The 142523-nt window shown below is 44.5% G+C and overlaps 5 protein-coding genes across 7 annotated transcripts in view; 3 read left to right on the top strand and 2 right to left on the bottom strand.

The window, feature by feature from the left end:
- LOC112314476 (cytochrome P450 4A6) overlaps positions 1 to 20823 on the top strand; it is a 22254-nt gene extending 1431 nt beyond the window's left edge. The window contains exons 2-12 of one of the 2 annotated variants that reach the window (XM_024571052.4): positions 2857 to 2998; positions 3758 to 3802; positions 4271 to 4398; positions 5356 to 5480; positions 13987 to 14141; positions 14586 to 14692; positions 14779 to 14969; positions 15072 to 15205; positions 16459 to 16523; positions 16667 to 16743; positions 19349 to 20823. In XM_024571052.4, the coding sequence (XP_024426820.2) occupies positions 2857 to 2998; positions 3758 to 3802; positions 4271 to 4398; positions 5356 to 5480; positions 13987 to 14141; positions 14586 to 14692; positions 14779 to 14969; positions 15072 to 15205; positions 16459 to 16523; positions 16667 to 16743; positions 19349 to 19517 (1338 nt within the window). In that variant the 3' untranslated portion in view covers positions 19518 to 20823. Of the gene's footprint in view, positions 1 to 2856; positions 2999 to 3757; positions 3803 to 4270; positions 4399 to 5355; positions 5481 to 13986; positions 14142 to 14585; positions 14693 to 14778; positions 14970 to 15071; positions 15206 to 15895; positions 16220 to 16458; positions 16524 to 16666; positions 16744 to 19348 lie in introns of those variants that run through there. The other variant, XR_006656942.3, reaches the window with a different exon arrangement.
- Positions 20824 to 21787: 964 nt separating this feature from the next.
- LOC112314513 (cytochrome P450 4B1) lies at positions 21788 to 33114 on the bottom strand. Its single transcript, XM_053919688.1, has 8 exons — positions 32935 to 33114; positions 25108 to 25247; positions 24881 to 24927; positions 24287 to 24433; positions 23412 to 23570; positions 22588 to 22652; positions 22404 to 22486; positions 21788 to 21971 (listed from the first exon to the last, which is right to left on the bottom strand). Exons 1-8 carry the CDS (start codon positions 33112 to 33114, stop codon positions 21788 to 21790), a joined length of 1005 nt encoding a protein of 334 aa, XP_053775663.1.
- Positions 33115 to 61505: 28391 nt separating this feature from the next.
- EFCAB14 (EF-hand calcium binding domain 14) lies at positions 61506 to 96945 on the top strand. The gene is made up of 10 exons (XM_024571055.4): positions 61506 to 62651; positions 64160 to 64308; positions 69974 to 70119; positions 77878 to 77976; positions 81482 to 81592; positions 82836 to 82937; positions 86056 to 86142; positions 88286 to 88397; positions 91183 to 91308; positions 93244 to 96945. Exons 1-10 carry the CDS (start codon positions 62470 to 62472, stop codon positions 93417 to 93419), a joined length of 1290 nt encoding a protein of 429 aa, XP_024426823.2. The 5' UTR covers positions 61506 to 62469; the 3' UTR covers positions 93420 to 96945.
- Positions 96946 to 103416: 6471 nt separating this feature from the next.
- On the bottom strand, positions 103417 to 104656 carry TEX38 (testis expressed 38). Its single transcript, XM_024571045.2, has 2 exons — positions 104620 to 104656; positions 103417 to 104018 (listed from the first exon to the last, which is right to left on the bottom strand). The coding sequence occupies exons 1-2, from the start codon at positions 104654 to 104656 to the stop codon at positions 103417 to 103419; spliced, it is 639 nt and encodes a 212-aa protein (XP_024426813.1).
- Positions 104657 to 108023: 3367 nt separating this feature from the next.
- Positions 108024 to 133744, top strand: ATPAF1 (ATP synthase mitochondrial F1 complex assembly factor 1). Of its 2 annotated transcripts, none has more exons than XM_053920697.2 (9): positions 108024 to 108584; positions 110435 to 110543; positions 113893 to 113943; positions 114528 to 114590; positions 117970 to 118020; positions 119295 to 119342; positions 123295 to 123390; positions 125406 to 125513; positions 130912 to 133744. In XM_053920697.2, the coding sequence occupies exons 1-9, from the start codon at positions 108187 to 108189 to the stop codon at positions 131104 to 131106; spliced, it is 1119 nt and encodes a 372-aa protein (XP_053776672.1). In that variant the 5' UTR covers positions 108024 to 108186; the 3' UTR covers positions 131107 to 133744. The 2 variants fall into 2 exon arrangements, with proteins under 2 accessions (XP_053776672.1, XP_024426846.3); XM_024571078.4 differs by having other exon boundaries at positions 108047 to 108521.
- The last annotated feature ends 8779 nt before the right edge of the window (positions 133745 to 142523 follow it).

Here is a 142523-nt window from a genome sequence, read left to right as displayed (position 1 = left end):
TGAGGACCTTAGATGACATATAGACTCAGAAAGAGAATATTTATATATTTATATAACAAATACATTTCATGCAGCCAAATTTTCCTTGCTTTTATAATACTGCCTGAGATTTTCATGTATTCAATACCTCTCTTATTAGCTAAGTCATGAATTGAATGCCAGATGTTCCATCCACACTGAAGCTAATCTTTCAGACTAGATGACAACTCACAAGGTGGGCAGTTAACATATGGGCGCTTTTGCCGAGATACCTAGATTCATATCCCAGCTCTACCACATACTTCAAATGCCTTTTCTATCACTCCTCATCTGTAAGTTGCAGATGATAATGATACTTATAGCACACAAGTGAGTTATTAAAATGGTAGGATTGTGTGTGGCACAGACCAAGGGCCACCATTACTCTCACTCTAATTGTATGAAGTTAAAATAATTTTAATGCCTAAGGAGGACAATCATGTTGAAGATATAAACTCTCTGCATTAAGTAGAATCCAATAGGGACTATAGAAAGGGGAACTAATGTCTTTGGGACTCAAACAACCCAAACTACCCCATTTCCTTTCATGTCTTCCCACCAACACAGGCATACCTTCCATGTCAGCAGAGCCCACATCCGACCATTGCTTGTGTGGCCAAACCATTACCTGTCCATCTACCCTCTTTGTATCTCTCTTTGGGGAAATTGCTTTGTGGCTGCAGTTCCCAGGATCAGCCAGGGGAGGACAACTCCAGAGTAGCACAACCTGTATAGAGTGGCTGAAGCATGGGGACCTGATGGACACTGGGTATTTGCCTACAAGGTCGTGACCCCTGCCACCATGGGCACCATCCCCTCTACAAGAGTCTCTAGTGGCTCTGGCCACAGATGCTCAGGGACACATGGGAGTCCCATCTGCTTCACTGGAGGGCAGACAGACTAGTGGATGCCCAAATGGGCTAGAGAAAAGAATGGAAAGGCAGAACACAGTGTAGCTCCTCTCAGTCCCTGAAGGGATATAAGGAGAGTGCCCAGGAGCAGAATTTTTGGGAAGCTTGGGCACCAAGCAATCAGAAAGACATGCTACTGTGCTGAAGGATTTTCTCCCCACCTGCACTGCCACTCAAACATAAGCTCCATGAAAGCAGGGACCTCCAGCAACTAGGATGATGATTGACACAAAGTTCTCAATACATAGTTATGAAATAAGTGAATGAGTGAATCCATCTACTCATCTACTCACTTGCGTATCTGCTCATCACTATAGAGAAAACCTTTTCAGATGTCTTCCCATCCCACCTGCTCTGAGATTTCTTTCCCCACAAAGGGTGGGCCCCTGAATGCCCTATACAATCCCAGCCACAGTTGCTTGTAGCAGGTGAACACCTTGGCCATATTACAATCAGATCTCCAATAGGATTCCCAGTGCCCCTCAGACATGATGTGGTAGAATGGTGCCAATCGGGAAGGGTAGAAGTGCTCTTTCCTCCAAGTGGCCTCAGCTCCATGAAGACAGGGACTGTTGTCTGTTTATCTGTGACCATATTTCCAGCTTCTAGAAAATTGTCACGTAGACCCCAGTAAACACTTGGTAAGAGAATGAAAGCATGTTTATGCAGAGAAGAAGAATGAGAGACTCAGTCCTGGATGCTCTCCAGTCAACAGTTCTGCCCCTTCCACACCCTGGCTGCCTCCTGCCCTAAGTCCTGTGAAACACCCTGGAACCCTCAGCCTTCTCTTTGTTCCTTTTCTCTCTCTTACATTGTTCAAGATTAATCTGTCACTCACAACAAGAATTTTAAACAAGACTCACTCATTCACTCACATACACATGCTCATTCATTCCTTCTTACACTTCTTTATTCTTATAAAAATAAAGCATAATTCCTAAAAACCATGCTCTAAGAATAGAGAAATACAGATATTAAAGGTAAGTTTGCCAACACTGGGCCCAGCAATTAGAACACTGAGTTGAGATATAATAATAGAGACACACAGGTTGCTGTGGGAACACTGGGGTCAGCAGGCTTGGGTGTAAGGTGGCTCACCTGGGCATAGCCTTTCAAGGTTTCCTCATTCTTCAGAGAAACAGGAGAATGTAATAATCTGTCCCCACTCACAGGCGTGCCTTGATCATTACACAATTGTACTGCTTAGTTAGGGTGCTTAACAAACAGGGTGGCTAAAACAGCAAAGTTTAGTGTCTCACAGTTCTGTAGACTAGAAGTTCAAAATCAAGATGTTCATAGGGCTGGCACCTTCTGAAGACTGTGAAGGAACCATGAGCTCAAGGCCTCTCTCCTTGGTTGGTAAACCACAATCTTCTCCACATGTCTCTTTAAATCATCTTCCCTCTGTGAGTGGTGATTTCTCTGTCCACACTTCATACCTGTCTTTTCATAAAGACAGTTATAGTACATCAGCACTCACTCTAATGACCTCATTTTAACTTAATTACTACTATAAAGACCTTATCTTGAAATAAAATCAAATTCTGAGGTACTAGGGATTAAACCTTTCAAGACATGAATTTGAAAGAGACAAAATTCAACAAATAACTCAAACATAAGTCTGTGAAAGAGGTGTGTGCACCATTCATTCCATAACTGAACATTCATCAAACACGTACTATGTGAAAGCCTCTAAGGGCAGTTCTGAGTGAGGGCTCAACCAGAAGCTGGAATATGACCTTAGATTGAGTTTCGATGAAGAGCAAGAATCTGGATCACAACCTGGTTCATCAGAACCAGTTCCAAACTCCTAATCACAGATGATAGATCCAGAATTATATCCCTCTAGCTGTTTTACCCTTCACCACCACTCCAAGCACTAGACCTAAAGAGAGGTTTTGTTGATTTCTCTCTCCCTTGCTCACAGTTCCAAAGTGACCATGAGCTACAAGAGCTTCGAAAAAGGGTAAAGAAATTCCCATGTGCCTGTCCTCGCTGGATGTGGGGGACCAACGCCACGTTACTGGTTTATGACCCTGACTACATGAAGATGATCCTGGGAAGATCAGGTGAGAATGAAACCTGAATTGTGTCTGGAGCAGGTCTTCCCTCTGTGTTGTGGAATTCCAGCAGAGACTTTAGCTCGCCAGCATTCCCTGAACCCTCTACCAACCATTCTCCCAGACCACAAGCCAGCATAAGACCAACAAGATCTGCCTTAACTGAATGCTTAAAGAGCCTGCTGGGCCAATTTCTTTTCTATCTTCTGTATTTATTTTTTGTTGTTTCCTTCTTTCCTTTCTTTCTTTCTTCCATCCATCCTTCTTTTCTTCCTTCTTTCCTTCCTTCCTTTGTTCTTCCTCTCCCCCCCTCCTTTCTATCTTTCTCTTTTAATCAGATGATCTGTTACGTAAATTCCCCAGATCTGAAAGACAATTTCTATCAAATCTGACTTTGGTTTCACATTTCTAATTGTTACCTGTCCTGGAGACGTGAAGCCCCCACAAGCTGCAGGAAGACCATAGACTTCTGTGTTTTCTGTGGCACTGAGGATAGTGCCTATATTTCTGGCTGATTGACCATCATCCTAATCCTGTGGGCATTCTGCTGCTGGGACACTGAGTCTGCCTTCCCAAGCTCAGAGCAACTATTAGGACACAGAGACTTGGAGATGGGAGGCAGGTGGGAGACAAACCTGAGACAAACTGTCAGCTGACAATCTCAGGACGGGATCGCAGGCCATGGTCTGGACCACAGCTTCCTCCTGGGTGTTCCCTGCCTTGTTTGAATCCCTCCAGTTTCCTGTAATACCTTTTTTTCCCTTTCAGACCCGAAGGCTCATGATGTATACAGACTTCTGGCTCCGTGGATTGGTAAGTATGTCCAACCAGTACTGTGGGATCCACCTGCCTTACCAAGAGCTATCTCTTTGGCTCACAGAGAACAGCAGGTAACCAGCACCATATCACTGCCCTCATCTCTGAATCAAACCTCATTTCTCTTCTAACAAAACCCTCACTGCTTCCAGGTCATGGTGAGAGCCCCTCTGAAACTCAGCTTCTTCCCATCACCTGTCAGTGCTCCCCAATGTTTTCAGAGTGGCATTTACTTACAATCTTCTATTACCAGCCCCCCTAACCTATTTCACCCTTTAACTCACAGCTGTCATAATAATATCCCATGTACCTTCGCTTCAGGAAATTCACATTCCTGAAATACATTGGTCTTTCCTATCTTTGCCCATGATGAACCTTCTTCTGACATCCATGGTTCCTTCCAAATTGTCCCCAGTCATCCTTCTGATTCCATCTCCCCACCCCCACACACCTATCTGTGGCCAGGGTATGGTTTGCTCCTGTTGGATGGACAAACGTGGTTCAAGCACCGGCGGATGCTAACCCCAGCCTTCCACCATGACATCCTGAAGCCCTACGTGGGGATCATGGCTGACTCTGTTCTAGTGATGCTGGTAAGTCCATCCCTCTCTCATCTGCACACACCCACTCTCAGCACAATTCACCAGATAGAGCCAGAATAACTCAGAATAACCAGAATAACTCAGCCAATCAGAACTTACCATGTGACAGAGCTTCCCAGAGTGGATGGGACAGGAGGTACCTAGGCACCAGCCTGGATCCACATGACTTTGGTCATTGCCAAGGGAAAGGAGGGCCATGGAAGGAACAGAGTCCACTCACCTCTCACCTCCATGTCTTCAGCACAGTGGACTAGAGGAACAGTCCTTCCTCTTCACAATAAGACAAACTACCACTAGCACACCTGAGTAGTGACTGGGTGGACATCATAGGATGACATTCAGGTGGACTCTGGCTTGGAGCACAGGCTTCAACATGAAATTGAGTCACTGCGTGGAACGGAATGGAGATTACATCCTTACTCACAGAGCTAGGTCCTGCCAACGCATCACCTGTTACCTGGTCTCTGATTTCAACAGCTATGCTCATCTGATGAGTGAAAAGAATTAAAGTCCCTAGTGTCCTTTCCTTAGGAGCCCTAGTACTGGTCACTTAGGTTTCCTCTTGCCTTGACATATTTGCTACCTAGAGTTAAAGGGCACCAGGTGTCCCTCAGGTCTAGCTTAACCCCACACAAAATTCCCTCTTTGTCATCTGAGAAACAATGTTTTCTGATCTGCTTAAAGGTGATTACCATAACTTATTTCTAAATTTCAAAAATATTTCACACCATTATGAGAAAATGTCTTTAATTTTATAATCAAAGGTTCTGAGGATATAGCTCTTACTTTATCATCATTTGCATTACAGTCTAAATGTGCTATAATGCCTCTGTTCTGGAAAGTGAAGGATTCCAAACAGGTGTCTGGAGACACGAGAGACAAACTAGCTTTGTCAGCAGAGGCCCTCTGGGGCAGTAGAGTTGGGTCAATGTCCCCCTCCCACTACAGGACAAATGGGAGGAGCTCATCAGCCAGGACTCCCATCTGGAGATCTTTGAACATGTCTCCTTGATGACCCTGGACACCATCATGAAGTGCGCCTTCAGCCAGCAAGGCAGCGTCCAGACAGACAGGTCTGTGATGATCCTTCAGCTGCAGGGTTTTTGTTTCTATCAACTGATACAGAGTCAGTGGAGAGGCAGTTCAGGCAGATGTGATGCTCACCAGCTCAGAAAGCAAGAGTATCAAGAGCTGCTGACCATGGACAAATTCCAGTCCGGACTAAAGCTTGACTGAGCCACAGATCCCTGATCCCTGGCACAGGCTCATTCCTGATTGTTCATATCACATGTTTGGTTTTTTTTTTATTATTATATTATTGTTCAATTACAGTTGTCTGCATTCCCCCCACCACCACACCCCACCACCCCAGCCAAACCCACCTCCCTCCCTTGCTTCCACCCTCCTCTTTGGTTTTGTCCATGTGTCCTTTATAGTAGTTCCTGAAACCCCTTTCCTCCAAAATCCCCTCACTCCTCCCCTCTGGTTACGGTCAGATTGTTCTTAATTTCAATGTCCCTGGTTATATTTTACTTGCTTTTTTCTTTTGTTGATTATGTTCAGTTAAAGGTGAGATCATATGGTATTTGCCCCTCACCACCTGGCTTATTTCACTTAGCATAATGCTCTCCAGTTCCATCCATGCTGTCACAAAGGGTAGGAGCTCCTTCTTTCTCTATGCTGCGTAGAATTCCATTGTGTAAATGTACCATAGTTTTTAATCCACTCATTTACTGATGGGCACTTTGGTTGCTTCCAGCACTTGGCTATTGTAAATTGTGCTGCTATGAACATTGGGGTGCATAGGTTCTTTTGGATTGGTGTTTCAGGGTTCTTAGACTATAATCCCAGCAGTGGAATTGCTGGGTCAAAAGACAGTTCCATTTTTAGTTTTCTGAGGAAATTCCATACTGTTTTCCACAGTGGTTGCACCAATCTGCATTCCCACCAAAAGTATACTAGGGTTCCCTTTTCTCCACATACTCTCCAACACTTGTTTGTTGATTTGTTTATGATGGCCATTCTGACCTGTGTGAAGTGGTATCTCATTGTGGTTTTAATTTGCATCTCTCTGATGACTAGTGATGCTGAGCACCTTTTCATATGTTTCTGGGCCCTCTGTATGTCCTTCTTGAAGAAGTATGTCCTTCACATCTTTTGCCCATTTTTTAATTGGGTTTTTTGTCTTCCTGGAGTGGAGTCGTGTGAGTTCTTTATATATTTGGGAGAACAGACCCTTGTCTGAGGTATTATTGGCAGATATGTTTTCCCATACTGTTGGTTCTCTTTTCATTTTAATGCTGTTTTCATTAGCCATGCAGAAGCTTTTTAATTTGATGAGGTCCCATTTGTTTATTCTTTCCTTTTTGTCCCTTGCTTAGGGGACGTATCAGTGAAAATGTTGCCACGTGGTATGCCTGAGGTTTTCTTGCTGATGTTTTTGTCTAGGACTTTCATGGTGTCACAACTTATATTTAAATCTTGTATCCACCTTGAATTTAGTTTTGTGTATAGTCTAAATTGGTGATCAAGTTTCATTTTTTTGCGTGAATCTGTCCAGATCTCCCAACACCATTTGTTGAAGAGGATATTTTTACTCCATTTTATGCTTCTTCCCCGTTCATCAAATATTAATTGACCATAGAGACATAGGTTTATTTCTGGGCTCTCCATTCTGTTCCATTGGTCTATGTGTCTGTTCTTATGCCAGTACCAAGCTGTTTTGATTACAGTGGACTTGTAATACAGTTTGATATCTGGTATTGTGATCCCTCCTGCTTTGTTCTCCTTTCTCAGAATTGTTGCAGCTATTCAGGATCACTTATGGTTCCATATAAATTTCTGAACTGTTTGTTCCTTATCTGTGAAATATGTCATGGTTACTTTAATAGGGATTTCATTGAATCTATAAATTGCTTTGGGTAGTATGGCCATTTTGATGATGTTAATTCTTCCAATCTATGAATATGGTACATGCCTCCATTTGTTTGTGTCTTCCTTGATTTCTTTCTTCAGTGTTGTGTAGTTTTCTGAGTACAGGTCTTTTACCTCCTTGGTTAGGTTTATTCCTAGGTACTTTATTTTTCTTGTTGCTATATCAAATGGGTTTTTTTTTTCTTGATTGCTGTTTCTGATATTCATTGTTGGTGTACAAGAATGCCTTTGATTCTGAGTATTGACTTTGTATCCAGCTGCTTTGCCAAATTCATTTATTAGGTTGAGTAGTTTTTTGGTGGACTCCATAGGATTTTCCATGTATACTATCATGTCATGTGCAAACAATGACTGTTTTGCTTCCTTCTTTCCAATTTGGGTGCCTTTTATTTCTTTTTCTTGTCTGATTGCTGTGGCTAGGACTTCCAATACTATGTTGAATAGGAGTGGTGAGAGAGGGCATCCTTGTCTTGTTCCTGATCTTAGTGGGAAAAATCTAAGTCTTTGCCCATTGAGTTGGATGTTGGCTGTAGGTCTCTCATATAAGACCATTATTATGTTAAGGTATTCTCCCTGTGTTCCCACTTTGCTAAGTGTTTTTAACATAAATGGGTGCTGTACCTTATTAAAGGCTTTTTCCACATCTCTTGATATGATCATGTGATTTTTGTCCTTTGTTTTGTTTATGTGATGTATTACATTTATTGATTTGTGAATATTGTACCATCCTTTCATTCCTGGGATGAATCCCACTTGATCATGGTGTATAATCTTTTTAACGTATTGCTGAGTGTGGTTTGTCAATATTTTGTTGAGGATTTTAGCGTCTATGTTCATCAGCGATATTGGCCTGAAGTTTTCTTTCTTTGTTATGTCTTGATCTGGTTTTGGGATTAGGATGATGCTAGCTTCATAAAACGAGTTTGGGAGTTTTCCATCCTCTTGAATTTTTTGGAATAATCTGTGAAGGATAGGGGTTAGCTCTTCCTTAAATGCTTTGTAAAATTATCCCGTGAAACCATCTGGTCCAGGGCTTTTGTGTATTGGAAGCTTTTTGATTACTGCTTCAATTTCATCAGGAGTTATTGGTCTGTTCAGGCTTTCTGCTGCTTCTTCATTCAGTTCTGGAAGATTATATTTTTCTAGAAATTTGTCCATTTCACCTAGGTTTTCAAATTCTTGGCATATAGTTCTTCATAGTAATTTCTTACAATCCTTTGTATTCCTGTGGTATCAGTTGTAGTCTCTCCTCTTTCATTTCTGATAGTGTTTATTTGGGTCCTCTCTCTTTTTTTCTTGATGAGCCTGCTTAAGGGCTTGTTGATTTTGTTTATCTTTTCAAAGAACCAGCTCCTGGATTTATTTATTCTTAGAATTGTGCTTTTAGTCTCTATATCATTTAATTCTGCTCTGATCTTAGTTATTTCCTTCCTTCTGCTTGCTCTGAGCTGTCTTTGTTATTGTTCCTTGAGTTCTTGCAGGCATAGGGTTAGGTTGTTTATTTGAAATGTTTCCATCTCCTTTAGGTAGGCCTGTATCGCTATGAACTTCCTTCCTAGGACTGCCTTTGCTGTGTTGCGAGTTCACTTTCATTTGTTTCCAGAAACTTTTGATTTCTTCCTTATTCTCATTCTTGACCCAATCGTCATTTAATAGCATGCTATTCAATCTCCATGGGTTTGAGTGTTTGGGGTTTTTTCCCTTGAGGTTGGTTTTTAGTTTCAGTCCCTTGTGGTTGGAGAAAATCCTTGATATGATTCCAATTTCCTTGAATTTGTTGAGGCTTGTTTTGTGTCCTATCATGTGGTCTATCTTTGAAAATGTTCCATGTGCATTCAAAAAGAATGTGTATTTTGCTTCTTTGGGATGAAAGCCTCTATATATATCAGTTAAGACCATTTGATCTAGGGCATTGTTCAATGCCACGGTATCTTTGTTGATGTTTTGTTTGCAAGATCTGTCCATTTTTGACAGTGGGGTGTTAAAATCCCCTGCTATAATTGTGTTGCTGTCAATATCTTTCTTGAAGTCCTTCGAGGTTTTCTTTATGTATTTGGGTGCTCCTATGTTGGGTGCATATATATTTTCAATGTTTATGTCTTCTTGATGTATTCTTCCCTTGAGTATTATGAAGTAACCTCTGGGTCTTGTTTTATGGCTTTTTTTTTGAAGTTTATTTTGTCTGATATGAGTGTTGGTACCCCAACTTTTTTTCCCCTGTCAATTTGCCTGGAATATTTGTTTCCAGACCTTCACTTTCAGTCTGTATAGGTCTTTTGTTCTGAGGTGGGTCTCTTGTAGGCAGCATATGTGTGGGTCATGATTTATCCATTGAGCCATTCTATATGTTTTGATTGGGGCATTTAACCCATTTACTTTTAATGTCATTATTGATAGGTACCTATTCCTTGCCATTTTTTTGTACCCATGTTCCTCTTTCTGTCACTGTTTTTCTTCCTGTTCTTCAAGCAGACCGTGTACATCTCTTGCAGAGCTGGTTTGGTGGAGGTATATTCTTCAAGGCTTTTTTTGTCTGGGAAGCTCCTTATTTGTCCTTCCATTTTAATTGAGAGCCTTACTGGAAAGAGTAGTCTCAGTTACAGGCCCTTGTTTTTCATTACTTGGAATATTTCTTGCCATTCCCTTCTGGCTTGGAGCGTTTCCATTGAGAAGTCAGCTGCTAGTCCTATCGAGGCACCCTTGTATGTTACTTCTTGTTTCTCCCTTGCTGCCTTTAAGATTCTCTCTTTGTCTTGGAATTTTGCCATTTTAATTATGATGTGTCTTGAATTGGGCCTCTTTGGGTTCCTCTTGATTGGGACTCTCTGTGTTTCCTGGATTTGTGTGACTTTTTCTCTCATCAAATTAGGGAAGTTTTCCATCATTACTTTTTCAAACAGGTTTTCTACCCCTTGCTCTTCTTCTTCTCCTTCTGGTATCCCTATTATATGAATATTATTAGATTTCATGTTGTCCTGCATTTCCCTTAACCCCTCTTCATTCTTTCTGAGCCTCTTTTCCATTTCTTGCTCTTTCTGGGTGTCTTTTTCTACCTTGTCCTCCAGTTCACTGATCCAATCCTCTGCTTCATTGAGCCTGCTTTTGATTCCTTCTACTGTGGTCTTCAGTTCAGAAATTGTATTCTTCATTTCCTCTTGACCCTTGTTGATAGTTTCCACTTCCTTTTTCATGGTGATGTAGTTTGCAGTGAGTTCATTGTAGTTTTTGCTAATTCTGTGTGAGCTCATTGAGCTTCCTGATAACCATTGCTTTGAACTTAGTATCTGATAGTTGACTTGCCTCTATTTCATTTAGCATTCTTTCTGAGGCTTCCTCCTTTCTTTTCATTTGGGGATTGTTTTTTGTCTTCCCATTGTTTGTGAGACTCTTCTTGTTGGCCTCTGCTTCTTAAATTGATCTGTTCTGACTCCCTGGGTTTATGGTGTGAATGTCTGTGGTAGAAGACCTGTGAGATTCGGCGGTGCAGTTCCTTGATCTCCTGAGCTCACTGGTCTTAGGCTGTCATTTATGTTGGCCCTCCGTATATCTTTGTGTTTTGATTGTTGTTGGGTCTTTCTTTGGTGGGTCCTTCCCTCCAGCTGGTTAACTGAGGGTCACTCCATCCACCATGTCTTGTACTCTGTTGTGCAGGTGTGGACAGGTTGTATTGAAGCTGGTTCTTCTGTGTGTATGAGGTTTGGGGGCTTCTCTCTTGCTCTTGTTTAGTCGTTTGGTCTGAGTAATTTCTCCACCATTTAGTTGTATTTCCAGATCGGTCTTGGGTGGAGGTTAGTGTGGCTTCCACTCCCTCCTTCACTTTCTTCCATTGTTATCTGTTGGTGGTTCCCTTGTTGGTGGGTTTCCTCTTCCAGCAGGTATACTGGTGTTCACCACTCCCACCTACTCTTTTTTGTTATCAGCTGGAGGGAGAAGGCAAAATGGTTTAAGACAGCGGGAGTGTATTCTATGGTATTTAAAATACCAACCCATAGAGAAGAGATAGGAGATCCTTTGGATATGTATAGTGTCAACCATGATAATTCACCCACCTAGCCACTTTTTAGAAAGGGTAGAGAAAAGATAAGACTTGTTAGGGGGTGGGGGCAGGATTGTGAGTTGGATCTAGAATGCAGTGAGCTTGTGAGAGGTCAGATTATGAGTTAAAGTGAGAATAAAGGATAGAAAATAGGTGTGTTGTGTGAGATAATAGTGTTAACCACAACAGTAACAAAGTTCCGGAAACAGTGAAGTGAGCTAAGATCCGGTAGGTGTGCTGTGTAGTATTTACAATTGTATGGAACAGCAATTATTTCCAATAGTAATGGAGCAACAATCATATGACAGAATCTATGTGATCTGAATAACATGAATAGGAAGTGCAGGACCTAGAGTAGTGTGCTATTTGAACACAAATGAAGTGAAAGACGGAAAATTAAAAATACACTATGAAAGAGAGAACAAGGGAAAGCAGTCAGATGATGCAATTTAACAAACCAAGTGAAGAAAACTAAACAGAAAGAAGAGAAATTAAAAAATACTAATAAAATAAAAGATGTACAAATAAGGAAAAATAATAATACAAATATACAATAACTTGCAAGTTCTCTGGAGTAGCAAAGTGAAATCTGTCTCACTGTCTCAGTTGTTATGATGTTCCCTCTTTGGGTGTAACTCTGGTTCTTTCACAGCTCCAGGTTTTATTGTCTCACTTGTGAGAATAAAAAAAAAAAAAAGAAGAAGAAGAAAGGAAGGACGGAAGGAAGGAAGGGGGGGAAAGAGAGAGAGAGAGAAAGGAAGGAAGGAAGGAAGGAAGGAAGGAAGGAAGGAAGGAAGGAAGGAAGGAAGGAAGGAAGGAAGGATGGATTTTTAAAAAAGAAAGAAGGAAAGAAAAGAAGAAGAGATTTTAAAAAGAAGAAGAAGAAGAAGAAGCCTCCCGCTGGCTTTAAACAAGCCAAGCCAGTTCTGCTGGTCTTTCTGGCTGCAGCAGGCTGAGGGGTATTGGTTTCCCTTATCTGCCTTCCTGTGGTTTTGCTAGAATGGGGGCCAGGCCTGAGCCACACTCTTCACAGTTGCCCAGCCTCCAGCCCAGCTCCTCAGTTCACTGCCAGGCGCCCAGTGCCCTTCTGCACCCGGCCTTCACCTTCATTCTACCAGTTGTGCTGTCCTTGAGGTGCACCAATTAGGGGCAACTCACACACCACCTTCTCACTCTTTGCTGTCTAGATGCTAGGGGCTCTCAGAGTCTCTTCAGGGTAGTTCAGCCCCTCCCCCTGCCCCCGCCTCCCAGGGTTAAGTCTTTCTGGGGATAGCTGATGCGGTGAGCCCTCCTGCTCTCCTCTGCGGGGGACATCTCCACCTTCCTCTTAGAGAGCCAGTTGGCCCTGCAGGGCAGGGGCTCCAGCCATGGCTGCTGCTGAGGATGCTGGCGCACCCCACCTCTGCTGCTGCACACAGGGCCATGGGGTTAGGCACAAGGTACCTCTGGTTGGCAGGGTCAGGCATGCTCCCTCCCTGGGCTGTGGGGGTGAGCACTCGGCCTCTGCTGCTGGGGTGGGATTGGCAGCCACTGGGCCACTGGCTCCCTTGAGCGCAGTCCCTGGGGCTTTGGATGAGAGCACTCCGCCTCTGCTGCTGCAGCAGGAGCACATTCTCCAGGTGGCAGTGTCTGGCACACACTGGCCTCCAATGCTTTGGTGGCAGACCCGGCAGTGTAGGGGGCGGCTGGGTTGGTAGTGCACCACTGGGGTCACAGGCATGGTTAGGCACCCTCCACCGCTGCGGCTGGGGTTAGGGGTGTAGTCCGCATCCTGGCAGCAGAGGTGGGCCCACAGCTGAAGCTGTGGAGGCCCCACGGGCACAGCCAGGGGAGGCAGGGGCGGCTGCTGCAGAATAATTCTCCAAGCAGCCACTGTGTGCCTCTTTTTTTCTTTTTCTTTTTGAAAAATTCCTCCTATTCAAGCCTGCCACTCCAAACAAGCGCCTGACCTCTCACACAGCCCAACTCTCCAACCAGAGTGGGGACTATCCAGGTCAGGGTCCATCACGGACCAACTCTTCCCTGCTGGCGTCCACAGTCTCAGCAGGTGCACAATGCCCCTGTGTGTTTGCCACTTTGTCCTTATTCACCCTAGCAACTTCAAGCATTCAGGTCCATCCTGGTGCTGCTCAAACCTTGTTTGGCAGGGGAGGGAGCCATTGACCTGGCTCTCTCCCAAGAATCCTGCGGCAGACCCAGCAGGCACTGGGCCTAGGGCTGCAATGGCCCTGGTCCCCACACTGGTCCCAGGGACCTTATTACCCAAAGCACTCTCCTTACTGTCTGGTTTTTCAACGTCTTCTACAGTTTTGGCCTCCAATCTTCGTATATGCTGGGATTCCATTGGCTGTTCAGTCTGTTCCTCAGAAGATCATCTAGGCATTCCCCCAGTGCACAAGGGGAAGTGAACTCCACTTCCACCTATCTCGCCACCATCTTCCCTCCTTGTTCATATCACTTGTAAAGGACTGAGGGCCTCAAGGGCCAGAAGACAGAAGCAATGAATGCCTCAGTGCCACCTGTCCCCATTGTTTGTGGAAACTCCCACCTAGAACCCCAAGAACAGAGGCCTCCCAATACCTTAGTCTTTTCTGTATCTTCTCCCTCAGAAACTCCCAGTCCTACCTCCAGACCATTGGGGATGTGAAAAACCTCTTTTATTCTCGAGCAAGGAATTTATTCTACCAGAACGACATCATCTATGGGCTGACTCCTGAGGGCCGCTGGAACCACCGGGCCTGCCAGCTCGCCCATCAGCACACAGGTTGGATCCACCTCCTGGGATGCTCCTGTCCCTCATCAGGCATATCTCAAAGGGACTGGCCCTGACCTCAGGAAGAGCCCCCTGGTTCTCTTCGGGAGCTGCAACATACCCACACTGGGTACGCTCCTGGTACAGAGCTTGGGAACTGGGGTGTTAGGGTGCCAGGGCTTGTACAGGGATTGACATGTGTCACCATACTGGTGATGTCACCCCCTGCAAGTGGCATTCAGGCAGACCCTACTCTATGGGTGTGCTGTTGAGCGGAGGCCTGACTCCCAATCAGATGGTAATGGAGCTCTCCTTTCTGATGTGCACTCCCACATTCATTCTGATTCATGGCACCCAGACTGGAGCAGGGTTGGGGGCAGGTGGGTCCTCTGTGAGTTGCTGTCTCTGGACACCCAAAGCCCTCAGCTCTGCCTGGGGTCCACTGTTCTGGGACAGACCGAGTGATCAAGCTGAGGGAGGCATGTCTGCAAGAGGAGGGAGAGATGGAGGAAGCTAGGAGAAAGAGACACTTGGACTTCCTGGACATCCTCCTCTTTGCCAGAGTGAGTGTGTGTGGGAGGGGTCTGAGGCTTCACCCAGAAAGGCATAAGAAGGAACAAACCCTGCACTCTTGCTGTGACTTCCCCAGAGGGAGAATGCAAGCAGCATGCCTGACAAGGACATCCGTGCTGAGGTGGACACATTCATGTTCGAGGGCCATGACACCACAGCCAGTGGCATCTCTTGGATCCTCTATGCTCTGGCTGCGCACCCCGAGCATCAGCACAGGTGCCACAAGGAGATCCAGAGCCTCCTGGGGGACAGCAACTCCATCACCTGGTGAGCACTCAAGAGATGGGAAAGCCCTGCCCACTCAGCTAGACAAGAAGCCTGGGTCTGCCAGGCTCTGCCTGCCCTCAGGTTGGGCTGCCTTCATTTCAGGGATCAGCTGGATCAGATGCCCTACACCACCATGTGCATCAAGGAGGCACTGCGAATCTATCCTCCTATACCATTTATCGGCAGAGTGCTCAGCAAGCCAATCACCTTCCCTGATGGCCGCTCCTTACCCAGAGGTCTGAACTTCACCACACTCACTAACCTGGGCACTCTGCAAGAACACGTGGGAGATCAAATCCATATGTCCTAGGGTACTCCTGACCTCTCTGGTCTTGTTTCTTCATCATTAAGTATAAACTTACTTTGTAGTTTATATTAGGAATACAAAATGCCTGTCACAGAGTTTGACCACAACACTAGTTCCCCTTTCTAATCAGAGAATGAATCATATCGATATATTTACCTCAGTAAATCTCAATTCTGACATCTCACACGAATGGAGTCCCAAGCTGCTATCTTCTCCAGTCTAGCATCCCATCACATTTAGAATCCATGGTTTGATGACACCACAGTAATTCCATTCAATGGCACTGATGTTCTATGATTCTAACATTCTATTCTCCAGTCCCAACTCCAAGTTATAAGACTCTAGGGTCAATTCTGTCTGCATTGTCACATCTATTTGAATATCCTCTATATTTGATGTAATGTGTGCACAATTCCTTTGTGACAAATGCAAATCACTCTAGACATAGCAGATAACGTAATAATGACTCAGTCCATGGCATGTTCTTCACAAGGAGATGTTGGACTCTGGATGCAGCTTCCGGAATTTCACCCTAAAACTACTTCTCTGTGATGTGAGATTTGCCCTGACAATCAAACAGGGGAAGGGGTACATGTGGTTTCTTTCCTCTGGGATCTAGGCAGAGGGGGAAGATCAGCAAATCCACTGCCATGAGTCAGATGGTCCAGTCTCTGAGGAGCCCTCAGGTTGATGGCAGAGAGCAGCTGATGACCAGATCTGAGATCCTGCCATGATGGAGGCCACCTCATGGTTCACCTTTGGTCTGAATCCCAACCCTACCACATCCTAGCTGTGTGATTATAGGCAATGTGCTCAGCCTCTCTGAAGCTCAGGTGCCTTATCTGAATAATGGGAACATGAATGCCCTCCTTGGAGGATTGTTGGGAGGATTGAATGAGTTAATGGATAATCCCCAAAGGCCCATGGATGGCACCTGATAAATGTGAGTTTTATCTTGAGTTGCTCCAGAAAGTAAGCCTTCAATTCTGTCTTGCTTCTCAGTCCTGGGACATGGTTATCTACTCCTAATGTGTGCGTGTATGCTTTGCCATGTCTGCCCTCTGGTATTGCAATAGGATCATTCCACTCTGGCACTCACTACAACTCCCAAGTTTTTGTGCACTCACCTTCCCCCTGCTGGCATGTGTATGATCAGTCTTCTCTCTTCTCCCTGCCCTACAGGAATCAAAATCTCACTTTCTTTTTATGGTCTTCACCACAATCCGAAGGTGTGGCCCAACCCAGAGGTAGGATGGCTGTGGGAGGGAGGATGGGCTGATTTATCTAGGCCAACACCTCCTCCTGTTTCCAGCCCCGGGAGACCTGTGCCCTCTTGCATTGGAAGCAGGGCTTGACCCTACCTGTCCTGACCCTGGTGCTTTCTCTGCAGGTGTTTGACCCTTCCCGTTTTGCACCAGGTTCTGATCTACACAGCCATGCTTTCCTGCCCTTCTCAGGAGGACCGAGGTGAGGCATCCTGTACTTGGGGAGGGCCCACCCCCACATGTAAACCCTGATGTTTGTGACCCCCTACTTTCATATGTGGTACCCGTACATATGCCCTTGTATGCTGGTGTGTGGTGAAGGAGGCACTTGTCTACCTGTACAAAAAAAAGGTGACATTACAGGCCACCATACAGACACTTTTCCCACTGATTCTCTCCCAAGCAGTTGGTTGTCTTTAATTTTATCATTTTTGCCAATGTTGGACTATGTAGACAGTGGTACTATGGTATATAAATCCCAGTTCATACAAAGAATATTGCCAACTGGGAAAGTTGTCATGGTTATGTGAATATTAATATGCAGTCAGACTTTTGCTGGGATAGACTGCAAAAACAGAGAGGCTTATATTGGTCTGAAACTCTTCAAACAGTTCCTTTCCCTATTTGCCACCCACAATTCATTGTCAGCTGTTCTTCTAAACTTCAGTTATTCTGGTGTTTTCCTCACTTCCAGAATACAACTTCTCAAAGGTAAAGTTTTTCATAAAAATTAAACTTCTGCTTGCTTTTCTCAATTACCAGTAGTATTAAAAACAGAATTTTTCCTCTCTTCTCACAGGGCAGTGCAGCCGCTGCCTTGCCTACCTCACTGATCTGCCACTCACTGTGTCTGTGATATTTCCTTGTGTTCAGATTTCCAGCTGCCTCCCTGTCCTGATGGTTCAAGCCCTATTCGTGAATGGTGCACAAGCAAGGTGTTTTACACCAACGCATGCCTCCTTGCTTTTGCAATCTACCCCAACAAAAGATTGACCGCATATTAATATTCACATAAGCACAACTGCTTTCCCAGTTGACAAAATTGTTTATGCAAAGTGGGATTATTTACGGAAGTCCAATATCTACACTGTCTAACGTTTTTGCTATCTAATGTTAGCAAAAAGCGTAAAACTAAGGACAATCACTCCTTTTGAGAGAAAACCCACGACTTTGTATAGGACACACAGCATTTGAAAGGTTCCTGGTGTGTAAATATAAAGCATCCTTGAAATAGCTGCTGAGTTGGACAATTACACCCCAGAACAGCTGCTGTTGGAAAATCTGCAAAGACTAAAGAAATCTTCCTGTAAAATAGTAACGTCCTTAACCTTTGTACTTGGGTCAGAAGCAAGCTTTTTTGTGAATTCTTCGAATGCTGAGTCAACTTTCACAGAATAGACTTTAAACAATTCATTCTTCCAGGGGTTGACTGGCTCTAGCCTTTGGTTTCTCCCAGGATTGAGTCTTTTCCTCCTAGACCAAGTCACATGCCTGCCACTAGAGGGCAGGAGAGCACAAGGCTGCTCAATTCCTAGCTCAGAACTCGTATTTTTATTTTTTTTCAATTTTAATTTACTTTTATAATTCAATTAACTTCATTCAAGTATAAATGTATTTCTTAAGTCTGTCTCTGTTTGAAAAGTCCTGGGCCAGGAGATGGGAAAGACACTGTCCCTGCCTCCAGGTGTTCCCAGTCAAGAAATAAACCATCTACTGAAGACACTTCATTCATTCATTTTTTCCTTCACCCACTCATTCACTCACTGAACAGATTGTTGAATGTTCTGTTTCCTGCACTGTCCTGGGCATTGGGCACTGTGATGTATCCTTGAATAAAACACTAATGGTGCCTTGGGGGTCTAGGGAAGAAGAGGTACAGTCAGTGAGGGAGAAAGGACAGGATGTCCTTGGACTTAACCTTGAGCATGTAGCAGGCAGGGGTGGAGGGAGGGCCTTCTCTGTGATTCAACAACATGAGCTCACTTAGGAAGTGGAGCTGGACAGGTGAGAGGTGAGTGAAGCAAACCCATGGGGGTTAGATGCCAGCTGAAGCATTTGGACAAGTTCTACCTATGATGGGGGCATAGAAGGGGCTTCAGTGAAGAGGGGAGGGGAGTCGGGAGACAGAGAAGTCCAGGTGCTGAGACTGATGAATGTCAAGGAGGGACATTTCTCCAGTAGGATAGAATGGCTACAGAAGCTGGTGGACTGAGGAGATGAGGGAGAGTCAAGAGTCTGGACCATTCATTGGGAGGCAGGTGCTGCAACTGGTTGAATGTCGCTAATCCCTCGTTGCCCCTGCAGCTTCCCTGTTGCCATTCGGATTTCCTTACACAAACCCGTCTCTCCTCTGTGCGGATGAAGGTCACTGTCGTCCCCCTATATAGTGAGGACCTGAGAGTGTGACCCACCCTCCGTATCACACTCTGACCTGGCCTCCACATTGTGAAATCAGAAACTGGTTGTGGTAGGAGAAAACAAATTAATAATTAACTTTTCAATCATTCACTTGACTTCACTTGGTGGGTTAGGGCAATGACCTTCCCCTACTAGGATTTCATGCCTGCTGAGTACAGAAGTAGGAGTTAGAAACTACTCCTAATAGAAAGATAGGCTTTGTCAAAGTTCAAGTACAGAATGTGAAACAAGACTAGAGGGATGGAAGTGTACGTGTCCTAAAAACAAAAGGGATTGGATTGAGTCACATTGAATGCCCTGTTCCTAGCAAGGGCTGAGTGGCCAATAGCTGCCCAGCTCAAAACAAGGTTTAAGGCCACTTCTCATGTCATTTCTCCTCCCTGGCCCAGGAACTGCATTGGGAAGAATTTTGCCATGAAGGAGCTGAAGGTGGCCGTGGCATTGACCCTGCTTCGCTTTGAGCTGGCGGTTGATCCATTTAAAGTCCCCATCCCAGTACCAAAAATTGTTTTGAGTCCCAAGAATGGAATCCACTTGCAGCTGAGGAAGCGGCTCTAATCCATTTGGAGACAACAGCGAGCTCTGAGGATCTCCTTCCTACCATCCTGTCTCCCTGTTATGTGATGCCATCCTCTGTCTATCTAACCATGACCTGCTTCCCACATGATCTTCTACCTGACCTCCTCCCTCTGGTCCTCTGACTGTCTGCCCCTCTAACCTATCATTTTCACTTTCTGCCTGCTTGTCTTCCCTGTATAGTTTCCTTTAGATGCTATAATAATTTACTATAGCCTCAGTGACATAACACACCACAATTTTTCTCTTAGCATCTAGATTCATGAGTCTGAAATGGGTTTCATGGCATCACCACTGAGGTGTTGGGAGGGCCACATCACCTCCAGGGCTCTAGGAGAAAATCCCTGTCTTGGTCTTTCCAGCATCTAGAGCTGCCTTATTACATCCCTTGTCTCCTGCAGCCTCCTCTGTACACACATCCAGCAGCACCTTCAAATGTCCCTCTGCTTCTGTCTTCACATTGCCTTCTCTCTTATGAGGACACTTGTGATTACATGAATTTACTCAGATAAAAGAGGACATAGTCACATCTTGTAAGAATTAGACCATGGACATCTTGTGAGCTGTCATTCAGCCAAATGGGTCCCTATGTTGTTGGGAACCACCCTGCCTGGTTTCAGAAGCTGTAACCCCCCATGGCTAAGGCTGAGTGAGAGACCTTGGGACCCTAAGCCACTAAGGAGACAACGTTTGTCTCCCTGGCAGGGACACCACCTCTGTCCCCTTTACTTTACCCTGCTTGGCCCTGAGCCTGACCAGTTAGCCAAAGATGGGTAAGATTCCTCAAGGGAGGGACAACATAAGATCATGATCATGAAGAAGAGGCCCTCAGGGAAGGACTTGGGGGGCTATAGAAAAAGGGGGTGATGGGCCCTTGCCCCTCAGCTTTGACATAGCCTGAGTCCTCACTCTGTCTACAAAATGACTCCTAATCTCTTGGCTGCCTTACTTCCCCTGCCTGACTTAAGCCTGAAACAATGACAGAGGGCAGTGCAGACCTGGCTGGAAAAGGGCAGGTTCCCTGGGGTGATTAGGCCTAAGAAAGAGTACATACAATCCTGTGAAACCTGCTTTGCTAAGAATGCCCTCAATTTTCTGATAACTGACCCTGACTCAGAATAAGCCCTCATAGTTCTTTGAATGTTATCTATTGTTTGATCCTCACTGCCTCACAATGATTGATGAGTTTTACCTGTATTCCTGTGCAAATTGAACCTAATAAAAACCCATTGAGGAAAAGGCTCTTGGCCCTTCTCCTTTGAGAGATCAGCCACCTTTCCTCCCCAAGCAGATCATGTCTTGGTAGACTTATTCTCATCCGTGGCGGACAGGAGGCTCTGCGGGCAAAGCTCCCCCACACTATGTGACTGCCATTGGTCCATGTTCCCAGTTCCCTTCTGTGTGTTTCCTGTACACCCATTTGTCAAACTCACACTCTCTCCTTCTTTCTTCCTTCCCGGGATACAGTGCACAATGTCATATGTACTTCCTGTTATGCCTTGGGAGGAACTGGATGGAGGGAAGCGAGCGAGATGGGGTGAGGAAGAGAGACCAGACAAAGCAGGGAGATAATATCTGCTCTGCAGTGCAGATATTATCACCTCAGAGGCCATGAAGGGGATAGCTGTCCAGGAAGGATTGGAGGAGCCCAGGTGGGCAGACATGTGTGGCCCGTGAGAGAGGATGCCAGAGAACAACTGGCAATGCCTTCCCCACAGGACAGGCCCTGGTAGTCCCCTGAATCTCTAAAACTTTTGTTTTAGGCAAATATTCCTTATCCTATTTTCCAAAACATATACAAAGTTAAAGAAAGACACCCATCCCAGTGAAGGGCCAAGCCCCAAAGCCACCCCTCTGTCATGTGGACTGGGCGAGTGCCTGGTCATAACCAGGAATCACAAGGCACAGCTTCCATTGCCTTCACTGTATCACCCAGACTGGACTGTAAGTTTCTGCTACATTTTAGAAAGATTGCCTATTACAAAAGGAAAAGGGGGAGTCTAGAAGCAAGTGGGTTCTCACCACATTTGCTGAGTGAATGAGTCAGGATACATGCACAGTAAGCATTCATAGACATACCTGTTTTCTGGCACCATCCTCAAGGTGACTGTCTAGGGGGTACCAACTCCCCTTCTATAACACAAGCCTCCCAAGGACAGGGAGCCACAGCTGCTCCACAACCAAGCTTGGAGGGGGCAGTGCCCAGGGAAAGGCCACAGCCTGGGCTGTCTGGGGCCCTACTCTTGGCAGAGCTACTTCCTAGAGCCTGGGCCCAGTGGCCTCAGGTGAAGGTAGATGCCATTCTGGGAGCACAGGATCAGCTGGGGCAGTTTGATGGGTGGCCACAACGGGTCCAAGGTGAACTCAAAGTGGAGCAAGCAAAGGACCGTGACCACCTTCATCTCACTCATGGCAAACTGCTGCCCAACGCAGTTCCTGCAATGAGCAACACAAAGAGGCATCAGACAATGGGGTGTCCAAAGTGGTGAGATCCAGTGCTCTCAGTAGCCAAACAAAAATCAATAACTATTTTTGAATGACTAATTGGCTGATCGATTGATCGACCTGGGCTTAAGAAACAGGTCATGAGTACATGGTAGGGTCCCAGACAACTGTTGAGTAGATTCCCATTGAGGATTCTGGTTTAGGGGGACTCTTGCAATGACTCACCAACCCCACCCCTTGCTAGTGACATGAATATGCTAATGGAATGAAGAAGGTCCTTGGAACTTAACCTGTTCTAGAATCACCACAACCCAGCATGGCCCCCCACATCACAGAGCTCCCCAAAGTGATGCCTGCCCCATGACATCCTCCATGCTCACCTCCCCAGTTCTGAGGGACTGGAAATGTGAGGCTTCTCCTTACCTGGGCCCAGTGGAAAAGGGTATGAAGGCAAAGGGGTGGCATCCAGCCACATTCTCAGGGGAAAAGTACAGGGGGTCAAAGACCTGAAGGGACAGGCCAGGCTTAAATACACACCAGGTCCAGAGGGAGATGACTCTCCACAGCTTCCCTCCCCATCTGACCCCCAGACCCAGGAATGGGGAACCTCAGGGTCAGTCCACACAGCACTGTTCCTATGGAGGGCATAGATGTGCAGAGAGATCAGGCTGCCTATGGGCAGAGCAGAGAGAAGGTGACCAGGTGGCCCTGGGCAGCCAGGCCCACCTCCTCACAGGGCCAGGATCCCTTCTTGTCTGCCCAGCTAGACACCAGCCTCTGCCTCAGCAGAAGGTTCGTGACAACCCTCAACACATCAGGTGTTTTTGATCATCATCATGCCTACGTCCTATAGGCCAGCACTGGGCACAGCACCCGACACAGACATTTGTGGAATGAACAAAAGGGACTGAACCCACCCCCACCATAAGGCAGGACACACAAGGACCATTACACACTTTCGGTTCTTAGTGAACTGACTCTCAAGGCAAGTTATTCATAGCATTATGCTGTCAATAGTGACAGCTACCAGTCACTGTGTGCAGACCATGTGCCAGATACAGAGTTGAACTTTCTTTATAAAGCCCCCACGTAGAGTTGTACAGGTTGGCACTGCACACATCAGAGTCTATGTGAATGATGCCCCCTGAAGTTGTTCAAGGCACAACTTGCATGGTGATACAACAGCCCTGATGATTTATTCATGGCAGCAACCTTGTAAGGCAGGTCTCTCCTCAGCCCCATTTTACAGAAGAGGAAAAAGAATTTAGGGGTAGAGGAGTTTACCCATGTTATAGAGCCAGGATTGGACCCAGGCCAACACAAAGCATGAGTTCTTTGCCATGGGTGCAAAGATTCAGCCAAAGGCACAGAGAGTGCCAGAGAAGCATCTTCAAAGACTCCGGTTCCAGCCCCAAATGCACCCTCTCCCACCTGCAGGTAGAGAGCAGCCATCCACAAAGGTAACAGGCTTGCTGAGCTGGTGGTACACCTGAGGCACAGGCAGGTAGAGGTGGAGGCTCTCCTTGATGGACATGGTCAAGTAGGTCATCTTGGCCAGATCATCCCTGCCAGTAACACAACGAGCCTTTTCTGGAGATGGGCAGCAGCGGGGTCCTGCAGGAAGACAGGCTCCAGCCCCCACTTCCCCTACACTACCATCACACACCCAAGGCTCAGAGGAACAAGTGTTCCAAGTGCACCAAGTGCACCAAGTGTTCAGGACAGACTTGACATAGGGTGGCCACTCAGACCATGGGCTCTGACTCCACTTTTCTCCATCCTTCCCTCACCCTCACTGCTAGGAAGGGAAAGCACAGGACCCTAGGGGTGTGAGTGCACCCAGCCATCAGACACAAGGTCACTCCTGTGTCTGAGAGCCCCACAGAAGTCCCACAAGAGACAGTCCCTTAGGTTCTGGCCATCCCTTTTAAGGAAAAGTTGCAAATGGCGTTGTTTTAGGCAGTTGTTGATAGTGAGGACACACTTTTCGGACATGAATAGCCTTCCTCATAAATAGGCATCCCTCAAATCTGCTCCTGTAGATTTGGAGCCTTATTGGGTCCCACAGAGGCCCGTCAGTCTGTGGGAAATGCCTGGGTATCCTGGGGCAGACAAGGGCCAGGGATGCCTGGCCACTTGGAGCTCCACAGCTAGTCAGCCCCCAGCAGGCAGCAGGTGTCAGGCATAGCAAGGCTTGGCACTGCTATGGGCAGGAAGGACCTCAGGGCCTCAGCATTCCCCTCACTGCCCTCCCCCAGGGAAAACTGGGCTCAGAGGGGCTGGCCAGCAGCCAACACCTCCAAGACCTTGGCACTGGGAACTCACAAGCATGGTGTTTCTGGATTTGGCAAACACTGTCACGTAGGGCTTCAGCACATCATAATGGAAGCCAGGTGTGAGCAGCTTGCAGTGCTGGAACCACTTGGGTTGCTGGAGGACCAGCAGGCCTTTCTCTGGGGAAGAGATGGGAGAGGGAGGGCTAGTCAGTGCACACAGTTCTGCCCCATCTCTGGCAGTCCAGGGCTAAGCAGGCCCGTCTCACCCAGCCCTATCCTAGTTCTCCACCCAACCTCACATCCCAACCCAGCTCTACCTTCCAGCCACGTAGCCTCTTGTGACACCAGCCTTGGGCCCATGACCATACCTTTCCTCAAGCCCTTGCCCTGGGCAGCACCACCTGTAATATCTCCTAGGATCAATTCTAGAGCCAGCTCCTCCAAGAAGCCCTTCCTTACACTCACACATTTCCCAGACCCCTTGCCCTACCTGTCCTGGGCAGAAGACACACCCAGCAGGAGAAGGTACCTGGGCCCCACTTCCCTGGGTAAGTGACTGAGTGAGGACAGGATAGGGAAGGATCCTGTCACCCAGCACCAGGATCACGGAGCATGACCACTCACCAATCCATGGGAGGAAAAAGTCATACAAATCTGAGGCCTCAGGGTCTGTAGGAGACAGAGAAGATCAGATTCAGCCAGGATTGGGGGGTTTCCAAAGGAGGCTCATTGATAAATAGGATGTGAATCTTTGCTGCCCTACTTAGGGTACAGGCCCAAGACTCCTCCCCACATGGTAGCACAATCCCTTTGCTCTCAATAAGTCCTGCCCTCTCCCGAGGATGCTCACCCCTCGGCTGTACACGGTTTTGGCATATTCAGGTTCACAGATGCTCAGGAAGCCAAGGAACTGTCCAAACCACAGTGGGTGGGCGTAGGGGAACTTTTGGGCCCAGGACACTATCTTGTCCAGGCTCCCTGTCTGCTGGATCTGTAATGGTGACAGACAGCCAGGCCGCTCAGGAACCCAGCATTACCAACCACAATGAGTCCTCCAGCCTGCCCAGAAGGCCCAAGAAGTATCCACCCCTCCTCCTACACCCCATTCCCAGCTTGTCACCCAGTTCATCTCTGGTTCAGTCCCCTCTCCAGCCAGAGAGCCACTGCTTTCCATCCAAACCACTCTCTTATTGCACCTGGGTTGGCTCAACAACCCCAAAATGACCAGCCTGCTGCCTTCTGGTTCCTGCCACTAACGCTCTATCTACACTGTAGCCAAAAAGAGATTTACTTTCAGCATTAAACTCTTCATTAGAAAGATAGTCCCAGTTTGTTGTTCAAAAGGGAAACCACCATGATTCCATCTTGTTAAGTCATTTGACACATTTTTATTGAGGACCTACTGTGTGCAGGGCATTGTTTGACATATCAAGAAAATGAGACAGACATGGTCCTGCCCTTTCATTCTATGGGGAAGACTGATAAGACACATAAACGGTTAAGTAAAATCGTTGAGACCATAGTAAGTTCTAAGAAGGAAATAAGCACTGTGCTACAAGAGAGACTAACAGGGGCACCTGCTTGGATAACAGCGATCCAGATGGCTTCTTGCTGGAGATGACATTTAAGGTGAAACCCAAAGGACGATAAGACTCTGGTTGTGTGGAGTAAGGGAAGGGCATTCCGGGTGGAGGCAACAGCAGGTACAGAGGTTCTGGGGTAGGAAAAAGTACTGGGTCTTCCAGGAATGGCCTCATGGTGGGACAATGGCCTGAGTTGAGGTTGGAGATATCATTCTGAGTGTGGTGTGTGCCCTCTGGGAATTTTACTAACCACATCTATGCACCCAGAGGTGTTCATGTAAAATTAGAGTATACACTAAATACCTTTCCAAACCTGCCTTTTAAAAAAATTTAACATATCTTGTCCTACTTTTCAAACTAGTGCATTTAACTGTCCATCAATATTTTTTCAACAATTACATACTATTCCACTATATGGATGTACCATTATGTATTTATCCATCTTTCTCTATTTCGACAGGGTCTTTCAGACCCTTCAATGCCCTGCCCATGGTCTCAGAATGAAGTCTGAGCTTCATCATTTGGGAGGAAGCACACCTAACATTTATTAAGTGCTTGCTGTGTGCCAGGCCTTCTTCTCGGCACCTTACATCTTGACTTCATCCAATGGTTACAATAACTCTTTGAAGCTCCTTTTTAGAAAGAGGAGCCTAAAGTACAGAGATCTGAGGTACCTTGCCAAGGTGGGAACCAGGAAAGTTGACTCCATGGCCAGCAACATTCAGAGCTTGACGACCTGGTTTGAATACAAATTTTCCCTGTTGTTTAGATGCATGAACTAGGGCAAGTTCGTTAGACTCTCTGAATCTTACTCTCCTCATCTGTAAAATGGGGGTAATAATACTTAGCTGACAGGATTGCTTCAGCATTACAGAAATCACGCAGGGCGTGTGTCTTATTAGGTTTGTCAGGTGGCATTCAAGCCCCTTAAAGGATAAAATATGCGTGAAAGGACCTAGAGCAGGATTCTCCACAAGCTGAGCCCTCGACAAGTAGTTCCCTCCCCTTTAAGCCCACCTCTCCCCAAATTCTTCCTCCAAGCTTCCTCCCTGCTTCTCCCGACTCATCCTACTCCCAAATGCACCCAGCTACACTGAATAATGTGCTCTGAACATGCCCTAAGATATTTCCACCTATGGGTAAAGGACTAACCAAAACTTGTCCCCTGTCACATGGAAGCTGACCTTGGCTTCCACTCTTTAACTTTGTTTTATTGTACACTTGATACCTGTAGGATGTCAACTGTGTTGCTAGGCAACATGGCTATAACAAAAATGAACTTTGGTTGGTAAATACATCTGGACTGGGAAGAACCATGAGTGAACGATAAACACCTGATGGAAACACAGGCTTTGGGTTTTCCTGAGGGTGAGTGCAAGGCTCTTGCAGGAACCCTGGGACAGTCAGTGAGAGTCCGTGGGGCTTGAGGATTCAAAGACGAGGTGGAAGCACAACCCCAATGTGGATCTCATGTCCTTGCCCCTGGCCAGCCCCTTAGGAGCAGGTGGATGGTTGATAGCTGATGTGGATGTTGTGAGGAATGCCTGAAGCGCCCTTGCTGGCAGGCTGCCCCTATCCTCAGAGATGTCTGATGCTAACTGTGCCTATGGCAGCCTTGTGTGTCTGAATGTCTAAAATTAAGAAGACCTCCTGGGGTGTGGCATCATGTCTGTGTCTTTGCTGATACCATTCATTGCTCCATGTACACCCTCTAGCTGAGTACTGCCTATTCCTCAACATCCAGCATGAATTCCCTGAACCTCTCTATCCTCCACTGAGTGAAATCTGCCTGCTCCAGGCCTCTCCAGCACTGTTTGTACCTTACCCACGCTCTGCTTGGTGTTATAATTCCTTGTTTCCATGACCAAAAATATTAATAATGTTAATGTTGGCAGTCATTGAGTATTTAATGTGGTCAGACACTGCACTAATCCTGAATTCTTTCATTTAATCCTCAGAAAATCCTGCAAGACAGAGACTATTATAATTCTCACTTCATAGATGAGGCAGGGAAACTCTGTTACATGGTTAGTTAGCAATAGAAGTGGGGTTCATACCCAGGAGCCCTGAGTCTGCTCTGGGCTGTGAGTTCCAAGTGCACAGCTCACATCTGTGGCATCTCCAGGTCACTGTGGGTCTCAGTACAGGGCCTCGGAAACAGTATGTACTTGATAAAGTGTGTGTGGAACAAATGGACTGAATAGAGGAAATGAAAAAGAAGGAAGACAAGAAAGGAGCGGAGAGAGCACACAAAGCATCTGGCCAGTGTAAACACTGCCAGGGATAGTCAGTCTCATTAGGAAGCAGCCCAAAGTCTTACTCAATCAGGGAGTCAGTTTGGCAAACAGCATTGCAGATGTTTATTTGTTTTTCCCAGCTGGCTCTAAATGCCTGCTCTGGCTAATCCAGACTTGCTGCTTATTTCTATATTCTATGTTCCTCTTTTTTAAAGATTTTATTTATTTATTTTAGAGAGGGTAAGGAAATGAGAGAGCAAGGGAGAAAAACATCAATGTACGGTTGCCTCTCATCTGCCCTTTGTTGGGGACCTGGCCCACAACCCGGACACGTGCCCTGACTGGGAATCGAACCAGCGACCCTTTGGTTTACAGGCCAGCACTCAATCCACTGATCACCCCAGCCAGGGCTCTCTTTTTTTTTTAATATTAGATTTATTTATGTTAGAAAGAGGGGAAAGGGGAGAGAAAGAGAAGGAGAGACACATTGATGTGAGGGAGAAACATCGATTTGTTGCCTATCATATGAACCTCAAACGAGGACCAGCCCGCAACCCACACAGGTGCCCAGACTGGAAATTGAACTATTGACCTTTTGCTTTGCAGGACTATGCCCAACAAATGAGCCTCACCAGTCAGGGCTGCATTCTGTCTCTTGACATAGGAAATGGAAGGGAACAGATATGTATTCAGTATCTCATATATGTCAGGTGTTATGTACACAAATTCATAGATTGCCTCATGCAGAATGGATAATTATTCCCATTTTACAGATGAGAAAACTGAGGCTCAGAGCTATGAACTGACTTGCCTGTTGCTTGTAGACTAGTACTGCTCTGACTCAGGTGAGAGCCCCCACCCTCCCTTCTGCACACTGAAGTCTGTCAGGGCTGCTATGTTCAGGTGCATAATCCCCTAGATTTATGCGCAGTCGTGTTGAGGTCTGTGCACGTGCTGGCCTTGTTTTTCCTTCAAGTAAAGTACCCTTGCATGATCCTCACCCACACAACAAATCCATGTGTCTTCCAGGAAACAGCCTCGAAGAAGGACACTGAGCATCTGATAGTGTCTGACCCAAGCCACTGTCCCCAAGGGCCCTGGACACAGGACCTGGCTACTTTGGTCTCCAGCCACCCGTCTTTTGCCTTCTCTGGGGCTCTTCTCCTGCCAGGCCCTCTGCACAGGCCAGTGAAATCTCCCCATTAATCTTCTCACGCATTGCCTTGGGATTATCATCTTGAGTTTAACCCGGGGCCTGGGGTAGGGGCGTTGTAAGTGTCTTACTGCCCTGATGCACACAATATCAAAAAGTTTGTCACTATACAAAGTGATAAACATCGTTTCCATCTACCAGTAAGAGGAAACTTCTGCTGTCCTTGACCCCTTATCTTCCTCCCTGCTGGTTGGCATTCCTACAGGTGCCCCCTTCATCCTGAGCGTCTCTTATTTTTCCATCTGACCTTCTGGGTTTTCCTCACCAACTTAACTTCTAATCACCATGACTGCTCGTCTCCTGTCCATCCCTCCCAAGTCCAGGAAGCCCAACTGGACAGGGGCAGGGAGAGGCTTCAGTCACAGAGAAGCCAGACTCATAGGATCTCAAGGGTGGAAGGAGCCCTGGGCTGACCTGGTTCATCTCAGCCCACTCCCTTCCTCCTCAGTCATGGGTGTGCCCCTCTGCGGCATGCCTACCCAAGACAGGAGGCCCTGATCTCATGCCAACCATATCCACCGCTTGATCCAGCCCCTACCTCCCATGCCCAGCTTTCTCTACATACCCTTGATTGCCCCAGGAGCCTGGTAGGAGTGAGGAGAACTCTCAGCACCTGACCCCACTACTGGAACTGCCACCCCATTCAAAGCCCTGGCGTATCCTCTGTCTGAGGATTCACATGGCTGCCTGGCCAGCTCCTCTAAGTTACATAACTGGTCACCCACCCTTTCGTCTGCCCACAGGCAGCCTGATCCTTCTGCACACCTACGCCCTCGTAGAAAAGTACAGTGTGGCCCAACCACACAGTACCCCATCCCTGGGCCCACAGGTCTAATGGGGTGCTGTGGGGACCACCCTCCCCTTGGACCAGGCAGGTTTTTAAGTAAGGCCTGTCTCCTCAGTTCTTTGACTGCCAGTGCTTTTGCCCTGAGAACATGGCCAGACACCACCCCGTCCTCCTTCATGTCCTTCTCCGCTGGACCGAGGTAAGGAGAGGCCTAATGTCTCCATGCAGTCTCAAGGGATGGTCTTTCCTGGGCAGGCAGCTGACATTCCCTCTCCCAACCCCAACACAGATCAGATTTGTGGGTCCATCCTAGGGGCCCTAACCTCAGGCCAATAATATAACTGAGCACCCATTATATGCAAAGGAATGGGCAGGCCCCTGAAGAATAGGACATAAACCCACTTGAGGAAACACATTCTTAGAATTAAGGAGGATGACAGGTAGATGCTTCTGAACCTATAGGCTGCACATGAGACCAAGAAGGGAGAAGTTAATTCTGATGGACAGTTCCTCCCTGCCCCAGGCCCTTCCTTCTACCACAAGTCCTTCTCCTCCTTTCCTACTCCCATTATCACTTGGCCTAGGAATCACTTTTTTTATCCTCAACCAAGGATACATTTATTGATTTTTAAACAAAGAAAGAAACATTGATGTGAGAGAGAAACATTAATTGGTTGCCTCCTATACATGCCCTGACCAGGGATTGAACTCTAAAACCTAGGCATGTGCCCTGAGCAGGAATTGAACCTGCAACACTTTTTGGTGTATGGACCAATGCTCCAAACAACTGAGCCAGGGCTGCAGTCACTTTTTATTAACTGATTTTATCCTGAATGAAAAGGCAGGAGTCCTGGGTCTAGCCTCAACTCAATTGCTGAGCTACGACATGGACATAGGCAAATTCTTTGCCCTTTCTGAGCCTCAATTTTCTCATACACACATTAGGGAAAATAATCCCTCCCCTTGTCTTCTTATTTCTCAAGCTGCAGCATGGATCCAACCAGAGCAGAGGTGCCAAGCCCTAGGGGAGTTCAGAGTTGTTGAGCCTGCCACAGTTCCCCAGGGAACCTTAGTAGTTCCAGAGATCATCGACCCCTCCCTGCCCTTCCTGGTGCCAACACCCTTCATGTAACTTGTATTGGAGGCTAAGCCATGTTCCAGGCCTTCCACATACTCTCAAAGTGGGTCGTAGTGGATGGAGGGAGAGTGGGAAGGTGGAATTTGGGGGTAAAAAAGAGCAAACTCTGATGTGAGGGTAGAGGAGCAAGGTGCCCGTCCTAGAAAACCCAGCTTCACTGGAGGCAAGAGAAAGTGGAGGGGCTGTGAGAGAATAGGGATTGAAGGTCTCCCAAATGCCTCTTATACCACTATTAGGGTCAGACCTCGTCCTTTCCATCACCTCTTTCTGTACTTAGCAAAACCTCTCCCAAACCCCTCCTGGTTCCTCCACTAGTCTTCTCCATCACTCTCTCTCCTCTACTGATACCTCTCCCTACTCTCTACCATCCACTGTTTGTTCATTCAGTGATGCCTACTCTGTGCCAGGCTTTGTGCTAGAACCTGAGGGTACAGGGGTGAATCAGGCCAGATCTCTATCCTCCAGGAGTCATGGTCAATATTGGGAAAGATGAACAAATAAACAGAAAATGACACCCCAATGAAACAAGTGCTGATATACAGAGCAAGAGGCTGATGCAAACTCCTGGTTAGGCACCCAACCCAGCCTGGGACATTGAAGGCTCTGGTCTCAGCTTTCCCCTCTAGACAGTAAGCTTCTTGAGAGCAGGGCCTGGGTCAGATTCACCTTTCTGATGCATCCTTTCCTTTCCTGGGTGTCTCCAAGGTTACTTGGACTTCCTGAGAGAGGAGATTATGTGGGGGCAAGAATAAGCTTGGGCAATCCTCATCCGAAGTTCAAGTTCATTTATAGCATCAATCATGGTAGAGAAGCAATTCCCCAGACTGTGAATCAGGGAAGGTACTCAAGAGGTAGAAGAATTTGATTATGCCTCTCTCTAAGCTTTAATCGCTGGCTTCTATACCTGGGCTCCCAAACCTGGCTGCAGAGCAATACTCTCATGGAAGTTTTTAAAGTCAGGCTTCTACTGGCAATATGCTAATTAGGATCTCCAGGGGCTTTGGGCCGAGGAATCTACTCTCTCAGTTGATTCCACTGTAGGTGTTCCTTTCCCTGTGAGCAGAAACCTCTGGTCTAGATCCCCATGAAGGCAGGGAGCTAAAAGGTGTTCCTGACAATGGGTGTTAAGTTGGTCTCCCCACCCTAAGGTAACTGGGCAGAGCAAGTGAGGATATGAACCCAAGAAGATGTCATAATTCCTGAGCCAGCCCATAGGCATGGCCAGGAGAAACCCACCTTTGGTGGCACTAACAGCTTAGATGGCCTGGGTGGTCTTGGGGTGACAGTATTCATCTCTGCCTTCACTTTAATTGTCTGCCTTGAAATTGAAATCTTTACATTGCACAGAATGAAGAGGACTCTGATTAAGCTTTAAATGAGATTGCCTAATTTTATCAGACTGCCCAGGATTTTTGCCCTGATGTTATCACCAAGCCCTTAGCAGAGCCTTTGTCTGAACCTTGGACCTCAAAACAATGGGAAAGAGTCTGTGGCCCGCTTGGGCTCCAACTTTAAAGTGCCCCCATCCAGGCCAGCTCAGAAGGTAAACTGAGGGGAAGATAGGGTGGCAAAGCTGAATGGAAACCATGGCTCCCAGGATATCATTTCCCTGCCCTAGTAGGGTCTCCTTCCTTGGCCCCCAGGAGACTGGGCTGGCCTCTGAAGAAAAAGAGGCCATTTTCTTTCTCCACCCCTCCCTCTTCATAGCACCGCCCACTACCTCAAGGGTGTGCCCAAACAGCCAGTGGGTAGGGGGCCCTGGGAAGCTGTCCATAGCCCTGGCCAAAAACTGCCTCCACATCAGCAGACGAATGAGCTTGAGGAAGCCTAAGACCAAGATCAGTTCAGAAGCCCAACAGCCCAGGTGGGAGAGGCTCAGGGAGAGCAAGACAGGCCCCATGGCTGGAGTTGCAGCCACCCAGGCTCCTCTGGCTGCTTTCTGGTTCACTTATACTCTCCATGCTGGCACCTTGCCTGATCCTGCTCCCAGCCAAACTAGCAGCAGCAGCCCAGAGTGAGAGAAGCTTCATAAGGCAGAGAAAGCAGCCCCAAAAGTCACAGGCAACAGCAGAAACAGCCTGGCTGACTAGTCTCAAAACAGCTGGAGAGAAAGCAGGTGGTAGGCTTCAAAGAAGGAGCCTTTAGGGAAGGAGCAGAGAAGAAATATCCCAGCCCCATTCCTCTCCCACCCTCCAAGCGCCTAGTGGTATCTCCTTTCAGCCAAACCCAACAACAAGCAAGATGGCAAGGGAGCCTGGGAGAGTCAGCATGCAGCAGTCAGCCTGCCAGCAGGGAGGAGAAGAGCAAAGGCTGGAGCTGGCATGGAGATGGCAGGGGACAAACCAGAAAACTGGGAGAACTGGAACTCTGATCTCTGAACTCAGATCACAGGTGCTGACTCAGAGAGTGGTACAATGCCAACACGGCCTCCAAATCCTCTGCTGGGGAAACACCCTACCCATTCCTCCCATAGGCAGGGAAAGCAAAGTGGAAGAACAATAAAAGGAAATCCAAGACAGTTCTGAAATAGCACGTTTGTGTTTCCGTGCTTTGGATCAGATCATGGAGTGTTCCACTAAACGTGCAAGTCACCCCGGCCCAGTACCCCACGTGCTTAGAAGGTCATCCCAGCACACCAAGGTCTGGGTTTGGATCCCCAGGCAGCGCACATACAAGAAACAACCAGCGAATGCATAAATGAGTGGAACAAGAAATCAGTGGTGTGCTCTCCCTCTCCCTCCCTCCCTCTCTCTCTCTCAAAAAAAAAAAAAATCAATAAAAAAAATGCAAGTCATGCAGGTCAGAGAGTAAGGCTGCAGGAACTGCCATCAGAAGACTTCCATAGTTTATGGTGAATTCATTTGTTAGTGTGGGCTCAGCCTGATGGTATCATGGAGTGTTTGTGGAGAGCCTGAGGGAGTTCCCACCTGATAAAGGAGCCATGGCTCCTGGCAAAAACCATTGAGGATTCACCTGGGAAGAGACAGGGCTAGCCTAGAAAATGGTAAATGGACATAGCTGTCCTGAGATACACACTTAACCCAGGACAACTTTCTTAACCTCTCTAAATCTCTGCTGCTAACCTGTCCAACACAGGTTATATTATATCTACTTCATAAGCTTGTTCAGAGGTTTAAATAAGATACTATGTGTAAAGCACCCAGCTTCCACATGGGGTGTTCAGTACAATTAAACTAAATATTCACATAGCTGGTTTTGGATGAGCAATGATCAATAAGAGGAGAATGGGTGAGACAACTTCTAGCTTAGATCCTGGGGTTTCTTTGTCTTCCAGATAACCTGTCTCACTGAGATACAGTTGCTTCAGCATAATCCCAGCTGCCCCTGGCTCATATTGTACCTACACCTAGGTTGTGCAGGTGGAGGGAGGAGGCTCTGGCTGTGGAATGTGGGTAGGGCAGGGCGGGATCAGGAGGCCCAGAAGCCAACTTTGTTGCATTCGGGCACTACCCAGGAAGGCAAGCCAGACTTCTGCCTCGGTGGTGTCCTGAGGGCCTTTAGCTGAGGGGTCAGGATCAGGTCCCTGGAAGAAGCAGTTTGGGGAGGGCAGGTCTCTGATCCATTTGAAATTTGGTGCACAGTATAAGGTAGAGATCTAATTTTCCCATTTCCATGTGGACAGTCAATAGTCACAGCACTGTCTGAGTATTTAATTTCTCCCTAGTGATCTGTAATTCTGCTGTTATCATCTGTGACATTTCAATATCACTGAAACACAAAAAGCAATGCTAGGTATTATTACACATATACAATATTTCTAGAAACTTTAAAACCTATATGGAAGCATGCTTATTTCAGGTTAAGCTGTTGTGGAGAAAGGAAAGGAAGAGGGATGATCAGGGTAGGATTTTAGCTGTATCTAACATTTAATTGCTTTTAAAAGAGAAAAAGTCATCTGAAACAAGTATGGCAAAATATTCACATCTATTAAATTAAATCTGGGAGGTAGGTACACAGGTTCTGTTCTATTGTTTTTTTGTATTTTTGGTTTGTTTGAACCTTTGTCTCATCATTTCAAAGCTAAATGTAAAGTGTCACCTTGGCAGGGATGACATGTGTGTGCACTAGCTCCGTGGCAGGGCTGGGGCAGTGCAAGAGCAGCCTCAGATGGGACTCGATGCCCTGACAGGTTCCGAAACAGCTGTGGTGATGGCAGCAGCAGGTGTTCCTTTGAGCTTCTGATAGTAGCTATAGTGTCTTCCTGGCTCCAAGAGGGGCCCATCTGAGCTAAACTCAACTGGAAGTGATCTTTTGACCCCAGCCAGCTCCTGGGGAATTCCTGAGATGGTCACAGTAGCAGGAAGCCCAAAGAGCAGCAGATGGCATTCTCAGAGACTGGGAAGTTGGGAAATCCTGCCATTCACTGAAATATTCAAGGAGATATAAAGAAAATAATGCTACTTATATTTGGCTGTTTGAATGGAAATTACTAGAAGATCCCACTCCTGGATTCAGGGCCCCAGGCTGAGAACCACTTTCTCAGGCTGAGATGACCCAGAGGGGATTGGGCAGAGCTGGGAGTAGAGCTCAGAGTTCTGGCTCCCGGCTGACCCACTGTTGCCAGCTCATCAAGTACCCAGCAACCCACAGTCCCCAGAGTCAGGGCAGGTTCCAGTTTGTCATTGGGGAAGGATTGTTGACTAGAGTTGACAGGCCAGCACTAAGGAACAATGACAGCTCGCAGCCATGAAGCCCTGGCAGCCTTCTTCAGGATGGGAGAGCCCTCCCACCAGTGTGCTCTGTCTCCAGTAGCACAGGGGAGAATGCACCATCCTGACTCCCAGCTCCATGGCCGATGATCACTCTCTCAGCTCCCTGCAACCTGGGCTGCCAGATCTCCAGAATTCTAAACAGACAGCCACATTTTCCTTTTATGTGAAATCATCCCATTTTTAAAATATTAGCACCTCATGAAATGTAACAAAGAGCAAACATTGTGGAGCTAACACTGGGCTAGATGGTGCTGAAGGTGCCCAGTTCCTGACATCTCCCTGCCATGTGCTCCTTACCTACAGGACTCCATTAAGCTTAAACAAACTTTTTAAAGATTAAAAATATAAGCAAGGAATAAAATTAAAGAATACCAAAGTATATTTGGAAAAAATCAAATATAACTTCTAGATATGAGAAATATTAAATTAAAAATTGAGTTGATAGCTTTAATAACAGATTAAGCCAAAGAGAATTAGAAACTAAAACATAAGTATGAGGCAATTTTTATAATAAGGCACAAAGAGAGAAAAAGAACACGTGAGATTGGCTAATAAACAGGGAGAAGTGAACTGGGAAGTAAGACAGACTGCGCAACCCAGGGTTCCAGCGCAGGGAAATAAAGCCTCAAAACCTCTGGCTGTAAAAACCTGTGGGTGTTGTGGTAGCAAGAGAAATTCCCAGCTTCACAGGAGAGTTTGTTGAAGAGACCCACAGGGTTCTACCAAACCACCCACCTGGGAATCAGCACCAGAAGGGCCCAATTTACTTGTGGGTAGTGGGGGAAGTGACTGAAAGCTGGCAGAGAGCTAAGCAAGCAGCACTGTTCCCTCTCGGAATCCTCCCCAACACAGCTCCACAACACAGCTATGTGGGTAGCTCTGCCCTGGTGAATACCTAAGGATCCTCCCCTTACTACATAACAGGTGCACCAAAAAAAAAAGGCCCATATGAAAGAACAAATCAAAGCTCCAGAAAAAATACAACTAAGAGATGGAGAGATAGCCAGCCTATCAGAGGCACAGTTCAAAACACTAGTAATCAGGATGCTCACAGAAATGGTTGAGTATGGTCACAAAATAGAGGGAAAAGTGAAGGTTATGAAAAGTGAAATAAAGGAAAATGTACAAGGAACCAACAGTGACAGGAAGGAAACTGGGACTCAGATCTATGGTTTGGAGCAGAAGGGAGAAATAAACATTCAACCAGAACAGAATGAAGAAACAAGAATTCATAAAAATGAAGAGAGGCCTAGGACCCTTCAGAACAACTTTAAACATTCCAACATCCAAATCATAGGGGTGTCAGGAGGAGAAGAACAACATCAAGAAATTGAAAACTTATTTGAACAAATAATGAAGGAGAACTTCCCCAATCTGGCAAAGGAAATAGACTTCCAAGAAGTCCAGGAAGCTCAGAGTCCAAAAGAAGTTGGACCCAAGGAAGCACACACCAAGGCACATCATCATTGAATTACCCAAGATTAAAGAGAAGGAGAGAATCTTAAAAGTAGCAAGAGAAAGGAGACAGTTACCTATAAAGGAGTTCCCATAGGACTATCAGCTGATTTCTCAAAAGAAAACTTACAGGCAAGAAGGAGCTGGAAAGAAGTATTCAAAGTCATGAAAGGCAAGGACCTACATCCAAGATTACTCCATCCAGCAAAACTATCATTTAGAATGGAAAGGCAGATAAAGTACTTCCCAGATAAGGTCACATTAAAGGAGTTTATCATCACCAAGCCCTTATTATATGAAATATTAAAGGGACTTATCTAAGAAAAAGAAGATGCAGGAACTACTATAAAGGACACATGGACAAAACCAAGGGGGAGGGTGGAGGGAGGTGGGTTCACCTGGAGTGGGGTGGAGGGATGGGGAGAAAAGGCATACAACTGTAATTGAATAACAATTAAAATAAATAAATAAATAAATAAATAAATAAATAAATAATAAAAAAATTAAAAAAAGAAAAAGAAGATGATCAAAAATATGAACAATAAGAATTTATATGTATGACCCATGGACACGAACTATAGGGGGGGAATGTGGGAGGGAGGAGGTGGGCAGGATGGAGTGGAGTGAAGGGGGGGAAATGGGACAACTGTAATAGCATAATCAATAAATATATTTTAAATAAATAAAATATGAACAGTAAAATGACAACAAACTCACAATTATTAAAAACTGTACCTAAAAAAAAAATAAAAACAAACTAAGCAACAATTAGAACAGGAACAGAATCACAGAAATGGACATCACATGGAGGGTTATCAGTAGGGGAAAGGTAGGGAAGAGTCGGGGAAAAGGTACAGGGAATAAGTAGCATAAATGGTAGGTAGAAAATACACAGGGGAAGATTAAGAACAGTATGGGAAATGGAGAAGCCAAAGATCTTATCTGTATGACCCACAGATATGAACTTAGGTGGGGTGGTGGAATGTGGGTGGGAGGTGGTGTGCAGGGCTGAGGGGAATTAAGGGGGAGAATGGGACAACTGTAATAGCATAATCAATAAGATAAATTAAAAAATAAAGTTATGGGGGAAAAATTTTTTTAAATGGGGAGAAGTTAGTGAAAAGATCTTACCTACACTTGGTCAGAATTCTACAATAGGAAGAGAGAGAGCTCAGAGAAGAGACAATTTGAGGAAATTATTTTTTAATTATTAATAAGTGGGAATTTGTAGGGCTGATGAAAGACAATAATTTTTAGGACGAAGAAGGTAATAAATTCTATGTGGGATAAGTGAAAAAAAATCCGCATCTCAACACATCACAGTGAGTCTGCAAAACAGCAAAGACAAAAGGTTATGACCATTCAAGGAAGACAATTAAAGACTTTCTTATCAACAGCAACCTTGAAGCCAGAAGATGTAGGTTAATATCTTCAAAGCCTAAGAAAAAATAACTTTCAGCCTACATTTGTATACCCTGACAAATGATATTTCAAAAATGAGGAGGAAATAAAGGCATTTTCAGACCAGGAAAAGCTGAGTGTTAGTCACCAGCAGACTCTACCTGAAGAAAAGCCTAAAAGCTACACTTCACAACGGAGGAACGTAAACCCCACAGGAAGGTCTGCGCTGCAATAGTGGGTAGAAGGCGGCAGACACAAGGGTAAATCTAAATAAACACTAGCTGTGTGAAATAATAATCATAAGGTCTTGTGAAATGTTTAAAAAAAGAGATACAACTAAACTAACTGATAGCAATACTACGTGGGCAGAAGGAGGAGAAGGTAAGAGTGTTCAAAGGACCTTGAATTATTCGGGATGGGAAGTCTCAATTTTACTTTAACTGTGAACTTTGGTATGTGAAGTATACATGTGAAAATGTCTAAGGAGCCACTTAAGAATCTAATTTAACAAATTTTAAACTTGTAGCTGAGAAATGAGCAGAAATGTTCAATTAATCTAAACAAAAGCAAGAATGAAGATAAAAATAAATATAGAACTGAGAAAAAGCACCTTTTATAATAAAGACTAGAAAGCACTAAACAAAATGGAAGAAAAATGATATGAGCCCCATGAGGAAGGGCAGTGCAGGGGGCAATGTTGCCCCCTCCTGGAGCCAGCCGAGCGGGGGAGGATGGGAAACCCACTTCAGTGCACACTGAAGACACTTTTGGTGACAGTGCCTGGGAAGCAATTAGGGCATCTTAGCCCACCCCCAATGCTGAATATTCCCCAAGACTCTCCCACAAACATGTCCTTCAGAAGCACAATTTAAGTGAAAAGCAAACTACTTGTAATGTAAGTGCAGAAAAGTGCAGTAAGTAAGTACTCTAGGTATCCCCACTCACCCTCCAAAACATATCACCCATTCCAGCCAGTGTGCCTGTGAAGCTCAGATGCTAAGATTTCATTTGCATATGCATAGAAAGAAGGTGCTCCATGAAGCTGAGTGGATCTTTCATTGGGTTTCTCCTGGGCCATATGGAAGGGTGGAGCCAACTGCAGGGACTCATCAAAAAGGCATGGTACCAGACCCAATGGGGGGAAAAAAACTCTCCAACATGCAGCAAGCACAGCCTGGAGAGAGGCAAGGAACAAGAGAACAGGAACGCAGGTTACAGAGCTCTTACCATGCCAGGCCCATTACACAACCAGCCTGCTAGGCAGGTACCTCTGAGCTATGAGATGGTGAGCTCCCCATCACTGGAAGTGAGCAAGCAGAGCTGGGGTTCCAGTTGCTGGGCTAGAGGAAGGTGGGTTGAATCAATGTCCTCAGAAACTCCTTCCTCTCTAATTCAGGGAGCAGAGCTTCACTTCAGCAAAATAGGCCCAAGGGTGGCCCCGTCTCCAGCAAGGACAACCAAGGACACTGGGGCAGGTGCAGGTCAGGGCAAGTGATCAAGTGGCCTGGCTCAGGTTACAGTAACACCATGCAGTGGGTGGGCTCAACCGATTAGACACTACTTAGGATTAGGACAGCTTCCAAAACCTTTGAGAGCTCACTCAGCAGTACCTTGGCTCCCTGCTCAGCCTCCTGCCCTACCCTGGGAAAGTTTCCATTTCTGGGGCCAGCACACACAGAGGGGCCCTCAGGCCTGCTGATGGGGAGCTGAGTAGATTGAAGAAAAGAGACAGACGTGCCCAGACAAATGTCCCGTGGAGCAGGGACGGAGGGTGGGCAGTGCCTTGCTAACCTGGGCCGGAGACACTTCAGGGAAATGACTCAGAGGCCAGAACCCAGAACACAGTGGATGGAGGAGTGAGTGGGACATGAGGAATGTAAACAGTGAAGGTCAACAGTAAACCCCTGAGATGTTTGACTTTTCAGGTGGGGAGGCTGAGTATTTTTTAATGCTGAAGGGAAGATACTGGTAGAGAACAAGGTTAAGAATGAAGGACAGAGGTGGACCCAGGTGCCAAGCATGTAGAATGGGAGAACTTCAGTGCAGGGTTGGCCGTGCCTGAGGGATAAGGGCCATGCAGTGGGGTTGGGTTGGGGAGGGGGACAAGAAGGACACTGCTGGATCCTTCACAGGCAGGAGGAGACATGTTGCAGGCAGAGGGGCAGTTGCCCCAAGTAAGAGAGTTGAGTAAGAAATGGTGGCCTTCCAGAGAGGCCTGGGAACAGGGCACTGCCTCTTCTAGAAGCTGCCAAAGGAATTGCAACTCTTACCCAAGAGTTGGATGGAAGCCAAACCCTTGGCCACCTAGGCCTGGCACAAGCTGATTCCTTCAGGTCACTCTGGTAGTTCCCTCCCTACCTGCACCCTATAGGTCCCTCCACATCTCCTGCTCATTGTCCCCAGGACAACCTCTGCAGGGCTTCTGTGTTGTTCTCTCTTCTTGGAATGCTCTAGCCAGCTCACATGTCACTTCTTCCAGGAAGTCTTCCATGGTGCACTCCTGCAACCTGTCTTTCCCTACTCTCTACCCTACGTCCCCAGTGCTGGCTTCCACCATAGCTCTGTTTACACAGTTTTATAATTATATAACAGGAAGGGGGAAAGTGCTATTTTTAAAAGTTATCTGCAGTCTTGGCTTAGGAAAAAGTTAAAAGAGTTATCGGGGAAAGAACATATTTTAGATTGGAGAAAGACCATCAAAAGTATACTTTGATGACATTCTCCTGGATACAGGTTGGATGCAAGCTGAGTGGACAAAGACACTTTAAATCTCTGTGTAAGATGCTACTTCCCAGTACTCTGCTACCTCTGTGCACTGCTCTCCTTTCCTCTCCTCCCTTTCCAATCCGCACTCAGGAAGCGAGACCTGCAGCTCTTAGCAATCAAAGTTCTTGATTTGGAGATTCAAATGCCCACTCGTTGAGTTGCAAAAATTTGGGCTTTTGAACTTCAAAAGCCTAAGCCCTGAAGGATTTGGAGCACACAGTCTATAACATAACCCATCGTTTTGGAGAAACACATGGTCAACCAGAGCGACTCTCCCACAGCTGAGACTAGAACTGAACTGAGTGAGGAACAAAGTCACGGGGAAGAGATGACTCTGACAGTCCCTGACAAAGGTCCTTGTGTTACCTGTGCTGGGGACTCAAAGAGCCAGAAAGGACACATGTCTCTCCGGGGTCAAGCCCAGGAAAGCAACAATGCCCACCTGGCTCTGGAAAGGTGGTGAAGAAGGAGCAGCATGATCAGCTTCTCGGCTGATGGGTCTTAACATCCTCACAGCACAGGAGCAAATGAGTGTTCTGTGCACCCAGGTGGGGTTCAGGCTTGGCTGGGAGGGAGTTGAACCTGGAGAGACCTTATGGTTGGTAATGAGGAAGACACAGCAGCCAAAACCATGTTCTGACAGTAAGCGTAGAACAGAACCACAAACAGCTCTGGGCATGGCCCGGAGAACAGACACCCCACACCCAGCCTCAGTAGCATTACAGTGACTCATGGAACTTGACGCACACCTGGCAGAGGGAGCAAGGAGACCCTGAAGTGACTGAGGTAAGTACATTTCTGCCTCCTGTAGGAAGAATGTTGGGAAAAGTAAATAACTTTAAATGTAGGGAAATAATATTTCATCTCTTTGTTGGGTGGCTCTTATGAAAACAAGAATTAATGTAAATAAAGAGGGTGAGGAGTATGGGGTGGGGGCAGACAGAAAGGCCCAAGAAGATGGCAGAAAACTTCAGTCCAAGGGTGGCCAGGACCAGGAAAAATCCCCCATGGTACAACTACCTGTGAATTGGCCAGAGTTCAATATGAATCAAGTTTAAGTTCTCATTTGTCTGGTTTGATGCAGCTCCCCTCTGCGGCCTCTAATCTCCAACATCACCCACCGCACACACTGGCCTTGTACTTGCGATGCTGCATGAGGCTGAAAGAGGGAGGGCAATGATGTATGTGAAACCAAGCAGCCAAGAATGAGGACACCACCGCCGGGACATAGAGTGGTGGCAGTCGGGCAGTAGCTGGGGTTCGAGTCCTCTCAAGGGCTCCCTCACTCACACACCATTCACATGACCCCTGGACTTCAGCTGGGGCTGTCCACCAGAACACAAAACGTGGCCTCTCTGAGTGGCCTGGGCTTCCTCACAACACAGCAGCTCCCTTTCAAAACCAAGTTTCCAGAGAGCGAGCTTGACTGAAGTGCCAAAATCTTGTAGGATCCAGCCTCAGGCGCCCAGCAGCATCACCTCCACCTCATTCTGTTTACCAGGAATGAATCACTAAGTCCTGTCCATACGTTAAGGGGAGGAGAGTTAGACTCTACCTCTCGATATAGAGAGTATCACAGAATTTGCAGACATGTTTAAAACCAACACAAAGACCAAGAGGTCCTCAGGAGACTCGCAAGCCCCTGAGAATCTCTGAAATATTGATCATGAGGGACGTGCTAGTTTTCCCATCATGTGTGGAAGTGGGTCCCAAATGATTCTGTTTGAGTAGCAAAGGGCAGAATGACCTCAGAGGTTAGAGGACTTTGAGGAAACCAAGGAAGCGACAACAGTTCATCCACCTGACACCATCGGTGGAGAGTAACCTCACCACCCTTTGCCCTGGACATCAGATAGTATTGTTGGGTGAGTACCCAGGGCATTCGGAATGCTTGAGGGTTTCAGGTTCCATGGCATGGCCACGCCTGCTTCTTATCTGATGGATGTGTCACCTTTATGATGCTTAAGGAAAAGTCGCTACAAGAGAAGGTACAGCAATTTCCAGACTTGGGAACGAGCATCTGGAATTGACTTTGGGACTGACACAGACTTTTCTGGACATACCCAGAGGTGGGTAATATTTCCTCCATGATCAAAATGCCCAGACTAAGTCAAGCAATTATAATTGGCACAAATAGATTGAAGAATGAAGCCCTCCACACCATGATTAGTGTCTAATAATAAACCAATCAGACCATATGTATTGGAAACATGTCTGTGAATGGGGAGGGCAAGACATGAGCTTATGATGTGAAGCCAGTTCTGCCAAAAGAACACCAAAAAAGAAAGAAAAGGGCACAGGCTTGCCCTGTCTGGCTGCCTCTAAGGGAACTACCTAGGAAGATGCCAAGGATTCTGGCAGTAAAGCAATGGTCCCCTTCCCTGCAGCACATGCCAAACAGGAGGAATTACTTCTGCTTAACCCGTGCTTGTCACTTCATGAGAAGTGAAGCCTTAGAATATAAGGCACAGTAGTCCCCCTTATCCACTGTTTTGTTTTCCCAGGTTTCAGTTACCAGCGTCAACTGAGGCCCAAAACTATTACATGAAAAATTCCAGAACAAAACAATTCGTAAGTTTTAAATTGCACGCCATTCTGAGTAGTGTGATGAAATTCTGCACCACTCCTCTGTGTCCTGCCCGGGACATGAGCCATCCCTGGTCCAGTGTGTCCATACTGTATGCACTATAAGGTTCTTTGAGATGCCACATTTATATAATTTTTATTATAGTATATTGTCATAATTGTTCTACTTTATTATGTTATTGTTGTTAATCTCTTACTTGCCTCATTTACAAATTAAACTTTATCATATATGTATGCATATAAGGAAATAGCATGACTATATATTGGGTTCAGTACTACTACGGTGCCAGGCATCCACTTGGGGTCATGGAACGTGTCCCCATGGGTAAAGCAAACCACTGTATTCCTTCCTCTCTGCACCGCCACTCTCTACTGTCTCCAACCTCACCTTCTCCCTCTTCTCTCCTGATCAATGACAGCAACAGGGGACGAGTAATGTAGGAGGCTAGGAGCTGCATAGGGACTTTATAAAAACTGGGGACAGACCTTTGGAAAGGAGAGTCGTTGGGGAAGAAGGAAGCAGGGACTGTGCCTCAAAGCTCTGTCCATAAGTTAAGGGGAGGAGAGTTAGACTCTACCTCTTGGTAGAACTCAAAAGCAGGGTCTCCTTCTGGCCATGGTGGGATGTGGTGGGAGACGTGCCCTAATTGCAGAAGGGTATCTGGAAGAAGGGGTCACCTGACCAGAGCAGGGACACTGAAGTCACCTCATTCTTGATACCATATTGCAGTTTTCCTGTAACCTCAGAGGAGATCAGAGCAGCAGGAGCCTGAAGCCATGGGCCTGAGCAGCAAAGCCATCTGAGGTCAAGCTCACACACTAAGCTACTACTGTGTGCTGAGCCTATGACTGAGGGCTGAGACACAGAGCTATCTCTGACATGGCTCCTGTCATCCAGGAACTCACAGATGAGTGAGAATGAAAGACACAAAACAAACTGGGATGGTCAAGGGTTTTTGGTGCTGGAACTGCAGAAAGGGGAATGGGGGAAGAATTTGTTGTAGCTCGGGTGGAAAAGAAGAGAGGTCATGGAAGCTACCTAGAAGAGGTGTCGCTAGAGCTGAGTCTGGAAAGACAAATGAGTATTCCGTAGCAGAGGAAGTAATGTGCGTGGCCAAGGGCACAGAGGCAGGAGACAGCAGGCCAGATGTGGGAGAAAGCTTGGGTGTGGGCATTAGGGTGGGGAAGACAGAAGGAAGAGGCTTTAGAGGGGGCCAGGCCCAGATCATGCCGTAGAGCCCATGGGGAAGCCAGTCTGAAGGAAATTTCAGTGCTCAGTTTGAAGGAAACTGAGGCATTGCCAGCGAGGCCCACTCCGGCTATGATGTGAGGAGTAATGTGAGGAGGTAGAAAGGGCTGGAGGGTGGGAGAGCAGTAAGGAGGACTGACAAGAGGTGATGGAGGCTTATAATAGGTCTGAGGCCATTGAGGGTCCCCTGGATGCAGTACTAGCAGCAGTAAGGCCAGGACAATCAGCAAGGACAGAGGTCAGGATCCAGCCTGGTCCAATGTCCCAGACTCCAGTCCCCAGCTCCTGTTTTTTGTGACATCATGGTGGAAAAGAAGGACCGAAGGCAGCATCAGGAAGAAAAGAGAGAAAGGAAGCACCTGGGAGATGTCAGGGACAGAACAGAAGTAGAAGCCGGGAGCAGGACGATTTCCTCCTGTAGCTGGCGATCTGCCCTCAGCCCTGCGTGGTGTTGACTCAGAAAAGTAGGATGGCTGGGAGGAGTAGGATGTCTGGGAGTGGTGGGACCCTGCCTTGACTACACTCAACAAGTTCATTCTGCAGACATTTGTCCTGGGCCTGCTAAGGTTGACACACCAATCCTTTGGAGCAAGCAGACCTGGTTCAAATCCCTGGTATACCATTTACTAACTCCATGGCCTCAGACAAGTGACCCAGTTTCTCTGGCTGGAGGCCCAGTTTCTCTGGCTGGAAAATGGGGATGTATGGCTATCGCTTCCATGCATAGTTGTTTTAAAGATTAGAAATTACATATTTAATTGAGATACACACACACACATAATTGTGGCACACACTAGGTGTTCAGTAAAAGGCAGTCATATTTGCTTAGAACTCTGCTAAGGCTCTGACATATAGTGAGGCTGAACCCAAGTGAGTCCTGGGCTTTACAAAGTTCTGTGTTTCAATGCTTCCCTCTGCTGGCCAAAATGGGCAGAGTCCACTGGGAAAAGATTCACAGGATGCTAGACCAGACAGAGCTCCCTGTCTCCCCACCCAGGGCAGGAAGCCCTCTATACCAAGCGTTCCACAGTGGGAGGACACCAGCCTTACTGGGAATCCCTCCAGAAGCTGCAGGTACAGTGTAGCATGTAGACGGCCACTCGCCAGCTGCATGGAGGTTGGATACATCAGCACCTCTCTGAGCCTCCGTTTCCTTGGCTATAAAATGGGGTGACGATCCCCGCCATGTTTCGCAGAGTTGCTGTGAATCCCAAATGAGATCACATCTGTGGGAGTTTTAGAAAACCTGAGCTACACCACAGGCGTTATTGTTACAGAGCAAGGGGAGTTGGTTCACGATAAATTATTACAGAAAGGATTCCGCCTTTCTGTCTCTGGAGGTTCCTTCCCCCCACGCCCACCTGCTAGGTTCGAAATGCCCGCCGCCAGAGGAAACACTTCTCTCAATGCCAGAGACTGGTGAAAAGGAAAGGAATTGTTTATTCAAAAGTTACACAAACTTAGAATAATGACCTAATGTCTTCAATAAGATACTAAAGTCCTCTAGAATACCCACAGATGCACAGTCCTTCCCTCTCCCTGTGCCCAGTCCGGGGTACCGTGTCTCAGGAAAAGAAGTAGAAGTCCGTGATTCAGGCTCCCGGCACCATCAGCTGTGTGGCTGCTGCAATCTCCAGTTAATCCAAAGCCATGTGGCACCTTCTCGTGGCACCTTCTCATGGCCCAGCAGCAAGAGTCCTTTCTCCCCTTTTTCTATGGCTGCAAAGTCTCTCCTGCTGCCTAAGCCGCTTGGCAAGAAGAAGCACTCCAAAACCTCGTGGTCCTCTCTACTCTCCTTCAGAACCGCGTGGTCCTTTTCCCCACTTCAGAACCACATGGACCTCTATCTATCTACTTGCTTCAGAGCCTCGTGGTTCACTTCTTCCTTCAGAGCCGCATGGTCTCCTCCCCATTTACTTTTGGAGCCGCGTGGTCTCCTCCTTCTTCCCCAAAACCTTGTGGTCCTCCCCACTACTATGGAGCCGCGTGGTCTCTTTTTTCTATGGCTGCCGGGCCTAGGTTTAAATCCCAGTGCCCATCTTCCTTTGCAGCCCCATTTCCAACTCCTCCTACAGTCAGCTACACCTGCCAGCCAGCATCCCCGTATTCTTCCAGCTTTACTGGGCTGCCATAGTAAGTCCGGGCAGGTGTGGCCCCATGGCGTGGAGCCAATCATCTCCACCCTCTCACGCAGGCCCTGTAACCAGGGGGAGTTACTTCCCAGTCCCATCCTGGATGGAAGTCACTCCCATCTCCCTGGCTCAAAGCAGGGCCACAGCTATTTAACATATCTATGAAACCAGTTAAAGGTTATAGATATGTTAAATGACTGCCAGGGGTTAGCTACAAAGCTGTTGCTACCCAAAACAGCTCTGAATGGCCCTGTTCCATGTGTCCCATCCCCCTTGGCTCAGGCCTGTGGGGGTGAGGACATCCTATATACATTTTTCTAATATTTCCTGGACACTCCGAGTCCTGGACCCCATTACAAATCCCTTCTTGGGGCCCTCCTCTTGGCTGCACCCTGCTTCATTATGGCCAAGCACTTTCTGATGTCCCTTCCCTACCATGCTGGGTGCTGGGGACCCCAGGAAGATACAAGAAGCTGGCCCTGCCCTTGAGGAGCTCCATTCTGGTGGAAGAGACAGTCATGCTTCAAACAAACACGGGCGGAATGGGGTGGGGACTGTGTGCCTGGAGGAGTCAAGGATTAAGACCTGCTGTTACCGTTAGCCTGTTCCATGGACCCAGCTGTGCAGCCCTGAAAAAGCAGAGGCTAAACCAGATCCAGGATGACCTCCAGGCCTTTAATCTTTGCATCTCCTGGCATAATCCTTCTTTCTGCTCCTCAAGCCACCTCCCCCAAAGGAGTGAACAAGGAAATGTGGACGGAGGTCACTAAAGGCAGCTGGCTAAACCCACGGCTGTCTCTCTCAGTATAAACCCACCTTGGACTCAGGTAAGGCTCTCAAGACCTTGCTACACTTTGTAATACCCTGTCTCTGGAATTCTGGGACCAACTTCTAAGGTAGCTGTGCTCACCTCCAAAGCTTTGATTTGGCTTCACTTTGCTAACCTTGTTAAATCACCATAGGTGGGCCCAGGTCAGTGTGACACAGTTGGTTGGGTGTCGTCCTGCAGAGCAAAAGGTCACCAGTTCGATTCTTGGTCAGGGCACATGCCTAGGTTTCGGGTTTTGTCCCTGGTTATTAGGGCATGTGCAAGAAGCAGCCAATTGATGTTTCTCTCTCACACATTGATGTTTCTCTCCCTCTCTCCCTCTCTTTCCCTCTCTCTAAAAATAAATAAATAAAATATTTTTTAAATATCACTATAAGAGAGTATCCACCAGGGAAATCTTTCCTAGGCCCCAAAACCTACAGAAATTTTGTTGGACACTTTCTCCCAGACAAAAGTGCTGGCAGAGGCCACTGTTACTTTTCTGAGCCCTACCCCACAAAGCCAGCAGGCCAGCACCATATCTGAGTCTCCATCAACCTGGCTCACACTGTTTGCCCCACCCTGGTGATCCCCTGAGGCCCCTCCTCACCCAACTTGTGGACCCACCCACCTGTTTCTAGTGGCTTTTCCATATGAATGGCTTGGTTTGGCCCATGATTCAGATTTTCCTAAATTATCTCAAACAAGCAGCATCTGGCTTCAGTGATTCCTGTACCTCTCACTAAGCTGCCCCAGGCCCAGCACTAGCAGCAGCTGGCCTTTGTTCACAGCTTGGTCCTGCCTGGGCACCTCTAAGACCAGCACAAGTAGCAGCCATCTGCAGCTCATTTTGTAGCTTATGCTGTGTGACTCCGGACAGAACACAGGCAGTGGCTGACCTTGGATGTGCCAGCTGCAATCAAGGCTCAACTACAACAGGAGGACGTACACAGCCACACAGAGGGCACAACTCGACTACCCAGCTTGGGTAATAAGGGAGGCTGTGCTATAACAGGGGGTCTGACCAGATTGCCGGGGACCTAGTGAGACCCCAATCTGGGAAACCCCAATCTGGCACAAGAGGCTGCTCCTCCCTCCCACCAGGAGAAGGCAAGGGGTGGGGAGAGATGCCAAGCAGCAGATTGAAGCAGCCTATCTTCTCCAAAGGGAGGGTCTCCCGAATAAGGGAGATTGCCCAAAGGCAACTGTAAACAAGCCTGCATGTGTTGCCTAGACAACCAAGCAGCCCTGCCTTCCCAGCAGGGAGGGGCGATGGGAGGCTACTTCCTCAGGATACTGTAAATAATCAAAGCAGCTCCTGGCACAGGCTGCACAGCGCCTTAGGAGCTATGGGGGCCAGGCACCCCCATACACACTGAGACCCAGTGATCCTACACAAGACTGGAGACTGTGCCCCTTTATGGCTATTGTGGCCCCAAATGGGTTGAAAAGCTAGACACTCCCATAGCACGTGGGATTTGAGGAGGAGGCTATAAAACAGAATGTGGGCAGAAGCCTCAGACTCTCTTGCTTTGCCCTGCACAGGCAGGAGTGCTGGCAGGACCGGCAGATGCTCAGGCCATCCGGGGCTTTGGCCTCACAGAGTCAGAAGCCAGCTCCCAGGGGCAGGGTCCCATGCTGGGATGCATGCCTCACCAGGAGCCAGCCTTTTGCATGCTGTGCAGCACAACACATGAGTCCTGGACTGCTTCCATTCTCTCGCCCTGAAAGCAGCACACAGAGACCAGGAACAGCACGTGGAGGCATGAGCTGGGAGCATTCCTCAACCCCAGGAGCACAGGCAGCCTCAGGTGTTGGGGCCCCACAGATCGAGCTTCCCCTACACAACCATCTGGAGTGATCTGGCAGCACACCCCAGACCCTGAGAGTAAGAGAAAGCTGCTGCAGGGTGATGGTGACTCTGGCACCAGAGAGATAGCGCCTGGAGCTGCAGAGGTGGAGAGCCATTCATGTAACCACCATCCTGGGACTCCAGAAGGTCAGATAAGATGGGACGATGTGTGGACACTGACTCTGGTACTAGGGGTGGCTGGTTTTCTGTGCTTTATGGATGAGTCTGGCTCAAAGCAGGAATGTTCCCAGCCCCCTCAAATTGGGAATCCCATTAATAAAAATATGTTTCCTTCCCCACAGATCTTGGTGTTATGTTGGTACAAGGTGGCAAGCAGCTGGACCCCAGGCTGCCTGGTTACAGTGCCACTGGACTCTGCAGGATACCTACTACATTAGGTCACACTACCAAGAAAGAGAGTCATAGCAGCTCTACCTAATATATAGAAACAAACACAGGGAGGCTGCTAAAATGAGCAGACAAAGAAACATGGCCCAAATGGAAAAACAGATCAAAAGTCAAAAAAAAGAACTAAACAAAAGAGAGATAAGTAATCTATGTAATGCCGAGTTCAAAACATTGGTTACAAGGATGCTCAAAGAACTTAGTGAGAATTTCAACAGCATAAAAAAGGAGCATGGAATCCATAAAAAACAACAGTCAGAGAGGAAGATTAAACTAATTAAAATTAGGAAAAAGTTACAGGGAATCAACAGTAGAGTGGATGAAGATGAGAATCAAATCAGCAACTTGGAATATAAAAAAGCAAAGAACACCCAATCAGAACAGTAAGAAGAAAAAAGAATCCATAAAAATGAGGATAATGTAAGTAGCCTCTGGGACAACTTCAAGTATACCAACATTCGTATATTGGGGTACCAAAAGTAGAAGAAAGAGTGAAAGAAACTAGAAACCTATTTGAAAAAATAATGACAGAAAACTTTCTTAACTTGAATTAGACATGCAAGTCCAGGAAGCACAGATGGTCCCAAACAAGATGGACCCAAAGAAGCCCACCCCTAGACACATAATAATTAAAATGCCAATGGTTAAAAACAAAGAGAGAATGTTTTTTTTTAATTTATTTATTTTTAGAGAGAGGGGAAGGGAGGGAGAAATAAAGGGACAGAAACATCAATGTCTGGCTGCCTCTCACATGGCCCTCACTAGGGACCCGGCCTGCAACCCAGGCACATGCCCTGACTGGGAATCAAACCTGCAACCCCTTGGTTCACAGGCCTGCACTCAATCCACTGAGCCACACCAGCCAGGGGCAAAGAGAGAATCTTAAAAGCAGCAAGAGAAAAGCAGTTAGTTCCCTACAAGGGAGCCCCCATAAGAGTGTCAGCTCATTTCTCAAAAGAAACTTTGCAGGCTAGAAGGGATTGGCAAAAAAAAATATTCAGAGTAATGAAAAGCAAAGACCTATAACCAAGGTTACTCTACCCAGCAAAACTATCATTTAGAGTTGAAGGACAGATAAACACCTTCTCAGACAAGAAAAAGCTAAAGGAGTCCATTACCACCAAACCAGAACTATATGAAATGTTAAAAGTTCTCCTTTTAAGAACAAGAAGAGGATCAAAAATATGAGCAATAAAATGGAAACAAGTACATACCTATCAACAATTGAATCTAAAAAACAAAATAATAAACAAGCAGAACAGAAACAGAATTATACATACAGAGAACATTGTGATGGTTGCCTAATGGGAGGAGCGTCGGGGGGATGGACAAAAAAGGTGAAGGGATTGATAAGCACAAATAGGTGGTTACAGAATACCCATGAGGAGGTAACGTACAGCATAGGAAATGGAGTAGCCAAAGGACTTACCTGCATGGCCCGTGGACACGAACAATGGTGTGGGGGTTGCCTGAGGCCATGGGTGGGGTGCTGAGTAGAGGGGCAGCAAAGGGGGAAAAACTGGGACAACTGTAATAGACTGATCAATAAAATGCAATTTTAAAAAGACTACGATGATATTCCAATTACCCCTATTCAATTTACAAAGATTGAAAAGTCTAACAATAGCATATATTAGAAAATGTAAGTCATGCATTCTAGTATACATTGTTGGTGGGAGTGTTAATTGGCACAACCATTTTGAAAAACACTTTAGTATTATCTTGTAAAGTTGAATTTTCATATACTCTACAACCTAGAAATTACTCTTCAACATATATATGTATGTGTGTGTGTGAGTGTGTCCAAGGAGACACACACCAGGAGGCATGTACAATAATATTTTAGCAGTAATAATATTTTTGTTTATAATAGAAAAATAATGGAAACAACTCCAATGCCATTGACAAGAAGATGGATAAATAAATTGTGATATATTCGCACAAAAAATATTTTATGTATAGCAGCAAAATTGAACTGCAGCCCATGTTACAATTTGGATAAAACTTGATAACATTGATATTGAATGAATAAAGCAAATAAATCAGAAGATTGCATACAGCATGATACTCTTTATAAATTTCAAAAAATTTTAACCATGATATATGTGTATGTTAAAAATCAAAGAAATAACAAATACAAATTTCAAGATGGTGTTTATTGGGGATGGAAAAAGGGAATGGATACTTCAAAGTAGTTTTTGTTGCCCAGGCCAGTGTAGCTCAGTGGATTGAGTGCCAGCCTGAGAACCAAAGGATCACTGGTTCGATTCCCAGTCAGGGCACTTGCCTGGGTTGTGGACCAGGTCCCCATTAGGGGGCATGCGAGAGGCAACCACACACTGATGTTTTGCTCCCTCTCTCTCTCCCTCCCTTCCCCTCTATCCAAAAATAAATAAATTTAAAATCTTTTTTAAAAAAGTAATTTTTGTTGACGTTACTTCTTGGGTTAGGTTGTAAGTTTGTGGTTGTGTGTGAGAGAGAGAGAAAAGGAAGAGAGGGAGGGAGTGAGGGAGAGAGAGAGGAAGGAAGGGAGGGAGGAAGGAAGGGAGGGTGGGATGGAGGGAAAGGGGGAAGGAGGGAGAGAGGAAAGAGGTTTGTGTAAGGACTAATGATGACAGTGTCATGAGCCAAGATTACAGATGAGGCCTTAATGAGGCCTTGTGCAACTGGTGTTAATTAAGAAGAGGAAGAGGAGGAAGAAGAGACGCCTAAGCAACACTGGAGAGATCAGGGAAGGCATTCCAGAATCAATTATACCTAAGCTGAGCATTGAAGAGCACCCAGGATTTATCCAGGTAAAAGGGGCATATAAGGGCTTTTTGGAAAAAGTTAACATTCAAAGACAAAAGGCCAGAAAGTTTGGGCATACAGGTTGCTAAGGGTAACTGCTGAGCAGAAAGGGAACTGGGTCACTATGAGAAAAACGACTAAGGAACTATGCAGGTCCTGAGCCACATTCAACAGTCTCAACCATAGGTGTGGGGTGGGGACTAGGCGAGGAACTAGAGCAGGCCCCCCATTTCTCATCTGTCTGGAGAGCAAGACTTCATCAAAGCAACTACGACATCGTGGATCTGAACAAAAGTGGAACAAGACATACTGTCTAAGACCATCCTTTATCAGAACCCCGAGGTCTCTGATTCCAGATGTAGAAAGAGTGCTCTGGTAGCATTGTAGGGATGAAATGGAGTTTAGTTTAGGGGCAGGTGAGTCCTAAAGACCAGGGAGGAGGTGGGAGCAATCACGAGGTCATCCTCTCCAGCTAGATCAGGGCTGATAGTCTCCTGACCTTCGGTTTCCCCGTCCTTCGGTCCCTGAAGCCTGGAGTGTCAAAGTCTTCGTCTTCAGGGATTTGTCTGCCAAAAATTCCAAATGAGTCTTCCTGTCTTGGCCTGAACCCTGAGGAGAAATGAATTCACGAGTCCTCTGTCCATGGTGCTGGTTTGTAGGTCTCTCCCTCCTCCTCTGGAAGGCGCACCAGCACTCTCCTCTCAGCCCTCAGGACTAGCTGAGTCAACAAGCCCAGCGTCACTCTACACTGGGAATGCACAAATGGGGACTGTATTGGGTGTTGTATTTTGTGTAAGTTCCATTGTGGAGAGTTTAAATTTTGTTTCCTTCCTTAAAGAATAGTGAAGTATCTTTAACTGGAACCTAATCAACAAAAGAAAAAAGCAAACAAAATATAACCAGAGACATTGAAGTTAAGAAAAATCTAACAATAGCCAGAAGAGAGTGGGGAGGGGACAGTGGGGAGAGGGGATTACAGGAACTACTATAAAGGACACATGGACAAAATCAAGGGGGAAGATGGGGGCGGGGGAGGGAGGTGGGTTCGGCTGGGGTGGGGTGGAGGGATAGGGAGAAAAGGCAGACAACAGTGATTGAATAACAATAAAAATTTTTTTTAAAAGAATAGTGAAGTTTGTTTTGTTCGGGCAGGCAATTAAGTTAATGTGGCTCAGTGTTATCCGTTTTTAAGCTTTCTGAAGGTAGCTTTAGAGTAGCCTTTACTCTAAGGCTACTTTAGCCCCACTACTATGACCCCTTTGAGGTCTGCACTGAATACGCCAGGTATTAAACAAGCCCTCTCAGTCTAGCCAGCTGGAACACGAATATGAATGTCTCTCAACAAGGTCTAAACTCTGGAAATTACAGCTCCCTGGTAGTAATTATTCACCCACATTCATAGAGTTTCACCCGGTACATACACAATTTAGTATTTCTTGGCTTTAATAAATTTTTATTTGTTGATTTAAGAGAGAGTGAGATCAACTTGTTGTTCCACCTATTTATGCTCTCATTGGTTGCTTCTTGTACGTGCCCTGACTGGGGATCAAACCCTCAACCTGGGTGGATTGGGACAATGCTACCAACAAACTGAGCTATCTGGGCAGGGCCACAACTTAGTATTTGGACAAAGACTCGAGGGAGACCCCCATACAGATTTCTGGAGCTCTTGTCTGAGTGGTTCCTTCCTCTCTGGTGCTCTTCCTTGAAAATTCTATGTGACAGTCTTTTCAAACTTCAATATCCCTCTCCTCAACACAAAAATACCCATTCTCTACTTGGATTTCCCCTCTCTGCCCTTCCAGAAAGTGCCTTAAGGCCTAAACCCAAGGTAATCATCAGGCTCACCTTGTCTTCCTTCTTGCGGGAATCACAGCCCTGTATTAACTGTCGTCCAATGTCTGAACTGTTGTGTCATGTATTTGTCCAGTTTTCTAGTTATTTATGCAGGAGGAGAATTCCAGTACATCTCAATAATGTCCAGAAGCTAAAGTTCCTCTCCCTTGGGTCTTTATTCAAATGTCACTTCAGAAGTTGCAATCACTCAAACAATGCCCTCCGTCTCCTTTCCTGCTTTAGTTTTCTCCTTAGTACTCACCATCCAACACTCTATATATTTACCCATCTTATGTATGAATTGTTTACCTTTATTAAAATGTGTGTTCCATGCAAGCAGGGATTTTGTGTATTTTGTTCCCTGTTTTAGCTCCAGCACAAAGATTAGGGCTTGGGTTACATTAAGTATCCAATAAAAACATGATGGATGGATGGATGGATGGATGGGTGGATGGAAACTTACCTCCTTTCAAAAACTTTTCCTAATGCCATCCCAACCCTTTTTCTGCATCTTGTATCTTGTATCATAGTGCTCATTACATCTTTATTGTTTATGTGTTTTCCCTCTCTCTCTCTCTCCCTCTCTCTCTCTCTCTCTCTCTCTCTCTCACACACACACACACACACACACCCCAGAAGCTCTTAAACAGCAGGAGTGTTCTTGTCTATCTGTGTGTCCCCACTTCGCAACACAGGGCTGGACATAGGACATAGGAGACCTCGTTTGTGTAAATGGAAATTGTTCCCATCTAAGACATGCAGTTGTCCAAGAAACCAGCAGAGGGCAGCACAAGTTCATCTATATCTTCACTGTTGCCCTAGCACGTTTCCTCGGAGAGGTAGGGTCTGGTATCAGATGGAGTGGAGCTGCAGCTACAGTCTCAGGCTGATTTAGACACTCAAAGACAGCTTCTTCAGAAAGAACTCAGGAGGACCCAGGCAGCCTCCTCTATCCCTGCTCAACTGCCAAGGCCTTGCTGACTCAGCATCTCCCACCGTTTACTCTATCCACAAACACCCAGCCTTGATGGAGGAAGCAGACACACACACATACACACACACACACAGCCCTTCTTCAGTTAGAAGAGACTTCCCTTCATGATTCCATCAGCTTTCTTTCCCAGCTTGTGCTGTTTAAGTTGCTGGCTCAAATGAGAGGTGTTTCCTGGCCAACCTACCTAAGCCGGTGCACTTACCGATTTCCTTAAAGCCCTCTAATGCCCATTATTTAAGTGTAATCCTTACCACAAGCAGTGCCAGGAGGTGAGCATTGTTAGTTCCAATTTACAGAAGAGGAAACAGGATCAGAGAGGAAAAGGAACTTGTCTAAGTTCACAAAGCTAGTGGGTGGAGAGACTGGAACCCAGATGTGCTGGTCTCAGGGCTGCTTCCATGGCCAGTCACAGCCCCCCCTCCAGCTCAAGCCCCAAAAGAAGAGGGCAGGCGGGCTGGAGGCCATGATTCAGGTTCTTTTCCAGATTTGCGTTCTTATTTCTTCCAGTATAAACCTATTCTGTGGCCCTGACTGGGGTGGCTCCGTGGGTTGGGCATTGTCCCGCAGACTGAAAGCTTGCCAATTTGATTCCCCATTGGGGCACATGCCTGGGTTGCAGGCCAGGTCCCTGGATGGGGCCTGCAAGAGGCAACCAATTGGTGCTTCTCTCACATGTCAAAGTTCCTCTCCTCTCTTTCTCCCTCCCTTCCCCTGTCTCTAAAGATAAATAAATAAAACCTTCTAAACCTATCCCATGGCATTTACTCCCAGGGACCATTGCCTGCTTCCTGGGAATTCTTGCAGGGCAGAGTCTGGATGTTATTGGTGTGCCCATGGCCTTACACACAGTGGGGGCTCTCTCAGGGCAGAAGCGTTGTTGGGTGGGTGGATGGATGGATGAGAGCATAGGGTCACCAAGGTGAAGAACAATGCCCGGGAACTCCTCAGAGTTTCCTCTACTCTATCTGTAAGATAATTCAGCAAAGAGTCCCTGAGGCCCCCCCAACACTGAGCCCTGTTCTGAGTGCTAATAGGTGCGGAAACTGAAGCTACTACAACACAGCTGAGGCACAAATGCTTGCAGCAACTCAGAGGAGGCTGTGCCTGGAGAATCCCAGCAGGGCGGCCCTCACCCCTGCCCACAATAATGCTGGGAACCAGTTACTACTTCCGGCTGCTTGGGACCCACTGGGGAAGAAACCATTGTTTAACTTGGAGCTTGGCTCTTTCCTATCACCCAATCCTTCCCCTTCCCATTGTCCTTGTCCTCTCATCAGGGTACAGGATGCAGCTGCCAGCACAACAGCAAAATGGGAAAGGGGCCGGGGGAAGCAGATGAGGCCATCCCGGGAGAAGGAAGACGCTTCAGCTGCAGACAAAGGCCCAGACAGCGGGCACCATGTCAGCATGGTGTGGGGCACTGGGTGCAGAAGTCAGGCTTCAGAGGCAGACAAATCCTAATTCAAGCCCCAGCATCTGCCTCTGATGTCCTATGTGTCCCTGGGCAAGCCTCTTGCAGTCCCTGAGCATCAATTTCCTTCTCAGTTCAGCAGAGATGAAACACTTGCCCAGTAGAGATTAGCTTATTGGGGTGTTCACACCAAAATGCTTGATACCTAAGTATTGTTAAATGTTCATTTCTGTTCTCCTTCCCCACTTCAACCATAGCAGAATACCAGGAAAAATGATTGCAAAGAGAGTTCTTAGAGTAGGTGAAAGAAGAATTTTCTATTAGGTAAATAATGATATATCATCGAAGTCACGTTTAATAAATCTGTAGCAAATCACATTTAATGATTAATCACATTAATGGAGCAGCTGACATTTATTGCGCACTCACTATGGGTCAGGCACATTACTTCTCCGCAGCTACTCTGTGAGCTGGGTGCTGTCAGGGCCAGCTGCTTGGGTGTGTGGCCAGTGCAGTTGCATAGAGCCCCCCACTCAGAAGGCTGCCCCACAATTGGGGTTTAATGTTCTGTGGTTGCCACCTTGAAATTGTTAATAATTTTATTTTTGAATTTGTATTTTGTAAATGAAGTCCGATGGACACTGGAGCCCTGGAGTCTCAGCTCACATGTAGTCCTACCTCCTATCACCTCCCCACCACCCTGTCCCCCAAACGGGTTCTCAGCTGCCTGTTGCCCTGACCTTCTTCTGTCCTGGGCAGGGCCTGGGTGCAGGGAAGGTTAACCTGGGGATTCATGCCACATCAGAGGCAGGGTCCTATGTCCCTGTGATTGGCCCCATGCCCGAGGGAGCACAACATTCAACAGTGAGTAATGAACAGCGTGACAGGCTGAGCAAGAAATAACAAAAGAAAAAAAATTTTCCTGCTTTTTAACAAAGGGCCTTGCATTGTCATTTGCTTTGGGTCCCACAAATCAGGTAGCCAGTCCCGGGTACTATTAGGAGCCCTGGAACTGATTTCTAACTATGAGCCTGAGCAGGTCTGCCCCCACTGTGTGCCTCGGTTGTCTGGGGAGTCTTCCAAGCTATCACAGGCTCTCAAAATTTGGCTTTGCCACTTACACAGGATAGCATTTTGCACACAGGGGAGCCATCTTTGCCCATTTACCCCACAGAGCTGCTAGGAGGATTCTGCAGGCATCACCCCCACCTCAGCCCACCCCTGTAAGTCACTTTGTGGCATATAAAGCATTATCATGTCACTTCCTCCCTCAAAAAGCTCTGAGCAGAAGAGTGGACAAGGAATATTCTCATTCCCATTTTATAGACAGGAAAGTTAAGGCACTGGAACTGCAAAGTGACTTAGCCAAGCTCACACTGCACCTCAGGCAAGCAGGGCTCCACAGACACAGGGTAATGAACATCCCCAAATGAAAAGATGGATTGCATCCTTGGGCAGTCCTGGTGTAGGAGGGCACAGGGGCTTCTCAGTGCAGGGATGCTCACTCTGAGAGGCTTGGCTTTATCTCTGGTCTTTAGGGTTCCAGGTCTGAGGGAGGAGACCAGAGAGGTGCCAAGAGCTTCTGAAAGAAGAGAAACACCTGGCCAGCAGTTTTCAAAGGGTGACTCATCATCCTATGGGATGTTTACCTAACACAGGAGGGGTGTTATCTATAGGTCCATAGAAAAACAGGCAAACAAATGGACCAAACAAAAGATCCAGCAGAAGCATCCCCTTAGCTACTCCTCCAGTCTCCCCACCCATGACCAGCCCACTGGTCAGTCCTGGGGGAGGTCTCCACCCACAGAGAGGGCACAGTCTGGCTGACCAGAAAACATTGCAATTGGGTGATACATCTGTGGCCTTACCTCACTCCTGTGAGTTGCTGAACCCATGGTTCCCCTGTTGTGGCCAGTAAGAGAGAGAAATTAATGTAAAGTTTTTATTTAATGTTGATTAAGTTAAATGTATTAAATCGTCATACATTGCAAGTGTACTGGGCTGCATGGCTCTACAAACTAAATAAGACAATAAAAGCAATAACTCGGCACCATAATTCGGGGCTTCAAAAGCACTTTCACAGGCATCTTCTCATTTGAAGAAAAATGAGGCCTGTCCTCATTTTTCAGAGGAGAAAACGGGAGCCCAGAGAATTTAAATGGCTTCCATGCTAACAAAGACAGTACGTATTAGAATCGTGATTTAGTCCCAGATCTCATGATTCCAAAACTCTACTCATACAACTCTGTCCACTTATGTAAGCATCACATATTATTGAATAGTTGTTATTAGGTGCCTGCCTCTGAGCTAGACACGGAAAGACAAACCAGAGACAGGCCCAGGCTTTGGGTGTGTCTCCCTGACCAAAGACAGTGCAATTGCCACAGTAAGAATGACAGTGTAATTGCCCCAATACAAATTAAGTGACTTTCTTCCATGTAGCTCAAGGCACTTTGCTTTAAACACCATGTATGTCTGATAACTCTCATGTTTCTATTTCAGGTCCCTACCTCTGCCCCAAACTCCAAATGGAGATACCGCACAGCCATTTGAATACTGAATTGGCTTCTCAAGCTTGCCCCATACCTTCTCCTCACCATCTCAGTAACTGGCAATTCCCTTCCTCTGTTACTCCACCCCAAAACTCGGGAGTCCTCCATTACTCCTCTTTCTTTCGTACCCTTCATCTAAGCCGTCAGTAAACATCGTTAGCTCTACCTTCAGAAGCATCCAAAATGCTCACCATCTCCATTACTGCCACCCTAGTCTACCGTCATCTGTCTGAACTGGTCTCCTGGTTTCCTTTGTCCCTATCTTCCTTCCAGTGCTCTTTTCCACACAGTAGCCAGAGTGATCTTTTTAAAATTTAAGCCAAAGTATGCCTTCTCTCAGCTTAAAGCACCAATAGTTTCCCAAAGACCTCACCACGGTCCATAAGGCCCCTCACAATCTGGCCCCTGAAGATTGTCTGACCTCATTTCCCACTTCCCTCTTCTTTGCTCTTCAGGTCCAGCCACACCAGGTCTTCCAGGACAGTCCTTCCTGCTGACCGTTGCACAACTCACTCCCTCTCTTCCTCCCAGTCTCTAACTAAATGACCCCCTATCACAGAGGCACTCCCCATCCCCTTATGTTTCAATGTTTTCATAACCCTTATCTCCTCCCGACATTTAATATATGTGTCTGTTGTTGCCCTCCTCCCACTAGAAGGTAAGCTTGGCAGATAAAATACAGGATACCTAGTTAAATTTGAATTTCAGATTAAAAAAAAAAACTAATTTTTCAGTATGAAGATGTCCCAAAAGCTGCATGGGATATACAGGTACTTATACTAAAAAGCTATTCATTTTACTGAGTGTCCTGTATTTATTTTTATTTGCTAAATCTTGTATCCCTACCCATGAAGGCAGGGACAAGTAGTTATTTTGCTCATTGCTGTATCTCCAGCGCCAGAACTGCTGCTGACACATAGTAAGCTCTCACATATTTATGGAATGAATGTTCAACCGGGTCAGGAATCTTCAACACGCCTAAACTTTATAATAAACAGCTTGCAAGTCGGAGTGGGCGGAGCCTCTAGTCTGGATAAGCTCAGTTCACAATTAGGGGCCCACGGGGGTGACGAACTTTGCAAGCAGGCGGAGCAGCTGCGTGCCCCGCCAGCCCCCACGCCAGCCTCACGAAAGACAAAACTCCTCCCAGCTCAGGTAAGCAACACGCCCCTCAGGGTTGAGGGCCCTATCAACGCGCAGGCGAGACCCAGCCTCTGCCAGGGCCCTGGGCCCTTTAACGCCCCTCCCACCGTCACCGTGAGCACCCCGGGTGTGATGTCACTCAGCAGGCGGCCAATGGAAACGCGGCTTACTGGCCGGCGGTGCCGGGCAGTTGGTGCCAAAGAGGAAGTGAGCTGGGGCAGTAGCGATGGCCCGGGGCTGGAGCCCGGGGCCACCTCCGCCTCCGCCAGCGCATCGGGAGCAGCCGCGGCCGCGGCCGCAGCCGAAGAGGGGGCTGGAGTCGCGGCCCGAGTGGAGGAGGAGCGTGTGAGTTGGCGCGAGTCGCCGGTGCCGGAACACCGCAAACTCTGGGCGGGAGTTCTTCAGGTGGGCTGATCCCGCTGTTGCCACTCCGCACCGGCGCCCCCTCCCAGGCCTAGACAACAGGACTGGGGTCTCCCGGGGCGCTGAACTGGCTCCTCTCAGGCCGAACCCTCCACGCCGGTCTTGGACTTTTTGCAAACTCAGGACGGGAGCTGGAGGACAGTGAGCACCCCCGATCCGGGCATTTTCTTGTCGCCCAGGCTGTGTCCTAATTGTAGCAACTGGGTGCCCCCACCTGCTGCCACCTCTCCAGCTAGGAAGGCACTGGCGCGTTCCCCTGTCTCTTTCTGCGGCCCTCCCTCTCCTCCCATTCAAGAACAAATTTGTTTTCCCTCTCCATTGGGAATCCTGTCTCGGAAGTCTGAAACACCTGTCATTAGCAGGGCTGAGAATTAGTCGTTCTTGACTTGGCTTTTTATCCCCTTTGGGAGATAAAGGTTGTCCCCTTAACACCTTCGTAACTGACACTTCACACCCAGGACCTTATTCATTTGGATCACCAGCTCTCTGGCCATACCTGTGTGACTTCCCCCTACCCATCTGAGTTCCAGTTTCCCCTGGGCTCCAATCTCCAGCTTCCAGTAGATCTGGTCAGCCCCACCCCTGGGTGGGAGTGACCAGGGGGCTCTGGCCCAGGATCCTCCACCCTGGAAGGCAGCTCCAAGGTAGCAAGAGAATTAGGGGTAGGGTACGAACCTGGCAGCTCAGGAGTGGGTGCTCCACTCACCCCACACAAGAAGATGAAAAAGCGCAAAGAGCTCAATGCATTGATTGGCTTATCTGGGGACAGCCGGAGAAAGAAGCCCAAGAAAGGCTCGGGCCACCGCCTGCTTCGCACTGAGCCTCCTGACTCCGATTCTGAATCCAGCTCCGAGGAGGAAGAGGAATTCGGTGTCCTTGGAAATCGCTCTCACTTTGGCAAGTGAGTGATGCAGTGGTGAGGGTTGGGATGGGAAAAGACATCTTGCACTACCAATGAGGCAAATGGATGAGAAGGTGAAGGGGGTTCTTACAAACAAAAAAGGGTATAGTCCCTGGAAGGCAAAGAGGGAAAAAAGTGGTTAGGGAGGATATGAGCTCAGGTCCTGAATGAAGGATAAGTTAGAAATCTGTCTCTAAGTGTACAAAAAAAAGGAGCTCTGCGGTGTCTAGGGTGGAAGTGTGGACGTGGGGAATGTGCCAAGAACCCAGAGAGACCAAGTTGGGAGTAGCTAAGAATAGGAACATAGGAGCAGAGAAGGTTTTAGAACTAGCCTTTTTTTTTTTTAATTGTAGGAGAGACAAGGACCTTAAGAGTGCAAATTATTTATTTGTTGCACTCTTGATGAGTCTGAATCTTGGTGGTGAGAGAATATAGTGAGGGACATAATGTAGAAGGTATGATCCTTGAGAGTAATTGAGCTTGGAGGACAAAAAGAAGAGATGACTTTTTTCCAAACCACATTTAGATGCCACTAGACAAATCCAGTAGTGATCTTGAGGACACTGGGAATTAGGACCCAGGGTTGGGAAAAGGCTGAAGGGAACCTTGAAGATGCCTTGTACCCTCTCAGGGAGTACTTTAAAAGAAGAGTATTCTACTGAAGATGTGGAAGGAAGGCGTAGGCAGAAGGTTGGGGTGCTAAAAGAGATTGAACCCTTTGTTTGAGGTTTGTTTGTTTGTTTCTTTGGAGTATCTTTGTCTTTTTCTTGTTAAAGGAAAGATTTGGCTTGTAGTGAACTTTGCCAGATTACGTAGTTAAGGACAAAATCCTAGGTTTGGGTTGTGAAGTTCTGATGAAATGAAATAGCGCAACTGGAATAGTTATCCTGTGGGGTTAGTTTAGATCTTCAGTGTTGGTTGAAGTTTGGTGTGAAATCTACCCCCTTTCCATGCTTCCTTTCTTCTGAGCCAGTAAGCTAGAGTGTACCAGGTGTCTACTTAAACCCACAGTTCCTATTTCTTTCATTCCATTCACAGTAAAACTTGCTCAAAAGTCTGTGGAGTTTCAATACGCTGAAGCAGCGTCCCCGGAAGTGAGCTCGTGTTTGACAGAGACAGATAGGTAAATGACTCTGCGGTGATGGGATTGCAGAGAAGCTCCGGGCTTCACACTTCCTAACCTGAGATTGTTCCCAAAGACCTGAATCAGTGGTGATGGCAATGAGCTGCAGTTCCCACAGGTGCTTCCTGTGGCCTACGGGAAATCCCTCTGTTTCCCGCAAAGTTTGAAACTTTTGTACTGAGTAGATGAACTCTTCATGGGTCATATCATTTAGTTATTTTCAACGTGCTGTTCAGATATAAATGTGTTACCCTATATTTCCAGGTAAATCAACTGGTTATTCATTTAAAAAGACAATTGCCTAGCAACACACATATGCTATTTCTAATAAAGCTGTGCTCATAATCACTTTTGCACTCCTGGTTGAATTTGTTCTTGTGATCAGGGGAGACTATTTGCGATGCTGCAAGATCTGTTACCCGCTCTGTGCTTTTGTCATCCTCGCCGCCTGTGTCGTGGCCTGCGTTGGCTTGGTGTGGATGCAAGTTGCTCTGAAGGAGGATCTGGATGCCCTCAAGGAAAAATTTAGAACAAGTAAGTGGTCACATATTTCAGAGTATAATCTTGCATTCTTTTCCAGGGTCTAGGACAAAGTGGACTGTATTGAATTAAGAGTTTTGCCCACTGGTAAACATACATTTTTTCAGCATTTCTTTTATACTCTTTCTTAACTGTCAGCTTGATTACAGTGACAGTTATTTATTTTAAGCACAAACCAAAAAACAGTGCATATGCCCCATCAGGACAAAGAGTATCTGGAAAATGGCATTATAGTCGACACTTAGGGCAGTCAACACAGAAGGGAAGTGCTAAGGTCCAGTTGTCTAGAACCTTGAGTAACCGTCACCTCTTGCCACTTTATACTTCCCCAAGTACGAAGTGGCAGCAGTAACACTGAGCTACTTCCTGTTTCCTCACAGGGCCACTTGAGAAAGAATATGGGAATCTCTAAAAATTTTCCTCCTTAAAAACTGTGTAGGAGCATAGGAATAGGCAGTAATAATTATAATAGCCAGCATTTATGAAGTGCTCACTGTGTGCCAAGTCACAAAAAAGTGTCTTGTGCCTGAGTTTTAAAGTTTAAACGTTAAAGAGTTTTATATATTCTAAATTATAAAGTTGTACTTTGCACATCCAAAGCACTTGTTCTGAAAGATGTGTTTGCATGATAGTCTCTGCCAGGTTTAACCTAAATATCTTCCTTTAGCAACCTGTGATCTTCGGTTCTAGGTTTCAAGGGTTAATTTTCTAAGCTAAGGAACCAGTTCCACGCACAAGTACCCTAACTTTAGCAGCATTAGCGCACCAGGAAACTGACCACCAGGCTTTCTCCAGGTCATAAGGAAACCTGTCCCCAGAACTGAAATTAGAATTGTTTTCTTCCCACCTTAAGCCTTGGGAGATCACGACATCCTAGCTTTCCTTCACTCCAGATTCTCTTTGCTGCCTGCAGTTATTCAAGTTCTGACCCTGATCTAGGGACAGCTAATCCTTACTGTGTGGACGGCATTTCTGATGATGTTGCTTGGGAGAAAAAATGTTGAAATACTAGCTTTGATTTTCTTCTGAGTTTCTGATTCAGGGAATGCACTTGGTAAGTCATAATTCTCTGCCAGAATCATCCTGACCTATATGTTTTATCAACTGGTGGAATCAGAGTGTAGTGTAAGAAAGAATAAGATATGTATTCTAGTTGTTGTCCCTCCTTAATGGTCGTCCTTAGCAGTATTGCAAGGTGTTTCTGAGGCCGGTGTTTTCTTTGTAAGTACTGATCATAACTTGGAAGGGAGATTCTCGGAAACAATGTTTAACTGTAAATAACCCCAGAAGACACCTGTCTGTGCCATCATCCCTCCTTCACTGGGCTTCCTAGGTTAGGCTAGAGCTTGTTTTGATCACATGCAGCAATTATTTATTCACACATTTCAAAACATTGCTCAATTCTACCTCTCGGATTCCTCTCTCTGACTCTCATGTGTTTACAGGACACCCATGTAGTTTATACCTTAGCTTTTCGGCGAATTTCTTTGCCTAGAAATGTGTATTTTAAGTGTATACATGTGGTCGACCTGGCAATCAATGAATCAACAGACATTTATTGAGCACTTGTTAACACCTATTCCTAGAAATACCGTATCAAGAGATTCCAGGAAGTGTACCTGGAGCTGTGAAACCTGCATTCCCCTGGGACCGGTCAGTCAGCTGAATGAAGCAGATTTAGAATTGTCGGGTCAGCTGCTTTGTTGGCTTTGGTTTGCTACAGCAGAAATGCCAGCACCTGTGATGCCTGCAGCAGTACTTCCTGAGGGACGGGGAGTGGGGCCTGGCGCGTAGTGTCAGTCCATGGGCTGACCTGGCGTAGACCACTCACCCAAGAGTTTTCTGTGAAAACCATTACCTTGAGTAAATGAGGTCAATCTTGCAAAGCTTAAGTAATCTGTCTCTGAATTATGCTTCTGCTTTAAATATATTTCAACAAGTTAATTTTTACTTCTTGTTTTTCAGGAGGACAGTGGAAGTCACTGACTCAAATAAGACCATCTGCTGATCTGGCTTTAATACTTTTTTGAAAAACTCAGAGCCCACTGTTCTTTATTTCAATAAATTTTCCAAGACACTTGTGAGGAAAGGAGGTAGGGTTGCTGAAGTAGCTGAAACAGAAAGCAAAAGCAGATAGGCTTGTATTCTTTCCTTGTGTTCAAGGAGTAACTTGATCCTTAAGCTAAAAGTACTGGCTGGCCTTGAGACGTAGCTCAGTATTCTTTTCCAGAACCAGGTACTTCAAAAGACCTCCACAGTTATTCTAAGGAAGATTCTGTTCCCCACCCTCCCTCTTTTTCACTCAGCTATGAAACAGTAGCATGATAGAAAAGTTGAAAAAGAAGAAAAGTATGAATGAATTAAGCATCTCCTTTATGGTCATACAGGCTGAGTAGCAGTTGGGTCATACAGTACAGAACTTAAAAATGGTCTGGTACAAATGAAGGTATTAGGATGCAAGTGTTTCTGATAGCTGGAGTATGCTAGAAAGAGCACCGGTCCTAGGGGCAAAAGGTTTGACTGTTGAAGCCTGGCTTGCTCATTACTGTCTGTGAAACTTGGACAGGTCTCTTATTCTTTCTCAGCCTTCACTTTCCCATCCATAAAACATAAAGATGTATTTGTGCTACCAAAGCACTTTCGGCATTCCTCCGTCATGGTATCTATCACACCATACAGTAACTCTGTAACAGTGCCTTGCTCCCCGCTAAGTTGAGAGCTTCAGGGTCTTTTTATGAACTAGTGCTGAGTGCAAAGCTGGGCACGTGATAGGGGGCTCAATAACAAGTTTAATAGTTACATAAAAGTTTATTGCAAATATAAAGACTTATAAAATGTTGCTGTTGGCTTTATATGTTCCATATGAAGGGTATATGCAGAAATCTCCATTTCCTGATCTTGAAGATCAAGAAAAGAGCTAAGTTTGAGTATTAATATACTAAATTTTAAATGAGTTGCTTTCCATGTTGAAAGAACATGAATAAGTAATCACAGGTTGTTTGTTTGCTCTCTTATGTAGTCGGAGTCCCTTGACTTGGCTTGTCTCTCCAAAAAGGCCCCTAATCTCATACTGAATATGATCCCTTCTTGGCTCATGCAGTCCTCAGGATCCACAGTGTTTCCAGGGACTGTCAGCTTTATAAGTTTATTAGTTCATAACCATAACCCAAATTATTTATAGGATTGTCTTTCTCTTCCACTCATACCTTCTGCTTAATTTGTGTACACTGCCAGAAAGAGACAGACTTCCCGCCCTCCCTACACACACACACACACACACACACACCCTTGGGATGTTTGACCACCTGGTAATGGCAGACGTAGGATGAGTTATTTTGTAACCTGACTGAAATATAAAAGAAATTCACTGAAATGCTAATGCTGCATGAATTTAGAATGGTAAGATGTTCTTATTGTGTGAGATGGATGTAGTCCTACAAACCAGGTGTAAATCAAATGTTACATTAAAGGTACTTAGGGAAGCCCTGTCCAGGTGGCTCAGTTGGTAGGAGCATTGTTCTGTGCACCAAAAGGTTGCAGGTTCCATCCCTGGTCAGGTTCAATTCCCTGGTCAGTGTATGAGAGGCAACCAGTCGATGTTTCTCTTTGACATCAATATTTCTCCACCCCCCTTCTCTCTCTCTCTCAAATCAATAAACATGCCCTGGCTGGTGTAGCTCAGTGGATTGAGTGCAGGCCTGCGAACCAAAGGTTCACCAGTTCGATTCCCAGTCAGGGCACATGCCTGGGTTGCAGGCCAGGTCCCCAGTCGGGGGCACATGAGAGGCAACTACACACTGATGTTTCTCTCCCTCTCTTTCTCCTTCCCTTCCCCTTGAAAAATAAAATCTTTTAAAAAAATAAAATCAATAAACATATCCTCAAGTGAGGGTTTTTTAAAAAAGTACTAGGGGGAAGTCTGTTTATAAAGAAATTCTTTGGTGTTTATTTTTGAAAGATGGATAAAAACAACATTTAATAACTGAATTTTCAGATAATGGACTCTGTTGTAGTAGCAATACCACCATATGAGCTGCCACCTACTCCCCCGATCTGTTCCTCCTTAGTGTTTGTCCTGTATGATTTTAGTTGAAGTTATTGAGTTTTCTTTGTTTAACTTAGTAGGCTAACATTATCTCCATTTCATATCCTACAGTTATTTCACTGGGCAGGCATTTGAGTTCTCCTGTATACCTGGCACTGTGGTGGCCCTGGGAATGCATGACAAATAAGATCTGTTCCCTGTCCTCTTGCAGCTCTGTCAGTCTGGTGGAGGACACAGACAAGCACTTAGTTACAACACAGTGTGTTGAGAGCTGGGTCGAGTTAGGAGTAGTAAAGAGGTGGCAGTGGTCCATGGTGGAGGTACAGCTATTTGTGCTGAATCTTGAAGTGATTTAACCACGCTAGGGTGGCAGAAACGAAGAAGGGGTAAGCTAAGGGCATCTCAGCAGAAGAGATAGAGCATACAGGGTCGCTGAGGCTTAAAGAGGTCCATGTGCCAGGAAAATCTGTTTGGCTAGAGAGTAGATTGAAGAGGTAGGTAAAGTGATGAGAAATGAGGTTAAGAGGTAAGCAAAGCCAGAGCTATTCAGTCAGTAATACTGAGTGCCTACCACGTGCCCGGTATATTCTAAGTGCTGACCGTGCAGAAATGACCAAAAACGTCTTGGCACTTAGGTTTTAGTAAATTGTCTTACATCTGTCCTGTGTGCCAGTTTTGGGTTTTAAAGAAAGCATATAATAACTAATCTAGCACTGTGCTTTAAAAAAAATGCTGTAGGTTTTGTTTTGGAGGGCCAGCCATTATTATTTTCCATGAAAAGGGAAATTAGTTTTTAATGTAAGAAGAGAAAGCACTCTTTCAGGCCTCTGCCTTCCAGCTGGCAAATCTCTAAACCATTCAGGAGATACTGTTTCCCAAAGGAAAGCCAAATATCACCTTCTACTTAACATGTTTCTTTATCTTCTTTTACTTTGAGCTTTTGGGTTAATTTAGGGAAACACCCTGCTGTTTATGAAAAAGATTTAAAATCAGTCCTTGTAACAGTACTTGAAAGGTGGTAAGAATCGATCTTGCATTTTGACCAATCTGAGATAGAGAAAAGTAGACCTATGCACTTAGAGATAATAACTTGCAGTGTCACCTGGGGCATTAATGGAGTAAGGATTATAAATATTCTTTGACTAATCAAAAGCTCCTTTATTGAGCTGGTCAATACTTAACATTTATTTATCACTTACCACATACCATTCTTTCACTTCTAAAAATCCTGTAGGGTATATTTTATCTCTGTATTACAGATGAGAAAACTGAGCTCAAAAAAGTTGAGTGATTTTCTCAAGATCACAGTAAGTCACAGAGCTGGGATTCAAGTCCAACTCTTACTGATATTCATTGTTACCGTTTTTCACTACCCGAATTTTAAAAGTTGTCTCGCCGGTAGTGAAATAGCCCCAGTTAACAGGGAGCTTTAGTGTTAAAGATACACATTTACATAAAGGAAAGAACATGTAGTTGATAGATATAAATTTAGTCATTATCCTCCCAAAGTTAATGTTTGTGAATCTACTTTCCTACTGTATAATCATTTTTTTCTTCTTGGAGACATGAGGGAATTTTATGGCTATTTATCATTGTTCTTATTTTTGCTTTTAGTGGAATCGAATCAGAAAAGTTCATTCCAAGAAATTCCCAAACTTAATGAAGAACTACTCAGCAAACAAAAACAACTTGAGAAGATCGAATCTGGAGAGCTGGGCTTGAACAAAGTCTGGATAAACATCACAGACATGAACAAGCAGGTAGCAAAAGTGTGATTTTTATTTCTGTGTAAGCTATGAATATTTAGTTTTGTTTGTTTGCACCAAATTTGTAGGTATAGTGAACTCCAAATTGTTTTACTTTTTGCAATGGTTTTTCCATATTGTGATCCCAACACATTAAATTCAGGTAAAATAGGTAATAGTTATGCATTTACCAAATAATTAAAATGTTAAACCTTTCTGCAAAGGATAGTTTTACAAAGTAGGGCAGTTTAGAGGGAGTTGGAAATTCTTCTTGAGTCAGCTGTCCTAAGGAGCAGTGTAGGTATCAATTTTTTTTTTAAAAAGTGCCATCTAACCACCACTACAAAAAGGATAGCCTATTTTTATGAGATAATGAGAGCTTATTTTGTTTAATAGAGGTTACAAACTTATACAGTCTTGAGGTATGGTACCATACACTATACTAAAACCAATCTGGAATGATAGTGGTTCTAGCATAGCATAGGAGGAGGTGGCAGAGCTGGTTAAATACCTTGGCCAGGCAAGCAAGCCTCAGGGAAACGCTTTTCCAATCCTTAAAAGGATTTTGATCGAGCATCTTGCATGTATGTAAGTTGCCACTAGGTAACTATAGCCCCTACCCTCAGTGTTTGCAGTTTAATTAGGAAAGATGTGCATTGAAAGGAAAACTCCAGGACTAAATGAATGGTACACCTGCGAAGTGCTTCAAAATGGATATGCCATCCTTGTTGGGTCTACGAGGATGTTCTCTTCTTCAGAATGAAGTCACAAAGTTTGGAATCAGCCAGTGGCGAGGTGCACTGCACTGGGATAAAGGGCCTACACATATTTCTAAAGCTGCCCCCACCTTTTAGCGGTGGTGCAGGAGTGGGGCAACTCATCACAGAAGTCCAGAGATGTATGGCTGGGGGCTGCAGTTTTAAAACTTTTGCCTGGAACCCACAATAGGACGTGTTTTACATCATTCTGCAATAAACACATACATACATATATGTAACTGAAATAAGTGAAGTAATTGATCAGTTACAGTATTTGCTCATTACCATTATCCTTGGACTCTTGGGATTTAGGGAAAAGCAAATATTCACTCCTTTTTTTTTTTTTTTTTTTTTGCAAAAAGAATAGGATAACCTGTGGCCTTGTATTCACAGAGAAAATGAGCAGTTTGACCAGAGATTACATTAAGTGACAATCGACCACAGTGGAGCAGAGAGACAATTAGCATCTCTCACTGGGGCAAACGGGAGATTCCACTTAGGGAGTCATGGAGTTTACAGTTCTGAGCGAGAATGAGATCTTCAGGGTGAAGAGCAGGCAATGTCAGCTATTTCCCATCTCCTTGTACGTCAGTGCACGAGGAGAGTCAAAGGGGAAGTCTGTACTTGGTGTGAGAGCACACGTGGGTTTCCAAACCTTTACTACATTTTTTGGTTTCTCGGTTCTCTTTCATTCAGAATCTAGAAACAAAGTGATCATTTCATTCCTATCCTGGCTGTTACTTTCAATGCAAAAAGTACCTGGGAGGGAAGGTATACAGGAAAGTCTGCTTCAGTCCTGGGACATCATATGTAAACTAGGAGGGATTGAACTGAAATCCTTTCCAGTTTAGCTTCAGTAGATCCTCAGAGACGAAGAGACTGACTGATGAAAGCAACCTGAGGCAGAGAAATTCTCTGCCGGCATGGGCGCAGAAGGACAGTTGGTGGTGACATAGAGCTTTACGATGGTCCAAAGGGAGCGTATCATTCTCTGCGTGATTTTCTAAAATTGTTACACATCCCTGGTGGAGAGGCATTTGTCCTAAACCAGAATAGGTGTAAAAGCAAAATTAATATAACCATGTTTCTGTGTCTAAGGGTAATTCTGTCAGTTAAGACTCTTTTAGTGGCAACATTTTATAAAGCAATTCAAAGTGGCTTCAACAACAACACAAAAAATGTATTAAATCACTTAACAAGAACTGTCCTTATCGCAATATGAGTTGAAGTTAATGCAGCCTGAAAAAAAGAAGCCTTTAGTTTAAAATAAGTTAAAATCAATTTTTGCATTGAAAAACTTTAAACTAGTGTTAAAATCCCATTTGGTTTCCTGTTTTATTTATGAAAACTCTGATTTCATACCCATGCCCATTCTCAGCCAATTTAAGCAGTCTCCTCCCCCTTCTTTGAAGACGTTAATCAACAAATGTTTAATGAGCTCCTTTTGTGGAGTTAGGCCTTAGATTCCCATGCTCTAGGCTCTTACAGTCAAATGGAGGAGAAAGGAAAGGAAAGAGTTGCAAAACCACCTGATAAGCAATAAGAAGCCAGTCTACATGAGCTCAGTGGGGGCATTTATTAGGTTTGTGTCTAACCCAGACTGGCTGGGATCAAGCGAGGCTCTCAGATATCTTGAGCTGAGTGCTGAAGGGCAAATAGGAGTTGGCCAGATGAATTCTGCTGAAAGAGAGAGGGGCTCTTCATTAATGCACTTGATCCACATCATTTGCAGATTCCATATTTGCAAATTCGCCTACTAGCTAAAATTTGTTTGTAACCTGCAAATTTATACTCGTGGTGCTTTCAGTGACAGGCATACAGTGGTGAAAAATTTGAGTCACCCGATAGGAACGTTTCCAGTTGAGGTCAAACAAGGCCACACTCTGCATTGTTTCAGCTCATATACTGTAAACAAGTTTTCTTTTCATGATATATTTAGTGCCATGGTTCTTGCACTTTTGTGCTGTTTTTGTTTTGGAGGGTTTTTTTTTGGTGATTCCACTGCTTAAAATGCACACATAGCATAGTGCTGAAGTATATCTAGTATTGCTAAGTGCAAGAAAGCGGTGATGTGCTTTACAGTGAAAATACATGTGCTAGATAAGCTTCATACAGGCACAAGTTCAACAATATACATTAAAGAAGATGTCTTTAAAAGAAACACACGTAAAACAATGTTATGTATTACATTGATCAGTTGATAAAAATGTTGCGACCAGGGGCTCTCAGGACCTTAACTCTGTACATACCTTAGGAGCAGTGGTTCAGTGATCATTAATTCAGTGTTTGCTATGAATTTCTAGAATGCTGATTTTCAACCTTTTTCATCTCATGGCACACATAAGCTAGTTACTAAAATTCTGCGACGCACCAAAAAATACATTTTTTAGCCAATCTGACAAAAAAATAGGTATAATTTTGATTATTCACACCAGATGGCCATTGTTGTGTTGGCTGTTGTCATTTTTTACTTGACAATCTAAGGAAACAGAGGTCAGTGCCCCTGACTAAATAGTCATGTATTGCATGTTTTAAAAATTCTTGCAGCCCACCAGTTGAATATCGCTGTTCTAGAACATAACTACTGTGGATAATGAGAACTGACTGTATGTGCAGAAATACAGATGAATGAAAAACATAGTGTGTTCGGGGGGGGGGAGGGGGTTTATATGTCGTTATAGCGCAGTTTGGTGGAAAGAGGCCAGAAGTAAGGATATGTCAGCAAGAGTCATCAAGGACCTTGAGTGTTTTGTCTCCTCTAGTGTGCTCTATATCTTTTTTTCTTTTTTGGACACTTGGTCCAGATACCTTATTGTGTGATACACAGTACCCGTCCCCCCGCTTTATCCAAGGGGAAGTACGTGCCAAGGCCTCCAGTGGATGCCTAAAACCACAGAAAATGCCAAAACATCTATACACTATGTCCGTACATATGTATCTATGATAAAATTTCATTTATAAATTAGGCATAGTAAGAGATTAACAACAGTAACAGTAAAATAGAAGAGTTATAACAATATACTGTAATAAAAGTTATGTGACTGTAGTGTCTGTCTCTCTTCAGTCATTTTTATATTTTTCAGTTCAAACCTGGTCCTGAATCTGTACAACCATCTCTTACCTGCAGGAAATGGCTGGGTGTCACTTGTTTCGGGGAAACCTCACTGAAGGCTTCACACAGGCCCCATGCTTTCTGGCGTACCACGTTGCTATCAGTCAGAACATGTTTTCTGTCCGTGTCTTTCACCCACAAACTTAATGCTTTGTCCACCTTAACTAAGCACTTACCACGCACTGTGGCCGTAGCTTTTTCAGTTTGAGGTGCGACAGCAAAACGAGCACGAATTTTCTTCCTTCACCATTTCACAGGTAGAAGATGCGCTCTTACTGTAGATCTTAGCAGCCTCAGCATGTGATTTGTTTTCTTTCTTTCTTAAGTGGAAAACATTCACCTTTTCACTTCAAGGAAGCACTGTTCAGCTTCTCGTTGGCCTATCTAAATTGCCGGCATCACTGCACTTGGGGTTTGGGGCCATCATTAAGTACAACAAAGGTTGCTTGAACACAAGCACTGTGATACGGCAGCAGTCGTCTGATAACAGGGACAGCTACTAAGTGACTGATGGGTGGGTGGCGCGTACCTCGTGGATTCACTAGACAAAACAGTGATTCATGTCCTGGCGGGGTGGATTGGAATAGCAGGAGATTTGATTACACTACTCAGAAGGGCGCTCGATTTAAAACTTATTTCTGGAATTTTTCACTTAATATTTTTGGACCTCAGTTGACCACAGGAAACTGAAACCACAGAAAGCGAAATTGTGTGATGGAAGACTACTGTGTTTGTGTGTGCATCTAATTGCACCACGAGGCGGTAGTCGGTCCTTGGTGCTTTAAGCGTGACAATAACAATGGCAATTAAGATGATAACTGCCATTCATTAAACGCCTTCCTTGTGCAGCCCCTTTTTAGAGACACTACCTATAGGATCTCCTTTTTGCTTCTACAGACCTATGCAATAGGAGGTGGCATCTCCACTTTACTGACAAGGAAACTGAGAGTCAAAGAGGTTAAGTAGTTTGCCCAAGGTCACACAGCTGTGTAGCAGTGCCAACATTAAAATATTCAAGTTCTAGGAGCCTGTTTTTTCCCAGTTTTTCTTCCTGTCTTCGTCTCTATATCCTCAATGAAATGCAGTAGGTGCTCAGTAGATGAAGTTGAAAAGATGTGATTTCAAGTTCCTACTAGAGTTCATAGTGATTTGCCATTGATGGTTGTCTGTTTTAGTAACTTTTTTGCTTACTATTTAAAGAACACTTAATATTAACTCCAAAGCAAAAAAAGCAGCATTTTAGATTTCATAGTATAAAATGGTCTGCAGGAGCTATTTTTAATGTTGCTAATGAAAAGTCATATAATATGCATAAAAGTCATGACATCTTTTGGCTGGAATGTGGGGGGGTTTTTTCTTAATGGATTCTACTTACTTAATTCAGCTTTTTAGACTCTTTGGGTTATAGTGCGTGGCTTTCAGAGATAAGTCCTGTAATGCTTGAATCTGATCCAACATTCTAGAATGTGTCCATCGGACCCAGAGGTAACGGGAAAGTGCCCCTGGTCTCTCCATTCTAGTTGCACATGTAATTTTGCTATAGTTGTCCATAGATTTCTGGAATTATGCCACTCTTCAGAAAGGAATGCTGAGAGGTGGAATCTGGCTCTGCAGTTTATGGGAACGTAGCTGAGTCCTAGTGACCCGTGTGTGGTCCAAGTCTTGAAGTGATATTTGGTAATTAGAGAGTTGATGGTCAGCTCTCCAGAGCAACCTTCAGTGAGGCAGCTGATACCCAGGCCTAGAGATTAGGGGCGTGGGGAGAAGTGGAACAGTACCTCACCTTCTCCTGCTGGCATTGGCTTTCAGCTGCTCCTCTGGTTTGGGGGGAAATGGTAGCTGCCAGCGAGCCACACTAGTCATTTGTGAGGCATCGCTATTCTTGAGGAACTTAATCAAATAATTGCACAAATAAATAACTCATCGCTTTGAAAATTGTCATGCAGAAAAAGTCTTCTTGGGCCTATTCATGCTGTTGCTCCCTACCTATTACCAAATGCCATGCTCACCCTTCTAACCGAGAAAGAATACCTTTTTTATTTTTGTATATAAAACTCTTACTTACCCATCAGAATCTAATTTGAGTCCTACTTCAGTGAAGCCTGTGCAGTTCAGCCTGCACTGATGTTCTTTCCTCAGAACTTTATTAAGTATCACATTGAGTACTTAATTGTTTCTTTACTGTTACCTCCCTACCTCTAGCCCTCTGCCTCCCGCTTCCATCTCCACCTCCCTCCCCCTCCCCCATCTCACTCATACTCTGTGCTCCTGCCACCAGCCTTCTTTCTTTTCTTCAGAGTGCCAAGCTCTTCCCTGCTCTGGGGCCTTTAACCCAGCAATTCCCTCTGCCCTCAAATGTACTTCATTCAGTATTTTTCTGATTAATACCTTCTTCTCATTTAGATCTGTTTAAATTTCATCTCTTTATAGAGGCTTTCTCTCACCATCCAATCCAAAGTAGCTACCCAGTCACTCATCAAGTTACCTTATTATAATTTTCTTCTAACATCCCACTGGCTGTTGCTATATAAAACTGTCTTCTTGCACTAAAATGTAAATTCCACAAGACCACTAACACCTGTGTCCCATCACTGGCATAAAATAGGGCTCAATACATATTTATTCCAGTAATGAGTGAAAACTGGTTTGACACCCTGAACATGTTTCTCCTAAAGGGAAAGAGGAAGAAGAGAACCCAAGTTCCCGGGCTCCTCACCAGACTCTCTTGTTCAGAACATACTGCTGCTACTCCCAGAGCTGTGCTTAAATTTTTTGCATAGTACTTATTATCTGATACTTCTTTTTCTGCCACCTTCTACTATGATATAAGCCCCGTGAAAGCAAAACCTCAGGGTCTTGTTTGCCAGCATCTCCACAGTGCCCGCAGCAGTACCTGGCACAGCGAAGATGCCAAATGTCTGTTGAAGGAAAGAATAGGAGATCAGGTTTACTTTGTCTTATGTAGCAAGTAAGTGCCAGAAACTTTAGTGGTTATTCTGTGATGCCCTCTGAATATAATTGCTACTGGTAGATCTACGTCTTCATTGTAGCAACTGGGACAGGAAAGCAGCACGGAACCAGGAATCTGTGAAGAACGTTTTGAGCCACACTGCAAGGCCGTCAGAATATGATCTCTATAGCCTGAAACTGAGCGTCACACAGACTCCCCTAGCCCTCATCCAAGGGAGAAGTCCAGCTGTTCAGAATTCTACCCGAAATAGCAGAAGGAAGACCCATTTTGTTTTGATTCAATTCCTATTTTAATATATTCAGTGCATCAGTCAGCGAGTCAGTGGGTATCAAGCCCCTTCAGGGTACAAAGTAGTGCTTTGATTGAGCTATCGAGTTTGGAATATAAATCACATTGTTAAACCAAAACTCAGTCCCCCAAGCAGTTGAAAATACTGTTCCAATTGTAAGGGTGCTGTTCCTGTAGACTGTATTTTGTGAGGATGGGCTTTTATGTGCCCACTTGGGCAGGAACAAAAGTTCAGTAAGTAACCGAGGTGTTATTTTTCACCAAAATGAAATCCTTCAGGGGTCTTTGATCATTAGCTTTCTTCCTGTCCAATTGTCGAAGGGTTGTGTTGTAATCACTGTGGTAATCATCTTTGGGGTAATTTAAGATTTTTGGATCTTGTAGCTGCCAGGAGTAGGGTAAAAGAATACTAATTGCCCTTCCCTCATTGGCACTAGTGTTCAAATTGGGCAGGGAAAGAAGGGGTACTGTTGCCGCCTCCCAGTCTGCAGTCTATTCAAGGCAGGAGCTGAACAGGGTATAATGTCTGGGTCACAGAAACACATGCAATCCAAGGGTGCCTCGGCATCAGCATCAAATGGAGTTTGTGAAGGAAACACAGTGCAAATTCTGTTTTCATTGTTTGTTACTCTTTTCCCCCCTAGATTTCTCTGTTGAATTCTGCAGTAAACCACCTCAAAGCCAATGTTAAGTCAGCAGCAGACTTAATTAGCCTGCCTGCCACTGTAGAGGGACTTCAGAAGGTAAGTGCTATGTGCAGGCACTGAAATTAACCTCCTGCTGTAATTCTAGCTTCTTAGACATTTTCTTTGAAAGCCTGGCATTTGAAATCCCCTGCTCTGGGAGGGCGGTGATAGAGCATATCACCGTGTTCTAAAGATTTCAGAACATCTCTGTTTCGGTCTGGTTAGTTGGGCCTTTGCTTTGCCGCAAGTGACTTGCTCTGGTTTATGTGGTTTGCACCTTTTTATTTGGCTCTCCAGGTCCCAGGACCACTCTGCTGGGACTCTTTGGTTAGCATACGTGGGTTGGCTTTTCATCATTTGCCTTTCAATTCATCATCCACAATGTCTCCATGAAAGCAGACCAGTTATACATGAGAGTTGCTCTAAATTACTGTTAATTTCTAAATTACTATTCATTTTATTTTTTATAAAGGTAATTTGAAGAAATGCAAAAATTTTAAATTCAAGATATGATAAGGGTTGGCAAGGATGTGGAGCAAAGGAAACTTTCAAATACTCCTGCTGGGAATATAAATTGGTAAAAGGCATTTTGGAAAACAATATATATTATTTTATGAAGGTAAAGGTGCACATCCTCTAAGCCGTTCACTCTAGCACACACCCCAGGCTCTAGGGCCCAGGCAAGTGACAGTTTGGAATTTCTGCTTATTTGATCCTGGGATTCAGGCCTAGAGCAGGAGGCGGTGTCCAAGCAGATGGGTAACACATAGGGATCTTTAGAGCTGGGTGGGGAGAGTGAGTAGGAAGAAGGAGGAGCCTACTTTGAACATAAGCAACACCAGCCCCTGCAGCAGGAAGTGGAAGAACAGATTCTGGAACAAGGAAATCAAATCTAGAGTCCTTAACTTTTGAAAGTTAGTGTGTGATAACTTTGATTTGGTTACATGCCAGGCTCCATAAATATAAATATAAGTTATCTCCACAAAGGAGAACTTCCTAAGCTAAGAACGGAAACAAAACTTGCTAGTTTAGAGTCACACCACCTCTGTGCTCAGTCTCCATAGTTTGCTATTAGTCCAATATGGTCACCTCCTTATAACTTTATTTTTTGAGCAGGGGGATTATTTTGTTTTGTTTTTGTTTTTGGTTGTTAACAGGCTTAATTCACGTTATTTTTCTTTTCTAAAATTGTGTGGTGGCCCCAGTGGAGCCTGGGTCTTCTGCACAGAAACTCTGGTGTGGGTCTTTACAAGACGGCCAGTGAATTCCTGGCGGGGAGACTCGGGGGACAGTCTCTGTCCAGAGGTCGGGGTGAAATAGCTGCAGGTCTTAGAGACGGCACCCTGGGGAGGTGGCCTTGGCCAAGTCGCCCAGGGTGGCAGTGCAGCCCCTGGCTGAGGTGTAGCAGTCGTCGAAACCAGCCATCGGCAGCAGCTTCTTGGGCACACGGCCTGGGAGCGGGGTTGTTAAAACCACTTTAATAAGTAGGAGTTGTTTTTTGTAAATGATACCTGTTAATTGTAGGAAAATTAGAAAATACAGGTAAATAGACCGATAAGCATCCACATTATTACACAGAGATAACTAATAATAATTTTGAGGTGTATCTTCTTCAAGATTGTTTTCCCTATGCTTATAACTTTAAATAAAAAAGTAGGGACAACTTCGATGGGGCCAAATGCTTCTTGCCACTGTTCCCAAGTACCCAGTGGGGAAAAGGTGGGCCTCTATAGATAGCCTTTAGCACAGAAGCAACTCTGGCAGTCTTGCATTAGAAAGGAAACTGGTTTATTCTTGCATCCATTAATTCAACAAACATTTGTGGAGCTCCTTCCAATGTGTGCCAGGCACTTTGCAGATGCTGAGAAAACCAAACAAGAGCTTACTATCTTCTTGCATTGTGATGGGATCATACATCCAGCCAGTGAGGATTCTCTAACAGGAGGTGTCTTTGAATGCCTGTAGCTTCTGTAACAGAGCTCACTTAGATAACATCCCAGAGTGGAGACCTCTACCCAGTGTGTCGCAAATCTGTGCATTTATAATGTTGGACACTGCTTTATTACAAGTGACTCAGTTTTGAAGCAGTAGTTCATCTTGAATACCTAACCTTAGTGCAGTCATATAATTTTTTTTTAATGTTGAAAATATCTCGTTCTCTTGGATTCTTGGCTATCAGTGTAATATAAAAGTCCTTGGTTAAAAATACTAATGTGACATCACAAAATTTTCTGTCTATCTTAATAAAAGGCCAACACCCCCCAAACAGTAACATTCTTTTGGTGTTCCCTTAGGACAGGCCTTTTTAAAAGACGGCTTCTGAGTCATGTTCCCAAGTCCCCAGTCTACTTGGGCTCCTTAGGCTTAATGAAAGCAAAGTAAGCTAATACCTGACTCTCCTCAGTAATTGCTGATGGGATGCTACAGTAGAAAAAAGAACAAATGCCGCCAGATGGACTTTTTTCTTCATCTCTGCAATGCTGGTTTTCCCAAAGCCAAAAGTGGTTCCATCCATTTTCACTCAAAAGCCATCATTTGCTCCAGACCCCGGGGCAGCCTGCAGTGTCAGCGCTGGCTGTCTGCCCGCTTACGGCAGGGCTTGGTAGAGACAGTGTGTGGGAGAACCTTATCTGTGTGGTTTTTCAAGGAAAGATTTGGTTTTCCTCTAGGAAAAGTCCTTTAAATTGGGGAAATTGCTGATACATGTATTTTTGTATTCCTGTTAATTGTGTCAATATAAGCTCCTGAAATTCACAGTTTGAAGACATTTGAAATAACTAAAACCACTGACCTCCATTCATCAGTGTTTAATGTAAAATGAAATCAATGATATACACACTCCCACTAGAATGGCTAAAATTGAAAAGACTGCAGGTACCGGTATTGAGGATATGGAGTAACTGGAATTCTTACACACTGCTAGTGGGAATAGAAAATAGTGTAATCATTTTAGAACACAGTTTGGCAGGTTTTTTTAAAAGTTAAGCATACACCTACCATATGATTCGCCATTCCGTTTCTAGGTATTGTGATGCTAAGAAAGCCCATGGCGAAGGGAAATGAAAGCATATGCCCACAAAAAGACGTGTACGTGAACGTTTGTAACAGCTTTATTTGTCGTAGTCAAATACTGAAAACTACCTAAATGCGCGTCAACAGGTGCATAAACTACAATGTATCCATACAATGGAACAACACGGATAAATTTCAAAATAATTATACCGAGTGAAAAAAACCATATAAACAAAAACAACATACTCACTGCTTCTGTTTATATGAAATTCTAGAAAATGCAAACTGATACATAGTGACAGCAAGTGGATCAGTGGTTGCCTGGGGACAGCGGTGGAAGAATCACAAAGGGACATAGGAAACTTGGGTGTGATGGACATGTAGTGTCTGGATTGTTGTCGTTGTTTCCCAGGTGTATATGTGTCAAAACTTATAAAGGTATACATTTTGAACATGTGCATTTTGTTGTATGTCAGTTATATCTTAATAAAGCCATTAAAGTTTTTTGAAAAAGGAAAACATACTGACCTTACTACATGTTTCTGTTCAGACCGTAGCTTCCATTGGCAATACTTTAAACACTGTCCATCTTGCTGTGGAGGCAATGCAGAAAACTGTGGACGAACACAAGAAGGCCATGGAGTCACTGCAGAGTAATGTGGTAAGGAAATCTACAAATGCTGCAGGAAGTCATCATACCCCTGCCTACCCTTTTCTGTGTAATACTTGTGATGCCTGCTTTCCGTTCGTCCAAACAGACCCTACCATGCACCTTTTTAAGAGATACAATCAGCAATGTTTTTTTGTTTGTTTTTTTAAAGATTTTATTTATTTTTAGAGAGAAGGAAAGGGAGGGAGAAAGAGAGAGAGAGAAACATCATTGTGTGGTTGCCTCTCACGCGCCCTCTACTGGGAACCTGGCCCGCAACCCAGGCATGTGCCCTGACTGGGAATCAAACTGCGATCCTTTGGTTCGCAGGCCTGCACTCAATCCACTGAGTCTCACCAGCCAGGGCTCAGCAATGTTTATTGTTACTTTTAGAATCTGTAAAGTAAGCAGTTAAGATGGATAGAATTAAGAGCTGAGTCTTTTGCAAATGACCTGGAGGAGATACAAAAATAAGGTACCTAAGGATTGAACGGGTAGGAAGGAAAAATGGAAAAGAAGGAAAGGAAAGTGGGGCATTATCTGTTGTTTATTGCTATATAAAAAATTACCGCACAACTTAGTAGCTTAAAACAGTGCATTCATTTCTCACTGTTCTCAGGGTCCAGAATTTGGCAGGGCTCTTAGCCTCAGGAATGACGAGAGGCCAAGTGAAGGGGGCTCTAGAGGAAGAAAGATCATCTTGATCACACTTGCAGTTGAATACGGCCCTAGGTGTGACCTCAGCCCACACCACATGGAGCATCTCCAACCCCGCCAAGCCTCGTCAAGCCACTGAATCTTGAGAAATAATAAATTACTGTTGTTTTAAGTCACAAAATTTGGGACAATGTGTTATGCAGTAGCAGATAACTGAGACAGAAACAAACCCCTGCAGTGCTCAGGGGTTGTTTTCAAATGCCTCTCAATGCTGTGCAGAGTGAGCTGTCTGCAGTCATTCAGAGCCCTGAAGTCTTCTCCTAGGGTACTCGGCTCCATGCAGGATTGATGGAGGGTGAAAAGGATAGCACAGCCTCTGCTGTCATGCTGGGGAGATGAGTTGTATATACTTGAAATGGGGACTATTCAAGATGCACAGAAGTTCCCTAGCTGCTCCACTCATTCATAGATCTGCCCCCATGTTGATTCATCAGTGGATGCCCCTGTGAGAAGCTAGACTGTTCTGGGACCATCCCAGATGCTTAAGTGGACTTAGTAATTACTTATTGCCTATACTAACCTCCATTCCTGTTAATAGAATCAGCGCTCCTTGGAGATCACGGGAAGCAACCAGATTATTCCATCACCTTCAGCTCCATCAGAACTTGACAATAAAACCCACAGTGAGAATTTGAAACAGGTACGTTTTGTCTCTGGCTTACCTCCCTGTGGCCACGATGGACTGGAGGCAGCCTGGAGTTTACGCTTCGTGTCCTGTGCCTCAGCAGGCACCCTGGGCACATATCGCCGGCGTGAGAGCTGGGCAGAGTGAGATGTGCGCTGCTGTCTTAGGGACCCAAGATGCTGTCCTGTCTCTTGTTTGGCAGTCTGCTCTTTTCCCTGCGTGTTGCTCATTGCAGTAAATTCCTTTTCACATCTTGAAAGACAGAATGACCAAAGTATCTTGAAATTCATTATGAAAACTAGCAATCTGGGCAAGTTAAAGATGGATGGATAGCAGATTAATTGAGAGTGATGGCTATTTTGAGCCACAGTAAATTCTAAGAATGTTAGAAAGCATATCCTAGAAAATCAAGATTCTCTAAATACTAAAGACAAGGAGGAAAAAGGAGATCAAGTTCAAAATCACATTGAAGAGAATAAAGGAATCTTCACGAAGAATAATTCCTGTCCTGAGTTGAATGCCCTTTAAAGCCTATTGTCATCATTTCTATTTAAGTAGTCATCAGTAAGTAAAGGATGCCAATAAAAATAATTGAATTCTGTACTAAATAATGCACTACTTGTTATGGTTTTGCTCCATGAGCCAATTCAGTAATTGGCATTGTTCCTAAGGTAGTTTTGTTCTGACAAATTAGGTTAATGGACATTTCAGTTAATAACGCAGCAAGCTTTCTTAGCCAGCAGTGAGGTAAACATTGGGAAATCAATTCCCAAGCTCTCAGCTTCCTGGGACCAGACAGTGAATCATGTAGGTAGTCCTCTTCCCTCATCCCCTCCCCCGCCCCCCCTCCCCATCTAGCTGAGGACAAACAATTCCAGAGGGACTTGTAAAGTAGAGGGACAAAGCAGAGACAGACGATCGATGGTCTAAACCAGGAAAAGGAGTTTACTTCAGTAACTTGACGCATTAATGGTTGTTCAGTGCTGCTGGCCTGCTTGTCTAGCATACATCTTTAGCTGGATTGTACAGTTTGATTTAGTTCCCCTCCAGGATATCCTGTACCTTCACAACTCTGTAGAGGAGGTAAACAGTGCCCTGGTAGGGTACCAGAGACAGAATGATCTTAAACTCAAGGGGGTGAATGAGACAGTCAGTAATCTCACCCAGAGAGTCCACTTGGTGGAAAGAGATCTGGTTGCTCTGAGCAAGGCGGAAAAGCAAGCAAACCTGTCCTTCAGCATGGCAAGCCTTCCCAGATCTTTTCTGCCGTGTTCCGTGTTTCACCATGCCTTTTGTCTGTGCGCGGATGACCTTCCACCACCTTTTCAAACAGTCTTCTGGCATATTTGAGAGGCTGCCAATTGTATTGTACTCAGTCCTTGTCTCTAACCCTTACACTAGCCCTTTGATATGAATGGCGCAGATGGTGTGGGTCCTGATTTGGAAGGGAGACGGAGAGAGGTTCAGTTGCTTGCCCAGGCCTCACCACAAGTCATTGGCAGACATGGCAAGCCTGCTATCAGGTTGTCAGTGACCCATCTGGTGGGGAAGCTCTGGCACGTATTTCCACGTGAGGTCTTGTTGATCTTTTCTAAGTTATTAAGGATGAGAACAATGACAATGACAATAACTAAAGAATCTTTTGCCGTTTCATTAAGCTAGAACTTGGCTTTCAGATTTATCCTGTTCATCTACATATTAAGGGGATACTTTTGCATATAAAGTCAGGAAAGCCAGGAAAAACAGGTCAGATCTGACCAGTTCCTCAACTTAAGAGCTCATTGAGTCCAGCCTCTCATTTTGTATCTGAGGAAACTGAATGACTCTAAGTCACCAATGGAGGAAGATTGCGTGCTTTACAGGTTTTCATATTATTATATGTTTCTTTAATCACCTTTCTCATATACCTTGTACTGGGATCCATGTGGATTTTTCCTAATTAATTATTAGAGAGAGAGGAAGGGAGGGAATAAGAGCGGGAGAGAAACAACAATGTGAGAGAAAAACATCAATCAGTTACCTTTCCTACACGCCCCGACCAGGGACCAAATCTGCAACCCAGGCATGTGGGTTTTGCTTTGTGGGACGACACCCAACCAAGCAAGCCACACTGGTCAGGGCTGGGTTGTTTTTTAATAGTTGCAAACCTCACCCTTAAAGATTTCAAACAGTGCCCTGGCTGGTACTCTGTGGATTGAGCGCTGGCCTGAGAATCAAAAGGTCACTAGTTCGATTCCCAGTCAGGACACATGCCTGGGTTGCGGGCCAGGTCCCCAATTGGGGGCGTGTGAGAGGCAACTGATCATTGTTTCCTCTCCATGTTTTGCTCGCTCTCTTTGTCACTCCCTTCCCCTCTCCCTCAAAGTAAATAAAATCTTTTTTTAAAAAAGATTTCATACAGCAAAGACTGGCATATATTAAGAAATGGAAAGAAAATACAGGGAGTTATGCTGTAAATTCAAGTAACCACCAAAGCTGGAAGTAAGCCCACAAGTAAAGTCGAACTCTGGTGCTTAGAAAGCAGTGTTTGAACTGGCTCTGCCACAGTGGAGCCTTGGCAAGTTGCCTTGACTTAGCTTTGAGGGTGGCGTAAGACCTGTTCCCTCTACTGCTTTACCGGGGTGTGTAATAGACTGGAAAGCTGAGAAGATTAAAGCAGCCTTACTTTAAAAACCCTGTTTGAACTCTGCTAAACTAAGCAGGGGCCAGGAATTTTGGATGATTTGATGAGTATGAAGGCCCAAAGGTTTTCAGGGCTTACTGTGAAAACCTACCATTCCGAACTTCCCCTACTGTCCCTCTCCTCCCCGCTTTATTTTTCTCCAGAAGAGGCAATTGTTCATAGTATCATCTGTCTTACTATTTCTTCCATGGTTCTAAGGTAAAGTTCTCTCTCTTTTTATACTTCAGGGTTTAAAGTTTGTGAATGAAACAACTAGACTAAGCACCGTTTTCACCTTTGTATCTTAGCGGCCTTTCTTCCTCTCTTCTCTCATTCTCCATCTGGTATTTCTGTTGACAGCATCCTGAGATCTTTTAAATAAGTTTGACCAAATGACTTAAAAAGTACTAAATGTCGTTTAAGTTTTAATGTTTGCCTTTAATCTTCTCTTGTTCTTTTTTACCCTTTAAGGTAAATGATAGAGCTGCCAGTCTGAAAAGAGAGTCTTTGCACCCGGTGACCAGCAGAACAGATACAGTAAAAACCCAAAGTATGAAGGTAAATAACAGGAAGCTTACTGAGAAGTAAAGATAAATGCTTCAGCATCCTTGTGCTTTTTGAACTATTGCTTCTTTCTCAAAAGGAGCACTGTGGTCTCATGTGCTAAAACTTCAAGACAAAGTAATTAGTAAATTAGTATATTGAATAAGTGAATACTTGATCAAGCACGCACCTGGTGCCCACACGCTTTGCTAGGAGCTGGTGTGACCACAGTGAGCACGACAGGCACGTGACCCCTGATCTGGTGGAGCTTTCAAAGTCCATCGTTTAGAAAATCATTAGCACGTGATTGAACACATAATTAATCACGAGCATGATAAATGCTAGGGGGGGAAGTATGGAGTATGGTGAGGGCATTAGCAGAGTTCTGGAAGGCTTCCCTAAGGAAACGACTTTCAAACTAAGACAGGAAGTTATGTGTACTAATGATGGGGAACAGTGGCTTAGATAATCTAAAAATGGTGTCTAATCTAAAATTTACTTTTTAGTTTTAAATTTTAGTTTCAGAACTTACATAGTCCATTTAAGCCTCAGCCTATTCCCTTCACCTAGTACCTTTCCCTTTTGTTGTTCATCCCAGACATGTTATCAAGGTAAGCAATCTGTGATATACTCTGATATCCCAGGAGAGAAAGTTCATTTGCAGCATTCTCAGCGATACTGTAAGACCTGGGCTAAGCTAAAGGAAAACTCAGGAAGGTGGTGACTGAGTGGCTAAAGTACCATTTCAGATGCATATTACATTTGACAAGTTCAGACAATATGAGGTTCAGAGAAAATGAACTTAGAAATGAACCATCACACAAGCAGTTTTCATTATAATGCTTTCCATCTATATTTTTCTTCCTCAACAGTTTTTTAAATCACATATATTAAAACATTAATGCTTTATATGCTAGGCTTTTGTTGTATTTTCTAACTGCTACAAGGAAAATTTTTTTAGAAAAACCTCAGCTGCAGAATGACAAGAAAAATTTAAAAGCCAGATGTAAGTGTTGAAAACAAAAAAGTACCTGCTATTATAAAGTAGTAGTGATTTCAGTAACAGCTCAGTTTTTTTTACAGTAAATATCAGATTAAAATACAGCTAGTACATGTTTTTGCCTAAATTTCTTGGCTTTACTTTCAGACACTGTGTTTTTTAATTGTCATCTCTGTGTGTTAGTCCCTTTGTGCTGCTTAGCCTAAGCATCCTAACCAGGTCTAATTTCTCCTTAGCATAAATTTTTCAAGCATTTAGGACCTAGTTTTATTTACATATTCCTGTGTATTAGCTCCCTAAGTAAACCAAGAGTGATCTACTACACAGTAACTATCAGGGTAGAAGTAAAGACAGGAGAGAAATAGGTATGTATTGAATAAAAGACACATGTAATGAGTTGATATTCTCATTAAACAGAGGATCAAGACCTTTCACCTTAGTCTAAGCAGTTAGAAACTGGCCTCATAGAAACCAGACTTTTCTCTTTATATAATTAAAAGTATTTTTATATGTCACTCTGGATCATTCTGGGGATGAGGCAGACTATCAGGTATAAATCTTTTTAAAAAGGTATTAATAAGACTTTGAAGTATTAGAATTTCTTCATGTTCCTAGCAGTTCTTGCCACCAGTTGAATCATCACCATGGGGGGAGAGAAGGAAGATCAGGGGAATAATTGTGGTTTGGTTGTTTTGTTTTTAACGTGATAAGAGTATAAAATTCTACCTAAAGTGGTCTAGTCACAAGGTGAAGTAAAATATTCAGGAAGATTATTTAGTTGGTGCGAAATTGTTCCTAGAAACCAATATCCTACTCATTTAGGAAATAGGTGTCACAGAGGCACCTGGGCAAGGGTACATTTCCTTTACTGCTGACACAGGCATGCCATACCCCATCAGCCAAATGTTCCCAGTGAATCAGATCATCTGTAGCATAATGTTTCCTTAATGGTCTAGGCTCAAATCCAGCTAGGCCCTCATCGACACTGAGTACCGAAGATACCTCTATTATCTGTTGATTCATTCCTTCATTGCCTGTACTTATACAGAACGCACTGGAGGTCAAGCTCTACATGCTAAATAGGCTCTGGGAATATAATAAAGAATCAGACGAAGACTTGCTTCCACCTTAAACCTCTGTGATCTTTGTTTTGGGCAGAAAGAAGATAGTTCAGATTCTCAGGTATCCAAGCTAAGAGAAAAACTACAGCTGATCAATGCTCTCACCAACAAACCTGAAAGCAACAGGCCTCCAGAGACCACCCATGAAGGTGAGATATTCAGGGCTGGCTTCTGAATATTTCACGCAGGCTTGAGCAGCTTGCCTCCCACATGGAGTGGAAAGGTGTTCCAGCAGGACTGATCGAACTGAGTGAATGATGCCTCAGCGCACTGAGATGAAGCTGATACACTTTGCTTTCATTTAGAAAAAGCCCATTTGGTACATGATTTGTACTCCAGTCTATTAAGGGAAGAAGGGGTAATGTTTAGCTGGAAATAGACTTCTCCATGCTGTCTGCATCCAATTATAGGCAGAAAAACATCACTGTCGTAGCATGTATTAAACCAACTAAATGTTTACAGAAGTCTTTTCATTTCTTTAAGTGCATAAAATTTACTTAAAAATAAATATTAGTCCTGAAAAACCATTAACAAATAATGATTGGGTCACTGGGTTGGAAAGGCCCTTGGCTTTAGGTAGGGACATACCTAGTTAATATTGGCCGATATATTAACTTCCACTGGTTTAAGTTCTAGGAGGATGTAACCAAGGCATTGGACTGTATTGGCTTTGACCCCTGTCTCCCAAAAAAGTATTTTTTATTTTTGAGAAAGCAGTACAACCTCTCTTACTCTCTTTTGGGTGGAAGACAGACTACAGTGGGAGGCCTTGTCCTAACACTGTGCTACACAATTGTATGGTAGCACTCTTTTAACACCAGCTGGCCGGATGTCACCTGCCCCCAGATCGGGCTTAAGCTCAGTTCCTAGAATATCAGATATCCAATGCTATTCTCATTTGCAGCTTAAACTCTTAACATCTAAACATGTATAATGCTTACTGGTACTATAAGATCTTCCAGTGAGACCGCAGCTTCAAACCTTAATGTCAAAAAAAGAGAGAGAAACCAACCAACCAACCTTAATGTTATATAATACTGATTTATCTTCACTTACATGCAGAACATACTAATCCATGCCTTTAACTTCATTTAGTCACTGTGCTACTTCATTCTCATTTCTTTTTTATTTTTCAATTACAGTTGACATTCAGTGTCATTTTATATTCGTTTCAAGTGTACAGCATAGTGGTTAGTCAACCGTATAATTTACAAAGTGATCCCCCCTCCGATATTTCAAGTATCCACCTGGCACCACAGTTGTTACAGTATTACTGACTACATTCCCTACGCTATGCTTCACATCTCCACGACTGTTTTATAACTACCAAGTGGTACTGCTCAATCCCTTCACCTTTTTCACACAGCTCCCCTCTGGCAACCATCATTTTGTTCTCTGTATCTATGAGTCTATTTCTGTTTCGTTTGTTCATTTATTTTGTTCATTAGATTCCACACTTAAGTGAAATAATACATGTGTCTTCATTCTGTCTGACTTATTTCACTTAGCATAACACCCTTTAGGTCAGCAATTTTCAACCTTTTTCATCTTATGGTACACAAACTACTAAAATTCAGCAGCACGCAAAAAAAAAAATTTTGCCAGTCTGAAAAAAAAATCGGTATAATTTTGATTGATTTACAAAAGAATAATAATAATAATCTACCCTTTTTGCTCCAAAGTGGCTTTTTAAAAAATCAAATGCCTATACTTTTTTTAAATCTTTATTGTATTTTTTCCCTTACCACTTAGTCCCCACATACTCCCCTCCCCCAGCAATCACCAGACTGTTGTCCATGTCCATGAATGCTTTTTCCTTTTAGCTCAATCCCTCCATCCCCTAATCTCCCCCTATACTTGTATATAAGGATTTCTAGTACCAAGAATTAACCAATCAAACACAACCTTGTTATGTCACATGACCACTAAGATGCAGCTAGGTTATGTGACCTACATATTTATGGTTCAAGACAGGACATGCACAGTGGACAGCTATTGTTGTGTTGGCTGTTGTCATTTTTTTGCTTGACAGCCTAAGCAAAAAGATGTCAGTGCCCCTAACTAAGTAGTCAGGTATTGCATGTTTTAAAAATTCTTTGACACACTGGTTGAAAATTGCTGCTCTAGGTCCATTCATGCTGTCTCAGATGGTAACATTTCATTCTTTTTATGGTCTAGTAATATTCCAATATATATATACCACAACTTTTTTATTCACTTGTCTATTGATGGGCACTTGGGCTGCTTTCATATCTTGGCTGTCATAGATAACACCGCAGTGAACACAGGGGTGTGTATATCTTTTAGAATTAGTGTTTTGGGTTTCTTCGGATGGATACCCAGAGGTGGGATTGCTGGGTCATAAGGCAGTTTTAATTTTTTGAGGAACCTCTATACTGCTTTTCACAGTGGCTGCACCGATTTATATTCCCGCCAACAGTGCGCAGGGGTTTCCTTTTCTCCACCTCCTTGCCACACTTGTTGTTCTGTTGATTTATTGGTGATGGCCATTCTGACAGGTATGAAGTAGTATCTCATTGTGGTTTTAATTTGCATTTATCTGATGATTAGTGACATTGAACATCTTTTCACATGTCTGTCGGCCATCTGTATGTCCTCGTTGGAGAAGTGTCTACTCAGGTCCTCTGCCCATTTTTTTAATTGGCTAGTTAATCGGGGTGGGGGTTGTTTGTTTGTGTTTTTGGTGTTAAGTTGTATAAGTTCTTTATAAATTTTGGATATTAACTCCTTATCAGATGTATCATTGGCAAACATCTTCATTCAGTAGGTTATCTTTTCATTTTGCTGATGGCCCCCTTTGTCAGCGATTTCTCTTAAATTAAGTATATACACAGTTGTCCTAAAAGGTGACCTTCAATACTGGTTTAATTTGGTGTCGGGTTTGATAATCCTAAAGCCATGTATTTGCAACAGGGCCAGTACAGAGTGTCACATCAAAGCCATCAGCATTGCCAGGGTTTCCACAGTCTCTTGGAGGCCACACTGAGAAAGCTGCTCAGCTAAGACCTGTCTCCCTACCAGGAATTTCTAGTATCAAAGGTAAATTTTTATATTATGGAGTAATAAAGGAAATGTTCAACGTTACAACTTTTCAATTGTTTTCAATTGTAAAAAAAAGAATTGTATCTAACATCGATTAAGCAACTCCCATGGACCAATATTTGATATGCATTCTATTGTATAATCCTTATTAATCCTGGGAACATAAATATTTGTGTATGATACCCATTTTACTGATAGGGAAACTACCTAAGTCCACACAGCAAATAATTCGTTGAGGCAAATTTCATACAAGGCAGCCTGACACCAAAGTTTGCACTCTTAACATGTACTGCATTATCTCTCTACCAAGTGCACAGCACATTTTATAAACGTGTGTTTTCTGTACACACACAATAAAACACCTGGTGGCTGGCGTTGAGAACAAGCATCCCACCTGCTTTTCTGGCTTTCAAGGAGCCTTTTAGACTTACTTAGCTGCCTTGCCAGGCTATCTTAAGAGTGAAAGTAGGGCCTTGTTGGGAACTTGTCTACAAAATACCCTGATGCACTAGACCTTGCGCTGCAACTGCTCCCACAGCCCACTCCCCCACCCCCCACCCCAACTTCAGACCCATTCTTCCCAAGTACCAAACTGCAGGGGGCCTATTGAATCTAAGTGTGAAGTTGAATAAATGAACAAAGGAAAGGAATTTAGGAAGATTTTTAAAGAAACATAAGCCTCATTGACTGTCTTCTGGTATTAGAGACCAAAGCTACTAAGTCATTCAGTAGGGACACAATCAAGTCCTTTTTAAATGTTATGTAAATCATCAGCCCTCCTGAGTGTTCATTCTGGGGTCCTTGAGAAAATACCAGAAGAAACAATTGACCTAAATTCTGCAGGCCTATTGGCTCAAGTAATATCTTAGAAATAAAAAAGAAGATACAGATCAACTGGTAGCATGGCTTTCTCTCTCTTACGTGGAATAAAGAAAGAGAGAGAGAGAGCGCAAGTGAGCACAAGCGCCAACACTAGATACCGTAGATGCAGCTTTGAAGGGACGTGCAGGGCAGGGAAAAGTGGGGTTTTAGTTGTGAGCATGCAAAACACAGTTTGTTCTTGTATTATTATTTATAATAATTCTAGAACATTTTATCTTGGAAAGAAACTCTGAACCCATTAGTCATTCCTATTCCCCTTCCCCCAGCCCCTGGCAACCACTCCTCTCTCAACCACTGTCTCTTTGGATTTGCCTATTCTGTGCGTTTCATATAAAACGGAATCATACAACATATGACCTTATATACGCTTCTTTCTTTCAATATGTTCCTTTCATTAGTGTAATGTTGTCAAAGTCCATCCATGTAATAGAATGTAACAGTATTTTATTCTTTTTTATGACTGAATAATATTTCATTGTATGGATATATTTTGTTTATCCATTCATCATTTGATGGACATTAGGGTTGTCTACTTTTTGGCTATTACAAATAATGCAGCTATGAACATTTGTATATAAGTTTTTGTATAGACATGTTTTCATTTCTCCTGAGTATAGAAATGTAATTGCTGGGTCATATGATAACTGCTTAACTGACAATATGCCAATCTGTTTTACAAGCTCAACTCCTATCAGTTAGCTCTTTAAGCTTCTGGAGTCCTTTTCACCCCTTCAACATGAAAATAAAATCTGAAAAAATCTAAAATGAAGCCCTGGACAGAGAGAAAGCCAGTCTACTTATCCTCCTGTGATTACCTATCACTGCTTCTATTTTGGAAGGATAATGCCATACAGTATTACTCTCATTCTTAAAGGATCAAGAATTAATCTTTTTGATTTAGTGATATCCTAAACTTTACCTTTTGGAATCAAAGTATAGAAAATAGCTGTCTTTTTAGTGCTTTAAATTCAGCTGAGCTACTTTTTAAGCTGTTAACTAAATTTAGCTGTATGTATAGACATAAACACTTTTTGCAATTTTTTTAAACAGGTCTTCAGGATTTTTTCCACAAGACTGGTCAGAACATGGATGGGAAGCTGACCTACCAGGAAATTTGGAACTCCTTAGGTTCTGCTATGCCAGCGCCAGAGAGTTTGAGAGAGTTCGATGCTGATGGAGATGGAAGATACTCATTCCTAGAGCTAAAAGCAGCTTTAGGTGTCTAGCCTCACTGGGCATATTTAGAAACGGATATACACCCTGGGCTACCTAATATCTACTCACAACCCTTCTATTTACCTGTCAGTCCTCCAGTCCTCCACACTACTGTAGGAGACACATTGCCACCTTTTAACTTGTTGGAAAAAGCTATATAAATGTTATTTTTTTAAAAAAGATCACTTTACTTATGATATTAGGAATCTATGATTTCCTGAAACCAGTAAGATCTTAATTCTAAAATTGCCAGAATAAAAATCAAGCCCTCTTTCTTTCTCTTTCCTTTTTTTTGTAAGGGAAGGAGACGTTATCTTTTAGAACTGGAAAATGTGTATATAGTGAGAATAAGCCACCTTTTATATTTCACATAAATTTGCCTTAAATTAGCTGCACTTTATACAGGCCCAGAAAATGTCTTTTCTTTAAAAGATAGACTTTTTCTGTTTGTAAATATTTAAAATGAAAGAAAGAATTCTGCATATTTTATGAGAAGTAAGAGGAATGGTTTGAAACAAAATGTGAACAAAATGACTTGTTAGTAAAAATTGCTCATCTGATCTGGTAGCGGCTAAAACTAGGTCCATGTCTCCCTCCTCCGGGCATCTCCTTTCGGTGCTGCCATGGGGTTTGGTCTGGTGGCTGGAGGAGTATATTTAGAGAATGGATACTGTGGGGACAGTGTAGACTCCAGGCTCAGGAAAGTAAGATCTGGCTCTTTGTTTCTGTCCCCTTAGCTAATCCCAACCTGTGAACCAGAGAAGTTTTGTTGGGGATTTTTCTCATTTTCAATCCTATTTTTAGGTTTATGAGCATAAAAGTTATCCAGTGGTGAGCTACATTTCCTCCCTGAGTGAGCTAGATTATGTTCCCCCCTCCCAAACTCCATTCCCCCCCAACACACACACACACACACACACACTCAAGTCTTAAAGCTATAGCTGACTTCCACCTCTGACACTAAGTCCATTCTGAATGACAGGGCTGAAGTCCCTTGGCCACTGTCTCAGCCTGGCTGCCCAGGAGTTTTAGAGGAGAGCTATGCCTCTAATTCTGACCCAGGAAACTCCTTGAGATTTTACCTGGGGGCTAACCAAGAACCTAATTTGTTCCTATGGGGGCTAAGGCCAAAAAGGTTGTGAACCTATTAGGTTTCTTCATAATTATCAGGTCAGAAGTACAAGCTCTATGTCCAGAGAATGCCAAACAATAGCAAACAGGCCTGGAACATTGGGCTTCACATGACGGTAGCATGAGTTTTCAAATCTGAATACAAGCAAGTGCAATACTTTTCCCTTTAAATGCTTTTCTGTAGGCCTGGTACTAAAAGACCTTGGACTGGAAGGAAGTATATCTCCATGTCACCTGTGTGTGTGCTGCATTGTTCTCAGGAGCCTTTGGACAAAACAGAAGGAAAAAACTTTGCAAAACTTAACTGTGCTGTAAGCCAAGTCAGGGAGAAACTAGAGAAGCTTTCATGGCGCCAGCTTCTGCACTGAAGCTGATTTCCATTTTCACTTTGTCCTAGTTGCCCAGTTAGCCATGGATGCAGCCAGGCATCCTTAACTATTTAAGGGCTGGTTTATTTTTTCTTTATATGACACTCAGCTTGGTGTAGGCTAACCTTGATTTTTTTCTAGAAATATTAAAATTTAGTTAAAGCAAGATAAAGTCCTTTCCCATGAATGTATCTGCTTACCTCATACAGCTTATGCTTCTCTCTTTAAAAAGTTTTTTTTTTTTCCTTACTCATCCAAGCTATTTCACTTTCTTGAAAAGGTCAAAATATAGTATAAAAATAGCCTGGCACACCCTGGCCAGGTAGCTCAGTTGTTTAGAGCATCGTCCCCATATGCCAAGGTTGTGGGTTCGATTCTGGTCTGGGCATGTACAAGAATCAACCAATGAATGCATAAATAAGTGGAAAAACAAACAGATCTCTCTCTCTCCCCCCCCTCCCTCCCTCCCTCTCTCTCCTCTCCCCCTTTCTCTCTCTCTCTCAAATCAATAAGTAAAAAATTTTTTCAAAAATTTGCCTGGCACTTTAGGTAACTCGAAGATTACTCTTCTGGCTGCCTTCCATGCCCCCCCCTCTTTTAATATATATATCCTGATGTATTTTATAACAACCAAATAACGTTCTAGCAATAAATTGAATTATACTGCTATATTTGTATATACTGTACCATAAATCGTATGTCTGCACCTGGAAAGTATTTTTTTGTGAACTGATTTATATGAAATATACTTGAGGGTAATGTAGCTTGTCCTTTTTAGTTTCAAATTCCTATTCATAGGCAGATACTTTGAAGACACCTTAACTCTTTGTTGTATGTACTTTTCTTTTGCATCAAATAGCTATCCATGGAGGAGTCAGTTGGGTTTATTATCTGTTCTCACCTCAAGCTTGTCTGGCTAGCATCACCCCTGAGCCAGGTATATAGTACCATCCTCTCCCCTACCAAATTTGGCAGAGGTATTCCTGCTACACTCTCAGACTTGTGAATACCCTTGTCACACTTCCTGGGAGAGTGCCCTATCCCCCAGGCAGACCTAGGACATCTTGAACCCCTTCGTTTGAAGTTGAGCAGATTCATTGGCTTAGGAAGAGCCTCAGAAACCTATTATTCAGTGTTAATTTGGGCTTTTTATTTACAAATTGTCTTAACTTACCCAACCTGTGACTTGTATTTAGCTATAATCAAGCCTCACCTGCCACATCTCAGCTCTGAGAGGAAGGTTGAATAGTAGTGGTGGGTTTGGTATTGGTTTTGGTTTCCAATACTTTGACCTTTTCATGCTGTCAGCTCCTACTGCTGCTTCCCTAATGTACCCAAAGCACTGCTTCTTGGTCCTTTTTTCTTTTGTCTTGTGCTCTCTGGTATAATGTTTACTTACAGGGCCTCCTTATAAATCAGAGAGGCAAACGGTTTTGTAGGAAGAAAGCCAAAAGAAGAGAACCCCAGCTTGGGGGTGACTGTAGTGTTGTCTCAAGGGCCCCTAGGAGTGTCTAAAGCAGCAAAGCTGAAGAAAGAACACTCTTCACTTCCTAGCTGCTTTCCCTCCCATTGGCGCTTCCTCACTTCACGTTGCTGGACAGAGCGCTCTCAGCAACCCCAGTCACACAGTCACAGCTGAAGATTTTGACTGTGATGGGCTCCCACTCATAATGGCCAGCTGTTGAGTTGTTTCTAGTGACAGCTTTTGTTTGCTGCACACCTCATTGGCTTGCTTACCAACACCACCAGCTAGATGCAGTCTCTTCTCTCATATCCAAACCAGAACACATTTGGGTATTCCTGAGACTTTATAGAGCGTGTATTGTTTGTTATATAAACCTAACCTACCTTGTTGTTTTCTCACATGAACAAATGTTGATCTACTTTGTGTTAGTGGAGCTATTTCGGTAATGTATAAGTAGTTTTGGTTCTGTTGGGGGAGTGAATTCAAGGTTTCCATGACTTGATTTGAACTTTGCTTATTTCATATTAGTAATACAGCCATTTTAATTTATCTAAATAAAAGATTTTCTTTCTCTCCCACTGTGTCTATGACTAAAGGGCCCCTCGCCCCTGATTACTAAGGAAAATATAAATAAATAAACATAAAATCTGTCCGGAAAAAGTCCAGCCATTGTTAATATAACAAGAACAGTTGTGCAACATCCATGTAACCTGGCAGCCAAGGAGAGTGGACTGGAATGTGCATGTGTGAACGATGACCGCTTCACTGTACTAGTCAGTGGGGGTGGTAGACACCATTGAGTGAGCATGTGTAGTGTGATCCCTATTTTTATTGGTTCTTTCCTCCTCTAGAAAACAAAGACAGACAGATTGTGGGCACAGTGTTAAGTTGAAGAATCTACCTGACGAACATAGAATCTGGCCTGAAGGAGTGAAGGCTGCTTCTCTGGCATCTGTAGGTTGGGGTCTGGCAAAAAGAAGGATAAGTGAGCCCCTGCACCTGTATCAACCAGAGAAGTTTTACTTGGGGTTGTGTTACATGTTGAAATTCAGTGCAAGAGCATGTTTATAAGAAATATTCCCTGTCCTTAAAAAGAAAAGCCTTGAAATGCTTTGCAAGAGAGAGGACTTCCAGTCAAGGTGACAGCATAGGTAAACACAGCCCACTTCCTTGCACAACCACATCAAAATTACAATGAAACTATAGAAAACCATCACTCAGAACTTTCAGAAATTGAGTTGAATGGAAGTCTGACAACTACAGAATTAAAGAAACCACATCCCTCCAGACTGATAGAAGGGGCAGGGACGTGGAATGGGCTGGTCCCTACATCCACGTGTGGCAGACAAATACTCAGGAGGGGTATTCTGGAAGTGAGGAGTCCCAGCCCCACCCCAGGTCCCTCAGCCCACGGTTCCAGTGCCAGGAAGATAAGGCCCTGTAACTCCTGGCTGCAAAAACCAGTGGGGATTGAGCTGATGGAAGAAACTTCTAGAGTCCCAAACAGTTCCTATTAAAGAACCCATGCGGAGAACCAAGATGGCGGCATAGGTAGACACACTGCGCCTCCTCGCACAACCAGAACTGACAGAAAATCGAACGGCAAGGGGGTCCAACACCAAGGAAATACAAAATAAACATTCATCCAGACCGGTAGGAGGGGCGGAGACGGGCACCGGGGTGGAGAGGACTTGCGTGGCCGTGGCGGGACCGAGACTGGCGGAGTGTGGGACGAGCGGGGCAGGCAGTCCGAGCACTAGCAGACCCTGCAACCCTACATTTGTGTGGATAAACCGAGAGGGCCGGACTCAGAGTGGCGGAGAGTGGGGCAGGCAGAGCAGTGGGTAGCACCCCGGGGCCCCACATTCGCATACAGATAAACCGGGCGAACGGCGGGGAGTGAAGCAGACTGCGCAACCCAGGGCTCCAGCTCCAGGAAATAAAGCCCCAAACCTCTGATTGAAAGCACCCGTGGGGGTTGGGGCAGCAGCAGGAGAGACTCCCAGCCTCACAGGAGAGGTCGTTGGAGAGACCCACAGAGGCCTAGAGTGTGCACGGGCCCACTTACTCGGGAACCAGCACCAGAGTGGCCCAGTTTGATTGTGGGTGTCGGAGTGGAGGACTGGAATCTGGAGGAGAGTGAGGCGGGTGCCATTGCTCCCTCTCGGCCCCTCCCCCACATACAGCGTCACAGCACAGCAACCAGCGTTACCCCGCCCCAGTGAACACCTAAGGCTCCGCCCCTTAAAGTAACAGAAGCGCCAAGACCAAAAAAAAAAAAAAAAAAGGCCCAAATGAAAGAACAGATCAAAGCTCCAGAAAAAATACAACTAAGCAACGAAGAGATAGCCAACCTATCGGGTGCACAGTTCAAAGCACTGGTTATCAATATGCTCACAGAATTGGTTGAATCTGTTCGAAAAGTAGATGAAAAAATGAAGCCTATGCTAAGAGAAACAAAGGAAAATGTACAGGGAACCAATAGTGATGCGAAGGAAACTGGGACTCAAATCAACGGTGTGGACCAGAAGGAAGAAACAAACATCCAACCAGAAAAGAATGAAGAAAGAAGAACTCGGAAAAATGAGGAGAGGCATAGGAACCTCCAGGACATCTTGAAACGTTCCAACATCCGAATTATAGGGGTGCCAGAAGGAGAAGAGGAAGAACAAAAAATTGAAAACTTATTTGAACAAATAATGAAGGAGAACTTCCCTAATATGGCAAAGGAAATAGACTTCCAGGAAGTCCAGGAAGCTCAGAGAGTCCCAAAGAAGCTGGACCCAAGGAGGAACACACCAAGGCACATCATAATTACATTACTCAAGATTAAACGCAAGGACCTACATCCAAGATTACTGTATCCAGCAAAGCTATCATTTAGAATGGAAGGGAAGATAAAGTGCTTCTCAGATAAGGTCAAGTTAAAGAAGCTCATCATCACCAAGCCCTTATTATATGAAATGTTAAAGGGAGTTACCTAAGAAAAAGAAGATCAAAAATAGGAACAGTAAAAATGACAGCAAACTCACAGTTATTAACGACCACACCTAAAACAAAAACAAGAACAAACTAGGCAAACAACTAGAACAGGAACAGAACCATAGAGATGGAGATCACATGGAGGGGTGTCAATAGGGGAGTGGGAGAGGGAGAGGGGGGGAAAGGTACAGAGAATAAGTAGCATAGATGATAGGTGGAAAATAGACAGGGGGAGGGTAAGAATAGTGTAGGAAATGTAGAAGCCAAAGAACTTATGAGTATGACCCATGGACATGAACTATAGGGGGGGAATGTGGGAGGGAGGGGGTGGGCAGGATGGAGTGGAGTGGGGGGGGGAAATGGGACAACTGTAATAGCATAATCAATAAATATATTAAAAAAAAAAAAAAAAGAACCCATGCACAGACTCACTAACTGTCTGAGCTCCAGCATGCGGTAGCAGCTTGAAAGGCACCAGTGGCATATAGGGAAGAACTGAAGTGTCTGGCATCAAGGCAAGAGCTGGGGGACAGCTTTCTTCTAGACAGAAAAGTGGGCAGAGGCCATTGACCCTTTTCTGAACTCTCCTCTCACAGAGCTGGAAGGCTGGTGCCATACCTGAGACTCAGAGATGGCAGACGGGAGCCATATCTGAGACTCCATCAACCTGCCTAACACTGTTTGTCCCACCCTGGAGATCCCCTGAGACTGTCCCACCCAAGTCCTGGGCCCACCCAACTGTTGATGGTGACTTTTCCATATGAATGGCTGATCTTGGCTCATGTTTCACAACTTTCTAAGCCTTCTCAAACAAACAACAACTGGCCTCAGACAGCCCCCAGGCCCCATACATCTTGCTAAGTGGTTCCAGGCCTGACACTAGCAGCAACCAGCCTAGATTCACAGCTTGGCTTTGCCTGGGAATCTGCAAATCCAGCACCAGTAGCAGCCATCTCAGATTGCTTTATAGCTCGGGCAGGGTGGCCCCGGGCACAACACAGGTGGGGGCTGACCTTGGCCTGCACCACCTGGGAAACCCCAGAGCCTGTGCACCCCATGGACAGCTACAGACCATGTCAGAGCACTATCACCCACCTCCTGCACAGCTGATCCTCCACAGAGGGCAGAGGTTGGTGGTCAGTGCTCACAGCCAGTCCTTGCAGCTGACCAGCCTGGGTAAATCCCTCCTATTGACCTGCCAACAGCAATCAAGTCTCAACTATAAGAGGAGGGTGAACTCAGCCCACACGAAGGGTTCACCTTGAATACCCAGCTTGGGTGATAGGGGAAGCTGTGCCACTGGACCCTACAGGACACCTACTATACATTAGGCCAAGCTACCAACACAGGGAGTCCAAGAAGCTCTACCTAATACATATAAACAAACACAGGGAGGCTGCCAAAACAAGGAGACAAAGAAACATGGCTCAAATGAAAGAACAGATCAAAACTCCAGAGAAAGAGCTAAACGAGATGGAGATAAGCAATCTATCAGATGCAGAGTTCAAGACACCGGGTATAAGGATGCTCAAGGAACTTAGTGAAGACCTCAACAGCATTTAAAAGGTCCAGACAGAATTGAAGGATACACTAATTGAAATAAGGAACAATTTACAGGGAAACAACAGTAGAGTGGATGAAGCCAAGAACCAAACCAATGATTTGGAACATAAGGAAGCAAAAAACAATCAGTTAGAACAACCAGTAGAAAAAAGAATCCAAGAAAATGAGGATACTGTAAGCATCCTCTGGGACAACTTCAAGAGGTCCAACATTCACATCATAGGGGTGCCAGAAAGAAGAGAAATAGCAAGAAATTGGAAATCTATTTGAAAAAATAAAACTTCCCTAACTTGGTGAAGGAAATAGACATGCAAGTCCAGAAAGCACAGAGTTCCAAACAAGATGATGCAAAGAGGCCCACTCGAAGATGCATCATAATTGAAATGCCAAAGGTTAAAGATAAAGAGAGAATCTTAAAAGCAGCAAGAGAAAAGCAGTTACAGGGGAGTTCCCATAAGACTGTCAGTGGATTTCTCAAAAGGAACTCTGCAGGCTAGAAGGGATTGGCAAGAAATATTCCAAGTCATGAAAAACAGGGACCTACAGCCAAGATTGCTCTAACCAGCAAAGATATCATTTAGAATTGGAGGGCAGATGAAGAGCTTCCCAAACAAGAAAAAACTAAGGAGTTCATCATCACCAAACCATTATTATATGAAATGTTAAAGGATTTATTCAGGAAAAAGGAGATCAAAACTATGAACAATAAAATGGGAAAAAAATACAAATCGAATCTAAAATACAAACTAAGCAAAGAAGAAGAATAGAGACAGAATCATGGATACAGAGAGTGTTTTGGTGGTTGCCAGATGGGAAGGCAGTGTAGGGGAATGGCTGAGAGGTGAGGAGATTAAGAAGTACAAATAGGTAGTTACAGAATAGCCATGGGGATGTAAAGTACAGTATAGGAAGTGGAGTACCCAAAGAACTTATACTGGTGACCCGTGGACATGAACAATGGTGTGGGGATTGCCTGAAGGAGAGGCATGTGCTGTGGGGGACAGGGAGCCGAGAGGAAAAATTGGGACAACTGTAATAGCATAATAAAATATAACTAAAACTAAAAAAATAAAATAATTTATAAAAAAATAGTGTGGTCATAAAGGAGCTGGAGCTTTTTTGCACATGAAAATGAGAGAAAAATAAGCTCTACGTGATTGCTAGATTCTGAGATCATGCACAATACTCTGGGTGACCTTTCCTCTCAGGGAAAACTACATAAAGCTTAGTTCATTTGAGCATCTTACCAAATAAGATAATTGTTTCCAAAGTGAAAGGAAAAAAATTATATCCTGGGGCAAAACTGAGCTTTCTTACCTTTAGTCTCAGACCAAATGGCCAGTATTATCTTTGTTTCTCTTTGCAGGATAGTTTCCAGAAGATACAAAAATTAATCTTCTGCCCTGGCTGGTGTAACTCAGTGGATTGAGCGCAGGTCTGCGAACCAAAGCATCACCAGTCCGATTCCCAGTCAGGGCACATGCCTGGGTTGTGGGCCAGGTCCCCAGTAGGGGTGCACAAGAGGCAACCATACATTGATGTTTCACTTCCCTTCTTTGTCCCTCCCTTCCCCTCTCTCTAGAAATGAATAAATGAAGTCTTTAAAATAATTACTCTTCTCATATAGTGGATCTTCCTTTTTGGAGGGGCCATAAATAGCTTTGAGAAAGATTGTTTTTAACTGCATACATTTCTGTGTATAATTTTAGGGCATCACTGATAAGCCCTTCTCCCAAGCTAATCCATGGACCACGTTAATTATACCTTACACACACACAGAAATCATTTGTCAAGTGTTTTCTAACCAGATACATCATTAGGGAAGGGAAACTGGGGTGTATGGTCAGAAGATCAAGAAATTCGAAGGCAGGCAGATGTATATTTGAGACCTTGCTCTGTAGCGTTACAACATGGCAAACGCCCTTGGGAACTATCCCTTCATATGTAAGAGGAGGGTCATTGGCAGTGTTCTTACATTAGAAATAATGTAGAGACAACCACAACTCAATACACATACATGTTAACAATGTGACTGAGCCAGCAGTGCCGTGTGGTTCATGGATCTCAGTGACTTGACTCACCTGCAATGTGGCCACCATATCTCACCCACCCTGCACAGCTATCACTCTTGTGGCAGCTGGGCTTAATGTCCCATAGAACAGCAGGGCCTTTGGGTACCTATCCCAGGGTCTGGTGCATATTTTTGGCTTAAATAAATACTGTGTAGAGGACTGTGGAGCCCATCACCAGTACTGGTTCAGTATGCCTTCCCACAGCCAATCCTCCACTTCCCACTTCTGTTGGTGATAACTCAGCACAAATTGTCCCCATCAGACAGGGGCAGAACTTTGCCCTCCTAACAATAAATGAGACACAAGGAAGCCTTGGACTTTTAAAAATCTTTTATTATGTGACATTCAGAAGGGCCCTAGCCTGTGTACCGCCTCCAAGGTTAGCTCTGCCCTAATACCTCCAGCTTCCATCCTCAGTGAAAAGAGGCTACAATTCTGAAGCAAAAGCCTTGGCATTGAAGCAGTGGTCCCCATGAGCCAGTGTGGGGAGGGAATGGAAGTGGGTGTTCCTTTCAGGACAGGTGGCCAAAGGGTAAGAGACTGAGTGGTTCCGCATTGGAGGTAGGTCACACAGGGAGAGGGCAAAGGGAGCCTCCTGAAAGATGGAAAGGGGGCAGCTGGCCTGGGGCCGAGGCATGGGGGCAGGTAGGGGCAGCTGTGGGAGCAGCTGCAATGCAGGTTGCAGGGGGACAGAAGCCTCCACCTGGGGGCTGCTCTGTTGAGCAGCATAGCTCCTACTCTCAGGGCTGTCCAACTCCCACATAGGATCTGAATTCGGGACCTCAGTCTCAGGCTTAGTGACCGTAGGGGAAGGGCCCATGTTGATAGCTGCATTCATGCCATAGTGCCTTCGCTTGTTAATCCAGTACAACAGTGGGCTGTAGGTGAATGCACTGGCTCTCATCACCTCCACCCACTCCTGGGCACGCTCTTCCCGCTTTAAGTTCTTCCTCCAGTGCAGAAAGAGAATGCAGCCACCAGTTATCACTGAACACAGCCCCAGGAATCCAAAGTATAGCGAGACCCACACTAAGGCAATAAGAAAGAAAAAGAGGCAAGGTGGCTGGTAGCTCTAGCTTCGGACCTGAGCTCTTTCTCATTCCTCTTTTTTAACCCATTCATCTGTCATTCCATTTACTTAACCACTCTCTTCATTTCTTCCCTCCGTCCTCATTGACTTCATCATTCTCTTAGTCAAAGCTAGACTTTCAGGGAACTTTAGAGGCCAGCTTAGCCTTCTATAGATAGGGAACGCTAGGTCGGAGGAGGAGCATGACCTGCCCCCGCTAAGCCAAGCTTCTTGTTCCCAACCCTGGACCCATCTAACCCCCCAGACTGAGAAACCTCACTAAAGGCAAGGCTCATCAAGAAAGTAAAAGTTTAACAGTTGACAGGGACACAAGTGTCCTATCCTACTCCACCCATTCCCCATTCAGTTGTGATATCCTAATGTATTCATAGTACCCCTCAGCCCTCAAGGAATCCTTAGTTTTCTAGAAGAAACTATATCCTAATTGCCTAGCACTCCTCCATGAGGGCAGCCATCACCCCATCCATGCAAAAGGTTTTCCCTGAGTGTCCTCCTGAGCTAAGGGCCAAAGCAAGGGTGGGTGATTGGAGGGTCATTTACCACCAGGGAGGCTCAGGTCCTTTGGTTGGGAATCCATAGGTCGATCTTTGGTACCTTTCTGATGGCTCTGGAGAGAAGGAGCTCACCTACCCATCTGTCCAGTCACTAGGAGTCCTTGGAATGCCCAGGCCCCATTGTTTTCCTAAAGATGAGCTCACTAGGTTCTGAGCATTGAGCATTCTGAGGGCAGTGCTGTGAAGTCTCAGGTTAATGACAGCAGCTCCATCTAATGGTGTCCTAGCGTATGTCTACTGCTTCTATCAGGGACTGACCCTGCCACTGAATTGTCTGCCCCCTTCCCCTTATGGCGAACCCAGAGAGCAGCCCCAGGAAAGGACCCCGGTCCCTCAAGGCCTTAGCCATGCTGCTGGGCCTTCAGAAACAGCTGATGGAGACCTGTTCCCAGTGGGAAGTGGGGCAGGGAGCACACACAGCTTTGGGCAGCCCTGCCCTTAAGGTGTCTGTGACCAGGTTGTTGGGAGAAAACCTGCCTCAAGGGAACTAGGTGATTTATATCTCCTTTCTTGGCTCATACAATCTCATCTCTGTTTTGTTATCTTCCTTCAATAAGTGGCATTTACCAGGCACCAGGTCCTGTGGGAGCTCCCCACTTCCTGGCCCTACATCCTTTCCAGCATCACCTTCCTCCCCAGCCTTCACATATCTTTCCCTTCTGGTGAGGCCAGACTCCTTAACCCAGCCTGCTTATTCACAGATCTGGAGTTTTGCTCATACTGCCCCCACCCATTACTGCCCCTCCCCACTCTTTCCCCCACTGAACACCTACTTATTCTTCAAGGTTCAGCTCAAACCCCATACTGTGTGACAAGAATCCCATCATCTCCAGTTTGGGGGGGGCTCTGAGGGTAGTCTAGTACAAAGCCCATCAGATACTTGAGCCCTGTAGATGTCCCCTGCCCAGCAACTCATCCCCTGGTACTTGCTTTGGTCCGGGGCTTACTTGCTCACACTTCTTGTGACAACTTGATCCGTTAATGGACTGCTCAGGTAGAAAGCCCTTTCCTAATTAAACCCAAATCAGCCTCCCTATACTATCCTGGGCCTACCTCTGTTTCTCGGCACCATTTAATTACTTCCCTCTTTGTGACCCCACCCCCAGCGTGTTACTTGGTCACTACCTAGCACAGATTTCTCTCCAGGTTCCACTTATCTTCAGCTCTTCTCCTACACCACTGGCTCCTGCTTTGCAGTCTCCTTGGCTGGTTTCTCCTCTTTTCCCTGATCACTAAATGCTAGTATGCCCTAAGGCTCAGTCCTTAGCCCTTTATCTTCTTTCATTCCCTCAGTGATCTCATACAGACTCGTAGCTTTAAATATCATGTAAATACCTATATACACCAATAACAACTTGTCTCTCCAGCCCCAACCACTTCTCAGAACTGTAGGCTCATAACAGCCTGATTGATGTCCCCACTTGCCAGTCTATTAAGTAATCTCAGACTAGCATGTCCAAAACCAAACTCCTGACCATCCACCCTCTAAAACCTGCTCCGGTCTGGTTGGGATAAATGAAGGAGAGGGGAGAGGGGACTTGCTCCAACCTTTCTCCTTGCTGTAAATGGGACCTCTGTCCTTCCAGTTGTTCAAGCCAAACGCTTGTAAGTCATCCTCGACTCCCTTCATTTTCTCACACCCAAATTCACTCCATTAGCAAAACCTTTAGGCTTTGCTTTCCAAATCATTTTCCCATCCCTATCACCTCATTCTAAACACCACCATCTCTCACTTGGATTATTAGTCTCCCTGTGTGGTGACCATTCATCCTAGTTTGCCTGAGACTGAGGAGGTTTCCAGGACATAGGACTTTCAAGGCTAAAACCAGGAAAGTCCCAAGTAAACCAGGACAAACTGGTCACCCGTGGGAGAGCTTCCATCCTTGCCCCCCATGCCCTATTTTCCAGCAACAGCCAGAATGATCCTTTAAAAAATATAGATCATGTTATTTCTCTGCTCAAAACCTATAGTGACTTTCCATTTCACTCAGATTAAAAACCAAAGTCCTTAACCAAGGCCTACAAAGTGCTGAGCAATCTAACTACCCTTCCCCATACTTCCTTCGCACAATAACCTCCTTGGTGTTCTAGGAGCAGGGCAAGCATGCTCCTGCACCGGGGCCTTTGCACTCACCATTTCTTCTATCTGGAAGGCTCTTCCCCTAGATATCCATACAGATTGCTACCTCACTTCCTTCAGGTCTCTGCTCAAATATCGCATATCTCTATTCTTAGTCTGCTTTTTTTAATGAACAGCATGTATCATCACCGAACATGATATATTTATTCATTGTGTCTCACCCCAGTAGAATGTAAGCTCCCTGAATTAATGTAAACAAGGAAATAAATACCTAAGAATTTCAGATAATCATAATGGCTATGGAGACAAAAATAAGGTAATGAGAAGAATATAAAGGATGGAGGAGCTGGATCAAGAAAAGCCCCTCTGAAGTAGGTACTGGCTTGTGAACAGAGCACTAAATGATGAGGCAGCCACATGCAAATCCAAGTAGAGGGTTCAGCCGGTGCAAGGATCCTGAGGCATGTACAGGCTGGCACACTTGAAGGACTTTCTGGGTCCAGCACTAGTCCCAGCCCAGAGCCAATCTCCATGGTTACAGGTTGGACTCCTGAGCAGAGTTGAAGGCTCTGTCCCTGCTCCTCCCGGGTCCACCGTTCAGGAAGTATTTCTATCAGGTAACACCCAGACAGAAAGGACTTCCATGGAGACAAACTGGTAGGTACCATCGCAGGGGGCCTACTGCAGGCCTGGCCCTGTGCTGGGAGCAGGAGAGACACAAAGATGTTGATGTCACAGCCCCTGACCCTAGAAGCTCACACCATGTTCAGGGGGATGAAGACTGTGGCAGTGGGTGAAGAGAGAGGAAGAAGAAAGCATTTCAGGGATCAAAAATAGACTACATAAAGACTTGTCAGGACAAGTCCAGGTGTCTTGTGGGAAGGAGAGTAGTTCAGTTTGTCTGGAGTTCAAGAGAGACGGCAGGAAATAGAGGGAGACTGGGCTTTTTGGAGGCTGATGGAGTCTTAAAACGAGCTCCGGCCTCGGTAGAACTTGAACGAGTTGCTTAATGACTCTCAGCCTGTTTCCTCATCTGTAAAACAAGGGAAAAACCTGCCTCACAGGGCGTGAAGTAGATGGTGTTCTGCATATAGAAACACTCAGTAAAGAGAAGATGCCCTTGTGGTCACAACTGATGAAAGCACCTTCTATGCTGAAGGACAATTACTACAAGCAACTGCCAAGAGAATTTAAAAGTGAGCAAGCTCTGTCCTCAGGACCAGCAGATCTGAGCGGCTTTCAAGAAGAGACTTGGAAAGCAGCGGCTGCTAGTAAGGAGCCGAAGGACGTAAATCCGGGCAGGCTCCGGGGAGGAGGCGCGCAGTGACACAGGAAGTGCATGGGGCGTGGACCCGGCGGGAGCGTGGAGACCCTTTCTCCCCTCCCAGGTCCCCTTCGCCCGGCCCGGCTCCCGGAACGTTGCGCGCCCGGAACCTCGCGGCCGGAGCGCCGGCGCGGCGGACCCGGAGCGCGATGGAGCGGGCGCGCGGGCCGTGGGCCGAGGCCACAGCGCCTGAGGACGTGGAGGAGGAGGAGGAGGTGGGGGCGGCCATGGCTACCGTGGTAGCGGCGGCGGGTGGCGCGGGTTCGGCCGTGCTGCAGTTAGCTGGTCTCTACCGGGGCCTGTGCGCGGTGCGAAGCCGCGCCCCGAGCCTGGGGCTCGTAGCGCCCGCGCAGCTGCGCGTGTTTCCGGTGCGCTGCGGGTCTCGCGTGCCCGCGGGGGGCGCCGACGGCAGCCGGGTCGGGGACGAGCTCGAGGCCAACCCTTTCTACGACCGCTACCGCGACAAGATCCAGCAGCTGCGCAGGTGCGAGCCCCGGCCGTCCGGCGGCGGGCGGGGAGGAGGGGCGGCGCTTGCCCTGCGTTTCTGGTGTGCCTGATGCTTTAGGTGCTTACAGCCTCCCTGCGAGGTGGGCACTACTACTGTCCCCACTCGACAATGATGTATCTAGGCTCAGAGAGGCAAGATCGCTTGCCTCAAGTCACACAGCTAGTGTCAAAGCTGAGAGTTCCGCAAAGCCCTGGCTATTTCTCAGTTGTCTGCCTGTGTTTTTTAGTTCTGAAAGACTTAACAGACCTTATGAAGCAGGCAGCTCCAAGACCCCTGCCCCATAGAAACGGGAAGATGCAGCCTTCCAGAGAAGGGGCTTGACTTGCTCAAGGTCACATATTGCGTCAGCTGTCTGGCCTAGAACTGGTGTTCCCAAGCTCCTAGCTAGAGCCCTGACTGCAAGGAAAGGAGATTGGAGGTGGGAGCAGGGTATCAAAGAGTAGTAGGGTCATAGTTGGATCAATTGAACCCTCTCATTAAGATTAGAAAACTGAGGATTAGAGAAAGTAAGAGACCTGCCCAAGAACACACAGCTGGTTGGGATTTATCTGATTTGGCATCCAGGGTACCTAACACTACCCCCTTCAGCTTCCAGATGGAAGGACCTGGAGATTAGAGGAAGTTGAGGTGGGTGTATATGAAAAGGGGCCAAAAAACCCCAAGAAATTTCACCTAGAGAAGAGACATTTAAGGAATGACATAATAGTAATTTTCAAGTACTCACATAAAAGGAATTAGACATTTCTCTTATTCCTGAAGGTGAAAGATACAGAGATAAGTTTAGAACATTTTAATAATAAAAGACATGCAAGGTAGGAGTGCACAGACTCCCCTGCGTAAGCTGCCCCTCAGTCTCTCTCCATTCATCATGGGAGGCCTAGGTGTGACTGTGGACACTGGCAGCCCTGACCCTAGTTCTGGCACTGGCAGCCCTGGCTGGGCAGGAGCCACTCACTACTGGGCAGGGCCTCTAGAACCACACAGTACACTGAGGAGCTGGTGCATGGGGAAAGAGGATGCACTCACATACATGGCAGTGAAGGGAGTGATGTTTAATGTCATCTCTGGAAAGGAGTTGTATGGAAGAGGGGCTCCCTACAGTGCCTTGACCAGCCAGGATTCCACCAGAGAGGTGAGCAAGATGTGCTTGGGTCTTGTAGATGTCACCCAGACATTACAGGTCTTATGGCTGTGGAGCTGGAGTCTTCACCAACATGTACAGAGCTAAATATCACATTGGCTACGCAGCCTAAAGAATTCTTAACAAGGACGGCGGCCTGAACCTGGACTTCAGACCTGAAGACCAGCCCCATTTTGACATAAAAGAAAAGTTCTGATGTTCCATCTTCGGGAGCAGGTTTTTTGGAAAGGCTCAGAGAGATACTCAGGTGCTAAATCTTTTACAAAATAGGCTGTCTGAAGCCTTTGAACCACCTACATCTGAATAAACAGATGTTTAACCTAGGGAGAAGTCTAAGAACTAGGTGTGTTCAAATAAAAGCGTGACACTGGGTAGGTATGCTATTGGATTCCTGCCTGAGAAGGTGACTCAGCAAGATGACCTCATAGTCCCCTTCCCATCTTGAGGATTTGAATTCCAAATGGGATTCAGACCTTGGACCTGAGGGACCAAGGTCTCTGTCACCCTAAGGACTAGTCTGCAGGAGAAAAATGTTACAAGTCCTCTTGAGGATTAACAATAGTTAAAAGCTGGACTTCTTTTTCCACTTTTTGATTTGTAGCCTTGTGCTCAGGCCTGAATAAATAAAGGCAAATCTTCAGCCTCTGAATGCCTGTGTCTCCTCTCTGTAGAAGTGGAACATGAGGTTTTGTTCTTTCCAAATCTGAAAAGGCCCCGGGGGTTTGACTTCTGGTTTACCTTTGATCAGGTCTGACCCAGCTGCTTTTGAGTCCCGCCTGGAGAAACGCAGTGAGTTTCGGAAGCAGCCAGTGGGGCACTCCAGGCAAGGTGACTTCATCAAATGCGTGGAAGAGAAGGTAAGACCTGCCCCTTTTTGTGTCGTAGGCTCACCAGTACTCTACACCCTCAACCCCAACCCTTATCCTGGAAATGGGCTCATTAATGGGTCAGCTGGATGAACTGAACTTAGCCTCTCTACTCAGCTCAGTCTCCATCCATAAATGGTACCCTACCTTTCTGGCAAACTACTGTGGTCAGTCACATGGAGATACGGAGGGATGGAAAGGGTAGCCACTGCTCCCATTGGGAGCAGTCAAGTGATCAAGGTACAGCACACATGGCAGCAGGCTGTAGAGATTGGGGGACAAAAGGGGCTTAATAGCAATTACCCTTAAATAAGAATCAAAGCTGGGGGAAAGCATGTTGAAGCTGTGTATAGGAAAGTAATCTAATGCAGTACTTTTCAAACTTTTTGACCATGACCCCCAGTAAGAAATATATTTTACATTGTAATTTAGTACACAAGTATATGATTCTAACTGAAAGAAATTTTTATATAACAATGCTTTTGCTACATGCATTGTACTCTAGTTATTTATTTTATCTTTTTAAAAACTTGGGCCACAATCCACTGAATTGATTTCAACCTATTATTTGAAAAATATCTATCTAGGATGATGCACAGAATTAATTGGAGTGGGAAATACCAAAACCAGGGGAAATGTACAGTAACCCGGGTGTGGGCTGGGTGCATCTGAAATAAGTTAGTTATGGTGGAAAATTGAGATTCCACTTTGTGTTTAAAATGAGAGGTGTTTCTTTTGCTTGGAGAATAACTTTTTTAGCTTTGGGTAGCCTAAGTTTTAAGATAATCCACTCAGCCTTTTAACAAGTGGTTCATTAAAATGAGCAGTAGTCAGGGGGTTAGTCATTATAGGGTTGGGGAGTAAATCCAATCTCCTGTGACCAACGTAGTTTACAACTCTATGTGAGCAAGGAAGTATTACAAGCATTACAAGAAGTATTACAAGTATTGCAAGTAATACTACTACAAGTATTTTAACAAATGCAATTTCCTATAATAAATCTATAGTGCCAGTAATAGTTCTTTACTGTACTATAAACTTTCAATATTAATATGGAAAAGCTCTTCGTCCCTTTTTGTAGGCAGACTTAGAAACTCAACTTTATGATAAGATGCAGATTTAGTAAAGATTTCACTTAAATTATGGGAACTCTTGGGTAAGTATGTACTTACTGTCTTTCTTACCTAGCTATATACAGAAAAAGGCTAATAGCTAGTGGCTCCATTTCAAAAGCCTCTTCTTTACTTTGAGTCATTGGTTCCTATCACACGAGACCCAGCATCCCCTTTTTGCATTAATTTTTTTGTAAATTCTTCCTTTTCTATTCTGAAATAAAATGTAGACAATATAACCCACCTACACACATAATTTCAGGGTGGGGGGGATCAATATAATGCCCTAACTATAATATAAGGAAAATATTTTTTAATAAAATACATATTTTTAGTACGTGAGTTTTTGAGCACAATTATTCTGTGAGACCTAATGCCGTCATCGGATGCTTTGACCTATATGTGAACCACCATGACTATAGGAGCAGCAAAAACTGACTGGTGCAGGGGTGCTGTGTTGGTAATTGTAAAACTCTCAAACCAGAAGCAGTGTTTTAATCAGTGACCATCACGAGATTCCACAACACAGTCTCCTCTCAAGTTACATAGTAGTGCTTCTGAAAAGTGTAGTGTTTATTAAAGCCATGTTTTTAAAAAGTGAAGAGAGGGAGGGAGGAAGGAAGGAAAAGAAAAGCAAAACAGAGTTAGATTCGAGGCCCACGTAATTATAAAAAGCTTTTTCACTTAAAAGGAAGTCTGGCTAGACATTGAGAAGTTGTGCAGGATGAGGGAAAATTCTTCATTATATATAGAACTTATCTGTAAAATTGCAGCTCGTTTAGCATCTCTGTCCCTCCCATACGTGCAGGTATCACCACCCAGTCAATTGTTGTGATAGCAGAAAAGTTGTCCCCACAGGTTTCAAAAGGCTCTACATGGGAGCAGTATTGTACTCAGTGCTCTTGAGACTCTGGCACATAGTTTCAGTTACCTTATTACCTTATTTCACTGATTCTCAAGTTCTCATTTTTTTCACATTTTGACATCTCTAAAATTGTCTTAAAATTGATAATAAAATATAATTATTGTGCTATTGTTTAACTGGCACCTTGTCTGATACATAAAATAATGGTGTGTCTTAAGATCAGTGGTGTCTTTGATTAGTTAAAATGCAATAAGCTTAAAATTTTTATTTTTGTAAGTGAAAGTGGAAATGAAGGATGAACTAGAGGGATGTTGTGGGGAAGGAATATACAAGGCTTGGGGATTGAAAGATGCAGGCAATTGTGGAATAGAGGGTTTTGTTTGTTTTGTTTTCACAATACACCTAAAGGCGAGTGGTAAGAAAATGGAACCAACTATCTTTTTTTTTGGATAATTTGCATATGAAGGAAAGACTGCATTAGGATGCTGCCAGTGTATAGGAAGGAGTATGACCAGAAAGACCAGGGTACATCCAATAGATTTTTCTACACCAGGCTTTTGTCTGATTTGTGGGTACAAGCTCTGTGGGCATAATTTATGAAAGGTTTGGATTTATGAAATCACAGAGTAACGAAAGGCAGGGTTTTATCCAGAAAATGCTTTTCAGCTTCAGAACCCCAGATGCAGCTTGTGCTTCTCTCCCCTGAAAGGCGTGGTCTCGAACTGAGAAGTTGCTTGGAAGACTCAGAACAAGGCGCCCTCACACTCACAAACAACTCAAAATAGGGTTTCCTGACTGTGGCCTTTACCAGAGATAATGGATTAAGAGAGTAAATAATCACCTTCAGTTGTTCTTGGCCTTTTTTGAGGCGAAATCTAATTTGATGGAAGGAATATTAAGACCGCGTAGTAAAAAAACTCCATAGTCTGCTGAGTGTGTCTGCCATCAGAAGTGCTGTCACAGATAAGAAGCAACCTTGGGAAAGACGTCTTTCCCTTTCTCACCACCTCTGCAGTCACTGTGGAGCAGATCAGCGGGCAGAGCCCAGAAAACCCAAGCAGCCCTCATTCTGGGCAGGAGTCCCTCATGTGCATAGTGGCAGGTATAGGATGCACTCTCAGTACTAGCAGATGCTGGTTACCAACAAAGGGATCCTCTCATCTCTGTATCAGTTTAGTCAAAGAAAAGTGGTCTCACAAACAGCGACTCTAAGAACAGTATGTGCAGTTACTATATGGAGTGGAGAGAAGGAAGTTTTTAGGTGCTTAAGTACTGGATAAGATTCTGGGCACCTCACCTCACTGGGTGGTCGTTTCCTTCTGAGATAAGTATGGATTGATACTCTATCTATCGTATATTTCAGACAAACACCTCAGGGAAGCAGCCTATGAGCAGAGGATTCACTAAGGACAAGGTAGGTGTCTTGACTATCCAAGTTTGAAGCCACATGCAACATCTGTAACAAGAGGCTGCAAATTTGAACATTTTTACAGTGTTTCAATGATTTTGTAACTTATCAACTGTGGATATGAGAAATATTTCTATGAATGTTTGTGTCCTTGATGTAACCCTTAGCATAGTGTGGGTCCTGGGGGTGCTAGAGGAAATAGCGTGATACCTTTTTTTCTATAGGAATTTGTTTTTAAAAATCAAATAAAAGCATATTTACTCTGTCACTTGATTTGCAAATAAGAAGCCACTCCTGGCAGAATGGCCGTTAAAGATAGCCCAAACTTATCCTCTTGCCAGATGCAAAGCCCTGCAGTGCTCATTGGAGGGTGAAGGACTAGGACATACCTGGAGACACTCCCCAGAACAGAACTGCCAGAACCTGCCTGGGCTTTAGGGGCCCACTTCTCTGAGCATCCGGCTTTGCTCACACTGCTTCTGTCTTTCCCGAAGATCTGATTCACTGTCCTGGCATGTTGCATCCCACAGGCTTACAGATACAGTTTAGCTGTTTTATTTTTTAAATTTGCTTTTTATTTTCTCTTTCAGACTCTCAGTTCTATCTTTAACATTGAGATGGTGAAAGACAAAACTGGAGATGAAATAAAACAGGTAATGAATGAAGATGGGTTGACGTACTCTAAGAAAATGGGTGCTCTATGAACCAAATCTGGAAGTAGGAAGGAGCATACATTTCCTGACACCTCTTCATAGCCATGATAGCAAAAGTGATGAATTACATGAAAAACAGGGTCATAAGAAAACTTGTCTTTCTTGGCCTCACTCCTATATATCTAGTCAACTCACATTTCCCCTTTCTTTTTCATTCCTGTTACCCACATCTTATTTAAAATCATCACTACTCTATACCTGGATTACTATACTACCTTTCTAAATAGGTCCCCCTGCTCTTCTTTCTCCCGCTCCCCCATTGTATCCTCACCAGCTGAGCTCTGCCCCTCTTAAAGTTCTGCTTTCATTGTGGAGAAGACTAATGTATTAGTTAAGAACACAGACCCTAGAACCAAGCTGCCTATTTAAAGTCCTAGCTCTGCCCACTTACTAGCTGAATGAATTTGATGAGTTAGTTAACCCCTCAGAGCCTTAGTTTCCCTGTCTGTAAAGTGGAAATAATAATAGTCCTTACCTCATAGAGTCATTTGGGGAATTAAATGAGTTAATATTTGTAAAGCACTTAAAACAGTTACTTAAAACAGTAAGTGCTATACTTGTGTTTTTAAATAAGTGAATAAAAATACTATGTTAGTAACCTGCTCACAAACGTTCAATGACCTACCATGTTCCTTTGCTTGGCATTCAGGGCCCTTCATTGTTATAGGACCTTCTGCAGGAAGTTTCCCTGACACATTCCTTCCGCGTACTCTCGGTCGTCCTGCCAGTTTGGTCATTCCAGTACCTCGATTTACATTTCTATTTAAATTTTCATGTCTGTGACGTTTTTCTCTAATTAGACTATAATATGCTATTTGTTGGCATTCCTTATGGTTCCGTGAATTATATTTTAGGTATATTGAGAGAATCAGAATAATAAAAACGGTGTACTGTGTGTCGGGTACTTTACTTAGTGTTTCATATACACTATTTCATAACCACTCATAACCACTGTGTAAAGTGGGTGCTACTATTCCTATTTACCACTGAGGAAACTGTAACTTAGAGAATTAAGTGACTTAGTAAGTGGTAGAGCTAGGACACAAACCCATGTCTGTGACTCTGCATCACGTTCCCTATGGGAAGTTGTGTGAATTGCCGTGGTTTTCCTTTGCGGGCTATATCGTTCATTTCAGCGAGCATTTATTGCATACCTATTAAATGTAAGGCTCTGGGCCAGCCAGGGAGATGAATGAGAGAATCCCCTACTCTCAAGGAGCTTGATGGAGCTTTTGGAGATTAACCTGGTGGAAGGACAGACACAAAAATAAGGATAGCACAGGGTTTTAGCCTCTGTTAATAGAGACTTATGCAAAGTCTCGAGGAGACCTCAAACGGCCTTTGGGAAGAAGTGCTAATGGAAAGTGGACACCAAGCATGTCCTTTAGGCTTCTCTAAGCCAGGCCCAGAAGTCTTGATCATATGACAAATATCATTTACACTTATAATTTTAGATACAAATTTGTGTGTTAAAATGATTTTGAGTAACCAAGGTCAACTGTGTTAGGAAACATTATCAGTCTCATACATTTTAGTGTTTATTCATAAACTACTACTAATACAAGGTCTGTCCAGAAGGTATCCAGCCATGTAATAAGAAGAATAGAGACATTTATTGAAGAAGATACAAGATACGAGAAACATTGTACATAGGACAATAATGCTTCAGTCCCCATCAAAGTAGGCACCTTGGGACCTCACACAGTTCTCCCAGCTGCCCCATCATATTTTCTTGAATCTCATCAGTGGTCTGAAGTCTCTTCCCTTTCAAAAGTGATTTTAGTTTGGGACAAGCCAGAAGTCACAGTGCTGTAGTGGGGCTGAGTAACCTGGGTGATTTGGTGTTTCACAAAAAAAGTGTGTGAGATGTGATGCATGAGTGGGCATATTGTTGCAATGAAGCTGTCAATTGCCAGTTGCCCATAGCGGTGGCCTTCTGAATCATCTGAATAGTTTCTGCAGAGGAATGTTAAGCTTAATGTAAAATTTGATGCAGATTCATTGCTCTACTCGCTCATTTTGAATGTGACAGCCACACAGTACACATGCTCACTCAATGGTGTCTACCGCCTCCACCAACTAGTACAGTGAAGTCATTGTTCACACATGCGCATTCCAGTCCACTGTCCTTAACTGCCAGGTTACATCAATGTTGTGCAAACTATTCTTGTTATATTAACAATGGCTGGGCTTTTTCTGGACAGACCTCATAAATTAAATAAAAATAAGTAGGATATGCTATCCTTAAAATGAGAAGACAGTGTTCTGACATGAAGGAAAAAGTAAAGCAATCTTAGGCTGCACTGGTAGAGTAGTTTGCGGAGTCCTGGGAAGCAATCGTCCTTCTGTGCTTTGTGTTGGTTCGATCACATTGTGATTAGCATCTCCAGTTGGTCCCCCATTTAATGGGAATGTTAATAAAGCAGAGCAGCTTTGAAGGAGGGTGACCCATTCTTAAACACCAACTCAGGTGACACCGTGGCTCTGATGTCTTCCCCGTGGCTCTGATGTCTTCCCCTACTTCGATGCCTTTGCTAATGTTGTCATTCTCTGCTTAGAATGTATCTCTTATCTCTACCCGACCTGTTTGTCTTTCCAGACTCCCTATTCATCTGGCTGACTCCTGATCACTTTTCTAGATACACCTTAAGTGTCCCCCCTCCGGCACTCATTCCCTAACTTGGGTTAAGCACCTCTTTGTTGCCCTCCAGAGCACCTTGGCTCTGGTTTGCGTGGTAGTTCTGTTGTGCCAAGCACAAACTTGTGTTATTTCAGCTTGTCTTCACAACAGTCCTGTGAGGTGACACTATTTCTATTTTATTCATGGTTATATGGATATTACTTAGTTATTGTTCAATAATTTGCCCAAAGTAGCATAGCTGTGAAATGATTGGAACTGAGATTTGTATCCAGTCTGCCTTATTTCAGACACTGGGTTCTGACTGACTGATGTCCTGCTCAATGAGAAGACCCACAGTTGACTAGGGAGTTCGGGTTTCAGAAAGGATGAGAGAAGATAAGAAAAACAAGAGCTTGTCTATTACACACAAGGCACGTCGTGAGAAAAATTATTAAGAAGGTCATAGTATCCATTTCTGTGACAGGAATTTGTTAGTAAGAGTTACAGTTTAATCACCTAGAAGAATAGATGCTATTAAATCTTTTTGTATTGTTGAACTAGTAGTAAAAGCATTGCATTAGATTTTCCTCTCTGTTGTCAAATAGCATGTTACTGTGAGCAGTGAAAGCTGTCATCATGTCTTGGTGCAGGTTGAAAAGATTACCCACATGTCACAGACATACTCTCTTTTTTGTACAGATTTGGCAGCAGTACTTCGCAGCAAAAGATACAGTCTACGCAGTTATTCCTGTAAGTAGTTTGGAGGGGAAATGAGAGTGTTATAGCATGAAGGTCATGTCTCTAACCTTAGCAGGCAGTTGCCTTTACTTTTCCTATGTTTATTGCCTCTTGAGAACTTACGTTTATAGCTCTCAGGGTTTTTATTATGCCCTGAGTACCGAAGATTGGAAGCTCCATATGGTATATTTATGGCTCTTGTTTTCCCTCTTTCTGGTTTAGAAATGTCCCTTTAAGTCAAGTCTCTGACAAGGGAGCATGGTGTAAGTTCATGTTGCTGAGCAATTTCCAAGTCTTTTATTTCTTTTTGGTGTTTTCCAAGCTATTGGAATTTGACACAGGGCCTCTAGCATGGGTTTCTTCCTTCCTTTCTAATTGATTTTAGAGAGAGAGAGTAAGAGAGCAAGAGAGAGAAAGAGAGTGAGAGAGAGGCGGACATCAATTTGTTGTTCCACTTACTTATGCATCCATTGGTTGATTCTTGTGTGTGCCCTGAGCAGGGATCAAACCCGGGCATATCGGGACAGCACTCCAACCAAGTGGACTACCCAGCCAGGGCCAGTTTCTTCCCTTCTTGTCTATGAGTGAGCTGATGTAGAGCCTCTTCCTCATTTTTTTCTGGCACTTCCCCTGAGCAAGTGGCATTTTCTTACGGGGTTTTCCCCCCTTCTTGAAATTGCTGTCTTGAAGATAGTCAGCAGCCACTGCTTGACCATTGAGATCAGCATTTGATGTATGGGGCTATCAGCTAGTTCTTTAATTGCTCTTCTTCCCTGAAAAGGAAGTAGCCTGGGGTAAGTTTATATCAAGAGCATAAATATATATACCAAGATTAAGATTAAGGGTAAAAACTTATAGGCATAAAAATTAAGCCAGACCTTTTGGTTGCTATGATAGTATTGCTAGTTTTTTCTGCCTCTTATACTTATGTACCCTTGCCCTTCATAAGTTTAACAGCCAAAGGATCTAATACTGGCTCATTGTTTGTTCAGGCCTTTTTAGGCTTCCTTCCGACAGACTTAGTGACCTGATATCTCAGACACTTGGCAGAGTCCCCTGGAGAGTGTGGGGCATTTGGAGTATACACTCTTCACACACAGTTCTGACATTGAACAGCAGTGAAGACGTCTGGTTTTTCCTCTCTGTCATAAGAGGAATTTGTAAATCATGAAACAGATTGTGTTAATTGTATTTTAGTTCTAGAATTTAGTCTTGGTGAATTTAAGTGTGATTGCGGCCTCTTCTGTTTTTTTTATTTGTAAATTTTATTCCTTTCTAACCTACAGGAAGAGAAGTTTGATTTGATCTGGACCCGGGCTCAGTCCTGTCCAACAGTAAGTTTCTGGATTGCTTGTCAGTGCCACCTACAAGGATGCTTTCTAACTGATCTCTTGATGTTCCATGTGATCTCGTGTTACAGTGCTATTTGTTTAACAGAGATGCTCATCTGTGGATTGTATTAATAAGTGAAATTTTTAGCCGTATAAGATCATGTGAGTTTGGCCCAGTAAGTCTCTGACTGTAATCGATTTCTCAGCCCTTTCTGATCTGGATCTATCAGTATAAGTGAATATTGGAGCAGCACCTGAGACTATAGTATTTTCAACTTCCTGTAAGAGTCTGTTTTACTAGCAGTTTTCTTTTCAGTTTTGGCCATGCTGTCTGATTGTATGTATCTAAAAGGAACCATGAGATTGTTCCTGGAGTAGTGAGCTAACAGAAGACCTAAGGGAAGGGAATAGGTAAGCTAGGCCAGCTGCCTGGGTGTTGGTAATAATTTCTAGGATTATCAAAAAAACTTGCCAAACATTACTGAGAGAAAATGAAAAACATGTAAGTAAATGGAAAGACATGCCATGTTCATGGATTAGATGACTCCATATTGTTGTCATTTCTGCCCAAATTGATGTCGAGAGTATAACCCCAATCAAAAGCCCAGTGGGCTTTTTTTTTTAAAGAAGTTGATGAGCTGATTTAAAAAATTTATTTGGATATCCAAAGGACCTAGAATAACAAAACAATTTTGAAAAAGAACAAAGTTAGAGGACTTACATTATCTGATTTCAAGAATTAATATAAAGCTATGTAATAAAGACAGAACTGGAACATAATCAACAAAAGAAAAAAGCAAACAAAATATAACCAGAGACATTGAAGTTAAGAACAATCTAACAATGGTCAGGGGGGAGTGGGGAGGGGACAGTGAGGAGAGGGGTTTACAGGAACTACTAGAAAAGACACATGGACAAAATCAAGGGGGAGGGTGGAGGTCAGGGAGGGAGGGGGGTTCAGCTGGGGTGGGTGGAGGGATGGGGAGAAAAGGCACACAACTATAATTGAATAACAATAAAAATTAAAAAAAAAAAGACAGTATAGTATTGGCATAAAAATAGACATGTAGATAAGCGGAACAGAGTAAGAATCCAGAAATAGACCGACTTGTGTGCGATCAGTGTTTTTCAGCAGAGGGGCCAAGGTAATTAAATGGAGGAAAGGATAATCTTACTACTTTTAAATTAATCCTCACCTGAGGATATGTTTATTGATGTGAAAGAGAGAGGAAGAGGGAGAGAGAGTGAGAAGTATCAATGTGAGAGAGAAATGTTGATTGGTTGCCTCCCGTACACGTACGTCCTGACCAGGATCAAACCCACAACCTTTGGGTGTACGGGATGGTGCTTCAGCCAACTGAGCCACCCAGTCAAGACAGGAAAATCTTACTCCTGCCTCATACTGTATCCAATAGTTAAATCAAAATAGATCATAGAATCTTAGTGATCTTGGTTTTGGTGATCTTAGATTGAATCTTTTTGATCTGGGGTTTGGCAAAGATTTCTTAAGTATAACACAAAATATTTTAAAAATCAATAAATTACATTTCACCAAAATTAAAATTTTCTATTTGTGTACACATGTTCATAGCAGCATAGTCACAACAGCCAAAAGGTGGAAGCAGCCCAAGTGTCCAGTAATAGATGAATGGATAAATTAAGTGTGTGTGTGTGTATGTGTGTGTGTGTGTGTGTGTGTGTGTATATAAAATGATATTCAGCTTTAAAAAGGAGGGAAATTCTGACACATGCTACAACATGGATGAACCTTGAAGATACTGTGCTAAGTGAAGTAAGCCAGTCACAGATGGACACATACTGTGTGCTTCTACACATACATGAGGTACTTAGTGCAGTCAGATTCACGGACAGAAAGTAGAGTGGTGGCTGCCAGGGACTGCGGGGCCGAGGAGACAGGGAGTTGCCGTTCAGTGAATAGGAGTTTCAGCCTGGGAAGGGAAGCGCTCTGCGATGGAAGGTGCCGATGGTGCGCAGCATTGTGAGCGTGCTTAGTGCCACTGAACTGTACATTTAAAAATGGGTAAATGGTAAAAACAGGTAAATTGGTAACCTTTATGTAATGTATGTTTTACCACAGTAAAAAAAAATTTAATTTCTACTTCTCAAAAGACATTTTTATAAAAATGAAAAGATAAGGCACAGACTGGGAGAAAACATTTGCAAGACATATATTGACAAATGACTTGTATCTAGAATATATTAAAAACTCTTACAGCTTAATAATAAGAGGACAGGCAACCCAATTAACAAATGGGCAGAAGATTCAGACTATTCACCAGTGAAGTAGGATGGCAAATAAGCCCTAAAAAAGTGCTTGACATCATTGGTCATAATGGGAATGCACATTAAAACCGCAGTGAGATACCACTAGGATGACTAAAATTAAAGACTGACCATTCCAAGTGTTGGTGAGGATATGGAGCAATTAGGACTCTAATATATTGCTAGTAAGAATGTAAAATGGGACAACCACTTTGAAAATAGTGTGGCAGTTTCTTTAAAAGTTATGCACGTACCTGCCATACTACCCAGCCATTCTACCCCTCGATATTTTCCCAGGAGAACTGAAAGTACATGAAAACATGTTCTCTGGCTACATATAATGGCTTGTACACAAATGTTCATAGGAGCTTTATTCATAATAACAAATACTGAAAAATACCCGAATCTATCATAGGTGAATAAATTAAAGAATTGTATATGTGTACATGTACACCATGGAATAATACTCAGGAATCAGAAGGGATGGACTGTTAATATTTGCAACAATGTGGATAGATCACAAAATAATTGTGCTGAAGAAAGAAGCCAACCCAAAAAGAAGCACAGATTCTGTGGGTCCATTTATACAGAGTTCTAGAGAATGCAGACTGACCGGTAGTGACAGAAACCAAGTCAGGGGTTGCTTAGGGAGAGTTGGGGAGAGAAAGTTATGAATTAAAAAGGGACTTTTTGGAGATGTCCATTGTGTTTACTGTGGTAATGGTTTCACAGTATACATATATCAAACTCATCTAATGGTGCACTTTTATATGTGTAATTTACCGCTTCAAGTAGACCTCAATAAAAGCTCTAAAAAAATGTTTTCCCTAACAAGGGGCCAGCAGTAAAATAGGCACTGAGGTTATTCCATCTAATAAAGCAAAACTGAGCCTGTGTGGTTGGCAGCGAGGAGACAGGCCCATGACTTGTGCATGTTGAATTGCTTATCCTTTATGTTGGAGCATCCTTCTTTCCTCCATCACTCATCCCCAAGTCTAATCATCTCAAGCACGAAGCTAATCACTTCTTGGTACTTAGAGCTGCAGTGTCAGCCTCAGATGATAAAGTATGAAGTGATTATACTTATTGGAACAAAAATTAATTCAGCAGCATTAGGAAGTTTGGAGATTGAAAAAGACCCAAATGTTCATCAGTGGAAGAATAGATAAACTGTGGTGAATTTCTATAGCAGAAATCCATACAACAGTGAAAAGTTAATGAATTAGAATTATAGTTATCAACATGGGTAAATCTCAGAAGTATAATGTGAAGTGAAAAAAGCGAGTTGCAAAAATATACACGATAAATAGGATTTATGTTTTTAAACATGCAGACAGTACTGTTTCTTGTTTATGGATATGCACATACACATTAAAAGTATAAAAACCTGAAAGGGAATGGCAGTCAGCAAATGCAGGATGGATGTTAACTCTGCGTTGGGATTGGAATGAGTTACACAGAGAGCTTAATTAAATTGGATATCTAATGCTTTCTTTCTCAGGTGGGTTGGGAAGTGTATATATGTTTGTTACATTACCATGTATGAATTTCATAACTTTAAAAAATGTTTTAAACCAAACAGTGAAGAAATTGAGTGAATGATATAGGTGGTCGGACGTAGAAGAAATTATTTTATTTATTCATCTACCTCCTTGTGTATTGTTTCCCACAGTTTCTGTGTGCACTGCCAAGAAGGGAAGGCTATGAGTTCTTTGTAGGACAGTGGTCAGGCACTGAACTCCACTTCACTGCACTTATAAATATTCAGGTAGGTGGCTTGTGCTCATCCCCTAGAGGAAAGAGGCGTAGCCCTTTGTGGAACCATGAGCCTTGCTGAGGCTCGAGGACACAGGCTACGTACTAACTTCCCGCAGTATTTGTCGTAGCACTGATGAATTGTCATACTTGGTACGTTGGGCTAGCTTTCTAGGCCCTATTCAATACCTCAGAATTGGAAGAGACCCCAAAACATGTTCTCTGGCTACTTTGGGCTCTCTCCTGTCTCTTCCTCTGGTCTCTAAAACATTTACTGCATGGGGCTCACTTCACAAACATGGGTGAGTTATAATGGTTAGAACCTTAAGGAAGGCTCCATGTTTTACATGAGTTTTATTGATCAAGTCAGCTTTCTAAGGTGCTGGATGCATAGTTTCCATTCCATAGATGCTGTTTTGTTTGCTTCCTCCTTTTTTTTTTTGTTTTATCCCCAAATATTAGATTAAGTTCAATCCAAAGCATTTGAAGCTTTTAAAGTAAAAGTCAGTATTTTATATCAGATCATAACGAGGATTGGCATTCTATATTTGGAGGCCAAATCTGGCAAAAAAAAACAAACAAACAAAAAAAAAAACTAGCATGTATTATATTGATTTTGAAGTTGGAATAAAGAGAGTGCAAAATAGAATGAGGGAACAGCTTACAATTCTTTATAATTCTTCTGACAATCATTTGTTGAGCCCATACTGTAATAATCAACATTTGATATACTTACTATGTGCCAGATTTTTCTGGCACATATATTATCATTTAGTCCTCACAAATATCCCATGAGATAGTTACTATTATTTCTATTTACAGAGAAGAAAGTAGGCTCAGAGAAGTTAGTTCACACAGCTAATAGCAGCAGAGCTGGGTTTGACTGAGTTCAGGTCACTGACTCCAAAGTCTGTGAATTTAAACATTCTGCTATTGTGTTAGAAACTATGCTAGGATATAGATACCTTTGAGCCCAAGTCCTGCCCTCAGGAAACTCATGTACAGCTATAAGAAAAAGATCCAGAAACATAATTATGATGAAAATGATCAGTATAGAAGTATGTTCAGGAGAAGTGAGAAGCTGAACTATTAAAAGTACCCTAGCAATACTGAGATACTGATAATAAAAGGACTTGCTCAAAGTTTAGAGATGAAATCCAGAAGTTTTTTTAAGGTTTTATTTATTTATTTTTAGAGAGGGAACAGGAAATAGAAAGAAAGGTAGAGAAACATCATGTGGTTGTCTCTTGTGTGCCTCCTACTGGGGACCTGGCCTGCAACTCAGACTTGTGCCCTGAATGGGAATCAAACCCGTGACCCTTTGGTTCGCAGGCCAGCACTCAATCCACTGAGCCACACCAGCCAGGGCCAGAGTTTTTTTTTAATGTACAGTTGTTTCCTCCTACACTGTATGAGGGCTTAGCTTTGAACCCAGTCTCTCTTCCTAGTCTGTATTGAGGTCTAGTAACTACTGCCCTGTCCATTCTTTGTGAAATTATGATATTCTCATTCTTCTTTTCCCCCTACCTCCCACTCAGATTGTATTTTAAAACTGCACATTACAAATCTGGCCCATGTGCAAACTCTCCAGCTGTTTGCTGCAGCTTAGAAGAGCTCAGTCTTCAGAGCCAGCCAAGGGGAGTAGATTTCAACTGTGAAATGCACTAGTCCATAAAAGTGGCAATTACACAAGCATATTGCTTTCTTTAGGACTTGATTTGGTAGCTGCTTGTGCTGTTTTGTTTTTAAATATATAGCCATGATGAAGGATTCACTGCCTACTGTAAACATTTTCTGGGAAAAGAGCCAAACCTTTTTCAATTGAAGACACAAATAACACTGTGCAAACTGTCACTTTCACCCTGCCTTGGCAGGCCTAACCTTCCCCCACATACCAGTCCTCCGACTCACTAGACACCCAAGGGGCTGGTGAGAGCCAGAATTTCCTCCAGACGCTCCGTTGCTCTGAAACTGCAGTTTTGTTGTGGTGGTACCTTATTGGGCCTTGATAAGTGTTCCTCCTTACAGACCCGGGGGGAAGCTGCAGCCAGCCAGCTGATTTTATATCACTACCCTGAACTTAAGGAAGAAAAGGGCATAGTACTGATGACAGCAGAAATGGATTCTACATTTCTGGTAAGAATCAACTTTTGCCTCTTTGGATGTCCCTAGTAGCCCTGAAGGTATTATTCTTCTGCAAAAGCTCAGGAGAGGTGAAATTCATGAGAGCTATATGAATTTGTTTCTCACTTAAAGTTGACAATAATTAGGTATTGCTCAAGCTCTTCTAAGACTTGAAGTTAGTACAGATGCTCAGTCACTTCACGGTTTTGAAGTCCAGACACTCTGAACACACTCTGCACCTGGTACCTCTCTAAAATTCAAAAATTCTGACTTCAACAAAACATATCTGGCCCTAGGGGTTTTTAAGGTAAGAGACTATGGACAAGTACATGGCTGCTTCAGGGTAGAGAAGAGTTCAAAGTCTAGAATAGTTCTCAATCTTTTATCTTCCATACTGTTTACATGTACGACATGCCTCGTACACAGTGACTTCCTTTGCCCCTCTTCCCGTTCCCTGGGATAGAGCATCAACCACGTGCCCGTCGATAATGATACCCATTGTGCGTGTTCTGTCTGCATATCCAGAGTCAGGAGCAGTCTCGCGATCACTGTACAGCCTGTTTGTCTGATCTTGCTCATTTTAGGCTCATTTATCTGGCAACATTTAAGTTCAGGATGTCCTCAAGATACTGGCCACTCTCATGCCTCTTTTCCCTGAGATTTTTTATTACAACACCCACTTATTTTTTCCTCTCTCTCTTACCAGCTGCAAACAGGTAAAAGTGATGGCCCTCAGCTAGTAGTTCACAGTAGCTGAAGTCGCAAGTCTTGGACACAGTGGGACTCTGCTTCCCTGTCTTATTATTCCTGAAACTGTCAGTCCCATTTCTCCTATTCTTCCTTCCACCCATCACACTCAACTGGAAGTCACCCAAAGTCCTGTCCAAGAAGAATCGAGTTGCCATTAACTGAGATAGACAAGGTTGTGGGAAGAAAAGCTTTGGAAGGAAGATCAGTAGCTCACTTGTGGGCACATTAAATCTGAGATGCCTGTTAGACTTCCAAGTAGTAGGCAGTTAGATACATGAGCCTGGAATTCAGAGGAGAGGTCCAGGCTGGGGGTATAAATGTGGGAGTTATCGGCAACAGATGATTGTTTAAAGCTGTGAGACTGAATGAAATGACCAAGGAAGTAAATGGAGATGAAAGAGAGAAGAGGTCTGAGAACTGAGCCCAGTGGAGATGCTGAAGCATCAGCGAAGATTTAAGAGAAACAAGTCAGTGACGCAGGCAGAAAACTAAGATAGTCGAATGCCCTGGAATCTGAGACAAAACGTTTCAAGGAATAGGGAGTGTGCAACTGGCCACATCGCACTTGCTGGTAGGGAAAATGAGGTGAGGACTGGGAACTTACTACATCTCACAACATGGAAGTCATGGGGACCTTTACAAGGGTCAGCACCTAATTGGAGTGCATTTAAGAGAGGATGGAATTAGAGTCAGCATAAACAAGTCTTTGGAAGGGTTTTCTGTGAGGGGAAGGAGAGAATGGGGTGTTAGCTGGAGGGGAGAAGTGGGAATGAGAGTGCTTTTGCTTGGTCTTATTTATGGGAGAAATAATATTTGTATGCTGATGGAAAGATCCAGAAGAGAGGAAAATGTTGCAAATGAGGAGAAATAGGGGAGAACTGTTGAAGTGATATCTTTGAGTGGGTAAGTCTGGGAATGAGGGGAATACAACAACAGAAGCGAAGCCAGGATATAAGGACACAGATGCAGTTAAATGGATAGCAGAGATGGTAGAAATTCTCTCTAGGTGGCTTAGTGAAAAGAAGAAAAGATCAGAGAGTGAGGAAGGAAGACTAGAGCTGTTGAATGTTAGCGTGGAAAAGAGAATGTCTAAAATTACTATCTGGGGCAGGAGTCACCGAACTACATATAGCCTGCAGACCAAGTCCACTCCACTGTCTGTTTTTAGAAGGCCCATGAGTTAAGAATATGTTCTACATCTTTAAATGGTTTGGAGGGGGAGGGTGGGCTAATGAAGAATATTTCGTGACCTGAGAAAAGCATATGAAATTGAAATTTCAGTGTCTGTAGAAAAAGTTTTATTAGAACACAGCCATGGTTGTCATTTACATATTGTCTCTGGCTGTTTTAGGTCCACAAGAGAGTCAAGTAGTTGCAGCAAAGACTCTGGGGCCCATAAAGCCTAACACATTAACTGTCTGCCCCTTTACAGAAAGCGTGTGCCTGCCTGTGGTCTAGGAAAATGGGAGAGAGAATGGCTGTGCGGGTACGGGCACAGAGAGAGGGCTGAGAGTGGGACATAACCAGGGTTATGGGTTAGCCAACGGGCACAATGAAGAAAAATAGGAACCAGGAGGTTAAAGCACAGGAGTGATTATAATTGTTGACCATAGAATGCCAGCTGGGTAAAGAGGGAAGTGAAAACAAGAGAGGTTAGAGACAGAATTGTGATTCCTAGCAGAATAAAAAGATTTTTGAAGCTGGAAGTGAGCTTAAAAGACAGAAAATAGTAGACAAAGTATGGGTGTTTCAAATTGAGATTTGGGGGGATTTAATTACCAATAACAACAAGGTTTAAGTTTTGACCTGAGGAGTGAGTGCCTTGGAGAGTGCACTTTATTTCTGGTCTTCAGCACAGGACAGCCTCGAACGAGTGTGCACTGTAGGGGTCAGAGGAGAGAGCCTTCTATTTTGGCATTTTGACGACCTCACTTTGTTGGTCTCAAGCTGCTACACAGTTCCCATCGTCATTAAAATTCACTTCCTGGTCTTATAGTGTTCGATAGCACACCAGACAATGTAAACAGGGTGGGCCAAAGTAGGTTTACCATTGTTCCTATGGAAAATAACACAATAATTAATAAATAACAATATAAGAATAAACTCTGTGTTGCGCATACTCACAACTATGAATCTATTTTTGCCCCACCCTGTGATTTACCTTGTATAAATCAACTTGACTGTGAATGTCTAGAACAGCAAAGTAACTCCTCTTTTTATGTTGCTGATAGGTTCTTGGAACTGCAGCAAAATGACATAGAACAAAACCACTTTCACCATAGGCTAATTGATTTGTACAATAGTTAAGCTCCTACAGCATCTCATCAATATTATAACAAAACATTGAATGAAATGTTATTCAAGGAGCTTCTTTGCAGAACTAGACATGTTAGAAGTTACTGTGGTGGGAAACCTAGAAGTGTAACATGAAAGAGGAGAAACATGTTTGTTATTATACCTGCTTATTGAGCAACACAGGGAATTAATATGTTTATCTTCTTGGATCTTGGAAAGAGAGGAGACTATTGCTGCATGTGGAGAGTTAAGAGAGCAAAAGGCAGGGGGTGACTAAGGAGCTGGGTGCTTTCTATAACCGTCAAGAGACAGATGCACATAGCTCCCTGAGTCTACCTCTCTACCCACCATACTGGTGGTCTTCTAACTAGTGGGAGGAACCTTTTATCCAAACAAAATCTATGTAAACCCTAAGACAGAACAGCTGAAACAGAACTGAGGCGACTTCAGACACCTGCACAGAGCCCCTAAGACTCTACCGTTGGAACAGCTTTGTTCTAGAGTGAACACAGCTGAGATAACCCCTATCTCCACCGTCCTAATCCTCAAATAAAAACTGATTGTCAGAGGCCCTACAGTTCATGGGCTCAGAGAATGGCGCTACCTGCCTTGGATTATGGCAATGTACTTGCTTTAGAAATAGTTTCCTCTTGGGGCATGTTTGAGTATAATAAGGTAAAATTGATGAAGCAGAGTTAATGACCTTGATCAATCTTAATTATCTTGCTCCACCTGAAACAGTATCAGGGTGAAGTAGAGGGAGTACCAGCCTGGAGTCCAGAAGTCAGATCGTGGCTCTGCCACTTGCTACCCACATGACCTTGGGTCTATCCCTACACCTCATTTGCTTTGGGTTCCTGGCTTATTAAATGAGGACTGGGTGGTCTCTGAGGCCCCTTCCAGCTCTGAAATTCTATTAATTTGAAATAGCCAGCATTCTGGAAAAAGGCTTTCAATTGAAGATCTAGTCTCAGAGATTAGTGCCTGCTTGTGAGAAAATGAGCTGAGAGCCCCATAGGAGAGAATGTAGATAAAGCGGCCTAGGGTATTTATAAACCCATCTCCTCATTCTGTAGCTAGACATAGCATACTTCTGACAGTCAGTTTTAGTAGGAATTTTTCATTATCCTTCGGCGTTGAGTTTTGGCCATATGAACACAGTGATAATGAGTAAGTGCCTCTGACTAGCCAGAACTGGAGAATGTACAAGTAGCAAAAGCAAGAGTTGCTTGAAGTAACTCATGTAAGGCTGCAAGAGTGTAACCTATGCCCTAACCCTACCTCTGTTTATACATAGAGTGGTCTGGTGACCATTTCCCTGCCTCTGAGCTTTCAAGAAGGTGGCCTCTTTTCTTCCCTGGGACTTTGCTGGTGTATTAGTTAAAAATGGCTGCATAGCAAATTGCTCCAAACTTAGTGACTAAAAACAAAAATGTATTACCTCATCGTTTCTGGGTCGGGAATTCAGGAGCAGCACAGCTGGGGGCTGTGGCTCAGTCTGTCATGAAGCTGCCCTCAAGCTGTTGGCGAGGGCTACCGTCATCTGAAGGCGGGCTGGCCGGAGGGCCCACCCCTGACCCCACTCTCACGGCCGCTGGCAGGAGGCCCATTTCCTGACCATGTTGGACTGTTTAAATGTCCTCATGGCACGGCAACTGACTTCCCCAGAGCATGCGATTCATGAGAGAGAGCAGAATGGAAGCTGTGGTGTCTTTTGTGACTTAGACTACAGGGGAACGACAGAATAACTTTTGCTGTTAAGTCACAAGGAAAGGAAACTGGCCTCCATCAAAGGGGGGTGTCATAGAGTCTGTGGGCAGAATGTAAACTGTCACAGCCGGCTTTGGCACTAGTGTTCTCACTGAGCTGGCATCGGGAACAGGTTTTATCTGAGTCATGCCTGGTTAGTCAAGAACTTAGTGCTCACTAACGTGTTCTTGGAGCCGGGTAACTATTGTGCTTTCCTTCCCCCTTGAAATAACAGTGGTAAAGGAACTGAGTGAAGAAGGAAATTTTGAACATATGCATTAATTTATTCAAACATTCACCAGATGTCAGTATGTGCAGGGATATAAAACAAGCACACATACTTTGAGGAATTCATGTAGGAAAGACAGACAAAAAATAAAAGGAAAAAAGGACAAATACAATACAGTGTGATAAATGCTATGACAGAGGTAAGCATGGGGTAATTTGGGTACACAGAGAAGGGGCACCTAACTAAAACTCGGGAGTTCAAGGAGTTGGGGACACTTCCTAAAGCAGTGACTCCTGGCTGAGGGTCTACTTGCCACAGGACTCAAACACAGAGCTTTGCGGTCCCCTGCAGGAAAGGGCCTCACTGTTCTTTTTACCTTGCTTACAGAATGTTGCTGAGGCACAGTGCATTGCCAACCAAGTTCAACTCTTCTATGCCACTGATCGGAAGGAGACCTACAGGCTAGTGGAGACGTTTAACTTCAGACCGAACGAGTTCAAATATATGTCTGTCATTGCTGAATTGGAGCAAAGTGGACTTGGAGCGGAATTGAAATGTGCCCAGAACCAGGATAAGACTTAGAGCTGTTAAGGGTTGGCTCCTACACAGTCTGCTCAGCCCTGGGGTAGCCTAGAGCACACCCACCCCCTGAACTCTCAGAAGTTTGCCTCTGTACTGAGCAGTCTCTAAGGAGTTGTGCTGTGTACTTATGCAAGAAGAAATCATAGAGGTGAGCCCTAATACTTGATATTCAGGAACGAAGATACCCAAACATTCTGATAATTATATCTCAGCGTACCTGAGGTTTCCTTTATAAGTGTTTGAGGTCATAATCAAAGACAGCCAAGGATTCCATAGGATGGTTGACTTGATTTTACACATTGTAACATTTTGTTACAAGTGCATTTGCATTCTGGGCATTGTGACAGCACCGCTCCCAATTGTGCATAGTTCCTCATCTTTATAAACTTGGGCCAGGATAAGCTTGAAGACCTGCTGTATAATTAGATGTGGGCTTTACATGCTCTTCCCATGCGCCAGCTGGCTGGCCAAAAGCATCACCCAAATATCCTGTTTAGACTCTAGAACAAGCAGGTATTGCAGAAAGGATTAAGACTTCATCTAGACTCCCCCATAGTTGCCTTTAGTGTAGCTGGTTTGGAGTGTCAGTAGATTTTAGGTACACTTAAACACACAGGTACAGTGCCTGCATATATTTAAACCATGGTTTGTTTAAACCTGCTTCTCTGACTCTGCCTTTTAGAAGCTGTGTATTTGGAGGGGGTGAATCAGTGCAGTATAAATAAATGAAGTTTTTTGTAAGAAAGGATTGATCCAGATTTGCATGATTTTATGTATTTTTTTTTTAACAACTCTAAGCCAAGCTAGATTGGGTGGGGAGAAGTTAAAGCAAAAAAATAAAATCTGGCTTATAATCTTTGTTACACTCAGCATTGACGTATACGCTACATGCTGTCTGTAGAGTCAGCGCTGCGAGCTGATTTGATCAGAACTCCTCTTTGCACTCAGTGGTTGCTTGAAACACCAAAAACGAGAAAGGAGCTCTCCAGCGGGGGAAACTCCCTTGTGGTTTGAAGTGTCAGTGTTGTGGCTCCGTGACAGAGGAGAGGGGGGTGGTTACACACCAGCCTTCTGAACCCGAGGTCCCATCCCCACCCCCTCATTGTCGTCTGCCGCCTTCACTGCGCCTTTCCCTTTCTTGCTCTAACACGCTCCACTTTGCTGCTGCCTGAGATCTGGTTGTATGACGCTGAATATGGTGAGTGGGAGTATAACCAGTACTTACCCTTTCTGTGTATGTTTGTTTTCTTCATTAGAGGTTGGGCCAGGTTCTTTAAATGCAGTTGGACTTCCCACCAAGTTCTTTAAATGGGGTTGGACTTTCCATTATTTTCTGAGCCGTGTCTGTTTTGTTGTACCTCTGAGACTGTAGGTAAAAAGAGACAAATAGTGTTTGTTTAACCTGGAAAAGCTGCTAGTCTTTCACAATTTCTCTAAAGACCGAGCTGTTTCCTAATGCAAATTCTGGACCTACATCTGGTCCTGACAGTTCATTTTTTGAGAAACTTCAGTCTGGATGTTTTGATTCCCAGGAATCTTTAACATCAGGTGAAGTTGCTTTCATGGGTATCCATTTATGTTTGCTTTTCCGTCCAGATGGACCCAGTTCCTAGACATAGTACATTTTCATAACACCTCCACCAGAGGGTAAGAAAATGATGGGAAAAGAAATAAGAACGGGCTGCTCATTTTATTGTTCCTCCCAACCTTTCCCTAAGTCCCCACTTGCCAAGTTACATTGGACATGACCACAGCAACATCTAGCTGTTCTTTGTATTTACCTAGCAAATCTGGCAAAGACCTAAAAGAAAATTGTGACATTAATCAGTAAATTTCTCCCCTGGTGCAACACAGTGTTATAGGAAGTGGACAGGCTTTAGAGGTAAATGAATCTGGGTTCAGATGTCGGTATTGCAATTTACTAGCTCTATAATGTTGAACAAATTATTAAAACTCCAATTCTGTTTATCTGTAAGATGGGGATGATAATATCTACCTCATAGAATTTTGTGAGGATTAAATTAATTTACAGACTGTAGTAGAGCTTGACAAATGTGAACTCCCTTCCTCTTCTCTGCTCCCCCTGCCTGGCACTAAAGACCAACACAAATGAACATTTCAGATGTGCAGATCATTCTTCGCACCAGCTGAATGAGCCAACTGCATCTCACAAGCTCTCAGACTTGAAGTGAAGTACGTCGAGCACTTCAAAGTGCAGATTCCCAAGTCCCAGACTGCAGCCTGCTGAATCATGATCTTTGCAGAAAGTGCTGGGAATCTGCATTTTAATATGTGCTCCAGATGATTCAGATATAGGTAATTCACCAGCCACACTTTGAGAACCATTGCCTTATATGTTCTTCACACACACACACACACACACACACACACAACCAGGTCTTTTCCTATGGACATGAGCCATAGAATCAGATTCCTCTGCCCCTTGCCTCCCACAGTGGTCCCCTTTGCACACTCTACATTATATTTATTTATGTGTCTTTTGCCCCCACTAGACTGTGAGCTCCTTAAGGGCCAGGGCTTATCTCCATTCCCAGTGCCAAGAACATGGCCTGGAACATAGAAGATGCTCAGTTGTTTGTTGAATAAATAAGTGGCATGGATTTTGGCCAAAACATTATCTTGTGTGTGTGCCTATGTTTAAATATTCTGAATTTGAGAAAATCTCTACAGGGATCCCCAACCCTTTTGGCACTGGGGACCAGTTTCGTGGAAGACAGTTTTTCCATAGACTGGGGTTGGGGTGGCGGTGGTTTCGGGATGATGCAAGTACATTACATTCAGGCTCATCTCCTACTGTACAACCCCAGTTCCCAACAGGCCCGGACTGGTACCAGCACCAGTCCATGGCATGGAAGTTGGGGACTCCTGTCTTAACACACATAGATTGAGAACTTACTAAGTAGGAATATTTGTAAACCAAGCTACCAAATTATATACAAAGTCTCTATAAGTCGCCAACGTGCTGGGCTGGCCACTCAAAGCGATTCAGTGGTCGCTCCCAGAGCACCTCCTCAGCCACCGCCCCGTCAGGTGCTGACGCAGGGAGATGAGTGGGAAAGGCCCGATCTCCAGCTCTGTTCAGCCACTGCCTGGGCCTCTCTGGCCTGTGATTCTGTGCCTCTCATCTAGCACCTGGTCATAGTTTACCTTGTCTTCCTCTCAGGGGGTTTATGCTGCTACTTTCTTCTCCAAACAGGTTGGAAGCAGTAGCCACATGTTATTTGTTTTTTGTTTTTTGTTTTTTGTTTTTTGTGGGGGCAGGGGTTGTGTTTTGTTTCCATTTTTGGCAGTCTCTATAATACTGACCTTTTGTTCAGCCTTGGAGAAGAGATACAAATGCCCACTTTCCCCGTCATTTGATTTAGCACTGATCTAGCTAAATATTTAGTAGGCACCTATTATATGTCAAGCACGGGTATAGGAAGCTGGGAAATAAAGCAGTGAGCAGGACAAATAAAGCCCCTGTTGTCATGGAGTTTATATGCTTGTGGAGAAGATGAATAACATGATGTGATTATTTCAAATACTGGTAAAGCTATGAAAATAAAAAAGAATAATGGGATTGAATGTGGAGTAGAAGTAATGACTTACTGGTCAGGAGAGAGGTGGCAGCCGATATTTGAGTTGAGGAAAAGTGCCAGGTAAAGAGAACAGCAAGTGCTGAGGCCTCGAAGCAGGGCCAAGCTCAGCATACTTGCTTCTGGGCCCAGATATAAAGGCTCAGTCCTTGCCCTTGAGGAGCTCACAGTTCAGCAAGTGAGACACTGACATGAATAATTTACGCTCCGAGGCAAGCTGACCAGTGCCATCTCAGAACAGGCACAAGGAGAGTTCAAGACCGCTACTGGGTACCATGGGGAATGCAAATCTTGCCAGACCGTCGTACCTGGCAAGAAGCGCTTGGGCTTCATAGGGAGTAACAGGTAGACAATAGTAAAGTCTCAAAGGAGATGCGTTCCATGCAAGGAGGCCCTGTGAGTTCAGAGCTGGCTTCACAATATATACTCATTAACCACTAGCATTTATTACTGGGACGTACCACATGCCAGGCACTGTGCTAAGCCCTTTACACGGATTATCTCAATCCTTCCAGGAACCCTGTGAGGTGGGCAGGAACCTGCTGGCTGGTGAGATGTCCTGTTGCTCTCCTCATGCCCCACCGCCTGTTCTCCCCACCTCCAGCTCAGAAAAAGAGGGCAACCTCTCAATTACCCCAGCACCAGCTCCAGCAGCCAAATCAGGCCTTAAGAGGTCGTGGGTGACTCCTGAGCCAGCCCGCGCTCCGCTCGGAGAGTGTGTGTCAGTTTCCCTGCTGTCCACCGAAGAACAGCTGCACACATCGCGCATTTCTGATTCCCCCAAACTTTACTCAGAAGGCATTGGGTCCTAATTAAGGAGGACTTTTTTGTGCTCTTCTTTGGTCTTGGTAATTCTCCTAATGTGACAAGTTGATGGCAGCATTTCTATCTCTATTCTGCTAAGGAAGAGACTCGGTGCACGAAAAGGGAAGAGATGACTTGAAGGTCACTGCCTGCCTCAGGAGCAAAGGTGGAAATGGAGAGTTGACTGTCCATGCCCCGGATTCAATGAGGTCATTTGTAATGTCCACTGAGCAGGCTCATCCCTCACATTCACGGGGTTGCTTCTGAGCTTCGAACCTCGGGAACTGGAAGAGTTACAAGAAAAATTGGTTCAAACCAATTTTGAATCATCCCAAGTTCCCCAGAGTTTTCAGAAGAAAGTCCCTTTGAATCAGCTCACTAGAACTTCAGGATCTGGTCCCTGGTGACTTCTCTGGGCTCATATTTTGCTAGGCTCCCACCCACTCCCTTCACTCCAGTCATTCTGGATAACTGGCAGTTCCTGAACGTGCTGTGCCCTTCTTGCCTCTGTTCTGATCTTTTTAAATACTTTTGCCTACCTCAAATGTCCTTTCCCCCTTCATTAGGTTAATTCTCACTTGTCTTCTAAAGTTCCACTGGAACATCTCTACCAGAGCCTCCCTGACATCTACCCCCTCCATGCTGTCCCCGCCCGGTCATGTGCTCCTCCGTGCTTCCTCAGCATTTTGTGCTCCTTTACAAGACTGTCTCTCCCATGGACTGGACACTTCTCAGAGATAGGGATCACATCTTACTGGACATCATATGCCCAGTGTCCGGCATGAAGCCTGACAGAGATAAGGCGGCAGTGGCCTGACACAGAGAGATAAGGTGGCAGTGGATGTTGAAAAAGATTCTCATGGGTGACTGCTCAACTCACACCACCTGGGTCTGCAAGCATCTCTTGCCCAAAGAGCTCCAGCCCTAGCAAACGCCCTGTGATCATGTCCCAGCCCCAGGAGTGGCCATTTTATTATGCTCTCATTGCAGAGGCTACAGGTGGAAAACAAACCCAGGCGCCATCAAAGGAGTCATGTAGGTCCAGGGTTTATAAGCAGAAAGAACTAGGAGACAATGAACAAACTTTTGGAGCAAGACCATTATTTTAAAGTAGCAGCCTGGCATGTTCAAGCTCTCATCTTGGCTTGCCAAGTCTTAACATTAAAAAAGACCTTAGAAACTGTCCAGTCACCAGCTTTCAACTGTGACTGAAGAGATCCCAGCAGTTCCTTAGAGGTAGGGACCCTGGGGGCATGGTTGTTACCCCCAACTCAACAAGAGAAACAGTGTTTTACTTATTGGGCTTCCCATAAACTGTCATTTCTGTCATTTGAAAAAACAGTTTCCAAGAAAGACTGAAAAATCCCTGGCCTACCTGGTTTAACCTCCCACCTATCACAGCAGCCCTCTCTCAGCATCTCAACCCCACTAGGCAGCTGTTTGAAAACTTCCATGGTCTGGGAGCTCTCTACCCTGCCAGCTGATCTTCCCCGAGACAGCCCTGAGGAGCAGCAATTCTACCCCACCCCGCACTGAGATCCAGCCACCTCTCACTCCCCTCGCTGGGCTTCGTTCTGCCCACCATAGCTGGAGCCCCCCCATTTTTCTGCCTCACAGCCTCTCCTACTGATGTATAAAGATAGTTCTCAAGTTGCTTTGGAGTCTTTTCAGCAGATTAAACAAACTTCCATTTTCCCTCTATATGATCCCAAGCCCCAGCCCCTACTTCTGTACGGGCTAATTCACTGTTGTCTGCCTCACAGTTGGGGCCTGGATTTGAGCCCAAGATAACCTTGTGGGTGACCAGAGTGTATTTAGGATTGCAGTCCTTTGAGAGTAGGTATGGTCCACCCAGCAGTCATCTTCGCACATGGCCACTCACTAAGGTCAGCTTACTGACTCCTCCCCCTTGCCCTTTCTCCAACCCTCACCTGTCTTCCCATGATCCACTGTCAAACATGACTTTTCCTACCTGGAACTTTTGACTGGGGCCTCTACACATATCCCTATTTCATTTCATCTGGCTAGTTTCAGCCCAGTCTTCCCATCACATCTTGACATCAATCTTGATTCTGTTGCCCAGAACCTGTGTCCCTTCCAAAAGATGTGATATTGGGTTGGCCAGAAAGTCCACATGATTTTTTCTATAAGACACACATTTTTCATTTTCACCAATAACTTTATTGATTTGGATCTTTTAAGTATGTCGGCATCTCCCACATGGTATAATGTTGATTATTCTCAATCTCTCGATTTGATCACTATCAACTTCAACTGGTCTGCCTGACCATGGAGCATCGTCCAGCGAGAAATCTCTAGTACAAAACTTCACAAACCACTTTTGACACAATCAATGAGCCACAGCACCTTCCCTGTACACTGCACAAATCTTTTTTTTTTTTTGCATTTCAGTTGAGTTTTTACCTTTCTTGAACTAATAAAGCATAATATGCCAAAAATGTTGCTTATTTTCTACCATCTTCTGTATTAAAATGGCTACACAACAATTCACCAATTTTGATTTTTTTTTCAAATGCATGGTAATATTACAGCTGTCACAGTGCAATTTAACAAAATTGTTTCAAATGAAGTTAAAGACAATGAGGTGCTCCTAGAGCCATCTTATGGGAAAAAAACAAATGAACTTTTTGGGGGGGCCAACTCAATACTTTTCACAGTGGGCTTCTACACCTGCCATGGCAGTAATCAGAGACAAGTGGTAACCCATCAAGCATTTCACTTACCATTTCAACCACCCTGTCCCACCCCCAAAATCCTTGCCTTGATTTGCAATATCACTACTTTTGGGCCACTGTGATCCCCAGATCACTTTTGTTGTTTTTGTTCCTGCCTTTGTGATTTGGCACGAATCGTCACCTTGCATTCTTATTTCTTCAGCCCACTTTTACTCTCCCATTTTGGCCTTGCCTCTGGTCAGGTGGGAAGTAGCTGACAGATCTGATATCTTGACCCTGATTCTGCGGGGAAAGGGAGGGAGCAGAGAGGTGTTTTTCTGAGCCTCACTTGGCGCATGGCTCCCAACAGACTGCTTCCACTATCTCAGTTTCTTCCATTCGATCTTTTCCAGCAAGACTATGAGGATAACATTACTCCCATTTTACAAATGAGGACACTGAGGAGACAGTATCACAGATATTAAGAATATAGTTTAAATTAGAATCCCAGCTCTGCCTTTGGACAAGTTCCTCAACACCTCTAAGCCTTTGTGTTCTCATCTGCAAATAAAAAAATAATAGTCCTATCTCAAAGTGAAGAAAAGGATGAAATTATATAGTATACTAGAGTTCTTAGCATTATGCATCACACATAATAAAGGTGCAAAATAGTAGCTGTCTGATTTACCTTTTTTCCTTTTTTGCCTGTATTTTTAAAGCTTTTATTGAAAAAAAAAAAAAAAAACCTTACACATTATCAAGATATCCCAGAGGAAGTGATTTCAATTTATTCAGTTCCATCAATAGTGAATAAAAGTGCCAATCTTTCTGAATCTTTCTTAAAGATTTACCTTTTCGGGGCACACATCTCCTATATAGAGGAAGTAGGACCTCCTGCTCCTGGAACATAGACCTTCTACTTTATAGAACACAAGTTTCTATTCTGTTATTTTTCCTGTGCTATGTCACCAACATCAGAAACTCTCTTCCAAGAATTTAAAGAGGGTTGAGCAATAAGTCATCATTCCAGAGAGTATGGCACTAGGAACTTGGGACTCTCAAGACTGGATTCACAAACTAGTGGGTAGGAGCAAGGAGGGGAAGGCTAGGTTAAACCCAGACCACAGAATACAATTTGGAGCGCTCGCTCTCTCTCTCTCTCTCTCTCTCTCTCTCTCCCCCACCCTTAATCTCCAGCTGGGTAGACCTAGTGCCCATACCTGGGCAAGGAAAGAGAGGAGTGAGGGCAGACAACTAGGGAGACCCAGAGCCTGGGAACTGACATCTGGGTCAGGAGTCAGGTGACGCTTGGAGTTCCAGGCCAAGGTGCAGGTCCTGCCTGATTGTTTGTGGAAGGCTTATCTGACGCCAAGTTACTCCTGACTATAGACCTCTACTTATTTAATTCCTTGTCACCTCATTAAACAGTTTACAGCTTAAAAAGACCAAATATAGTTTTCCCACCTGGCAGGACACCACACCTGAAGAACTTGTGAAAGATGTCAATTCTCGTGCCCCACCATTGAAACATAGATTCTTTTGGTCTAAGGTGGGGCCCGGGAACTTTTTTTTTCCTTTTTCCTTTTTTTTTTTTTAAGATTTTATGTATTTATTTTTAGAAAGAGGGGACGGGAGGGAGAAAGAGAGGGAGAGAAACATCAATGTGTGGTTTCCTTTTGCGCACCCCCTACTGGGGACCGGGCCTTAACCCAGGCATGTGCCCTGGCTGAGAATCAAACCAGTGATCCTTTGCTTCCCAGGCCGGCGCTCAATTCACTGAGCCACACCAGCCAGGGTTTTTTGGGGGTTTGTTTTTTTTTTCTCTTTTAGTTCTCCAGTTAATTCTGAGGTTAAGCCTCATTTGGGAACCCCTGCAATAAGTTAGTGATTTTACAACTGAGGAAAAAGGCCCCAGACCTGGTAAGATGACCTCCCCAATGTCACACAGGGTATTGGCAACAACGTTTCTTCCATCTCTTTGTTGCAAGTTTTCTCTGCATTTTGGTCCCAGGCAACTCAACTGGAAGATGTCTGAAGAGCAAGGATTTGATTATTGTCTGCTTCTAGGGGAGATTTCTGTGAGACTAGCTGTTTCTAGCATGTCTTGGGAAAGGACCTGGAGGGACAAGAGAAGAAAGCAGAGGCTTTCCCAAACACATGGAGTCCAGCTGGCTTCCATGTTTGATTGTGAGAACTGAGAATTCCCCAGGCTCATGACCCCTGGAGCCAAAAGCTGGATTGCCCATTGCCCTGGATTATCTGTGCCTGGCACCACAGCTGCATGGAGAAATGTGTATTGCCTGTGTAGCTGAAGCTCTCCACCCATCCTGTGTGTGTTTGCTCTTGCCCATGGTGAGGAGAAGAGGGGGCTGATGTATGAGAGCCCAGCAGGCAGCAGGTGAAGGGATGGATGACAACTCAGCTACACAGCTAGGCCTGGAGACACACTCCATTGGAGCTGGGATTGGTTAGCTGGAACTTCCTCACCCAACTCAGTTTGTCTTAGAGCCAGCAGCCTGCACTATGTCCAATGGATGCCCCTGTGGAGAGGGAGTTGCTGTCAAGGTTAGAGAAGCTCTGGGTATCTCAGTGGTGGTCTACCTTGTGCCTTCTTCCCAGAGTGACCACTCTATAAACCACATGACCCTCAGGTAGCCTTCAGTTTCCTGAACCCCTTCTCCTCTGTGTAGTTGGTCTCCTTCCCATCTCTTTCTCCTTTTCTCCCCTCAGCTCACTCTAAATGACTCTCTCTTGGGTGCTATCTGCAGATTGTGTGGAATATGACCTGCCCCAGAAGACTGTGCAAGGGTATAGAAAGAAGGAGCAAGAAATCTAAGGTTGTGTCAGTTTACTGAGGATGGTCAGGGAACTTAATGCTGTTAATTGCTTTAGCGTGGATCTAGGTACAAATGTCTGCATTATCATCCACTTTCCCAGGAGAACATTTTTAGAAATGTCTCCAGCTCCCCTTCAAACTGATTTGTTCTCCTTTCCCTAACTTATTGGGTGGATCATATGAGATAGCTCTTCAACAGTACATCTGCTAAGCACTCAGGCAGTGTGGGGCAGGGGGTGGACCTGTGATTGGAGTCAGGAGGCCTGGATTTGAATCCCAGCTATGCTTCACTATCAGACTATGCTTCCCGGCCAAGTCATTGCACAGTTTGAAGCCAATGCTCACTTCCCAGGGTTGTAGCTGGGCTCAGAAATGACAGAAGTGGTGAGAGCGTTTTATAAACAAGAAAGTTCCTTATGACTGTCAGGCGTTGCCACAGTGTCCTGTGGGAGGCAGTAAAATAAACAAGAGCCCACTTTTCAGAGTTTATAGTCCAAAGGGAAAGGCAGAATCTCAAGGGCTCGACCAAGGAACATATCTGAAAAGCAATTAAGAACTTTCTATGTCAAACGCTTTCCCTTGAGGAGGGTTGGTTCGAGGAAGCTGGTGTAGGGCAGGAAGACTTCCTGGAAGAGAAGAGCACACCCTTAGTTCCCTTAGCCTTGGGCAAAGCTGTGCTCCTGAGCTGCTTCTTGAAAAATCCCCAAATGCAATCCCATTGAAACCAGAAAAGTCAGCATTCATGCTGCCTGCCACTACCAGAGCCAATAAGTAGAGACAAGGATTGAATCTTTGTGGGCACTTTATTCAGATGCCAGAGATCTGCGAAGACAGCAGGTTGTACACCCTCAAAAACCATCTTAACAGTTCATCTCAAGCCAACATCTTTATATGGAGAAGAAAGGATAAGGAGTTTGGGGGAAAAAAAGGTTAATTGGATAAGAGTTGCATTCAGGAGACAATTTTCCTAGTAGTTCTGTATCTGTTGATCAACAATTCTTTATCTGCCTCACAGACATTCCCTTCCTGGGACACAATGGCTCAGATACCATCTCCATGGCTTGCAGACCCTCTGGGGCACAGAGTTGAATTGCTTGCCCACCTCCTGGAGTCAGTAGGTCATGTATTCCAGTTCCTGAAATAATAGCTTTCCACATGCATTAATCACTTAAGCCTATCAACTTGGACTAAAACTACAATCTTTAACTCTTGAGTTCCCCTATCACTGTGACAAGCTGGATAACAAGTGTGGGAAGTTATAGGTTGTACATACTGTGGGATCCAGACTCTGGGCACACAGTGTGAATCTCCAAGAAGTGAACCCAACCCAAACCTAAATTGCTGCTTCCTGGTTGTATGGATCACAATTTTCCTGCCAACAGGACACGAAGCCAAGAAGGGACCTAGGGGTTCTCCCAGAAGAACTGCAGGGCAGACTTTGGGGTGCCACCCTAACATATCCAGTATCTTCTTCCCCCTTAAGGAGGAACTGTCTCTCTTTCC

The sequence above is a fragment of the Desmodus rotundus genome, chromosome 3 (assembly GCF_022682495.2).
Source record: "Desmodus rotundus isolate HL8 chromosome 3, HLdesRot8A.1, whole genome shotgun sequence".
NCBI classification, from domain to species: domain Eukaryota; kingdom Metazoa; phylum Chordata; class Mammalia; order Chiroptera; family Phyllostomidae; genus Desmodus; species Desmodus rotundus.
Note: the sequence above shows the minus strand (reverse complement) of the source record. Positions and strands in the feature narration are given on the sequence as shown.

What these genes read in the sequence shown, in the direction of transcription:
- LOC112314513 (XM_053919688.1), bottom strand. Translation starts at nt 33,114, where the DNA reads ATGGGGCCTGTCTTGCTCTCCCTGAGCCTCTCCCACCTGGGCTGTTGG. An exon ending in AAAACCGTGTACAGCCGAGG is followed by an intron (nt 24,928 to 25,107) that starts GGTGAGCATCCT and finishes TCTGTCTCCTAC; the next exon opens with AGACCCTGAGGCCTCAGATT. An exon ending in TGGCTGCTCTCTACCTGCAG is followed by an intron (nt 22,653 to 23,411) that starts GTGGGAGAGGGT and finishes CTCTGCCCATAG; the next exon opens with GCAGCCTGATCTCTCTGCAC.
- EFCAB14 (XM_024571055.4), top strand. Translation starts at nt 62,470, where the DNA reads ATGAAAAAGCGCAAAGAGCTCAATGCATTGATTGGCTTATCTGGGGAC. An exon ending in CTGTAGAGGGACTTCAGAAG is followed by an intron (nt 77,977 to 81,481) that starts GTAAGTGCTATG and finishes GTTTCTGTTCAG; the next exon opens with ACCGTAGCTTCCATTGGCAA. An exon ending in AGTCACTGCAGAGTAATGTG is followed by an intron (nt 81,593 to 82,835) that starts GTAAGGAAATCT and finishes TCCTGTTAATAG; the next exon opens with AATCAGCGCTCCTTGGAGAT.
- TEX38 (XM_024571045.2), bottom strand. Translation starts at nt 104,656, where the DNA reads ATGGATTCCCAACCAAAGGACCTGAGCCTCCCTGGTG. An exon ending in GGACCTGAGCCTCCCTGGTG is followed by an intron (nt 104,019 to 104,619) that starts GTAAATGACCCT and finishes TTATTGCCTTAG; the next exon opens with TGTGGGTCTCGCTATACTTT.
- ATPAF1 (XM_053920697.2), top strand. Translation starts at nt 108,187, where the DNA reads ATGGAGCGGGCGCGCGGGCCGTGGGCCGAGGCCACAGCGCCTGAGGAC. An exon ending in GAGGATTCACTAAGGACAAG is followed by an intron (nt 113,944 to 114,527) that starts GTAGGTGTCTTG and finishes TTTCTCTTTCAG; the next exon opens with ACTCTCAGTTCTATCTTTAA. An exon ending in CAGTCTACGCAGTTATTCCT is followed by an intron (nt 118,021 to 119,294) that starts GTAAGTAGTTTG and finishes TCTAACCTACAG; the next exon opens with GAAGAGAAGTTTGATTTGAT.